This window comes from Camelus bactrianus, chromosome 6, assembly GCF_048773025.1.
Source record: "Camelus bactrianus isolate YW-2024 breed Bactrian camel chromosome 6, ASM4877302v1, whole genome shotgun sequence".
In the NCBI taxonomy this organism is placed as follows: Eukaryota; Metazoa; Chordata; class Mammalia; order Artiodactyla; family Camelidae; genus Camelus; species Camelus bactrianus.
Genome location: NC_133544.1, coordinates 64,681,235 through 64,806,810, shown reverse-complemented (window position 1 = coordinate 64,806,810; position 125,576 = coordinate 64,681,235). Strand labels below are relative to the sequence as shown.

Sequence of the window (125,576 nt, the reverse complement as noted above, 5' to 3'; positions counted from 1 at the left end):
GGCTTAAGGCTACAGCAGAAAGAAAAGAGATCAAAGTCAGGCAATTTTAAAAAATTACATAGCTATTTGTCCAATTGACACTGGTTTTGGCATTTATCTTACAATACTTTTAAACTGACTTGATCATAGGAATATTCTAGTTTTTGCATGAAATAGAGCATTTTAGAAAAAAGATTTTATTTTAAAAAATATAAAACATACCCACATAACTCAAATATAAAAATATAACAATGTATAGACTTGAAAAGTCCTAGCTCTGCCCCTCCCCATCCACCCCATATCCCTTCCCTAATTAATAATTTTCATTATTTCACTGTACATCCTTTCAGTGTTGTTTTTTGTGTATGTAAGCAGATGTCGAAATGCTTATTTACCTGTGATTTTCTTATGCTGTACTGCACCTTATTTCTTCCTTTTAAGATATCCTGGAAAGTTTTCCCTGTCATTGCACAGAGAACAGAAGGGAAATATCTCAGCTAAGGAGACCACTACCTTGACAAATCTGTTGAATGATTAGATGGCAACATTCCTGAATTATACTTCTATTTTAATCATCATTTGATATCACTTTGACTTCAGTTTTCTTTGCCAATAAAAACTCCATTGTGGTAGAAATTTTATGAAAAATTTAGTTATCACTTTGTAAGTAAAAATAAGTCATAGCAAAATGATACGATATCTGGGATTTTCTTCAAAATAAAGTGAGTTGGGATGCAGATAAAATTAGCTTGGTCATGAATCGGTAATTCATGAAACTATGAGTTGGTGACACCTTCATTACACTATTCTGTCTATTTTTAGTATATTTGAAATTTTTCATAATGAAAAAGCCTCAGAAATATGTAGTGACAACCAGGTATCTATCTGAAGAAAACTCAAAGTTTTTGGAAATGTAAGATCTCTACAGTTAAAAATTAATGAATGTCAGAAATATTTCCCTAAAGATGGCAACTCAATTTTCACAAAATTAACCAACCAACCACTGGGGAATGTCAAATGCCATGTGGGCTACTCAGAGCCAGGAAACCTAAAACTATAATGAACTATCAACTCCAAGAAGAATTCCAACCTCTCAGCAACAATCTGCTTTCTGGTCCAAAAGAAGTGAAGGCGGTATAGAAACACATGTATACAGATGGAATCACAGTTCAGACTGGGGATTTTGGATTAAAATAATATATTGAGTACAGAATTTTTCATTATGACAAATTTCTTAAAATAAAATAAAGATCCCTTTTTCTCTTCCTTCTTTTCTTCCCTTTTCATTTTTTAAAAGGGTAAGTATATAACAATATAGGAAAACAAGACTATATCATTAACAAATTTTATATAAAAGGAACTTCCAGGAGAAAAAAAATAGCAAATAGAATTAAATTAAAAAGAACAGAGAAATACAATGGAAATCTAAAATATAAACACGAGAAATTTATTCCATAGTCCTTAATTCATATATGTTAATTCATACCCATATGTCACTTGGCCTTGAGTATAACCACAGTGTGAAAAAGGAGGCTGAAATAGGACAAGGGACCTTACAGTACTCAAAAGAATAGAAACAACATTTAAAATTTCAAATTTGTATTCATAAGTTAATTTAAATATTCAGGTCATAAATATTCTAACAAAAGATTTTTAAATTAATAATGATATTATCGAAGTTAACATGCTGTATACATACACCAATTATAAGAGCGATTTGGCTGAAGACAGTCTTCTAGAACATAGATCTAAGAGACAAAATATATGAGAGAAAAGTTTAAGTGACAGAAAGGAAGACAAATATCTGTGAAACAGAATAGAGGATGCAGAAAGAGATCTGTATATTGATGGCCATTTGATTCTAATAAGGGGAAAAGAAAATTCTGTGGAAAAAGTATTGTCTTTTCAACAAATATTGCAGGAACACTTGGCTATTCATATAATAAAATGGACTTTACAACTTAGACCATATGTAAAAATTAAATGAAAGAGGATAATAGACTTAAATGTAAAACTATAAGTTTTAAGACTTCTAAAAGTACAAAATAAGATACAATCTCTGTGACCAGGATTTAGGCAGATTCCTTAGAAACGAAGCCAAAAGCACAATCCACAAAAGACAAATGGATAAATTGAACTTCATCAAAATTATAAGTTTTGGTTCTCAAAAAAATATTGATAAGACAATACATAAACAAGCTATGGGCTGGGAAAACTATATTAAAATCACATATCTAATAAAGTGCTGGTATGTAGACTCTATTAAGAGTTCTTACCCTCCTCTGGTACCCACCACGAGTTCAGCCCCTGAGGGTTGGTGACCCCACTGATCAGGAGATGGGAAGTTTTCAAGGGGTATTTCTCAGGCACTAACCCCAGGAAAGATAACAGCACATTACCATAAATTTCCAGTTGTTTTCTATAAAAAAAAAAAAGAAAAGTTCTTAAAACTTCTTAATAAGAAAACAAACAACTAATTTTTTAAGGAAAAAATATTTGGACAGTCCTACAATAATATTTGGAGTCTTCAATACTCCACTCCACTCTAAAACAACTAGATAAAAGATAAACAAAGAAATAGAAGACTTCAACTGTGTAATCCAGCTGGACCTAACAGATATATGTAGAACATTGCACCCAACAACAAAAGAATACACATTCCTCACAAGTACACATGGATCAGACTCCAAAACAGACATTACACCACAAAACTAATCACAATAAAATTAAAGTATTGAAATTATAAAGTGTCTTTTCTAATCACCATGGAATGAAACTACAAATCAGGAACAGAAGGAAATATGGAAAATTCGCAAATCGGTGGAAATTAAACCATACAGTCTTAAGCAACCAATGTATCAAATTAGCTATCACAAGAGAAATTAGAAAATACTTAAAGATGAATGAAAACAAAGTCACAACATACCAAAACTTATGGAATACAACAAAAGCAATGTTCAGAAAGAAATTTAGAGCTATAGTTGCATGTATTTAAAAAGATGTCAAGTCAGTAGCCTAATCTTAAATCTTAAGTTTGAATAAAAAAGTTCAAGAAGAAAAGTTTTAAGGAAAAAGAACAAACTAAACACAAAGCAAGCAGATGGAAGGAAATAATCAGGACTAGAGTGGAGATTATAAAAATGAGAACAAAAAATAGAATCAAAAAACCAAAATTCAGTTTTTGAAAAGATGAATAAAATTGACAAATCTTTAGCTTGACCGATGAAGAAAAAAAGAAAGAAAACTCAAATTTTCAAAATCAGGAATTAAAGTGGAGATGTTACTACCATCCTTACAGAAATAAAAAGGATTATAAGAGAATACTATGAACAATTGTATGCCAACAAATTAGATAACCTAGATGAAATGGACAAATTTTTAGAAACACACAAACTATCAAAACTGATTCAAAACTTTCTCAAAAAAATAGAAAATATGAACAGATCTATAGTGAGTAAAGAGATGAAATCAGTAATCAAAAACCTGTCAAAGAAAATTCCAGAATCAGATGGCTTCACTAAACATTTAAAGAAACTTCCACCAAATATTTAAAGAAAAAATTAACACCAACCCTTCTCAAACTCTTCCAGAAAATAGAGGAGGGAACACTTCCAAACTCCTTCTTTGAGGCCAGTGCTATTCTCACACCAAATTCAGATAAAAATATCACAAGAAAGCTGATGAAAGAAAAAGCATTTGAGATAGTTCCCAATTGTTTTCCTTATTAATTTGTAGACATTCTTTGTATATTTGGGGTATAAATCCTCTGTTGGCTATACAAATACATTCTCCCACTCTGTGGTAGGCCTCTTTACTCACTTAATAGAATTTTTTGAATGAGAAGATCTTAATTTTAATGTAGCTCAATTTATTATCTCTTTACATTTGTTTCTTTGTGTCTTGTTTAAGAAATGTTTGCCTAACTCAAGGTCCTCAAGGTATTTTCTTATTTTTTTAAGAAGCTTTACTCTTTTACAATTCACAAATAGATTTATAATTAATCAGTTTTTATATGTGATATGTGCTTTGAAACAAGATTCATTTTCCCCCATTGTATTAGTTAAGTGATACATCATCACTAGTTGAAAAGACAGTTATCTCCCCTGCAATGTAATCTTTGTCACACATCAGTGGCCAAGTATGGGTCTGTTTCTAGACTGTACTGTTTCTTTGTTATATTTACCTATCTTATATGATTACCATTCTGACTAAATTGTTGTAACTTCATAAAGATTCTTGGTGTCTGGTACAGTAAGTCCTCTCTATTTTTCCTTTCTAAGAGCCTATTAGCTATTTTCATCCTTTGCCTGCCCATATATGCTTTAGAACTGTCTTATGAAGTTGCGGTGGCCAATTGTGGAGTTTCAATTAGATTTTAAGATGATAGATTATTTTGAGGATATTTGACATTTTTACAATATTGAGCTTTTCAGTCTATAAACATGGACTGTCTTTCCATTTATGTAACTTTTTTCTTTAATTCTCCATAATACTTTATATATTGTGCCTTGGGATTTTGCACATTGTAAAAGATGTATTCCTAGGTAATTCATTGTTTGATACTATGATAAAGATACTCTTTTAAAAATTTAATATTTGGGAGGTACAAACTATTGGGTGTAAGATAGGCTAAGGATGTATTGTACAACACAGAGAGTACAGCCAATATTTTGTAATTTTGTGAATAGAAAGTAACCTTTAAAATTGTATTAAAAAAGAAAAGGAGAAAATATTTAAAAATTTAACATTCTAACTATTCTAGTTGGTGATGGCATATGGAAATATAACTAATCTTTGAATACTGGTCTCTGATACTGCAAATTTCTTAAAATCACCTATTATTTCTAGTAATACAGTTATGTATTTCTTTTTTTATTCCCTCTCTCTTTTTTATTTTTATTTTTTTGGATTTACATGGTGAAGGTTTATTTCTTACCTATATTACAATCTTGTGGGCTGCAGCAATGGCTTAGAGATCCAGGATCCTCAACACGAGGCCCGCACAGTCACCGAGGATGAGAAGAGCATGAGACAGGAATACGAGGACACTTAGACCACTTGTGCTAGTGTATCTCTGGCCAAAACTGGCCACCTGATCAATCTAACTGCTGTAGAGGCATTGTGGGGAGAGGAGCATGGCGTTGGTGAGCCCCCACAGCTTTAGCACAGGCAGAGGGAGAAGAGAAGCTGTTTGAGACCATCACTATTATTATCAAAAGTCATCCCACCCACCGGAGGTACAAACACCCAGGAGTGCATTTATTATCAGTCATTGGATCTTAAATCCTACAGACTGTACCAATAGCATCGTTACTTTGTGGATTTCTTTAAATTTCCTTTTTACACAATCATTTCTTTATTCTCACTTCTAATGAAAATCTTCAGTATAATGTTGAATAGGCGATAGTGGGCATTTTAATTTTGTTTCAGTCTCAAACAGAAAACTAGTACCATTCCACTATTAACTATGTTGTTAAATACAACATGTAGTGAGGCTTTTTCTTTCTTGTAAATGCACTTCATCAATAAGTTGCCTTTTATTCCTGGTTTATTAATAATTTTATCATGAGAGATACCGAATTTTATTAAATGAATTTTCTTCACCTATTAAAATAGTCTTACTTTTTTCTTTTGGTCTGCTAGTGTGGTGAAGTTCACTGATTTTTCTAACATTAAATCAATCCTACTTTCATCCAATAGCTCTGATTTTGTCAGATGTGTTATAATTTTTATATATGGTTCTATTTGATTTGCTAATGTTTTGTTTAGAATTTTTACATCCATGTTCATGAGTGAGATTGATCTATAATAATTCTTTTTCTTAATATTCTTGTCTGCTTTTGTTATGAAATTCATACTGGCTTTCCCATAAAATGAGTTATTTTCATATATGTGTACATTTTCTAGTTACTATCACTCTGGATTTTTACCTGTTATATATTTTGGGTAACTCCTGTCACCTTTGTTCTCTTTCCAATGTCATGAAGCAGATGTTTTCATATATTGTTCCAGCTTTCAGATTTCCTCAGTGATAGGGTTAATTTGAATATCTTACTGTGTGATTCCCAGCAGCTTCCTCATTTGCTTTTCATCACAGAAAACCATGGGCTCTTTATATGGAATCTGTCACCTCTGGTTGTTATCATCTTAGAATAAATTGTGGATTTAAGATTTTTCTTTCTTGGCATCAGCAGGGTTTCTGCCTTTACTGTCTGCTGGCCAAAACCAGGCAGCTGAAAAATGGATGTGCGTAGAAAATGACAGAAGGAGTGGAAATGGATGCAATGAAAATGATTCTGGAAGTGCAAGGACATCATGAACCTTTCTTCTGCTGGTCATTCTGGTAGAATAATGTACATATCAAGTGATAAAACCTCATAGAATAATGTACATATCAAGTGATAAAACCTCAGCATCTTCTCTGTGAAGACTCACAAGAGACGTTGAGAAATCTTTCCCTTGCTTTGGGGGTGAGCAGCAACTGGAACATCAGGAATATGATGAGATAAGATCAAACTCCATGCAGAATTATTTGTGCCTTCATTTCCTGCCAGGACTTCTCTGTATGCTCTAGTGATACCATTTTAGTTACACAAAAAGAGTCAACACTCTTTGGGTTCCTGTTTCTTTTCTAACTCTTCTGTATCCACTCCACTCACCTGATCACAGATCTACTACTCCTGTCCTAAAACTGAACTGACCACAAAGCACTGGCTCTACCAAGAGAGCTTCCATATTTTCTACTTTACCCACCGCCCCAGCCTGCATTAAAACTTCCCAAGAATGATTTTAGTTTTAGATTTACGTGGAATATTCTTTTTACCTCAATTGCAGTTTTCAGCACTTTGTATCACAACTGCCTTCTTCCATCTCTGTGTAACTTACAGTCAGAAATATTTCAAGGCAAGACTTACATTTTAACCTCTATAGCCCTGGTACAAGCACAACACCTGGGACAGCTTAGGTGCTTATTAAATGGCTTGTGAGCAAAACATACCTGAATGCCAATCCTAAAAAGTGGCAACTCTATTGAGTCAACATGACCTGGTTGATGAGCTAAGAAGAGAATGCAGGATTTACTAGTCCCCTTGTTGATGAGTATGTGCATTCATTCATAATTCTAAGAACACATTCTTAGTAAATAGGAAGAAATGTAAACGTAATAATGTAAGGGGGAGAATTACAGGATGCCCAGGAAAGACCTAATTCCTTCATTAGCCCTATTATGTTAATTTCTGCATGTGGTGACATTCGTAGCTGGGGTCTCTCTGTGGATACAGAGCAATCAAGTCTTTTATAGATCACCTGTCTGTGCCAAATGATATAAGCAGAATAGGAGATATTGTTGTTCATAAAATAGTAAAAAATCTACATAAAGCGCCAAGAAATACTGACTAGACAAATAAATCCGAAGATTCTTAGCAGAAAAAATCCAGAGATCACACTGATAGACCACCTAAATAGAACACAGGGAATAATAATCATTCATTAAATGACATAGACAAAACAGCTGCATATTTTGGCTTAAATGTCACTTAAAGGGCACACTAGTAACTTTACATTCTCAAAGGCAAATCCATGTTAAGAAGGTAACCATGAAAGTTTACTGCTTAACTGGGTTTTAAAGATTATAGCTCACAGGCAAAATTTAAAAACCCAAAGAGAAACAAAACAAAACAAAAAACATTGAGGAAAAGAGACATATACATAAAATGACATGGAACGTTACAAAGATGCATGCCAGGGTTATCTGTGGCGGGCTTATTGGCCTATATGCCTGTGGACATACAGGATTTGCCATAAGTGGCTCTTCTGGGGCAACCTGTTTGACAGGGATCTGTCCATGCTTAGAAAAGCTCTAGTGTCAGAGACAGCGCTTTGATAGGTAGGTGAGAGGGCTGTGGGCGAACAGAAGTGTAAAGGGCTTGGCAGTTTGTGGGGGCTGGCTGGTTGGGGCTGCCGGCTAAGGCAAAAGCAAGGTGGGCTGCTTTGCGCAGAAATGCATGGCTCCTTGGACTTCAAGAAGAGGCGAGTTATTCCCTTGGGAAGCACGCAGGTGGCTGTGATGGTGGCGCCAGAAGGGCCACTTCTCCTGGCTCTGTAGGGTGAGTTCTGATGCTTCCCTGGTGCAAGGGCTAATCTGCCGGGCAGAAGTGGCGCTGAGGGCTCGGCACCGGGAAGTGGGGGTCTTCATGATGGGGCAAAAAGCTTCAGTGACACTTCCTTCGAGCCGGAATCGAACCAGCGACCTAAGGATACCTACAAACGTCCTCGCCTACAGTCCTCCGCTCTACCAGCTGAGCTATCGAAGGGTGCACAGCGGCAACCGCTGGGTCATTCCTTTTTGAGGAAATGAAGGCGGCCAAGACACTGAAAGACCCCGGGGGCAGCATGCCTTGGGGTGGTTGGAAGCCCCTCAGCAGGGAGCCGCGTACAGGCCGGGGCTCCTTGATGGACGGACATCCTGGGGCGGGGCTGCGATTTTTAAATGCTGGTCCTGGGCCTCTCCCTCTTGACTCATTTCCTCTCCCCGAGCCCTTTTCTGCAGAAAACAGCGGGACGACAGCCGTCGCTGAACAGAAAGCTGGTAAGAGGGTGAGGGGAGAGGGGCGTTAGCCACACAGATGCAGATGCTTGGGTGGGGCGGGGGCGGGCTTGCGGAGGAAAGCAGAGGGGGAGAGCGCACAACCACGCAGGCAGGGTCCGCTGAAGGGCTGTTGAGAAGTTTCGGAGCGCCGACTCCCGCCCCACCCCACCGCACACCTGCCCCCTGTTTCTAGTGCGCCCTCACCCCCGCCACTCAACCCCCGACCCGGAGCTGCTGCCCACTATGAACTAGGTGCACTTTTCCGCGCAGTGAGGGCTTCCTGGGAAGTGATAGGAAAGGATGTCAGGCTAGGTGGGGAGACCATCCCCATAGGAATCTAGACGCCCAGCCTGCTGCGGAACTGGATCCCCTCCTCTGTCCGCAGATCCGGATTCCTTTGGCAGAGGTGGCTGCTCAGTGAAGTAGCTCAAGATTCTGTGAGCTTTCTGGACAGGCACCAGAGATGAAGGGAGAGGGGCAGAGAGCACTGCTGTCCGGGGTTGGACCGCCTGCCCTGACTCCGAGTCTTTGACAAACGTTTCAAATCCCGTCTGGTGCATGCCCGCCTCCCCAAGACCGTTTCGCTCATCGACCCAGCACAGGTATCACAGAGACGCGGCAACCCACAACAAGTGACCAGACCTCCACTGCCTGTGTGGCTGTCCCAACGTAGGGAGTGACCCGCAGGTTTACACCTGCGAGGATGAGGGCTATCTCCGCGGAGGTCCCCTACCACTCGGTGTGATGTCCCAGATAGGAGGAGTGGACTGAGCCGGGGCTCACCCTGGTGCGTCCAAGTCACCAGAGTCCACCTCCCACCCATACACCCACTCCCCTACCCCTGTTATGTCTCCAAAGTGTCAAAGCTAGGTTCCCTAATCTGGACGCCTCCAATTCCCATGGGGGAGGGTGCAGGCACATCCAAGGAAACTCTTAGATTTTCTAAGTCTCAATTTTTATGTCTGTCTCCTTTTCCTTGTCTCTCTGTCAGAAGGAGCATGGGAATTGGTCCAGGCATTTTTACTACCATCATACAGAGCATGAGCAATTGTTGGTCTTTCAGAAAGAACTCAAAACTTTCTGAGCAAAAAGAACAAGGGCAAAGACAGGCAAAATCTGAAGTTATCCAGAGGCTATGGTCCTATTCACTGACGGACAGGAGACCTGAACTGGCCTCTGAAGTTTTTATGAGGCTATCAACCCCCCGCCCCCCGCCCCATGGCCATCTCTGGTGTCTTTTGTTCCTGCTAATGCCAGCCTCCCTCGAAGCAGGCCCACAATTGTCAAAGACTTGGAAAATCTCCGTGTGGCCTTCTGTCCCACAGTTGATAAAGTAGGGCATAGAAGAGGGTTTTCTGTCTCTGTAGGTCTATATATTTGTAGACCATGGGAGAAACATAGAAAGAAAGAGTGGGGGAGAGAGAGAGAGTTGTAGGGAGAATTGGAAAGACAGAGAGATACAGAGACTGTAGCTGGGCTAGACAGAAAAGAGAGGACAGGGACCATCCTAAGAGGAGGCAGCATAGGAAACAGAGGTTGAGTGGGAGGGATTTCAAGAAGGATGCCTTGGTTACCAGTGACCGGTGTGGTGGTCTGCATGCTTGTCAGGCTCCAGGGCTTGTGGTGGGCAGCTACTGCGTGCCCACATGTTTGGCAGGGGTCTGTCCATGTTGAGCAAAGTGATGGTGGCAGAGCAGGCACAGCACTGGAAGGGGAGAGGTGGGTGAACAAAAGTTTAAAGGGCTTGGAAGGTTGTGGGAGTTATCTGGTTGAGGCTGGTGGCTGAGGCAGGAGCAAGGGGACTGTTTTGCGCTGAACGGTATGTATCCCCGGATTTCGGGAAGAAGGAGCAGGTGTGTTCCCAGGCAGGCAACTGCAGGAGCTATTCCAGCCAGTTTGGAGGGGGTTTCCTGGTTTTGTCCTGTGGGAATGAGGATGCTGGCCAAACTGTGTGGGCAGAGGTAGCTCTGGCTGGGCGCGGGGCACTGGGCACCTGGGGCTGACGGTCTTCATGATGGTCGGCAAAAACGGTCAAACGCACCTCCTTCGAGCCGGAATCGAACCAGCGACCTAAGGATAACCACACACGTCGGATCTACAGTCCTTCGCTCTACCAGCTGAGCTATCGAAGGGTGCTTGAAAGGTTCTGTTCAGGTCCTTGGTTTTTGTGGAAATCACTGCGGTCAAGGTACTGAAAAGCACCGGGCAACATGCCTTGGGCTGGTTAGACACCACTTTGGCAAGGAGCTGTGCACGTTGACGGGAGCCCGTGGGCTGGCGATGTTTTAAATGCCTGGGTCGCCACCTGTTAGCTCATTTCCCTCTCCTCGAGCACTTTTCCGAAGGGACGGGCGGGACGACAGCCGTTGCTAGCCAGAAAACCTGTAGAGTGAGAGTAGGCAGGCTTTGGCGAAACTGATGAGAATGCGTGGGTTGGGTGGGGGCGAGCTTGCTGAGAAAAGCAGCGGAGAACAAACCGTGCGGCCAGGGTCCGCTAAAGGCCCCTGGAGGAGCCTCTAAGCGCCGTTCCCTTATTCTGCGGCGCCCGTACCCCGCTACTCAACCCCCGACTCGGCGCTGCTGCCCGCTATGGACTAGGCTCACTTTTCCCCGCCGTGAGGCTTCCTGGGAAGTGATGGAGAAGGGATGTTGGGCCAGGTCGGGAGACCACCCCACCTGTACCCAGCCGCCTAGTCTGCTGCGGCCGGTCTGCGAAACTGGATCGCCTTCTCTGCCCACAGACCCGGATTTCTTTGGCAGAGGCGGCTGCTCAGTAAAGTAACTCAATATTCTGTGAGATTTCTGGACAGACACCAGAGATGAAGGGAGAGGGGCAGAGCACACCACTGTCAGGGTCTACCCAGCACAGGTCTCAGAGGCGCAGCAAGCCACACCCAAGTGACCAGCACTCAAACGCCTGTCACTAGGCACCCCCTGGAGTGGGAGGATGAGGGTCATTTCAGCAGAAGTCCTCTACTGCTCGCTGTGATGCCCCAGACAGGAGGAGTGGGCCATGTGGAGGGCTCACTCTGGCGTGCCCAGGTTACTAGAATCCACCTCCCACCCACACCTCCACCCCTTAACCCTTGAGGGTCATGCCCCTCAAGTACCAAAGCTAGGTTCCCCCTAACCTAGGCCCCTCCAATTCCCTTGGTGGGAAGGCCTTAGGTTCTGTCTTTGGTTCCTGTCCCCTGGTCTCCAGAGATGGTGGCATTCGAGACTGGAGACTCTCCATGGCTGCAGAGCAATAGGTTCCTCCTGAAGACCTCCTGTGGGACAGCAATGGCATCAACTCCCAGACCCCTAGAGACATGACAGCCCAGGATCAGCCCCTCTTAGTCAGCAGTGGGACAGCAGGAAAGACAGCGACCGCAGTGGGGAGACCTGGAACAGCTTGCCAGGAGAGGAAGATGTGTGGGGAAGCAGCCTCCATGCAGAAGCTGAACACGAACCAAAAAGGAGCTTGTGGGCTCAGGGGTCAAGGGAGGGCAGTGATGGGCCCCAGGGAATTCAGAGAGCCACACTGCCATCACTGTGCCACTGACAGTCCTCTCTGTGTTGCTTTCCAACTGATGGCCTTCATGATGGGGCAAAGAAATTTGAAGTTTTCCAGAGGTTAAGACCCTGTTCTCTGATTGACAGGAGAACTGAACAGGCCTTTGAAGTTTTTATCCTGACTGTCAAGTCCCCTTCCCCCTGCCCTGGTGCCATTTGCTTCTGCCAATGCCAGCCTCCCTTGATGAAGGCACACAACTGGCAATAGAGTGGAAAATCTCAGGGTGGCATTTCTGTCCAACAGTAGATAAAATGGGAGTGGAAGAGGGTTTTCTGTCCCACAGTAGATAAAATAGGAAATGGAAGAGAGTTTTCTGTCTCTGTAGGTCTATGTATTTATAGATCATTCCAGACGAGTGGGAAGATGAGAGAGAGAGAAACAGAGAAACAGAGAGAAGCAGAGGCTGTAGTTGGGCTAGACAGAAGAGTGAAGTCAGGGGCCATCATAAGACCAGGCAGAGTAGGAAAGGGAGCTTGAGTGGGAGGGATTTCAAGGAGGACGCCTTGGTTGCCCCGGAGCTGTGTGATGGCCCCTATGCTTGTCAGGCTCCAGGGCTTGCGGTAGGCAGCTCCTGTGTGCCTTCGTGTTTGTGAGGGATCTTTCCACGTTGAGCAAAGTGGTGGTGGCAAAGTGGGTACTGCTCTCACTGGAGAAAGGTGGGAATAAAAGTGTAAAGGCTTGGGAGATCGGGGGTGGGGGGGTGGGGGGGCTGTTTGGGGCTATCAGCTAAGAAGTTGTGCGGAAGGTCACGGGTCTGTGGACTTTGAGAAGTAGGGACAGTTGTGTTCCTTGGCAATAGCTCACAGGTGACTGTGAGGGTTGCACCAGAAGAGCTTTCCAGGTTCTGTCCTAAGAGAGTTCAGATGCTGCCCTGCCACCCCTGCCGCAAGGGCCAACTTGCCAGAAAGAGGTGAGCGCCAGGGTGGTGGTTTTGATGGGACAAAAACTGTTGAAAGGCACCTCCTTCGAGCCGGAATCGAACCAGCGACCTAAGGATGTCTACACACACCATATCTACAGTCCTCCGCTCTACCAGCTGAGCTATCGAAGGGTGCACGAAAGCGAGGAACTGAGTCTTTCATTTCAGTAGAAATAACAGAAGCCAAGGCACTGAAAGGACCCTGAGATTACAAGCCTTGGGTTGTTTGGAAGCTCCTCGGCAGGAAGCCGCACACGCGCCGGGGATCCGTAGCCGTCGGGCATCCCCGGGCGGGGATTTTCAGAAATTCTGAGTTCTTGGTGCTACCCACTAAGGCAGGAGTAAGGAGAGAAGGGCTGTTTTGCGCTGAAGGGCATGTGTCAGTGGATTTCGGGGGAAAAAACGGTAAGGTGTGTTCCCTGAGGAGAGCAGGGAGTTATCTGTGAGAGCGGCTCCGGAAAGTCCTTCCTGGCTTTACCCTGAGAGATAGAATGCTGGTCTGCTGCAGGGGCGAATTTGCGGGGCAGAGATAGCGCTGGGCGCGGGGAGGTAACTACCACGGGTTGGTGGGCTGGTGGTTTTCTTGATGGGGTAAAAGCAGCGGCATTTCCTTCGAGCCGGAATCGAACCAGCGACCTAAGGATGTCTGGGAACATTTTCGCTACAGTCCTCCGCTCTACCAGCTGAGCTATCGAAGGGCGCACACTGGCTAGGGCTGGGTCATTTCTTTTTGTGGAAATGAAGGAAGCCAAGGCACTGGAAAGCCCCAGGGTCAGTATGACTTGGGTTGGTTGGAAGCCCCTCGGCAGGGAGCCGCGCACACGCCGGGGCTCCTTGGTGGACCAGCATACCGCGGCGGCGATTTTAAAATGATTCTCTAATAATATGAAACTTTATTATGTATCCACAAATTTATACCCAACAAAGTTAACATGAATTTTTTTTTAGCATCTAGTACACAATACATATTGAATTTCCCTGATTTTCTTATAATAGCGCTTAACAGGTTTTTAATCTAATCAGAACTGAAACAAATTTTATACATATATTTGCTTTAAGTCTCCTCTATCTCAGTCTCTCTCTTTCTCCTCTCTGTTCTCTCTGTTTCTCTGCCAGTCAGATATTGAAACTGAATTACTTCTTGTGGACAATGTCAGTCTGATGCTCTTATTCTGCTCTCTCATTTCTTGAAAACGGAATATTAACTATAAAGGCTTCGTTAAATTCAGGTTAGAGTTTTTACAAAAGTACTTCACAAGCAGTCCCACATACTTCATATTTGGGCATCACCACAGGAGGCACATAAAATTTCAATTCTAAATGCTAATATTTCTCAGTGGGTTCACATCAATATAGCTCATTCCCTCCATTGTAATTTCCCCCATCAACCTATCACTAAATGATATTTTTGAATCAATGTCATTACTGCTTGAATTACTTTTTTAGGGGTTGCTAAATTATGATTTCTAATTCTATATTTCTTCCATATCCACTGGCTAGATTTCCTCTTCAAAGAACTTTTATTCACCAACTAGAGCTACTTGTCATCTTAAATAGAATTTGCATATAATGGGAAGGGACAATGCTTGATTCTTATCGATTATTGCAAAATTTTACAGTAAACAATTTTAACCCAGTTATCCCCACTGGTGATCAGTAAGTTGTTCTTCTTTCTGCATTTAAAAGATTATTATATGTTCTTATATTCAATGTATTGCAATCAGTTGCAGTAAACATTCAGCTTGGTGGTTGGTTTCTTCTATCTTTGGCCAATGTTGACTTCTACAGATTTTTGACATAACTGAGTACTTTTCTTGCCAGCTCTTCATGTATGTTTCCTGCCCCAAACCTAAAATCAGCCACTCCTCTAAGAAGCTCTGGTTCTTTTTAATCAGAATGGTTTTTAAAGACCACGATATTTCAGTGATTTCATGAGGGAGAAGAGATTCTCTTTTCTGTAAATCATTTTCAAAAGGAATAATTAAAAATCTTCACACTGGTAATGTCATCCAATTAGAATGAAGTTCTCTCACTCGTGAATCATACACTTTCTGTTGATTAAGATTTCTGTACCTTTTTGGTACAATGGAGAAGTTTAAAGGGCAGATTATTCATATAAAAGACACCAAACCACTGGGAGTTGAACTCACAGTTCCAAAGAGACTGGAGCTCAAACCACTCCACCATTCCGCCTTACAATCAAACTTTTTCTTGATTACACTCCTCACATTTTGTGGACTAGATGAAAGATCGTTGGATTAAACATTTCCATTTGCTTGAGAAAAGCATTTTCAATCATTCTAGAAAGTGAACTTCCTGAGGACTTGGCCTTACCTGCTAGATCCAAGCTCAGTTCTTGGCAAATAGGCATTCACTGATTTGTTGAAGGCAAGTACCTTTTGATTCACATCACCTCCTACAAGCATTGAAGGGGAAAGCAGTAAGGAGGAAAAAGAAATGTCCTTTCCCACATGCCACCCACTCACCAAAACTTTAGCTCTCTAGATGAACTATTAGCATGACACTTGGAAACCTAAAAAGATCAAGGCAGACCCTCAGAGTGACCATGGGTATAAGGCAAGCCTTGCATCTACTCTCTTTCTTGTTCCCGGAACCTAAAATTTGTATTTGATACTGGGATCATAGTAGCAGCATCCTAGTGGGCTGTTGGGAATGATCCAGAAGAAGAGAGAAGAAACAACTGCCAAAAAGAATATTCTTGGGTAAGCAATAAAGGATGGCAACTAGTGCACAGTTGGGATGGCCTTAGCGAGGCTGTCATCCACAGTAACAGGAGGCATGAAAGTACTCCGACGCAGGTAGATGGGTGCCTTGTAGATGTTCTCCTGTGAATGCTGCTGTTTTCTCAGTGAAATAAAAGCTGAGAGGGAGAATATATGCTGAGGTATTGACACAAGAGAAGGAATGATAGAGTAGTCTTTAAAAATGGTACAGTGAAGAGATTGAGAAAAATAGTAAGGTTGTCTTGCAGACGTATTTGAGATTACTGTCATGAATTTAAATTGAGACCTGTTTAGCATCATTGGGTTTCCCTTTATTCTAGTTCAGCTAGGTGAGTGCAGGGACTGAATGCTTATGTTAAACAAGGATTGCGATTTTGTGAGTGAGTTTTCCTAAGCAAAAGAGGGGCAACAACATGCACACCTCTAAATGGAGAATTCAAGCTCCTGGTGATTCTTATAAGGACTTGGGCCACATTCATTCCTTCACCACTTCCTGAAATAAAATTTCTCTCCTTTGCCTAAAGGTGCTCACTCCTTCCTGGCCTCTCCAAAGAGACACTGAGAAAGATGCAACACTCAGATTCAACCTGGGATGCAGTGGACATCAAAATTCCACCCTTTCACTCTCCGGGACCCAAACTATGGGCACAGATCCAGAAATACATTGTACTTACAGTTCATTAGGGGAAAATGCCTAATAGTAGTTCAGATTATGGGTTAAAACATTCTTGGGCTCTTTGAGAGCAAGCTGTAGGAGCAGTAAGCTTAATTTTCCAAGTTAGTTGTCAAAGATCCTTGACTCGAGTCTGCAAGAATTGAAACACCCCCATCCTCCTGTGAGCATTGCCTTCTTGCTGAGCCACATCCTCTGGACAGTCTCATTCAGAACCTCTCCTTCTTTCTCGCTTCCTGGTAGAGAAAGATGCAGAGGCAAGAGAGACTAGAAATGGGTCTTGGGCTTGGCCTGAGCAAACAGACCAGTGGCGAAACAAGGACCCGAAGAGCTGACTCTAAAGTCACTGCTGTACTCCAGCGACAGGACAGACCCCAGGGCGTCCAGTGCTCTTGCCAAAGGAGTTGCCTCTTGAAGTTTGCCCATAGACTGACCGCAAAGCTGCTGTGAGTTTTCATATATGAGAAGAAAGAAATGTAAAAAATATAAACAAACAAAACCCCACTCCTTGTCCTTTCCCAGACTTTTTAATCAATCCTCTGTCGCGTGTGACAGCTTCCTCTTCTGCATATGAAGTCTTAAAAGTTCTGCTTCTTACCGACCCCTATCCTTCTGGTGAACTGCACCCTTGAAGACTTACCAAAACGTTACTAATTGGCAACGCTTTCTCGGGCCTTCTCTGGCCAGAAAATGGGAACCCACTGGACTTGGACCTGAACTTCACTCTTGCACAAAAGACTAGTCACTCATCAGTCCCAGCTGAATGCTAGGCTAGTACTCACAACTGTCCCATTTAGACCCTGGTTCTGCAGATGGCAAAACAACATATTGGCAGCGGTGGGATTCGAACCCACGCCCCCGAAGAGACTGGAGCCTTAATCCAGCGCCTTAGACCGCTCGGCCACGCTACCACCTGTAAGCAAACCTGTCTCTACTCTTTGTGATGGTATCTACTTTCTGTTACCTCTCAGCTCTGTTTTATATCATGTGTTCTCGGAGTATTAATTTCAAACATCATCTAAGAGCAAGTGAAGGAAGGGTTCAAGGAACATCAGAGGTTTTTTCATCTGCCGCGCAGCGCTTAAAGGGGAAGAACTTAGTGAATGAATAAGTGAGTAATGAGTAAATGAAATCTGTACCACACACTAGGCTGTGGGTCTTCTGCAGGTGTCACTACGTTTTGTTTTTGTTGGCTTCCTCTCAGTCTCGCCGCAAATTTCTTAGGGAGATAAACGAACGGTGAAGCTAATTAAAGCCACAAAAATCCCAGCTTTGAAGGAGCATGACTTATCGAAAGGAGTTTTGGAGCATTTGCACATAAATGCGTGAGCACCTACTTAAAGCTGGAATCTAACCAACAACCTAAAGTTGCGGATGGAACTTTACAGTCCCCCCTTTTACCAGCTGAGACATCAAAGAATGCACTCATACGGTTCCGCTGAATTATGTCTTCAAGAAGCCTCTCATATGATTTTACACTCTGTTCCTAAGACACCTGGGGATGTCTTCTTTCTGCTCTCATGGAGAGAGAGCTGATGCTTACACTGTTTGAATTTGACAGTTTTAGGACCTTAGAGGTCTCCCAGGTCTCCACCTTGACATCTCTGCCTTGCAAATCCACCCTCGGAGTCTTCGCTTGCTGCTCCGGGGAATTGTGCGAGGAAAGGTCTAGGAGAGTAGAAGACAGCCTTCAAGTTCCCTGGTGACAAACTCTGCCCCCCTGGCGGAATCGTCAACACACCACCAAAAGCTATGCCCAGGTCCTCCCGAAGGAGCTCCGTCTCTAGGCCTTCCTCCTAGCTCAGTGTCACAACTTGCTCATTTCTTCGAGAAAAACGTTTTGTCGATAGAAGTCCTGCAGCTCCACAGAGGCCAGACTGGGGTTTCCAATCCCTGACCCTGCCCTCTTCCACTGGATGGTTTTCATTATAACAGAATATTCTGTCCTCGTTCACAGATCGCCTTCATTTGATAGCTGACGCCATTTTTCAAAAGATCATTCGGGCTCCTTCGGGTTTTTAACTCAGCATATCACATCAAAATAATAATTAAATTCCTAGAGCAGCAGTTCTCAGCCCTGGTTGTTCATCAGAATCATGTGAGGAAACTTGAAAATTCCGATGTCGAAGCCGCACCCTAGACCAGTTATATCAGAATCTCTGCGGGTGGTATCCCAGCATCAGCGTTTTGTAAAGTTTCCCAAGGACAGCTAACATTAAAAAAAAAAAAAAGACAAAAACAAAAAATCAATGCAAGAGGGTATTCTAACAAGTCTGTTCTATTTCTTTTAAGGACATCTCACTTGTCCTGCCTGTCAAGTCAAAATAAGCTTAGCCAGCAGCTGTTTCTCTGGACACGTGCTGGGACACAGCCAAGAAAGGTCATCACTGGGTTCAGTGCCTGGGTGGCAGTCTCCAAATGCCGCCGCTTGGCTGTCATTGCCAGACCATGGAAAAGATGGTGTGCCGGAACGATGTGAGGATGTTCGTAGATTACAAAGAGGAACCACATATAAGAAGGGCTCTTCACTAATCCTTCTATAAATTCCTCTGTCTTTCAGTCCCGTTCTTTGACACATCTCAGGATGATCCAGGGCTTCTAACTCTACCTTATTCCCACCCACACACCTGGGGTGAGCTCTGGACTGAAAGCTTTAGTGCTAGGAGCAAATACATCCCTGAAATGACACCTGAGAATAGGTTTTCCTGGTTCATAACTGCACGGATCCTGAATTGTTCATTTAATCGTCAGAGGCTGATTTAATCAACATAGTCTCAAAGTGTTGGCTTCTCCTTGACCTCTGACAAAACTTATAGAAGAGATGAGACAGAGATGTCACTCCCAGAGCCACTGCACTCTTCCCAAAGTTTCCTCCCAGGAATTGGGGAGAGTGTTAGAGAGGGCTAATCTTGGGGGAAGGTCTAGCACCAGTCTCAGAGATGTCTGCACCAACACTAGAGACTTTCTAAGTTAGGAGAGACATGGAGGTTGTTGTGGGTATTGTGCTGGACAAATCAAGTGTGTGAGGGTGGTGGCCTGGTATACCAGGGTCTTCCTCCAGACTCAACTGCACAGGCAACAGTCACACAGATTGTGTTTCTGTTCTGTCTGGTGACTTGTCTTCCAGCGTGGTGGACTTGGGAGGGTGAGATGCAATTAATTGGGACTAGGAACAACTATCTTCTATTTCTTTGTCCCAGTTTTGTTGGTTGTGGATCAACAAAATGAAAGTCTCTCTTAGAAGAACACAATAAGGAGATGCTGTAACTCAGGTTAATGCACCAGGCAGGAGCTAAGATGTCAAGTCCCCACGAGGCCTTAATTGTTGCACTTTTTATATGCTGTCACTTAATAATCAGACCAAGAAAACTTCTCTGGTGAATTTTAATAAACATTTCAGGGAGAAATAATGCCATTTCATGTTCGTGAATGAGAAGATTCAATATTGTTAAGATATCAATTATCCCTAAATTGATTTATAGGTTCAATGCAATCCAAATCAAAATAACAAGTTTGTTTTTGTTTTTGTTTTTGCCTTTCAAAAAATGACCAATTGATTCCAAATTCATATGGAAATTCAAAGACATAGCATGCCCCAAACAACTTTGAAAAGAAAAACGAAGTTGGAGGACTCATTCTGCCTGACATCAAGCTGCTATAATTAAGACTGTAGTATTGGCATTAAGATACAAAAAACATATCTATGGGACAGGAGTACACATGTATTTCAACTAGCTGTTGACAAAATTTCAAAGATGATTCAGTAGGGAAAGAGTCTTTTCAATGAATGATTTTTTTTAAAAAGTAATTTGAAAAAAATTTTTGACCCCTACTTCACACTGGATAAAAAATTAACTCAAAATGGATCATAAGTCAAAACTATAAAATATTTAGAATAAAATTTTTGTCAACTTGTGCTGGGGAAGATTTCTTAGGTGCAATATTAAAAGCATGATTCATAAAAGAAAAGCATGATAAATTGTACTTCATAAAGTTAAGAACCTCTGCCCTTCATAAGTCTTTAGGGAGGATTTTGCCTCCTAGGGGACATTTGACAATGTCTGGAGATATTTTCAGTTATCACAACTGGTATGATACCACTGGTATCTACTGGGTAAATGCAAGGGATGCTGCTAAACATCCTACAATACATATGCCAAGCCCCCACAGTAAAGAGCAATCCAAAATGTCACTATCATAGAGGATGACTAGAGTAACAAGCCACGTGGACAAATTTATCTCATCTCCTTTAGGGCACAGGTCAGTCAGGGCCATCACCACCTACTAAAATGAACCGATGACTCCTTTTCAAAGGCTTGAGGAAGGGACAACGCCTAGATTCAAACCTGGGTGCAAACCATGCCCAAAACACCCTTTGGGTACCAAAGGCAGTGCACATAGGGCAAGAAAGGCATTGCCCTCAAAGATCAGAAAATGAGAATGTTCCTTAAAGAGCTCAAATTTTGACTTTGAGCCCATCCTGGGACACTTTGCGGGCTGGACGGGGAGTCAGCGTAGTCTTCCTTGACTGGTTCAAGCCTGGGTATTGAATTACTCCCCGGGCTGGTGAGAAGTAGCCTCCCTCGGCGATTCCCTTCCTGCTTTCTACTTTCCTGGCCTGCTGGTAGACCTGGAGGAGGAGACGGAAAGAGAAAGTGTGGGTGAGGGAGCGGGTGCTGTAGTAGCAGGGAGACCAGCGGCTGGGGGAGAAATGCAGAACATTCTGTAGGAAATAGTAGGTGTCCGAGAGGCGGTCAGCAGCAGGGGCTAGCACACTTTCCGCAATGCGCGCAACTGCTCGAATTTTTCCAGTTTAATACTTAGGAGCAAATGCTGAGACAAAGTCTCATTTCACCCCCTGCTTCCCTCAGTGACCCACCTCACCTCACCCCACCCGTTTATAGGACACATGCACTTTCAAGGCTATTTCAAGGTTTCAAGGCTCTCCACCTCTCCTCTCTCAACTTGAATGCCCCAGCTTAAATGCCATCCCTCTGGCAAGTCCTTATCCGCTCCCTTCCAAACAGAACCTTCCAAACAGAATCCTTCCAAACAGAACAGAAGATCGGGAGGACTGGGTCTTTTCAGTGGTCTGAGCATCTGTATGACTTGCTATCTCCCTAAAGGTAAACTGTGAGCCATTCATTCACTGATTCTCCCAGTCCAGAAAATCCAGATATTAGATCAAATCCCTTATGGATTTACAGAACTTTTATTTACAGATACGAGCCATGATCACTTACCGTTAAGAAACAAAACCTTGGCAGCGGTGGGACTCGAACCCACGCCTCCGAAGAGACTGGAGCCTAAATCCAGCGCCTTAGACCGCTCGGCCACGCTACCAAGCCTACGGCACAAAATTTCCTACACTTGGCTAGTTATACCTTTCTGCCCTTTTTTTCAGCATTGTCCTCTGCTCCCGGACCAGAAACCATGAGTCTAGGTATTACCAAAGCACCCTAAAGAGAGTTCTTCCCTCCCTTCTGTGCTTTACTGGGACTCTCTTCTCACTTTAAGAACTAAAAGGGAAGAGCCTTCAAAACAAAATATCCGTTCCAGAAGCGCAGCTCTTAGGATCTAGAATGTAACAACTTTCCGAAGACAGGGATCGCATCAGCTTCCACCTGGCGCCCAGTTAGCGCTGGAAAACGGTTGAAAGGGCGAATGAACTCCTTGGTCTAGACTCCAGATCGCTTGCGGATAGTGGTGGTGGTAGCGGTGGAGTAACAGCAAAGCTGTCTTTCCCTGTCCACCCCACCGCGCGCTTCAATTCTTGACTAAATTTTGAGTCTGATATTTTCCGATTCTGAAGCCAGGAGACGAGTCTTCGAGCCTCCAGGAAGCATAGACCATGAGTTAAAGAATCAAGAAAAGAAAAGCTTGTCTCCTAGTTCCATTTTGCTCGTTGTGACGGAAAGAGCAATTAGCGGACGCCAATCAATGTCCACTCAATTGTGTCTGCCTGAGCAGGGTCTGCGGAATCTTCCTGCCCAACTCCGCCTGCCGGAAGGGAAGGCTGTCTTTTAGGTTGGATCGTTCTTGCTTCCAGGGAGCCTCTAGTCCCTTTCTTTGGAACGTATATCTTTGCGTCTCCCAGAGGAGTCCCCTTTCTCCTGCGCAGTCGTAGCTACTTGGCGGCTCTTATTAATGGGGACTACGGAAGGAGATGTGGCCTGAGACTCCCTTTCCTGGGGACTGAGCCCAGATTCTGAGCCTCGGCTGGTGATCGAGGCAACCAGGATGCCTGAGAACTCTGCATACCCGAGAACTCTGCATGCCCCTGCTCCTCATCCTACCTAGAAGTCCAAGCCTGCAGAGCTCTGGAGAGGAGCCTGGGAACAGGCCCAGAATGGGCGAGAGAATTAGATTTATACTGTCACCCCTCTTGGCACAGAGAAGAGTAGCCACACTTCAGTTCTCCAAATGTTAGAACATTTGTCTTGGGTCCACCAAACTTGCTTTCATGTTCTCCCATGTGAAAAGAAACTCTTGTTCCTTTTAATTACAACGAAGTGAAACACAGAACGCCAGGATGCTGATGTGTCTCCTTTGCTAGTGTGTGGCAGTAGCCGAAAATTAATTCACAACTATTGCCTAGACTTGCAGGAAAGAAACAGATGACTGAGCAAAAGGTCGGGTGATATGGTTGGGGGATGTTTGGGCCAATTTTCTGCCTTCTAAGTGTAGAAATTGTGGCTCCCTGGTGACATCCAATCTTCACTTGATAGAATTAAAGCTATTTGAGGGGCAAATTTCCTCCAAGAGCTTTAAACAGGGGTGTTGTATATATGTTAATCTTCTATACTTCCCTCTCTCTTGCAAATGTACAGTCTGTGTCAATGAAGAAGCACCCAGACCTGGCTTACTTTCTTAAGAATAGACAATTGTCACTGTCTTTTAACTTCTGATGGTTCCCATGAGAAGGGAAAATTAATCCCATGGTGGTGTTGGAGGTTCTTAGGACACATAAAGAGGATTCTCTCAGAGCCTCCTGTAAAATTCTGTGCTATTTGTTATCAGTGGAAGTGTGTCTCCCCCAAAAAGATATATGGAAGTCTAATCCCCAGTGCCCCATTACTTGACCTTATTTGGAAATAAGGTATTTACAGAAGTAATCAAGTTAAAATGAGGTCATTAGAGTGGGTCCTAATCCAATATGACTGATGTCCTTATAAAAAGGGGAAATTTGGGCACAGAGACAGAGATCTCTTCCTGAAATCCTATAAGTTTCAACATAAAAGTGAAGAGAACAGGGACTGGAGGAAGACTGCAAACTCAGATCTTCTGTGGGATCTGTGTAAAAGAATCTCAGTGTATTTTCGAGGGTGATAGAAGTAGGTATATGAGGGCTAGATTTCCCTAATGGTGTGAAGAGCGATCACTGGAGAGGGAGATACTTCCAGTGGCAGAGCAGTGGCTCTCAAACTTTAGCATGCATCGCAGTCTCCTGGAGGGCTTTTTAAAAGACAGATTGCTGGACTCAACTCTTGACATTTCTGATTTAGAAGCTCAGGGACCTGAAAATGTACATTTCTAACAGGTTGCTAGGTGATGTGGATGCTGCAGATCCAGGGACCATGCTTTGAGAAACACTGCAGCAGAGATCAGTTTTGTATTTTGGAATTCTAATAGAAATGAGTCAAAGATCTGCAGTGTCCAGGGAAGAGAGATGTGCTCAGTGGGGTAGCAGTGAGAAAGAATGAGAGGCCTCAGTTATAAATGAGAGGGAAACACCTGGCAAAATAGTGAAGACTATTGTTAAAGACAAGGAAAAGGTCCTTCCAATATTGGGGAACAGTATCAATCACTCTACAACTCTTAGGACATAGATAGAATGTGGACTCAAGAATGCCCAGCACTAGAAACACTAGTGGTCTCAAATGAACTACACAAAAATGGAATCAATGGTGCTATCTTCTGAGGTCTCTGACCACATTTATTTGTATTGGTGGGCATGACATAATGACAGGTGAGCGTGCAGGAGAAACTAAGAGAAATGCTTGCACCCTTACCCTCTCCTGGGCCACATGGGAGGCTCTGCACATGTCCACATTAACCAACTGAGGTCACCCTGGAAACTTGCTGCCAGGAATCTTTCTCATCTGTGAAAGAACTTCAGAAACTTGAAGCCTGGAAAGTCTGCGGTCCAGAAACAATGCACCTGCAAGATCTCAGTCCAAGAATAGGGAATCTCATCTACTACTGTGTGGCTTCTTTTTTGTTTGACCCTCAAAAATAGAATGCTTTTAGGCAAAGAGGGTATAGCTCAGTAGTAGAGATGCATGCCTAGCACGCAGGAGGTCTTGGGTTCAATCCCCAGTACTTCCACGAAATACAAATAAATAAGCCTGACTACCACCCCCAAACAGTACTTGGAGAGACTTACTATTGTCTCTCTATGACTATGGGGGTAGAAATCCTACAAATGTACTCTGTATTGACAGAAACCGAACAAATTATAAACACTTGATATTTAGGGTCTGTTTCCCTTGATCATTCTAAGTTGAAGTGTATTTTTCATCCTGTCCATTTTTCCAGCTTGAACAAGGTGGAGTTCATACCCTTGACAGTAGTATGCGAAATATCTGCATTCACCTTTGAACCTTAGAGACCTAAGTATATCCAGAACATGGATGCTACAGTCCTCCATTCTATCAACTGAGTGATTGAAGTATGCATGGTAAAATTTATTTGAAATTTCTTTTTTTAGGAATCTATCCAATTACCTCTGAATACCAGGCATTGGTTACTGTGTTTATCAAATCTTCAATGTCCTCACTGAACATTGTGTCTATTTGTTTAACACTTAGTGAGAGAGGATTGTTCAAATATCAGTGATGATTGTATATCTTTATATTTCTTCTCTTAGTTCTGTCAACTTTGTTTCTTATCTTTTGAAGGCTTGTTATTAGATACATAGAAATTCAAGAATATTGTGCAGCGGGAGCTAAATAGAATTTAACAGGTTGCTAGGTGATGTGGATGTTGCAGATCCAGGGACCATGCTTTGAGAAACACTGCAGCAGAGGGCAGTTTTAAGTTCAGAGCAAAATTGAATAGAAAGTGCGTAGAGTTCTGGTATATCTCCTGCTCCCATACATGAACAGCCTCTTCCACCATCAACATCCCACACCAGAGTGGTACAGAATGGTACATTTGTTACAATCAATGAATCACATTGATACATCACTATCGCTCAAAACCATAGTTTACGTTAGGGGTTCATTCTTGGTGTTGCAAATTTTTTGAGGTCTGACAAATATATGACATGTATACATCATATCAAAAAGAGCAGCTTCACTGCCCTAAAAATCCTCTGTGTTCTGACTATCCATCCCTCCCTCTCCTCTGACCCTTGGCAACCAGTGACTTTTTGCTGTGTCCATAGTTTTGCCTTTTTCAGATTGTCATATAGTTGGAATCATACAGAGTGAAACCTTTCAGATGAGCTGCTTTCACTTAGTAATATGCACTTGAGTTTCTTGTCTCAGTAATCTCAGGCTGCCATACAAAATACCATAGTCTGGGTCACTTAAACAACAGAAATTTATCTTCTTATAGTTCTGAAGGCTGGACGTCCAGGCTCAGGAGGCTAACATAGTTGGATTCTGGAGAGAACTCTCCTCTTGGCTAATGGGCAAGCACTTTCTCACTGTGTCCTCACTTGGCAGAGAGAGAGAAAGAGAAAGCAAGCTCTCTGGTGTTTCTTCTTGTAAGGATATTAATCCCATCATGAGGGCCCCATCCTCATGACCTCATCTAACCCTAAGTACCCCACAAAGATACCATTTCCAAATATCATCACATTGGGAACTAGGGCTTCAACATATGAATCTGGGGGAAACATAGGCATTTAGTCCATAACAGTTCATCCATGTCTTTTCATGGCTTGATTGATTGTGCTATAGCTCTTAGGGTTGAATAATAGTCCTTCGCATGGATGCACCACAGGGAATATTTTGAATTGACCCTCTTATAATCATAAAATATTCCTCCATATTTCATATAGTACTTCTCATCTTAAATGATCTGTTGCCTGATATTACATAACTACATCAGGTTTTTTCTTTTAAAGAGTTTTTATAGTATGCTTTTTCCATTTTTTACTTGCAGCCTATCTGTGTGATGGGAAAAATTTTCAAATATTGAGGCATAAGGAAGTCATCCTAGCTTATACATGATTTGGCTTAAACTTTATGCTAATTAAAAGAGCCTGTCTATGATTTGTCAAACATGCATTGTACATCTCCTTTAACCATTAAAGAAAAGAATGCATTTTAAAATAAAAATGAAGTAACTGTGGCTTAGGCATTCAAAATGGAGGTGGGTGGACATTGTGGATGTGGTTTCGGACACATTCCTGCATCACCGAGAACTTGAGTTTTCTGAACTTTATTGAACTCAAGGACACCATCAGCCGTTCTCAAAACAATATCTGCTAGCAGCTGCCAGCTGTAACCTGATGATCAAGTTCTCCTCTTGTAACTCAACAACCATTTTGGACCCCAACCAATCCTTTCCTAACAAGCACCCTTACTTCTTGCCAGCTCCAATCGTAAATCTTGACAAACAACTTATGTAATTTTGTAGTTTTTGCCTGTGTAGCCTCCCCTATTTTGTAGTCTGGCAGAATACAATTCAAATGCTTCTTGAGTCTGTGTCTCCTGGGGGTATAGTCCTCAGTTTGATTCAAATAAAATAATTTTCCATTGCTATTGTTCATTGTTTACTGATTATCTCTGTCAACATGTGTCTTTACATTTAAAATGTGTTTTCTAGAACAGCATAGAGTTGGTTCTTATTTTTACTCCATCTAACATTTTTTTCTTTTAACTACGATATTTTTTCCATTTACATTAAATGTAATTTCTGATATAGATGAGGTTGTCTACCAGTTGCTATATATTGCTTTCTATTGTTCCCATCAATACTTTTAAAAAACAACTTTATTGACGTATGATTTACATACCTTAAATTCATCTTTTTAGGTGTACAATTCAATAATTATTTTAGTAAATTTACCAAGTTGTGCAACCATCACAATAATCAAGGTTTAAAACATTTGCATCATCACAATAACATCCCTCTTTAACTGTTTGTTTGTTTGTTTATTCCTTGTTAACCAAGAACTCCAGGACCAGAGACCTGGTTGAGGCAAAAAAAAAAAAAAAAAAAAAAGAAAAAAAAAAAAAAAGAAATGCTTTTATTTGGGATTTGTTAGGACTGCAACCCAGGAAGCACAAATACAAGGAAACACTTGAGTTGTGTTCCATTGGATTACAAAATAAGGAAAGTTTACAAAGGCAAAACAAAAAAAGATAAGGTTACAAAAATTATTTGTCAAGAATTAGAAGTAGTAATAGTGCTTATTAAGCAAGGATTGGTTCAGGTTTGAAATGATTACATAGTTGTGAAATGGTGGGGAGCATTTTGAAACTATAAGGTTGCAGCTAGCAGATGTTAGCAGATATTGCTTTGAAAATGGCTAGTGGTTTCATTGCGTTTGATACAGTTCAGGAAGTTCAAGCTCTCAATGATTCAGGAAAGTATGTCAAACCATATCCACAATGGACACCTGGCTTCATTTTGGATGCCTGAACCATAGTTACTCCATTTTGATTTTTAAATGATCTCATATATATCATCAACAGCCTTTTCTGCCTTTCTTCATATTAAACAAGCACTTTTATCATTTCATTTATCTCCTCCATTTTGTTTTACTTTTATCATTCTTTAATATCTTAATCTTAAATTTACAAAAAGCATCATTTTCTTATTATAGTCTACATGAGATTAGCATTTTATCATATCCAAGACAATGCAAGAAACTTACATACAAGAAACATGTTGCAGATGGCAAAATTTCCTTTTCATTAAGGTTGAATAATATTTCATTGTATACATGTATACCTCATTTTCCTTATCCATCGACAAGCATTTAGGTTGTTTCCATATCTTGGCTACTAAGGATATTTCTGCAATAAACATAGGGCTGCAGAAATCTCTTTGAGATACTGATTTCATTTCCTTTGGATAAAAACCCAGAAATGGGATTGCAAGGTCACAAGGTAGTTTTATTGTTAGTTTTTATCAGGAAAATTCGTAACTATTTCCATAATGGTTCCACCAATTAACATCCCAACCAAAGTGCACAATGGTTTCCTTTTCTCCATATTCTCACTAACACTTGTTATCTTTTATCTTTTTGATAATAATCATTCTAGCAGGTGTGAGGTGATGTCTCATGGTGGTATTGACTTGCATTCTCCCGATGATTAGTAATATTAGTATGTTTTCATGTATTCGTTAGACATTTGTACGTCTTATTTTAAGGCATGTCTATTCAGATCTTTTACCCATTTTTTATTTGGTCGGGTTTTTTTGCTATGGAGTTATATGAGTTGTTTAAAGCGTATTTTAGATATTAATCTCTTGTAAGATATATGGTTTGCTAATGTTTCCCCCATTTGGTAGAAAATATTCACTTTATTGATTATTTCCTTTCATGCACAGAAACCTTTTAGTTTGATGCAATGCTACTTGTTTTTGCTGCCTGTGCTTTTGGTGTCTTATACAAAAACATCATTGCCCAAACCAATGTTGAGAAGATTTTCCCCTATATTTTCTTATAGTAGTTTTATAGTTTTATGCCTAACATTTAAGTCTTTAATTCATTTTGAGTTGATTTTTGTATATGATGTGAGATAAGGGTCCAATTTCATTCTTTGTATGTGGATATCCAATTTACCCACCACCACTTACTAAAGAGACTGTCATTTCACCATTGTGTGTTATTGGCACCCTTGTCAAAAAGATCAGTTGAGCAGATACATAAATTTATTTCTGGTCCCTGTATTCTGTTCCATTAATCTACATTTATTTTATGCCAGTACAACACCGCTTTGGTTACTGTAGCTTTGTAATATATTTTGAAATCAGGAAGGGTGATGTCTCCTGCTTTGTTCTTCTTGCTTAAGATTTCTTTGGCTAACCAAGGGTTCAAAGAGGACAAATAGACAAAGACAAAGAGACCAAATGAAAGAAATCCAGTCCTTAGTCTCCAGATGCCTGAACTTCTATTAAGAGTTGCAAATAAACACTAATGTTTACTTAAAAAAAAAAAAAAAAGATTGCTTTAGCTAATCAAGGACTTTTATGGTTCCATATGAACTTTAGGATTGTTTTTTCTATTTCTGTAGAGAATGAAATTGGAACTTTGATTTAAAAATGCATTTAATCAATAGATCACTTTGGGTAGTTTGGATATTTTAACAAAATTAATGCTTCCAATCCATGAACACAGATGTCTTTCCATTTATCTGTGTTTTCTTTACTTTTCTTCATTCATGTTTTATGATTATCAGTGTATAAGTCTTTCACCTCTTTAGTTAAGTTCGTTCCTAAGTATTTTTGTTGTTGTTGCTATTGTAAATGGGATTGCTTTCTTAATTTTTTTTTGCATAGTTCATTGTGCAAAGAAATGCAACTGATTTTTGTATGTTGATTTTGTATACTGAAACTTTACTGAGTTTATTTATTAGTTCTAATAGGTTTTTCTGTTATTGTTGAATAGTTAGGGTTTTAAAAAAATGTATATAATCATGTTATCTGCAGATAGAGATGATTTTATTTCTTTCTTTCCAATTTAGATGATTTTTATTTCTTGTTTTTGTCTAATTGCTCTGGCTAGGACTTTCAGTACTATGCTGATTAGAAGTGGTGAGAGTGGGTATCCTTGCCTTGAACCAAATCTTAGAGGAAATGCTTTCAGTTTTTCCTCATTATTTATGCTGTTAGCTGTAGGCTTTTCATATATGGCCTTTATTGTGTCAAGTTCCTTCTATACCTATTTTATTGAGCGTTTTTATCATGAATGAATGTTGAATTTTGTCAAATGCTTTTTCTCCATCTAGAGATAATCACATTCTTTTTCTGTTAATGTAGTGTATCACATTAATTGATTTGCATATGTAAAACCACATTTGCATCCCAGAGATACATCCCACTTGGTTATTGTGTATGATCCTTTTAATACACTGTTAAATTCAGTTTGCTAGTATTTTATTAGGTATTTTTGCATCAATGTTCTTCATTGATATTGGCCTGTAATTTTCCTTTCTTGTAGTGTCTTTGTCTGGCATTAGTATCTGCATGATGGTGGCCTTATAAAATGAGTTCCCTATTTTCCTAACACATGTATTCAACCCTGGGGAAAATTTCCTTTGAGAAATGCTTGACTTCCCTTCTCAGTCTAATGTGTGATGCCAGACCCTCAAGAAGACATACTTTCCACTGAACATGTGTTTAGAAAATATGTTCCTGTTATGCCCTGTTATGCAGGTAAGTTTCTTAAGTGGGGCTTCTTTCACTTGAAAGTATGTCTCCTTGAGGCTCTAAAATCAAGAAATAGCCTGAGAAAGGAGGTCAGACATTTTTCAGAGGAAACTTGCCTGCCATTTTTCAGAGGAAGCAGAGCTGCAAAGCTGAAAGCACAGGCCGTGTTAAACTGACTCACGGGTAGATTTAACAGCTGATTAAACACAGCTATAAAGAAAGTTAGTGGATTATGAGTAAGAACACGTGATCCAAGATGCAACATGGAAGGACAAAAAAAACCCAGAAAATGTGGAAGAGAGGTTAAAAGAAATGGAGAACAGGGTGTGAAGGTCTAATATATGTTTAATTACAGTTTCATAAATGGAGAAAGAAAAATAGAGCAAAAACAACATTAAAAAGACAATGGCTGAGAATTTCCAGAACGAAAGAAAGACAACAATCTATAGATTAAAGAAATCTCATACCAAGAACCTGACACCTTCACCATTGGAAAAATATGAGATTTTCCTGTGGGATCATTTAGTCCTGTTTTACACTTCTAAACTGAAATTTTGCCTGGATGCATCTGATTTGTGGACCTAGGTCACATGGCCTCTTTCAGCTGCCAGGTGACAGCAAGTTTTCTAGGAGGACCTATTTATAATATTTAAAATTACGAAAAATAAGGAGAATGTTTAAAAATCATTGGACACTCACTCATGTTATAAATGCCTGCAACAGCGAAAGCTCATATTCAACTGCCTGCTGTTTTATCTTTGCACTCTCTTCCTTCAAGAACACATAACTCTTCAGAGCTCTAACTCAATTGACTTGTGTAATTTGATCTAACCTTGACCTATCAATCTATGGACTCTAGACACAAGAGTACTGTTTCTAGCTATCATAAATTCCTATATCCTCCATCTACACCTCAAATTCTGCCTACCTAAATCCTAGCATTTTTTCACCCCTCTGCCTTCTCCAAATACTCAACTCTCCTTTAGATTTTGTGTGTGTGTGTGTGTGTGTGTGTGTGTGTGTGTGTGTGTGTGTGTGAGTATCCTCTTGTTTCTTCAAGGCATGATATTTGATAACACTCCCTGTCTCTTTGCTCTTTATTGTCTGTTATTTCTTCTTCATTCATGTCTAACTTCAGCAGAATCTCCTTTGTCTGTATCACTCTCATTCATTCCTTCCTTTCCAGTCCCATAACTACTCCTTTGCTGCACTTTATGTTTCAAGATCTGCACCATGGCCAATCTTTGGTGTCCTCTTGACTCTGGCTTCTCTTCCCTTTAATGCATTCTGCATATCCACATTTGGTAAGTTTCCACGTTCAGTTTTTTTTAAAGGGTTTAACTTCATTCCAGAAATTTCTGTCTCCTGATTACCTGTTTTACTTTCCCTCACTTCCACAAGGGCTGGCAACTGCCCCAGCCAGTGTTCTGCCTTGGCCCTTTAAGGCCTGGGTCTTTCTCTCCAGTTCTGCTTATAAATTTTTCTCTACCAGGGATCACTCTGCCGCCTAACTTATGTATAAGTCTTAACCTTTCTTCAAAGCGCAGCACAATTCGCTTCTGCTCCTGAAGGCCTGCCTCTGTGATGGCTCACTCTGTAAATCGGTGAACCTTGGCCCCTGTTCACTGCCGCCTCACACCCGGCACAGCTACTTTTCAACGTTCTCTTCCATGAAAACGAAGACTATGACAATGACTTCAAGGTTAAAACCATATCTGGATGCCTCATTCCTGGGTGCAGAGCCTAGCACGGAATTGGAGTTCAGTGTTTATTGAATGAAGGGATGAATTAAACTGCGAATTTACCAATGCCTGTAATGGCGCTGACTCTTGAGCTGTAGAGAAATTGCTAGTTTAAAGAACTTGACGCAAGCGGTTGCAGGTCGGTGAATGTCCTGAGTCAAGATGAAAACCAAGTACGGATATCTGGGTTTCATTTGAGAGATCTGTGGTCTGCAACCTTCTCTATTCTGAGTTTCCCTTCTGCAGAGGGTGAGGAGAGATGTTTCACTGTTTTGGGTTGGGCAGATTTCTGCGATTTTAAAATAGTGGAGGTTCCTGTCACTGCCCCCATATTGCGCTATCCCCAGCAAGAGCCTACAAACTGAGTTCCAATAGTTGGGAAATAGATTGAAACGATGTCCGGGTTTTGTTTGCTGTGTACATACAGATACTTTAATAAAACCCAATGTAAAAGCCTCCCTTTCCAAAGGAAGAAGGCAAGCGCTTATGCGTAAGGCCCTATAGCTCAGGGGTTAGAGCACTGGTCTTGTAAACCAGGGGTCGCGAGTTCAAATCTCGCTGGGGCCTGCTGTGTTCAACCTTTTAAATTTCTAATCAGCCACTCACCGCTCTGATAACTTACGCCCTGCGGAAGTTCCGCTAGTTATAATCTTCTCGCCAGTGTCCAGACCTCCCGAAGAAACATCCGAGCAGAGCCACTTCCTGAGAGCTTCCAGTACTAGTGCGCAAGTGCTGCTTTGCTGCTTGGATTGTGGCGGAGTACGTTACGAACTGCGGGAAGTGCTGCCAGCCTCTGCGGACTCCCTGGCTGTGCGGCCCGCAGCAAGAACCGGAGCCGGAGCAGGGCGGTGGGGGAAGAGAATGGGGTCGAGTCCTCAGCACCCCCTCTGACCAGGTTTAGAGCCCAGAACAAAGTCCCCACCCCAAAGGGAAAGAGCTGGCGTCAGCTGTCCTGATTAAGCATCCCCGAGAATGTAGGCTGTCCGACAAGGTTTCATGTTTCAATGGGTTCTTGAACATTTCAGTGTATCTCAACGGGAGAATTAGGGTCGAAACTTGGGTCACTGAGTTGTTATTGACTCAAAGAAACTGTGGCTTCTTCTTTGAAAAATTTTAAAGTATTTTCTCCAAGAGTCAATTCTCACAGCAACAATGGGCTTAGCCATATATATTATATACCACAACCTCTCCCTCCCCTAGTCTGCGGACTTGTAAGAGGAAGAGAGAAGCAGCTCGCTTGTGTAAACGCTCCTGGATTCGGAGGCAATCACAAGAAATGAGGAAATGAGAGGCTCAGGCCAGAGCCCCGAGGCCCGTCCTTCTCCCTGGCTCGCAGTTGCGCGATCAGAATTTTGTGCCCCACGCCTCAGCCCCTAGTTCTCCGTTGTCCTGTGGCCGCTCCCACTTTAGACACATGTCACTCCAGGGAGGTTCCGGGCCTCATGCTACGCAAAGACAACAGCCCGGGGCGGCCTCGGGCTGCACAGGTTCTAGGAGCTCCTGTGAAGAGCCCATTGTTTGGCCCTGCGTGGAAGCCCCTCCGTGAAGCAGGAGAAAAAATCCAGCTGTAGAGGGGTTGTCCCCAGAACTGCAGACACAGGACTTTCTCATTAAGCTAGCTACTACGTGGTGTCGACAGCAACTAGTAGGCCATTATGTACTAGTCTGTTTAGCGATGTCCTCAATACAGAATCCTAGACACTCACAGTTCGTTCCCCCTTCGATAGCTCAGCTGGTAGAGCGGAGGACTGTAGTGTTTCCCTACCTGGTTATCCTTAGGTCGCTGGTTCGATTCCGGCTCGAAGGAGGGCTTGACGTTTTGGGGTTTGCCGCCACCCAATGAACCGTTGCTCTACTGTTTCTTACGTCGTTTTCACTCTTCTAGAGTCCTTTTCTCCAGAACTTACCCCACCGCAAAGATAAACTTGGCTTACTTGCAAGAATTTATACAAGTATCACACCTTAAAAAACTGCTCTTGTTGGCCACTCTTTTTAATAAAAGGGGGATTGTACACTAACTCTTCAAACCAACTGGAAAGTTTCTGAGTTTGTTTTAGCTGAATTTAGTTTTCAGGTCCAAAGGTTGGAGATCCAAGACTACTCTTTGGTACAGAATACGTGTGTGTGTGTGCATGTGTATGTATATATATATATATACATACACATACACATACACACACACTGGGATATTTATATTTATATTTATATTTATATTTATATTTATATTTATATTTATATATTTACGTATCCTGCGGCCCTCGGGACTTTAATTTGCAAGACAACCCCCGAGACCTTCATTTACTCTAAACACACACACACACGCACACGCACACACGCACACACTCACACACACACACACACTCATTCAGGTGAGGGCACTTTTAATTTATTTATCTGTTTATAAGTTTTTATAGTTCCATAAAACCATTTTGAGCTGGAGCAGGAAGGAGGAATAGGATTTGAAGTGAATTGGGATGAGACTGGGAGAGAGAATTTCAGACTGAGGAAACGATTTAAGCAAATCATGGGGAGAAGAAACATTTGCTTCGCACCAAGGAAAATCGCAAGAGGTCTGGACTTCCCGAACACGCGCCAGGCTGGTTCACCTCCAACAGAGCAAAATAGTGGCTCCCCGTATTTTGATGCCCATTAGTTCTCGCCCTAGGATTTTATACTCGCTCGAGGTAGTAGCAGCCCGACAGATAGACATCCCGTGCGTCCGTGCCAGGGCTCAGGACACTACAGTCTTGCAACCGACCCCAGCTCGGGCCCTAAGGCTCCAGCTTGTTTCTCTCCAGGCTCCCTCCAAGCTGGAGTTCAGGGCTGGACTCTTCCGGGAGGGACTTGGAGTTCAGACAGGCGGCCTGATGTCTAAAAAGCTGCCTCTCCTTGCCTCATCCAGCGTTTGGAGGGGTCCAGGACATGGACGGGGGAGAACAAGCGAAGCTAGAGTCAGAGGGAGACGTGAGATTTCATGAAAATGGAAGAGCTAAACAAAGCCAAAGGTAAATGTCACAATAGAAAACAAAATTCCAGAGCTGGGTGTTGGCCAATCGCTGACGGAAAAGTGAGATCCAGGGAAAACATACGCAACAACTTACCGGGAGTGGCTCGTTGGTCTAGGGGTATGATTCTCGCTTTGGGTGCGAGAGGTCCCGGGTTCAAATCCCGGACGAGCCCAAATTTTTGAAAAACTTTTCCTTCCTTTGGTAACTGCTGAAAAAAGTTTAGTTCTGTACAAACTTTCCCGCTTTCCAAGCTGTTCTACAAAAGAAAGGTACACTGATGGAACTAGTGGTAGGTGGGCGCTGATGACCTGTGCGGGGCGAAACTGCCTGGCTTCCTGGAATCTCGCCAGCGGACGCCTGGAGGGGCAGCCTCACGCCCGGGAGCAGGGGTCAGGGTCCCGCAATCTGCGGTCCCCAAAAGCCCTGTCCTCGTGGCCCAGGAGCGTAGAACTCGGATCTCCACGCTCGCTCCCTGCCCAGATGGGGACCCACCCGCTCCGCCTGGGGCGGGGGCTGCTCTGACTCCTGCTTCAGAGGCGGGTCCTGGCTGGGCGGCGTCGGGGGCGCCTCATCCGAGAAACGGGGCGCGGTCCCAACTACAAAAAGGCTCTCACTCTGACCCTCCTCGCCTCTTTGCATCTCCACGCCGTCCGTGTACACACACATATGCACGCTGACCGCATGCAGATCTAAACAGAGATTCAAAAGAACACCTTTGCTCTTCTACCGGCTAACCCGTCGTCATCACTGTGAGGAGAAGCGGGTGAGAAACAAAAACTTCTCTTTTCCCAGTCCTGCCCTTTTTCTGCAGCTTGTTCCGAGGCCGAGGTGGGTTCACACTCGTGTTCCTCCATCCCCTCTCCCCTCCTGCTTTTTGGTAGCTTTATCAGGGGCATTTGGGCCGCGGGAGTCCCTTCTTAGCAGAGGCAGTGTGGGGCTCCTCCAGGAGGCGTTTGAGGGACGGAATTGGAGGATCCGAGGAATGGGAAGGAAGTAGGTGAAGTTCAGTTCTTGTAGAGTTCGCCATTCCGCATTCCTACTCGGGTGCTTATTTTCTGCAGCTCAGTAGAGAGGCCAGCGTGAACGTCTTTTGCCTAGAACATGGGCTCAAAGGAGGACTCCAATCGAAGGGAAATCTGGGGAAGCCTGCCTGTCCTCCAAACTAAGGCTTCTTTGCTTGGTACCCAGGTTAATCGCCAGATTTATGGAACAGGCCTTGTTCAGTTTTTGTGAGCATTATTGGGAACTCACGTTTTCCTTTTCTGTTTACTTATCTCTTACCTGGACCTTAATCCACCCTCAGCCCTAGTTGTGGAATTCTTTGAGACACTTTGCCAACATCCTCTTCTCTAAGCTTTCTTACTGAAACTTGGGATCCTCAGCTTTCTTACTCTAAGACAGCACATCAAATGGTATGAACACAGGGCTTGCTTAGGAAAGACAGTTTAAAACAAAACAAAACAAAACAAACATTTTCAGCACCATTCTGGGGACGGGGTAAATCTCAAATAGGCTGCAGGGGAGCAGAATTTGTCAGCTCAAAATATCTCTTTGGCATATTATTTTAAGCTGGTTATTTTCTAAGAAACGGCAGATAAGGGGAAAATCCTGAAAACCTAGCAGGAATTCCCTTTTCGTAAGAAAAACATTTATGTTTATAAGGGAAATCTTCATTTGTAAGGGTGGCTCCCTCCCTGTACCAGGAAGAGGAGGATGACACAATCTTTGTAAACTCCTGCCAAGGGAGAAGGCAGAGACTTAAGTTTGCATAACAATCTTACCCTTGTTCACTGTGCTTTTCCTGGTAACCTCCCACATCTAAGTTGCCCCACCCTCAACATCCTCTTTTGTCTTTACCTGAGGATGGTATTTAAACAGAGGACCTCTGCCATTTTGGAGTTACTCAGTTTTCCTGGGTCTCTCTGCGGTGTACTTGTTATTAAATATCTCTTTGATTTTCTTCTGTTAATCTGTCTCATGTCAATTTGATTCTTTGACCAGCCAGAAGAACCTAGAAGGGTAGAAGAAAATGTCCTCTTCCTGGACAGAGCCAAGACCTTTCCTGTGTCATTAAGAACCTCATGATCAAGTCATAAATGTAATCACTGGAGACCCAAGTGACGTAATTATCTGAATAGCATATGGCTCATTTCCCAGAAGCAGCCACAGATATTCAAAGAGCTACTTGGGGTTTATAGCTCAGTGGTAGAGTGAGTGCTTAACATGCATAAGGTCCTGGGTTCAATCTCCCCCAATATCTGCATTAAAGATAAATAAATAAACCTAATTACCCATTCCCCCCCCCCCCCAAATTCAAAGAGCTACTTAATTACGTAAGCTGCTCACGAGTTATGAAAGCTGTGTGGTGCATTGGGAAGCTTCTAGTCCCTGGAAATGCAGATGTTCACTGGGCGATACATGTTCTTCCTTTGTACCTTGTCTGTAAAGTGAGGGGTTGACAGATAGTCTCTGAGCTCCCCCGCTTAGATCCCAATCCTTATTCTGACTACAGGATGTTAGGAACGTGGCTCATATGAAAGATGTTATGTGGAGAACTAGTTTGGCAGAGAGGATGGGAAAAACCATTCCAGGAAAAGAGAAATGGCTCCAGCTATTGTTGAAAGAGCAGATGTGAGGTTATAAACAGGCACAACTGAGAGGTTTGTCGAGTTACTGTTGGAAGCATTTACCAGTATGATTCATAAAGTAAATTGCCAAGAATGTGGACCACAGTGGGCCAGTGAAATCCCTCTTTAGTTTTTATTTACTCTGTATTTGCGCAAAGAGCAATCTCTGTTAACAGCTATTCTCAGAAGAACACACTGAAATACCTGGGAAAGAGGGAATGGGCACAGAACCCATGTTACGGAAATGACAGGCCAGCAAAAAACAAGCACCACTCGGAGGGTTGGAGTACTCAGATGTATTACGCCGGCGGGCTCAGAGGGGCTTCTGCTCCAAAGCTCTGAGCACCTCCAAGAAGTGCACATGAGGTTTCATAGGGTTAATTACAAGTATGGGCTATTAGCCAATAAGGCTCAAACAACAAAAGCAAGGAATCAGTACACTGAAGCTTATCAATTCGGAACAGATCACATTACTGACACTTGTAGAGCTTGGATTTACAAGTTAGCTTGTTAGCCCAGTAAACTGACACTAAACTTCAGATTTACGAGTTAGCCCGGCAGAACTTAGATCAGTAAACCAACACTTGTTACACTTAGATTTGTGACTTAGCTTGTTAGCCCAGCTGGGCTTTTCCTTCACACCCAGAGTCTGTTGAAAGTGAATGTTTAATGTTTGTCTTTGTTTGGAAATATAAGCGTGTCAGCAGGACTCTGTCCCCATCCTCCCTCAATCAATAGTGTCCCCCACTTCCTGGAGTGGAGGTGGGATCCTTCGTTCTCTCTGGGCTTCATCCTCTTTTAACCATGACTTTGGTTATTAGATAAATTTCACGTCTATAGACCTAAAAACTGTTAGAGGTATAAAGGAATTTAGAGATTAACCCCTTGCCTCTATCCCAATAATTTCATAATTAGTCGTAAGGACAGAATGAAACACATGTAGTCTGTATAAAGGGGAAAGTACACCAGCACAAAAGTCCTTAGAAGGAGAACCCATGCTTCCTGTGTCCGTGTGCAGGGAACCCACTATTGGCTTGAAGGAGAGACAGAAAAACATTTCAGGAAAAGGGGAATGACTTTAAAGTTCCAACTGTCAGAACATTTAAAACTATATAAGGATTTATATATATATATATATAAAAGCTTTTTTTCTCAATTAGCAAGTGCTTCACATCTATTAAAGTTACTAATAAAAAGATACACCATAGTCACAGGCTACAAGGCAGTCCCTTGGTAGCCAAGGGGAACTGGTTCCAGGACCTCCCAAAGATACCAAAATCCGATGCTCAAGTCCCCTATATAAAATGGCATGCATAGTGTTTGTATATAATCTGTGCACATCCTCCCTATACTTTAAATCATGTCTAGATTACTTATAATACCTAATACAATATAAAGCCCATTGCTGGGGCACAGCGAATTTAAAAGATTCCTTTTTGGAACTTTCTGGAATGCTTTTCCAAATATTTTTGGGCCATGGTTGGTTGAATCCAAGGATGGGGAACCTGTGGGTATGGAGGGTTGACTGTAATTCCTTATTATAAGTATTTTGACTAAGCCCTTAAACGCATTTTAATGAGATAGCAAAAATTTTTTTTTATTCCAAAACCTTCTTTTCTGTTTCATCATAACCTCATGGTGCCAAGCTGAAAAGAAAAACACTTAGAATGAAAGCAATCATCCGCCATTCACCTAGGTGGCTTCTGGCATTGTCAACTCTACGACAGGTTGTGAAATCTCCAAAGGTGGCCTGGCGAAATCCCCGAAGCAAAAAAAGAACCCGCCTTGCTCAGAGACACAGGCTGCACCCTCTATACTCAGAGGCTGGTCTCCGTGTGAGCTGGTGTTTGCACTGGGCTTTGAGGCCACGGGACGGTACGTGTGTGATGTTGGAGTGGAGTATCTTATCTGCTTTTAGGCTGTTTACCAGAGAAGGGTGGGTGCTGTTGATCAAGTCACCTTAATCCCCACAGACAGTGGGAGCCCACTGCTCCTTCCTGGTCCAGGACTGCTGAGGCAGTAAGGGTGTTGCAATGGGCCTGGCAACCTCCTCTCTGATAAGTGACTGAAAACTTTAGGACTTTGTTTTTTGCTGTGTGTTCAAAAGGCAAAGTATGATCAATTTAACACAGGTTCCCCTCTCAAACACTGTGTTTGCCCACAAAAGGAAAGTGAGCATCCGGGCACCTTGTTAGAATCCAGTACAGGCCCTGCATCCCTGTTAAAAAACCAAATGGTTTCGAGTAAATTTGAAGATCTAATTGGCTTTTTGAATGAGCCATGAATGGGGCAGCATCTCATCTAGTAAGTAAGAGAGGTGCTCTGAGGAGCTGTACAATGAAAGGCTTTTATAAGCGGAAGCTGGGCAAGTCAAGAAAGTTATAAGCAAAAAAAAAAAAAGGTTGTTTCTATGCACAGGTAAGGATGAAAGGAAGGAGAAGCCCAGGAAATAACAGTAAGGATACTTCCGAGGGTTAGTAGCTGGGAGGCTGAGGTCAGGGACAGGGTGCTAACACCTGTCACATAACCCTCTCTGGAGGTGCCTTCCCGGTTCTGTGACTCCTACCTACTACCGTTTCGTGGACCCAAGTCATGTGTCTAAACAGAAAGGACAGTGGAACTGCGTCTTGCTGGGAGCCCCCGTCTTGCTCTGCAGGCTTCTCCCAAGGCAGTTCTTGGAGCTGGCCCAAGAAACAGCATTGTCTGCACCCAGATCACTGCATGCGAACCATGAAACCTGAGTTCTGTCGTGGGCAAGAGTAAGAACCGTCCGTGGACATCAGAAAAAGGCTGCTTTGGGACCAAAGGCCATGTTCAGCACACTTTGCCTCCCAGAACAGATCTCTAATCCCCTCAGGTGGGTTAATAGTTGACCCAGTCATGCCCTGGAGAGGGTGACTTTCCTTGTTTGTCTAAGAGCAGTGTCCTTGGCTTTGATGTCTCTGCCAGGACTTGGACTTTTTAGATCTAGTCTCCTGACCCAGTTCATCTGATCCCTATATAATCGGAACCAGGAGGGGCCTCCAGGTTCACACCACTGGACCCCACCTCTAGGAACAAGCGGCTGGAACCTCTCTTCAGTTGGAGGGAAACTTCCAGATTTTTGCAAGATTCTTCCTCCTGGGTAATCTATTGTTGTATTTATTTATTTATTAGGCATGTGTGTATTTATTTACTATTTCTAACTGTCCATCCTTTTCAATGAAACCATTTCCCCCCTTTTAAAGCTGCTGGGCCCAAGCTCATGAATTAAGAAGAAAATGAATTAGATTCCAAAGTTTAAAATGAAAAGATTTCTCTTACAATATCCTATATGTAGCTAAAGGGAAATTGGTGAGACTGGGAGTAAGTGGAGGTTTAGGAGGGATTCCTAAATTGTGATTAAGTCCCCAAAGATTTGGGAAAGCTGTTTGCTGAAGGCCATCCGGAGTTCCCCTGGATACAGGCATTATGTATGACTTAACAAGAAAAGAAAGATAAAGTATATTTTTAGCTGTTTTCTTGTAATCTTTCCTGCTACTTTCTTTCCTTAAAGCTTTAGGGGTTGAGGGGGGTCGTAGGAGGAGGAAGGGGATATAGCTCAGTGGTAAAATGTGTGCTTAGCATGCATAAAGTCCTAGGTTCAATTCCCAGTACCTCCATTAGAAAAAGAAAGAATAATTTTGGGTGCTCTTTGAGAGCAAAGTGGAATGCATCCCAAGGTCAAAAGAGGTATACAGGCAGGTTGAAGAGAAGAAAGAAGAAAACAACTAAAAAGGAGGACTACTCATTGGATGGTATGCTTGCACTTTGAAGGAAATTGCTCTAGAACACATGAAAGTGTGAAGCTATATTCATGGAAACTCTAACCTTAGATACTGATCACAACTGGTCAAGGTAATCCCCTGGTGCATAAAGTTTGATGAATCCCTGGAGTGCAAATATTGCCTGTGGTGAGAGGAAGAGAATGTTAATTTTTGTAAAGACTAAGGGATTGGTTTGAGACAGAGGATCAAGTTAGCCTAAAGAACAGATGGAACAAATTCCACTGACAATTATGTGCTTGGGTCTAGAAGGGTATGTGTGGATGAGTCTGACCACCTTTGACCAGAGGTGAGGCTCTGCACCGTGGTTGGCCTAGGCAGATTCACTTCTGTACTACAAACAGTCTGTCTCTTATTTGTTTTCTCCCAATTGCATTTTACCTCTGTTTTGGGGAAATTTAGTATTGAATATATGAGTGTGGAAGGTGTGAGTGTGGGAGCAGATGTTAGATAGCGGTGGCCATGGTGTGTACTTGCTGGGATTTGGTTTCTGGATGTCTTTGGGAGTCAAGACTACAATAAGCCTGAGCAAACGTTAGCTGAGTTGTTACAGAATGAAGGTGCAAATTCTGTAAATCAGGAATAAAGATCCTTTACTGCCCCAGACAGGGACATGAGGACCGTCAGCCTCTCAACGAACAAATGGCTTTTTCGGATGCAGAGCCCCAGTGCAATGTCAGTCCAGTGCCTTAACTAGAAATGATGTGGGCTTGGTTTACACACCGAGACTCAGGGAGGATGCACACCCGTGAGACTGGGCTGCAGGTCATCCTATCATCTCTTCCAGCTTGTGCCTCGTGCCACCGACTAAACTTATACAGACTTACCTTTACAATTCCATGGACACTGGACTTTTGCTAGTGAAACTTGAAAGGCTCCTTTACACCTAATGAGAACCCATGGAATTTCAGACTTTTCGCTCTAGCAACTCACTTTATTTATAGATGAACAAATTCAGACCTGGAGAGGAAAATGAAGTCAGTCATTAAATTATTATTAAGGGTCTACTGTGAGGCAGGCATTGTGATTCAAGGTGAATAACATGAGCTCTGCCCTCCTGTGGATTGTGCACCAGTAGGAAACACTGGTGAGTACACGGGTAATTGTTTGCTCAAGATCACATGAATGGTGGTTTGGGAATGGCACTTGACAAGAGGTAAATCTTTATTTTGTGATGTCCTTGCGGGCATATCCTGAGCTTTGTGATGTTTGCTTTGACACTCCTTTCTAGGGAGGTGTCCTTCGTTTTAATATCTAAAGCATATGGTGTTTGGAGAGAGTCTCTAGACAAGCCTGCCAGCTCATACTTACTTCAGTGAACCGCAACATCCCCTGTGCAATCCTGGCACCTCCTCCAAGGACCCCCAGTTTCCTCTACAGTGTGGAACATGTTGGCACCATTCCTACCCGCCACTGCCACCTAATGCCTCTTCTGGGTACTACCAGCTCAGGTTCTGCTTCCAGATTTTTGAACTCTGGGATTCTGGCCTCTGGCAGAGAAGTGTCAACTCTGACCTGTGGGGACCCTTCTCACCTTGAGAGCCTGCCATTCTACAGTTGACTTTGACATGGGAAGGCAATATTTGTCCATTGCAGAGCAAGAGACTTAATGGATTACAAATTAATAAAACTTTGTCTTGCAAAAGACTAGAAAGAGAAAACAAACCCAGGAGACTGAAAAGCACAATGTAAATGTAAAAGAGCTTAGCACATGGGGAGCCAGGCAGCCCAGCAGCTGTGATGGAGCAGCAGCCACCTCAGCGTCCTTGTTCTTCTCTCAGGTGTGGCTCTCCCCTCCCACTTGTGTACCACTTTCTTGCTAAAATCCCAAGAACACACTTCTGCTGCTTCTATTACAAATTATGCTCTCATGTGCTTAAAGGAAATCTTTTCAGCTGATACCTGTTTATTTGCTTCAGTACTGAGGAATAACCAAAAAAAGTCTTAGCGTATAATTTGGTAATTCTTCATCCGCGTACCAGATTTGTCTACAGTTAAGATGAAACAGACAAGGGGGATCGATGCCAAATGCTGAAGAGAAAGAGAGGTCACTCTGCTCACCCTGCCCCATGCTTTCCCCTGGAGCCAGCAGAACCCCGAAGCCCTTCATCTTCCTGCATTCACGGTTGTGCTCCCAGGGCTGTTTAGCAGCACGATAGGCTTAGTGCTATGACCTGTGGTCTCTTTAAGGGCTACAACACACAAAACTGACTTCCACACAAAAAAACACTATAAAATTAATAATTAAGTATCCATGACAATGTACAAATTTAGGGTTCATAAAGATTACATTACATTTAAGAATAAGTTGCAGGGGGAGGATACACTCAGTAGTAGAGCACATGCCTGGCATGCATGAGGTCCCAGGTTCAATCCCCAGTACCGCCACTAAAATAAATGAATGAATGAATGAATAATCCTAAATACCTCCGCCACCAAGAAAAGGAATAAACTGAAGGTCGCAGACCAGTGCCTTTATATAAAGTGAAAAAGCGTACTTATTAGCCTCTAATGGATCATCCTAAATGCCAAGGATTAGAATCCTGGGTCCAGCATTTTGTATGTAGGGGACGCATCGAGCACACACCTTTGCTCCATAAGGAAGAAACAAAAGGCAAAAGGGACTGTAATGGCACACTAGACGAAGAAAGTACCATTTTGAAGAAACCAACAAAGAGAATTCGTGTGGCCACAGAAATTAAAAGCCTCATTTAACCATAAAATTCACCAAGATCTAGGAGGCAACAAAAGACCATAAGGCCCTAATGAACAAGAAAAAGTTTTGACCATCCTTTCACTCCTGTCCAGAAGAATTCAGAGATGGAGGAAGCAAAAAACAATTGTAAAGTGGACATATATGCACATATATGTACCTGGAAACTCGTGACTTGTGTTCAAATTCATTAAAGCTGGGTGCAGCAAGTGGATACAGAAGAAGGAGAAGAAATTGAAGGTCAAATTTTTCTCCCATTGTAAGAATTTCTCAGTAGGTATGAGGATTGTCAAGAAATCATAGCCAGCTATAAATTAGTTACTCGTAGACTAACAATTCCAAAAGCAAAATCATAAAAATTAGTTTCCAGTTTCCAGTGGAAAGTCATTCTTGTTCTTGGATGTGTGGGCATTCACATGTATTTGGCTTAATACAGAGTAGGACTTTGGTGGCTTTTTTTTTTTTTTAGCATTTTTTATTGAGTTATAGTCATTTTATAATGCTGTGTCAAATTCCAGTGTAGAGCACAATTTTTCAGTTATACATGAACATACATATATTCATAGTCCCATTTTTTTTTCACTGTGAGCTACTACAAGAGGACTTTGGTGGGTTTTAAAGGCCCTGTTCTTCCAAATTTTCTCCGAAGAACTGAAGGTATAGTCAGAAACTACCTGCTGCAAATACCAAATAGCTTTCTATTTTCAAATCAGCAAGTTTCATAAGATACAATCTTAGTGGTTCATAGGAAAATTTGTTTTCTCTTTTGTTATCATCTTTACTTGTTTAGTTCTATTTTTGATTATCTATCATTAAGTTAAAATTATGCCCCAGGAAGAAGCACTCTATTAACTCTCTGGGTGTGTCTGAGTGTCTGACACACCACCCCTGGGATGTCCAGTGTTTCAGTTGACAGCTCTTGAGTGATGGTGGCTGCTCTTCTCCTTCTTCTGAGGATGACATTAAGAAATCATTACAGCAAGTGATAAGACCTTTGGTTTGATGAAAAGGTCTAAGGACTTTTGTTTGTTTGTTTGACATGGTAACACCATTTTCCTGTTGTGTAACAGTCTATGTATGTATGCGGGGGAAACAAAAATATTCTCTAAGAATAATTCAAATTGTTCCCAATGCAAGAAGCTCCTAAGAATGAGCTTGAATTCCTCTTCCTCCAGTCCTCTGTAAGGGTTGACCCCAGACCCACTCCCAAGCTTACGTGGATTCCTCCATGCTCCTCCCTGTTCTTTCCAAATAGTACGTAATAATCCCACCTTTGGCCATGAACCACCTACTCCTTGGGGAATTAGGTCTGCTTCCCTTCACCTCAAGGTGAAACTGCTCTCATGTCTCTCCTCACAGTCAACTGACTGATTGACTTGAGTACCTGGACTTCTCTGATTGCTGCTTCTCTGGACTCAGGGTTCCCTAAAAGTCCCCCTTCTTCACAGGTCTCACCTCCCATCTTACTGTCTCATCTCAGTAAGTTGGTTCTTCCATCCCTTCCCCAGGGATGCTACATCCTCTGGTAGGTGTGTCAGTGGTCTTTGTGTTCCAGGACCCAGCACAGTGCTTGGAACCCAATAGGGGCTTGTGTAATATTTGTTACTCGGTTAGTTAATCCTTGAATTAAAGACTGTGTATGGATTTTTGTAATGCTACAACTGATAGAAAGGTACATACTCAGTGATCCTAAGAAATAAGAAAGAGTGGTTGGGGCTGGAAGTTGTGTTCAGGAAACATTGGAATAGACTTTCCTCAAAAAGTTGATGGACAAGAAACATGAGATCAATGAGGAAAGAGAAAGAAAAGAATACTTAGGTGCCAGAGGATAACTGATCCATGACACCCTGTCAGAGAGAAAAGTCCCTGTCCTTTTAGCCTAATGTGGCAACGCTGTTCTGTGCCCATATCATATCTCCTTTTGCCCTTGGCAGGAGCCTTTGTTGGAAAAGATGGTGATGGGCCCCCTCTTGTTGGTCTTCCTGCTGGGTGTGGGTCTGATCCCACCGACCTTGGCCCAGGGATACCAGGAATTCCTGTCCAAGCACCATGATGCCAACCCCAGAGGCCGGGATGACAGATACTGTGAAACCATGATGAGGAGACGAGGCCTGACCTCACCCTGCAAAGACACCAACACCTTTGTTCATGGCAGTAGCAACAACATCAGGGCCATCTGTGAAGACACGAATGGAGAGCCTTACGGGATAGGTCTCAGGAGAAGCAGGTCTGCTTTCCAGGTCACCACTTGCAAGCACAAGGGAGGGTCCCCCCGGCCTCCATGCCAGTACAGAGCCACAAAATCCTACAGAGTCATTGTTATTGCCTGTAGAAATGGCTTTCCTGTCCACCTTGATGAGACCTTTTTCCCTTGAAGCTGGCAGCCCGGAGCTGGCTCCGCCCTTCTTTCCTTCCGTCTCCCATCCACACCCCAGAACAGTGGTGGCAGCGTTCACTGCTAGGGGTCCAGAACTTGAGCTGTCTGATCCTTTGTTTTCTGTTTTACAGTATGTTTACCAAATAAAAACATCTCTGAAATCATTAAGAATCAGATTTTCTCACTGATTCCAGGCCTATTGATCTCTCCCCATTTCTCTATTCAGCTGTTTCTCCCCGCTCCCCGCGAACCCCCCACTCCAGGGTTGGATGGAACAGAAATGCCTTTTTCTTTACCAGTCAGTTCTTTATCAGGCCTTAGGGAGGTGTACTTTACCTTTCTGTGATGGCAAGGATGTTAAATTCATCTTACAGAGATTTCTGGGAAAATCCAAATGGCCGTGGAGCAGAATTTTCAAGAGGGGCAAACTGTTACCAAATAATAAGCAGGTATAACTTTTACAAATGTTAAACCTTAGGAAGAGGAGTATAGGACTAAATAAAAACAGATTAATTACACTTTCTCTCTCTCTCTCTCTCTGTCACACACACACACACACACACACACACACACACACACACACACACACACACACACACACACATTTGTAATCCTGCATGAATACCAAAATCCATTCAGGGCAGCCACCTCTTAACCTTAAGCAGGAGGTAATTTGACATTGCTTTGAACGAAATGTTCCCAGGATAGTCTCAAAGTTATTTCATATCAAGATCAAGAAATTTGATTACTACATTATTTTCTCTTTACTCTTTAACTGTACCAACTGTTGTCTGGCAACTCTAAGGTCTTAGGGTGGTCATAGAAAGGTTCCAAACTTATCCTTTCTTCTCCAACTGGATATGTTTTCAAGTGAACATGAACTTCGATTAACAGACCGTCTCTGTAAAATGTGCTAATTAATCCACAGGTTCAGTGGTTAACTTCCTGTTACTTTATTTCGTCAATCGGTACCTGGATATTTTATTTAGAAAGCAGGTAATAAATTACAGTTATACATCACTAGTTTTGCTGTATTGTGAATGAGTATAGTGGTCACAGTTTTCCTGCAAGATGGCCTCTCCTGATGCCTACATGCCCTGAGATGAGCCAGAAGGCTTGGTTCTCAATACCTGGTTATAGACCAGTGTCTAGGTGCCACAGAGAGCCCAGCCTCACTGAAAGTGTTCTCATTTATGGAGGAAAACAAGGAGAAGTCAGTTACCAGGGCACATTCAGAGCATGAATATATTTGCCTTGAGTTAATTGATTTCAAAATTGAAAACATTGTCATTTCTTTCCTAAGTAGTTGAGAAGAGTTTTCCAAATTTCTTTTATTAGAAAATTTGTCAATATTATAAAATAAAAAAGCCCTCAGGAAGTGAGGAAGTTCCAGTGCTTGGTAGAATATTTGGAAACATCTCAGGTTCTCCAACCAGTACTGTCTCCCTCATATGAGGCAATGGGGCTTCCATACAGATCATTGTCCACTCAAGGTCATGAAAGTCAAAGGCATGGACCATTATTACACTGATCACATCATAGCTGTGAAAACTCACATCTCCAAACCTCTGCTTAGCGCATGACCATGGCATCTCCTGCCCTGGTGTTAGGACAAAAGACTGTGTCCCAGGAAATCATGTGGCAATGGGATGGGGGTGCTTCCTGATGGAGCTAACAGCTGGGTAGCCCCCAGTCCTAGTATTTTTTGCTTCTGGTCTCTTTCTCTCACAACCAAAAGCTGTTTAGGATGAAATGTCAAGTTGCAGGCAAGTCATTTTACCTCAAGTGAATCATTTGGGAAGCTAAAATCCTAGTCCACTGTGCTGTGTTGACTTTGCAAGGAAAAGAAAAGAAACCCCCCAAATGTCAAGTGCTTTGAAGAATGGTGACATGCAAGGAAGAAAAATACATGCACTTTGGAGAGGAAACATTTGTCTAGGGACAAGGCATAAATTCTAGTATCGGCGACATTTCCGCTTAAAAACAGCCTTCTAATTTCTTGGGAGTACAGGTACTCGACCAAAGTTGGGGGGTCAATAATACATATGATTCAGTGTGGTCATTATTTTATCAGATTGAAGGCTACAAAGAAAACCAAGAAAAATGGAAATTGCAAAGGTGATCTTCGGCAACATTTACTCAACAGCTACCATGTGCTAGGCATTGTAACAAGCACTTTACATTGATTTTATCATTTATTCCTCACAACATGCCTAAGAGGTGGGTGTTATTATGCTCATTTTACTTGTGAGGAAATACACTGAGAGAAGTTAAGTAATTTCCCCAGGGTCACACAGTTAACGTGGCAGAACTCAGACTCTGGGATCACAGAATGAAAAGAAGCTCTTACTGAGATTCGATGGTGGTGCAGTGGAGAAAGCCTTAGGGACAAGCTCTGACCAAAAAAGATGTGTTGGGATGATTTGTGGATCATCTCATCTTCTGTTGTAGCTAGAACCTTGAGATGCAACCATTGATGACTACATTAGGATGTTTTTCTACGTCTTGTTTAATCGGTTGGTTAATGTAGCTGGGGCCATGGGTTTGCTCTTGTATGAATAGCTTAATTCTTCCCTGTAGTTGGTTATCTTGCTTTGTGACCATGTTATTGGTCACAAAGAAGCAGAATTTGAGAAAGTAGACAGAACTGTGCAAAATTAGATTTGGGAAAAACAACCCCAAAGTACATTGTTGTGATGAAGCTATTACCTAAGTGATAAGTGTATCTTCAGAAGTTGTATCCACTAGTCCTGGGGTGAGGAGTAAATCGAGCATCAATTCCTCCCTGCCAACCACCTCCCACAACGCCTTCACTTCCCTCTCTTCCTAACTCCATATCTCGTATCCACAGCAGCAGGCACAGGAATGTGACACAGAGCTTTGTATCTTTCTGTGCACGGGCAAAAGGTGACTGTGAAGTTAGAGGCTGGCATTTAAAAGACTGATAGTTATGCCTGATCGTAGTCATTATCATTAACCAAAATATAGGCTGTAGGTGGGATAAAGCGCAGGTTTCTCGTCAGCCATTTCGGTCACTCAGTGTGATCTGCCAGCGCCTTTGAAAACAAAGGACAGTAGAAACCATATGTATCAAGCTAGGAGTTCAGTTGGGGCCAGCCCTTGAACTGCACGTGTAGAATAGGGACCTGTCTGACTCTCCAAAGATTGTCCTTGCTGCTTTGTGTTGCTCACTTCCTGTTGAATCAGGATGATTTTTCCTGTCCCTTGGTTTCTCTCTAGGCACCTCCAAGGTAGTGATGGCGCTCCAGAAGACCCATTCATTGCTGCTGCTCGTGCTGCTGACCCTGCTGGGGCTTGGGCTGGTACAGCCTTCCTACGGGCAGAGTTACATGTACCAACGTTTCCTGCGGCAACACGTGGACCCTGCTGGGAGAGGTGGCAGTGATAGCTACTGCAACCTGATGATGCAAAGACGGAAGATGACTTCATATCAGTGCAAGTACTTCAACACGTTCATTCATGAAGACATTTGGAAGATTCAGAGCATCTGTAGCACCACGAGCATTCAGTGCAAGAATGGCAAGATGAACTGCCACGAGGGGGTAGTGAAGGTCACAGACTGCAGGGAGACAGGAAGTTCCAGGGCTCCCAACTGCAGGTACCGGGCCACAGCCAGCATGAGACGTGTTGTCATCGCCTGTGAGGGTAACCCAGAGGTGCCTGTGCACTTTGACAAATAGATGCCACCCAGCAGGGGTTTTCTCCCAGCAGCTGGCCTCTAGCTTACTCCTTAAGTAGCAATGAGTAGTGCATTTGAGCTGTCCCAGACTCTGTCTCCTCTGCTTGTTTCTTCTTTTTCTCTGTAGAACCCATTCTGTTCAATACACTGCATGAAAGAGAAAGTTGAGACATAAACTTATAATGGGCCTGGGCTTTTCTGTAATAAGCTTCCTTTTGTAATACTGGTCGCCTTGGCTTTCTCAGATCCTCTCCTCTGGAATTTAGTCATTATATGTACGTCCAGAGCACTTCAAGCATTTTCATCTAAGTTACGTCATTTCTAATGCCACAGCACCCCTGGGACACTGCTGCTGATGCTGCAAGATACACAAGCCCCAAGTTAAGGGATTTGCTAAGAACATAAAGCTAGTAGAAAATCTGAGACAGAAGTCCAGTGTAACTGGCTACTAATCTAGGGCTTTTTCCACTTCAGCACAAGAGATGTTCTGAAACTTTCTGGTTTTTGTTATTCCCAAAAGTCAGCTGTTGTGGGGAGTGTTAAAATTTGGGAAGTATGTACTGGCCAGATGAGAGCTCTATCTGTAAAATTTGGGAACTTGACTGTGTTTGAATCTAATAAGACCAAGAAATGATACAAGAAATTTTGTTCTTCTCTTCCCAAACCCCTAGTAAGTCAGAGTGTTAAAAATGTACTGGATCATTAAGACTCACTTACTCTTCCTGACTGAAAGATTTTTCATGTTTTCTTTATAATAAAAGAAATAAGATACCTTACATTTCAAGCATTTGAGACAGTAGTCTTGTGTGTGAGATTTTTTCCCCTCCTATCCTCTTTTAATTCTTCTCTAGTTTATAAACACACACATAGTTTAATATCCCCATAAACTCTAGTCCAAGTCTGAAGAGCATCAGATCAATGACGGGGACACAGAACGTCTGTCTCATTTACTCCAGAGGGAACGATTCCTCTCAGGACAATTCTCACACCCCTTCCCTTCTCCCTTTGAAAATTTAGAAACAAATTGGGGAACAGAGATGCATGAAGACGCTAGCTGCTAAAGAAGGAAAGTGTGTGGGTACGAAAGGACTAAACTGAAGGCATTTGGGTGACAGCCCACATACATTATTTATATTTAAGATGTACAACTTGATTTGATACACGTATACATTATGAGGTAATCGCCATAATCAAGCTAATTAATACACCTATGACTGCATAAATTTACCCTTTCATGTGTGTGTGTGTGTGTGTGTGTGTGTGGGGTGAAAACACGTAGAATTTACCCTGGTAGCACCTTTTAAGTATACGATACTATATTAATTAACCTGCTAAAAAAAAAAAAACAAAACTGTACAAGTTCCCAGTTATAAGATAAATAAGATCTGAGGAACTAATGTATAACTTGGTGACTATAGTTGATAAGACTGAGTTGCATAATTGAAATTTGCTAAAAGAGTAGGACTTAAATGTTCATACCAAGGAAAGGGAGGTAAATATGTGGGGTGATAGATGCATTAGTTAACCCGATGGGGGGGATACTTTCACAATGTGTATGCACATTAAATCATCACATTGCCCACTTTAGGCATCTGACAATTTTATTTGTCAATTATACCTCAATCAAGCTGGGAGAAAAACTGTAGGGGTTCAGAAGAGGCCTTTCCAAGATGTGCTGCTTTGGCATGTGGATTGTTTTGAGCTAAAGGCAGTGGAGACCCTGTGAACTCAAGAGAAACTATTGCCCCTCCCTTAACTACCTAGGAGAATTTAAATTGGGGACTTTTCTGAGAAAAAGAGTCATTACCAGACATAAGTTTTATCTAAGTGGCCGCATCTATATGGCAGGACCAACTTCTAGTTACCAAACATCTGCCCACTATCGTCCAGTGAGTGACCCTCCTGTCCTTGGAAGCCTTAGGCCCCTTCCCATTTTTTAGCTCGGGGTGGCACACACACCTCATTTTGCCTTTCTGCCTTTGAACCTCTCGTGTATGTGGGGCTCCTGCGTGTGCCAAATGAAATCTTATTTGCCCCTGTTAACCTGCTTTATGTCAATTTAACTCTTAGACTAGCTAGAAGAACCGAGAAGGGCAGAGGAAAGTTTTCTTCCTCCCCAGCAAAACAAAATTCAACTGAGTAGATTTTTAAGATCTTGTTGGCATACAATGTATGTATCAGGCAGCACATAGAAAGGAGGTCCAAGAAACTGTATTAAATGAAAGACTTTTATTGGTGGATGGGAGCAGGAACCAAGATGTTATATTAGGCAAAAAGGCAGACTGGTTACTGCAAGGTCGCTTTGCCTTGGGGATGACAGTTATCTATTGGGTGGATTTCCTATCTAGTGATGATCAGGCAATTCCTGATTGACTGATTGAAAATTCCATTTCTGGGAGACCTGAAACTGTAATTAAGTCTTAGTTTGGTGATGGGGGAGGTTAGCATAAGCAACCTATTTGGGGCCTGTTGTCTTATTTTCGCCTCTAGTCACTATGCTAGATATTGGATGCTCAGAGCTTATTCAGTTAAATAACTGAAACTTTGAATCCCTTGACCACGGTCTCCCATTTCCCATCTTCCATGGCCCATTTCCTCCTCCCCGCATCCTCTAGTAACCACCTTGGTACTCTGATTCTGTGATTTGACTATTTTAGATTCCACGTACAAGTGAAATCGTACAGGGTCTGTGTACAATTTTTTTCTGACTGTGTCTGGCTTATTTCACTAAGCATAGTGTCCTCCAGGTGCATCCAAGCTGTCACAAATGGCAAGATTTCCTTCATTTTTAAGGCCAAGTCACATTCCATTATGTGTATATCCATTCAGTATCACTAATCATCAAGGAAATGCAAATCAAAACTGTGTGACCAACTGACATCCTGCAAAGTCCAACGACCCCCATTCCTGGGCTCTCAGATGTCTGCTGTGATCCCTCAACAGGTGAAGTACGTTCTTTACAGGGCACGTTTCCCCTAACAAAGTAACTAGGTAATGCCTAATCTCACAGTAGCTCAGGCTGGCCTGTTTCAGCCCACCTTATCAGAGTCATAAACCCCCCCACCCTAAACTTCTTACCTCACCTACAACCAATCAGAGACTTGTGCACAAGCCAATCAGGCACCTTGTGGTCCTGCCTTCTAAAAGACCCCCACAACCAGCCCTCGGTGCTCACACAGGCACCTCTCATCTGTGTGGCCCACTCTTGGCTATGGCAGCTCAGCCTAATAGCTCCTTTACTATTCTCTTTCTTCATCTCTGGTAAATTCTTTTACCAATCCGTGTGTCATCGGCTCACCAGCCCACTGATCCGCCCACCTGTGTCCCACAACATAACCTAAGCAGTTTGTTTTAAAAGGGGGTAGACAGAGTTCTAGGAAACAGACCCAATAAACCACTTCCAGAAACACTGAGTAACTTACCTTCTTGGGCTGCTTTGGTGGCTGCTCATTTCTGCAGATATAAAGGGGTACAACTGCCACAATTAAATTTAGGTTGCTTCCCAACTGGCTTAGTTTTATAGTAGGGTTCATGGATGGATGCTTTGGGTTCACGATAATTTTTTTCCCCATATCAAAAATAGATTATGACACTTATTTGAGAAACACTGGATGAACAAGTTGACACCGGAAAAGACTGGAGTAGATCAACCATATAATAATATTATCAACCATTGATATCAGCATAACAGTTTATTCTTTAAAAAATTACTTTCACTGGCACAGTTTCTTATAATTTTCTCAATTACTCACTGATGGTCTGTAATATGCCATAAGGATGCCTTGGAAAGCTACGGAGCTCTTTCTTAGCCCTTTCACACTTTAACCCTAGTGGTGTCTCCCTCCTACCTGTACATTTATTGAGTCACTACTTGGTTTACGTTCAGGAGAGAGCATGAACTTGCTGGGAAGGGCTCCAGCTGTATGGACCCATCATGGCCACCTCATGTTTTCTCAGACTCATCTCTCAAGTCCTCCAAACCCGGGTGCCCAGAGTTTCTACCTTCTTATTCTCCTTCTTCACCCAAAGGATAGAGAGTAGGCGGATGTACAGAGTGTCCTCTGAGACAACCCCCGTCCAGTCTATCAGCACATGATTCTCTGTTATTCAAAGAATATTTGACATGAGCTAGGGTTTAAAGTGCACCAGAATTTCTGTAAATACCAACATATCCCTATACATGCCAACAGGTCCCCATCTAATCCTGATAACATATTTCCCATTCAAAGAGAAGATCAGGTGACTATAAAACAGGATGGCATTGCTACTAGCACGCTTTAAAGATAAGTTCTGGATATAAAGTAGACATTCTGCCTATAGGACAGGAAAAGTCACTTTCCCTCTACACTTCCAGGTTCTGAGACCCAGCTGAGATTCCCTTGTAATAGAGAAACAGATTAACAAGAGAAAATGTTGACCTAAGTTAGACAAACAGACTGCTAGTTATTTCTCCAGCAGAAAAATGGATGTATTTGGGATCAGCAAAGAATTGCAGTTTGGGGTCTGCAGCCATAGTGCAAGTTCCCAGCAACAATGCAGAGGAGACCTCATTTACAGAGGGACAAAGGAAGCTGGGAGGGCTACGGGAAGACTGTGCATGGCTTTCCATTGGCTGAGTGGCGACAATCTCTCACTGTCTGAGCCAGCAAAGGAGAGGAAGTCTTTCTTCTTCCTGTCGGGCTCTGCTGTGCTTGTAGAGCATGAGTGTTCCCCTTTCTGGTCTCCTGAATATTTAATTAAGATTTCTATTTAACATATTTTTTCTTTTTCTTTCTTTTCTTTTCTTTTTTTTTTTACAAAAGACACACAGAAGCTTAACAACATGTGTATCTCCTATAGGCATGGAAGATACCAAGGAAAACAGTAAAACTCTCCAAAATGGCTCAAGCAGCCACTTTAAATACTATCCTCGGCTACAGACAAAGGGGATGTTGCAAAGGAAAGTAAGGCAATTCATCAGACGATCAAAGGAGCAAATGTTTGGTAATCAAATATTTGCTGAGCCTTGCAGAGACAATGGGACAGAGAGTAATTTTAACAGACTTTGCTAAATTCTTCCCTGTCTGCTATACCTAGTTCATATTATACTATAATTATCCATGGTAATAGCTCTCTTCCTGGAACATTCTGTTGACTGGAAAAAAAAAAAAAAAGCACAACCTAAAGGTTGAAAATTATGTTTTATTCGTTGGACCTACTGGGTATTTAAGCTTGGGAGACAGCCTCTCAGACAACTCTGAGGGACTGTCCTGAAGAGGTAAGGGAGGAGCCAGGATATATAGGAGTTTTTGCAAAAAAAAAAAAAAAAAAAACAAAAAAAAAAAACAACCCAATAGTTGGAACATCACAAGATTACTGTTAATGAAAGAAAAACCACACATCTCAAGTTAACAAATTTGGCACTTTTTTATATGTAGGAAGATGCAGGAGTCTAAGATTATTAAAACCATTCCCATGATATGCACCTTATCTATCTAGGGCTGACGTTCTGTTTCTCTCCATCCTGAGTTCCCCACAGGGGGCACCATTTGGGGTGGCTGCAATGGATGCTGGCTTGGTGGCCACAACATTGTTTGTTGACTGAAATGGCAGGTGAAATTCTTTGCCCACAATTGTTTTAGGCAGTTAGAAGGAAGGTCAAAAGTTCTTCCTGAGTCTTTTGGGCCTTGATTCTTTTCAGTTCAAAATAATCCAACATGCCAAAAATATACATTTTGAGGAAGCAAATTATGCTCCCTGAGAGAGGCATATCTTGGGGTGGCATAATCTGTTACCTTTCATGACATTCTGATAACAAGGTGGCCCAGTGAGAAATCCAACCAAGGTGGCTTAGCCAGGAACAGTCCTTGGAGAAATATGTTGATAGAAAACACATTCGAGGATCTCACTTTATCTGCAAATTGTACCCTTGACTAGATACTGTTTCACTTCTCAATGGAAGTCCCACAGTTTACAACTCCAGATATGGTTTTCCTCACTCAGGTTCCCACTGGAACATAGCTTAGCCATGCAGGGACTTTCCCCTAGAAGTTTGTTGGGAAATGAGTTTCGGAGCCAGATCTCTGGTTGTCTTCTGACAACTCTAGATAACCCCTCTCTGGGGTTATCCGGGGCCTTGCAATTCCTTTGTGCCCGCAAATCAGTCTTTGATGATTTTGCTCCAGGCTATTCTCGGAATGAACCCAAGTGTTCTAGATGAGAAGATATGGGAACTGGTTCTCTTAGTAAGGTTGTCCCCTCCTCCCACCCCCACAGCACTGCCAATCCACTGGAGCGCTGCACCTCCCGCTGCTAGTCCTTCCTTCACTGCTGCAGGCTTCTTGGTGCTAAGAAAAAGGGAAAGACACAGACTCTCTTCTCTTCAGATCCGCATACTGATCCCCACTACCACCAGTGACTGGACTGTTGGATCTAAATAAGGTGAGTTACGGATAGAAGGGTGGGTGCTGAGGATTCTTAAAGGGAAAGGCCCAGGAACACTGGAAGGGGCTTGACTGGACTTCTAGATGGTGGAGTTAAGAATGGACAGGGATCCAACTGGTAAGAAGCAAAGACCTGGATTCAACCTAGCACTGATCTCACTGATACAGTCCTAGTAGCCTCCCCCTGCTCTTCTCCCTGCCCCTCCCTACTTCCTCTCTAATCTTCCCGAGAATAGTACCATTGTCCCTTGTATCCACAGGGGATTAGTTCAGGACTCCCCACCCCCAGGATACCAAATCCATGCACGCTCAAGTCCCTTACATAAAATGGCATAGTATTTGCATATAGCCTGAAGTATCCCCCTGTATACTGTAAATCATTGTTTCATTACTTATAATACCTAATACAAATGTTTTATAAATGCAATGTCAATGCTACGTAAATAGTTGCCAGCTCACAGCAAATTCAAGGTTTACTTTTTGGAACTTCGTGGATGTTTTTTGGAATATTTTTGATCTGCGGCTGTGGCTGGTTGAGTCCCTGGCTGCAGAACAGGTGGATACGGAGAGCTGACTGTACGTTGGAAGAGCCTGAATCCTGATCTTCTCATCCTGCTTAGTTAGCCCCTTTGAGTCACAAATGAGAAAGTGCCTACCCCTCCTTCCGGGCCTGATGTAGTACTAGACATTCTCAGAAATGTTCTCAATGCATGTATCTTACTAGACTCTTACAGATCTGTGAGGAAGCCTTTATTAGGCTTATTTGAGGACACACCCTTAGAGAGCTGAGAATCAGGTTGGAGATTTCATATGCTCATGGTAAGTGAGGGCAGAGAGCTGGTTTAAAGGGAGACTTTTTCAAATATGTCTACGCCCTAATTTACAGGAGAGTAAGTCTGTGAGGACAGTTTCAATCTTGGTCCTTGATTGATTAGAACAATATTTCAAAACTGGAATTCCTTTATGATGACATTCTTAACAACAAATTAAGACCATTTATGATGACGATAATTGGGGAAATGGCCTCTGAGAAGGGACATGAGTCATCAGAAGTGATGGTGTGTTTCACACAGGCTTTGGGGAAGCGTTAGAAAGCAGTCGAGACCCCGTAAGCACCATCTTGCCGAGTCAGTGTAGTCGCAGCCTAGGATTTCAGGGAACTAAAGCCTTTCTGCTGGGAAGTATCTCCCAAGTCTCTACTCATCTTCTGTGTCCCCTTAAAAGGAGACAGCCCTTTCCACGTCACAGACATAAAGCTTAAAAGATCATTTTCTTTAGGGCACATGCTCTTCTGAGAACTGATCTGGACTTCAAAACAGCTAGCTAGAGGGTGATTGGGTTCTCAGTTCATGTTCAAGAGAGGGCAGGGAGGAGGTGCTTGGAATTCTCAAAATAAATATTATCTATGATTATTATTTTTCACAACTTTGTGTTTGTCTCTCTCAGGCTCTAGCACACTTTCAGTTCTTACAAACTTTATTTTCTAATGAGACTTACCATCTTCTAGCCTGGGAATCAGATGGGTCCCAGTGCCTACAATGACAGGGAAAAGAATTTTAAGGTAGAGTTGAGCTCTTAGGGCAGTGTTGAGATAATGCTTTCCTCTCTCTTCCCTGTGGACACACAGGTGGCCCTGGTGACTGAAATGGCATCTGCTCTAAAGGTCCTGGGCCCTCTCTTGGCCCTGCTGTTCCCCCTATGTGGGCTCTGTGTACACAGCAAGAACCTCTCCTGGAGGGAATTTATGAAACAGCACCACCTGAACACAAACTGGGAATTCAGGAAGTACAAATGCAATGATCTTATGAGGGAAAGAGATGTTCCAAAAGACAAGAACTACCACATCTTCATCTATACCTTATGGCACAAAATTGAGAACGTATGCCGCAGGAACTGGAGAGGTCGCTACCAAAATGTCTACATATGGTCCCAATATCCCTTCAAAACGCTGAAGTGCTACCGGGAGAATAACAAAAATAACTACAAAGATTACAAGAGCTACAGCTACATTGAATTCCACTGTAGCATGAATGGTTATGTTGATAGTATAGAGGACACGTGGCTGTTAGAGGATGTCAGCAACTAAAAATTCTACCCACGTCCGCAGCTCTGAGTGTTCAGTGCTTCCCAAGTGGTGTCCTCTGCCTCCCTCAATAGCCCTTGCATTTGTCTGCCAATGTTTTCCAACTACTTCGAGTTACGTTTTGTGGAGCCAGCTGGCGCTCTCGGAAGTTCATAAAAACCCCCACTCTTGGGTTCTCCATGTTCCTGGAACCGACTGGCACCTTAACCCCCACTCCCCACTGCAGGACCCTTCGCATACCTGCATTTCAGCAGGGTAAAAACATCTTCTCCTGATATATGTTTTTATGCCACCAAAACTAAGCACCCCAGGACATAGCCCATCTCCTGCTCTTATCAGAGTTGTACATCTTATTATTCAGAGTAGCTTCTGACAGATCTCACAACCAATCAGGTACCGGTGCATGAAATGATCATGCAGCCCCTACTCCTTGTGTTCACAGCCCCCTTCTCCCCAGTAAAAGACCCTGCACATTCAGCCTCGGTGCTCACTCAGGCATCTCTCATCTGTGTGGCCCGCTGTTGCCTGTAGCAGTTTATCTATTCAACTTTCCCTTTGTTCTTAACACCTCGTGGTCCTTGGTAAATTCTTTTACTGCAAACGCACCGGCCCGCCAGTTCCTCCAACAGGTTTCACTTTGTTTCTTGCTATCAGAACTTTTCCTATGTTGTTCCTCTGCCTGGAATACCCTTCCATCCTTATTTACCTGATTTACTGTTACATTTTAAAAAAAGATTCAGCTCACATGGCACCACTTTTTGACTAATGCGGAAATTCTCCTGATACTGACTCTCTTCATGTCTTCCCAAGCTGAATGGTCTTCCCTTTTCTAAATAAATTATATTATCCCAATGTGTGTGGAAATTTCTATGTTACGTGTGCAGAGAATGTGCTGTGTGATTAGTGAAGGTGTTACATTGTGTGTGATAGAGTTTATGCTTGGATATGCTGCGTGTAGACTTAAGGTGTTTTATATGCGTGTGTCAAAGATGTGTGATAGACTTATGTGTCTGATGAAAGTATGACTGTTTATGTGCTAAGCTGGGGAAAAGTTGTGACCTAAGGGTTGATTGCAGTGACTGAATTCCATCCAGATTGGTGGGTGTGGGCAGAGCTGACTAAGTATAAAATATGCGGCATGTTCCTGAGTCATAGCAGGTGCTCACTCAATACTGATTTTCTTCCTTTCTCAACCTTTGACTTGGTATTTCAATTTTGATTTTGACAAAACAAACATGGCAAGTGCCTGTCAATCATGTCCTCTCTGATATTCATTAAGAATGTCTCTAAGATGCAATAGATCACATTTATAACTCTACATAGAGTAATTAATTGTAGTGGAGGAGGGTTTAGCACAAAGTGGTAGAGCACATGCTTATCATGCTTGAGGTTCTGAGTTCAATCCCCAGTATTTCCTGCAAAAAATGTAAATAAATAAATAAACTTACCTCCCCCCGACACACACACACACAAAATAATAATTATACTAGTTCGACTCTAGTTATGGGAAGAATCAGCAGGAGAAAACAGTTCCTGGATCATAATAGACTAGTAAAAGAGGTGATCTAGAGATTTTTTAGATTATCAACAGGGTCTAATCAAAAAAGATCAGTAAATTGAGTGTCCTATTAACAGGATGTTTACCTGATCTACGAATGAGCCTTCCAAGTACTGAGGGGCAAATTTGGTCATGGAGAACCTCCCAAACTTTGGGCAAATTTATGACCAAGGGAAGGCACTATGGATGAAAAATATTGCCTGCCAAATCAGTAAACAATGATTGTGGGGCCAACAAGCCATCAGCCACTGAGGCCACCACCAAAGGTGCCCCCTGAGGGGATTCAGGATGTATAAAAGCAGGACACTGGCCCTAGACAGCTAAGGTGCTTATCAAAGGACTGATTTCAATCAGCCCAGACTCTTGCTTCTTCCCATACACAGAAAAGCACTAAATTTATTAGCTTGAGATGTTTCGTTCTCTTTAATTAAAAGTAATCTTCTGATGTTCCGACTACCTGGTTTTTGTTACAAAACTCCCGTATTATCTGGCTCCTCCCTTACCTCTTTGGAGCAGTCCCTCAGGGCTCTCTGAGAAGCTGTCTTCTGGGCTTAAGCTCTCAGCTTTATCCACGAAGCATAACACGATTCTTTAAAAAATTATATATATATATATAAATAAAGGTGGGTTAAGACATTATGTTTTCTGATGAATAATGTATTAAGTAGAAAATATGAGCACAAATGAGTTTATCTGATAATAACCATTTTCACTTGGCAGAGATAAAGGGTAGGGTTAGAGGGTTTTTAAATAAAATTCTCCTTAACAATGGGGCTTAAGATTTAAATTTTGTTGGAAGGAAGAGTAAGTAAATCGGAGAAAGAAATGTTGAGAACACAAGTAACTAGGAACCACGAAATCCTGTTTGCTAACTTGGAGATAGAGATACAGAGTAGGAGAAATGTTCACATCGTATAATTCTGCCTTGGATAAGTTATGTAGAGGAGAAACACTGAACATTAAAGGACCTTGTGTTCTTCAGTCTCCTACATTATTGAATGACTTCAGCCCTGAAACAATTAGGAAGCTGACCAAAGCAATATAGGAAAATGGGACATGAGAGGATGGCAGTGTCCCAGGTCTCTGTTGATTACCTGGGATGCACCCTGCCAAGTGAGGATCCTTGGCTTCACACAGGAAAGAGTTCTAGAGCAAGCCTTAGCTGAGTAAAGGTAGATTTATTTAGAGAAATACACACTCCCTGGACAGAATGCCGGCCATCTCAGAAGGCAAGGAAGGGAGAGTGTTGCTAGTTTTTATGTACTTGGTTATTTAAGATGCTAACAAGTGGGAAGATTATTCCAACTACTTTGGGGAAGGGGCGGGGATTCCCAAGAATTGGGCCACTGCCCTCTCTTTGACCTTTCCTGGTTAGCCTCGGAACTCTCCTGGTGCCACTTACCATGCTGAGCATATAATGAAGCTCAGGTTCTACTGGAAGTCAAGTCTCCCGTCTTCTTGGTCCTCAAGGTCTATTGGGAGTTGACTTTTCTGCCATCTTGGTGCTAACTGCTGTGTCATTTCTTTAATGGCCATGCCCTGCCCTTCCTTCCTGTCTAAAAGCTATCAACATTTTAAATTAGGTGACTGCACACTGGAAGTGAGCAGGATTTTCCATCCCAAAATGTGTCTCTTTAGCATAAGGATTATTTTATGCTGGTTATTTTTTAAAGAAACAACCCGTATGGGAGGAGCTCTGAAAACCAAATAGAAGTTACCCTTTTGCAAGAGACATTTACATGTGAAAGAGGAATCTCCATTTGTAAGGGTGTCTTCCTATTGTACCAGGAAGAGGAGGATGACACCTTCTCTGGAAACTTAAAGGTGGAGAAGACCATGATCAATCAGCAAAACAAATTTATCCTTGTGTGCTGTGCTTTTCCTGGTCACCTCCCATTGATTCCCCACCCCCAATCTCCTTTTAGCTCAGGACGGTAGTTAAGGTGATGGCATTCGCTGCCGTTGTAGCGAGTTACTCAGTTTTCCTGGGTCTCTGCCATGTATTATACATGATATTAAACTTCTGTTTGTTTCTGCCCTGTCAATCTGTCATATCAATTTAATTATTAGACCAGCCAAATAACCTAGAAGGGAAAAAGGGAAAAATTTTCCTCCCCCAAAACACCTTCCTAGAACACTGACCTCAACAAGTAGCAGTGAATGTAGGTTGGTCATCATGTTCCAAAGGCATCTCCTCAGCTTTGCAGTATTTCAGTGCACCAGGGGATGAGCAGATAACTGGGAGATTATGACCTATACCAACCAAACTTACAAGAGATTAGTGTTAAACCAGTAGTTCTTAGACAGGGGAACAGGGGCAGGGCACAACCTTTAAAACAATGACAGAGCAATTAGCACCAAGATGGTGGAAGATTTAATTCCCAGTAGACCTTGAGCTTCAATATATGGTCATCGTGTTGCTGAAAGATCGGCCCCCATCCCTGACAAGCCAAATAACCCAGAGACAAGGTCTTGGAGCTTAGAAGAAAAGAGGCAATTTTATCGCTTTGCTGGGCAAAGGGGACTCACAGCAGGCTAGTGCCTTCAAAACTGTGAACCCACTTTGGAGATGGGGTAGGGTGGTTATATAGCCATAGTTCAAACAATAAAGCACTGATAACAATCAACAGAATCATTTTCTCAACAGAAGTCTTAGAACGGCAACATGATGCCTCCAGGTGACCAATTCTCTAGAGGCCAGTGGTTAGATCTCTTTATCTCTTAAGCACTCAAGGTGTGGTCTTCTTCGTAATTCTGGCTATTTTGTAAGGTTACAGTCCTGTGACCTTCTCCTTGGAGAAGGACTCAGAAATCAAGCTGATTATTACTTTCAATTACTGGAATAAAGTAGCAACAGTAAGATCAATAGCTTTAGTTTTAACAATGGGCCTGGAACTGTGAGTAGCAACCGGTCAGTTGACCGTTTTAAGGGCAAGCATAAGAATAAGGAATCTGTTAGCCTAAGTGCGGCCATTTTATTAATCCTCCTTCAGTTGAAATACAATAGCTGCTGAATGGCACTCCCACAGGTGCCATGACAGTTTCAAGGTTGAGCATAAAAGGTCAAAAAGTGGGTGATGGCCCAGTTCTTGGGACTCCCAGCCCCTTTCCCAGAGTATTTGGAATAATCCTCCCACTTGTTAGCATATGAAGTTACTGAGCCCAGAAAAACTAACAACCCCTACACCTTGTGACCTATCTCATTTTTCCGAGCCAATCCCATGCTCTGAGTCTGCCATTCTCCCTTCTGAGTAACATGGCCCCCATTCTGCCTATGCAATGTGTATCTCCTGGGCCTTTCTCTTGCTTTATGAGACAGCTTGCACCCTGTCTCTCTGAAGAAATCTGCTTTCACTCTACTATGACTCACTTGGCTCGCAAAGCCAAGAACTCTCACTCAGCAGGGTAAAACCCAGGGACTCAACTGAGACATGGGACACAGCCATCGCCCTGCACCCCATTTCTTCCTGTATCAGTCAATTTTTCATGAATTGACATATGGGAAATACTGATTACTTTTCTCACTTGATAAACTATACTTCAAAATGTAGTGACATATTTTGGGGTCACGTATTCTGGTTCCTATAGTCATATTTTAGGATGATCTATTCAGAAATACCTCATTAAAAAAAAACTCTTTAAAAGTTGCTTTCATTAAAGAGTTAAAAGATGGTGGTTCAAAAGTGTATAGGAAGAAAATAAAATTTTTTAACATTTTTTAATGGAGTTATAGTCATTTTACAATATTGTGTCAGCACAATTTTTCAGTTATACGTGAACATATATATATATATTCATTGTCACTTTTTTTTCATGCTGTGAGCTACCATAAGATCTTGTATGTATTTCCCTGTGCTATACAGTATAATCTTGTTTATCTATTCTACATTTTTAAATCCCAGTCTGTCCCTTCCCACCCCCCGGCCCCTTGGCAACCACAAGTTTGTATTCTATGTCTATGAGTCTGCTTGGAAGAAAACAAATTTAAATGCAATTAGTTGTAAAAAATTAATAAACAGAAACCTCATTTAAATTGAGTTGGAAGACCAGAAGGGGGAGCTCTTACACCCTATGACCATGGCAGAGCCCCATAGGAGGAAGTTCTTTCCTGGTAAGGACTCAGCCAATGAAAACCATGGACTCTTCTTTTAGTACAACCCCCTCAACTTCCTTTTCCTCTCTATTAAAGCAGTCACTCTCCTTCCCTTGCTGTGCAGGGACTTGTGCATGGCTCTCCATGGTTGTGATACTGAGAAGGACACTGTACCCAACCCCCAAACCCCTGCCTCTTACTTACAGAAAAGTCTCCCAGGCCTCCCTGAGTCACAGAAGAGCAGGCTTAAGCAGTTGATTAGGACAAGCCTGCAGGCATTGGGGGATGGCAACGTCTCTGACCAACTTTCTCAACGATTAACTGAGATTACTCACTCATTTCCTTTTCAAATTTTCATGACTAAAAAGAATTTTCAGAGATGGTTTTTTGGGGGGATGTTGGGTCCACCAGATGGTAGGCATTCTGATTAAAAGCAACTTTCCTTTCTGTTATTAAGGCTGTTGCCCCCAAGATCATACCCCTGCCCTTCCCTTGAATAGAAACCAATTTCCCTTTTCTGAGACTCAGGAGGAAGCTGCAAAGAGAAGAAACAAGATCTTGTTAGAACCCAGGGAACCCAAAATGGCAGAGAATTTGACTTCCAGCGGAACTTGAGTCTGATTATATGCTCACTGTAATGTATTAGCACACTAAATGACACACCCACCAGTGCCATGACAGTTGATGATTGCCATCACAACCATTGGAAAAGCCCATACAAGAACTGAATGATTCCATCACACCTGGAAGGAGGACATGATGGCAGAAGGTTCCCATAAAAATCCACATGGCCCAACCTGGGCCCTAGCTGTCTCTACTGGCCAACTTGGCTGACAGCTCACCACTTGAGTATTTTCCTTCCCTTCTTCCTGATGGAGCACTTTCCTTTCTTTTCCTCTTTTGAGAAAGAAAGCAGCTTTTTTACTTTGTTCCTCTGCCTCTGCTGCAAAATCTTTCACAGCTGGTGGCAAGGACCCACATTTTGGTGGGCCTCCTAATTTACAGATGTCCCTATCTGCTTAGTTGCAGGCCCTGAATTTCAATTCTCTGTGGACCCCAAACAAACCCATCTTTGCTGGAGAAAAATCTGGCAGGCTATTTATTTCAGGTCAACATAGTAAAATAGCCTTGTGTTTTTGCATAGATTTCTGACATCCACTTCCCCTATTTGGATAGGGAACTATCCATTTCCCTTAGGGAACTACCCTTCCCCTTTTTGTGTGTGTTATTGATGGGGTTGTCCATTAAAGTTCTCAATCTTGTCTGCTGAGCCCCGAACAATATTAATGAGATCCAACGTAAGCTAAATGGACTCTCTTGTGGGAGACCAGAATATGCCTCTCTGACATAAGGATTATTTTGAGAAACACCAGATAAAGGAGAAGCTCTGAAAGTAAAGTATAAATCAGTATGTTATAAGGAAATTTACAGTTACAAAGGAAATCTCTGTTTGTAAGGGTGTTTCTCTCTCTGTCCAGGAAGAAAAAGATAACTCTAAATCATAAGAAACTCTTATCAATGGAGAAGGCAAAGACTTAGATCTGTATATAAGCCCTACCCTTGTTTATTATACATTTTCCTGGTCACATTACCATAATTTGCCTCCCCCACATTCTTCTTTGTTTTAGCTGAAGATGGAATGTAAGCCCAAGTTCTAATCATCTCTTTGAGTTACTCTGAGTTGCCCTGAGTTTCTCATATATATAAAATTAATGCTAATAAATTTTCATTTCTTTTTCTCTTGTTAACCTATCTTTTGTTAAAGAGTCCCTAGTTACAAAACGAAGGCTAAAGGAAAAGATTTCTTTTCTTCCCCCTACATTGTCCTCAGAGTCTGAATGTCAAGTAGTGATGCAAAGATTTTTTGATGTTGAAGTGGATTCTTGCCCATTAGGCCCTGTTTTACAGCTCACCTACGATTCTTGGGTTCCAGCTATTTCCAAAGGCTGACCCTTTTGCTATATATTTTCAAGTGTGAAACTCTCTCCGATTCTTCCAATAAATCTCTACCACTCTACCACTTAAAATTCCTCCCCTCAAGTTAGCTCAAATGGGTTTGTGGTGCTTGCAACCCAAAAAAACCCCAGTGGATAAACTCTATCTGCAATGTTTGTGATCCCAACATCACTTCAATGACCATGCCATCCAAATTTCAGGATCTGCATGCATACTCGGTGCCAATCCTACAGGAAATATTACCTTTCTTTAGCCCAGCATGTGGTTGAACCCAAGGTCATGTGCCTGATGCACAGTGAGGCCAAACAAACTGAAACATTAGAATTTGGGGCAGAGAAAGGTTTATTGCAGGGCCAAACAAGGAGTATGAAGAGGTGCAAAAGACCTGACTCATACTCAAAAGACCTGTACTCTCTGATGGTTGTCAGGAAAGAGTTTTTAAAGGCAAAATTTGGGGTGAGGGTTGTAGGATGTGTGAATTTCTTCTGGTTGGTTGGTGCTGATGCAACAGGGTGGTGTTCCAGGAATCTTGCGCTCAGCTTGAAGTTGCCAACTTCCACCTGGGTGAGGTCTTGGTTCCTGTAAAAGAACTAAAAGTTACATTGCTATGTTTATCTCTTGAGGAGGAACTAGGAATCTGCTTTGCACTACTGTTTCTTGACTGCATTTCCTTCCTTTCTGTATTCTTTCACTTCCCTAATTAGTAACTGTTTGAATCTGACCTTTGGGGCTCAGGGAAGACCTACAAAGGAGAAACAGAAAGGCTTTTGTGCCCAGGAGGGCCCTGAAAGGTCCTCCTCAGTTTCAAGCACATAATCATCATAATCTGACTTCTGCCAACCTCTCTAAGCTCATCTCCTGTCACTCACTTTACTTATTCTCTTAATAGGAATCATCCTAGCAGTTCCAGAAATAGGCCATGCACATTCCAGCCATAGAAACTTCTTTCTTGATGCTACTTGATGACAATCTGCCCTCTGTTTACATTCCAGTTCAGTCTCATGGCCATTGAGAAGCCCTTGGCTCAGTTCACGGTGATCACTTCCTCTGACCTCATTTATGACATACATTTGGTACTTACCAGACACTCTACTGTGTCATTAATTTTTTTCTCATATGCATTTATTCATTCATTTATGTATTCACTTATTCAACAGGATTTGTAGAATGTCTACTATGTGGTAAATGCAATAATGATAAGCAATAGTGATAAGCAATAGAAGGATGAAAAAGCCAGTTTCCATGCAGTTAAGGGAGTCATGTTCTCTAGAACAGCTGCTTATAACCTGGGGAACTCAAGATGTCCATGAGCCCACTGAAAGTATATGAATTCATTTTGGTATGTTTCCATTTTTGGACAGCAAGTCGATGGCTTTAATCAAATTCTAACAGAAGTTTATGTCCATTGGTCTAGAGGCTACAATATAAATACCACACATATGCACCTAACTACAAATGATACCATTAAAACTAGTCAAAACCCATTTTACCGTCTAGGATTGGTGGTCCCAAAGTAATTTATATTAAAGTAGAGATACTTTCCCAAAACTTCAGGTTTCATTGGTCACCTGTTACAGCCCATTTCTTAGGAGTCAGCATTATCTGGAACAAAGACATTATTCAAAGGTCTTATTTGAAGATAGGTATTTTCACAACATGCACCAAAATTATGATGACTCAATAAATCCTGTTACATAAAGTTTATTTTTGAAATAACACAGCACTCTGATTCACATCCATCCTGCTGGTGCTGAGTGGGTATGCCAGGGGCAAAGGAAGAGGTGGCTTGCTGCACCATCTTTCCCTTTTGCTCTGTATCCTGAGAAAATTTCTATCCCATCTTGCTTTGTGAACTTTGCATGTTACAATCCTTAAATCCTTCCCCTCAAATATTGAAGAAATTTGGTTTTACCAGCCATAAAATGTTTTACACCTGAAGGAGGATTAATAAAATGGACACATTTGGGCTAACATATTACTTATTCCTATGCTTGCCTTTCAATGGTCAAAACACCTGACTGCTCACAGCTCCAGGCCCATTGTTAACACTAAAGCTATTGATCTGACTGTTTCTACTTTGTTCCAGTAATCAAAAGCTATAATTATTCTCAGTCTTGGAGTAGATCTTCAGGGAGAAGGTCATAGAACTGTAACCTTATAAAGGAGGCTAAATACCAAGAAGACCACGCCTTGAGTGCTTAGAAGATAAAGAGATAGAAAAAAGTGACAACCGCTGGCCTCTATAGAATTGGTCACTGAGAGGTATCATGATGCCATTCTAAGTCTTCTGATGAGAAAATGATTCTGTTGACTGTGATCCATGCTTTATTGTTTGAGCTATGGCGATTTACCACCCCACCTCACCCCACCCCACCCCCAAGGTGTGTTCACAGTTTTCTAGGCACTAGCCTGCTGTCAGTCTCCTTTTCCCAGCAAAGTAATAAAGCTGTCTCTTTTCTTCTAAGCTCCAAGATTTTGTCTCTCAGTCATTCAGCTCCTTAGGTTCAGAGGTCGATCTTACAGCAACATACCTACCATCAAAGTTCCTAAATTTCCATTCCAGATATAGAAGGCATGCTTTCTTGTTCCCCCCATATGGTCTTATGAGTACCTGTAAGGCAATTTGCTCTACAGAGAAATTCTAACTCAATTACAAGAAGGAAAGTTAGTTTGGTGGTAAAGGGCATGCCTAGCATGCATGAGGTCCTGGGTTCAATCCCTAGTACATCCACCAAATAAATAAGTCAAATTACCCTTCCCTGTCCTGACCCAAAGAGACCCTTCCCTGAAAGCCAGCAGGGAGCTCAAATTAGAACACAATTAGGAGGAAGGACAGGAAAACATTGTGTAAATGTGCGGTTAGTAAGTCTTCCTGCTTTGAACAGCAGGAACAAAGAGAAGAGTGAGATAGCAGATCTGAAGTCTTTTAGCCAAATTTACCCTTCAATTATACTTTGGTATATTTATAATTTAACAATAAAATGGAATAGTGAGTGCTAGTAAGGCCTGATCATCTTAAGGCTGGGAGAGCTGCTCTGTGCCTGGAAAGGGAACAGCTCAGGAGAGGATATTTGAGAATGTAACCAAACAAAATTTCATGTATCTAATGCACAGTGAGGTCAAACACACTGAAAGATCAGAGTTTGGAGCAGAGAAAGGTGTATTGCAGAGCCAAGCAAGTTGGACAGGCAGCTCCTGCTCAAAACACCAAGACTTACTGCTGCTTTTAGGGGAAAAGCTTTTATAGGGAAAATTTGGGGGTACTGCCGCAGTGTGTGGGACTTTCTTCTGATTGGTCGGAAGAGAGGTAATAGGGCCTGTTCCAGGAATCTTGTGCTCAGCTTGAAGTTACCATCCTCCACCTGGGTGGGGGCCTTAGTTCCTGCAGAAGGACTCAAAGATATTGTTATATATTCCTTGAGGAGGAACCAGTTCCCTGGCCCAAGGCTGCGCTATTATTTTTTGATTCATCCTCCCCGGTCTCTGCATTCCCTCCCTTCCCTGATTAGCAACTGTTTGAATCTGCCCTTTGGAACTCAAGGAAGGTCAAGGAGGCTAAAAGAAGCCTATTTCCTACATCAAGGAACGGGGGACACAGAAAGGATTTGTAGCAGGGATGGCCCTACAGGGTCCTACTGTTTCAAGCACAGCCTAGAAAGATGGGTAAGCAACCAAGCAGATGAGGTGAGAAAGGATATTCCAGAAAGAAGAAATAATACCTGTAAACATATGAAGTGTTAAAGAATAAATTTTTTAAGTTAAAACTGTGGCTCTCATGAAAGTTTTAAAAAATAAACTCATGTCATCGAATAAACTGATAAATAAATCCATTTTATTCAACTCATTAACTAATGAGGAAATCAGTAAGATGCTAAAAACAGTTCAAATGTTCTCTTGCTTTACAGAAAATGATAGTCTCTGCTGGACTAAATTCATTTGCATTGTTGTGAACAGTAAATATATGCATTGTTATCAGTTTTTTACAAGTTCATTTCTACCCTGCAGGTCTACCCTGCACAGTAACTGCTCATCTCCTTTGGGTCCGCTAGATAAATCCTCCTCCAATGAGAGGACTCCCAGTAACCTGTTTTGTCCATTTCCAAGTCTTGGGAAATCTTTCCTGTCAGAAGATACAGAAAATTGAGGACTTGTTCAAGAAATAGAGGTCCTTATGACTGGTGTGAAAAGGACAGAGGGAGTCACAAGAAACAGTATGACCAAGCAATTGGACAAAAATGAAATGGTATCACATGCCCAAACTGACCAGTGGGCTAAGGGTTGGAGGCCATCTTGAGTGTCAGGACTTCAGCTCTGCAGAAACAATAAAACGAAACCTCACAAAGGAACTTGGAACTCATCACTTGGCTTCAGCCTCTGACTCACTGTTCTGGGCACTCACTGGCCTGATGCCTGACACAGAAATACATCGGCAACCATGGGAGAGGGAGTGTTCTGAGAGGTCTGAATATGAGTGGTAATTGCTATAAGAAGTAACTGTTAAAGACAAGACACTGGTCTTCTGTTATTTCAGTGACAAGTGCTTGAGACTGTTACTTTCGCCGTCAGCAAGCGTGTAAAGGTCTAGAGAATGAAGTAGACCAAGTAACAGGCCCGAGGCCTCGTCCCCTCCCAGCTGGGCCAGGATGTGCAGAAGACATAGATATGTCTACATACAGACTCCAGAGTGGAGACACGGCAGATGCCCTGAACTTGCTTTAGAATTGCCGGGCTGGCACAAGGGCCAAGCCAACCACCAGCGTCCATTCCCTACACAGGGAGTGTCTGATGGGATTCAGGACACGTTGCTCCAGAATGTGGCACCTTGCCAGACTGAATATTTCAAGCTGAAGGAATTCAAGAGATGGCAGGTAGTGCAGCAAGCAATTTCCGACCTGCTGAAGCAGATCATAAGATCTTCATATGTGAGGAGCCCTCCCTATACCTAAGGGGCAAGGAGCATCCTTATCTCTGAAGACAGAATCTCAGTGAGTAGGCCTTGCAAGTTTCTCCCAGTTCACTACACTTAGCTTGGACCCTTTGTTCTTTCCCATCTTTCCGTGACTTCCCATTCCTTATAAAACCTGGCATTAAAAGGCTCAGGTTTAACCACTTCTTAAGGAAGGTTCCTGTGCCATGTTCAGATTAAATGAAATAACTGTGTATGCTTTTCTGTTACTAATCTCTTTTGTTACAGGGGGCAAAGCTGAGAATTTAGAAGAGTAGAAGGAAAAGATATTTCTCCTCTCTTACACTTCCAAGATTTGGGATAACATACGAGAGACAGATAACAGAGTTAGATTCTCCCATTCTTCCCTTTTCCCATCTCTCCTACACCTTAGTCATTATAGTGACAGGAAATCACCTGCCTGATTTAAGACAAAGTGGAAGCTGTATCTCAGGAATCAGTTATAACCTCAGTCTTGAGAACTTGGAAATTGGGTGAAAATCAGTATCAGCCAAGAAGAACAGTTCTCAACTAAGAATGGGGAACAGAATCACTGCACAGGTAACCAAACAAAGATATGCAAAGACCTCAGTGCCCAAGACTCTGATTCAGCAGGCCTGGGTTCTGGGCCTTTAAGTCATTTCATGGGCAATTCTGATGTGAGGCCAGGCTTGGAGGACCCCTAGCCAGGGATGCTGATGCTGTTTTCTGCTGCAGTGGCCTGGGGGTGCTATCAAGTTGTGGAACTGTAGGGAGAAGGATGTCTGTCCTAACACATAAGGCTGCAGAAGAAGACAGGTGAGTGCTCGGCAGACACACATCTTACAAAAATGTTTTCAGATTAAAAGACTTATTTGTTCAGAGCAATGTTAGATTTAGAGAAGAATTGAGTAGAAAGTACAGAGAGTTCCCATACGCCTGTCCCCCTCCCCTAGCCACACAGCACACACTTTTCCTATTATAGCATCTTACATTACTGTGGTTCTTTTCTTATAATTGATGAACCAATATTAATACATTGTTGATTAAAGTCTACAGTTTACAGTAGGATTTGTTATTCATTTTGGACAAGTTTTGACAAGTGGATAAAGTCATTGTCTTAGAAGAAAAACTTTTCCTCCACACAGTGTGAGAGTCCCTGGCTGGGTCTGAAAATTAAACTGACAAAGGCAGATCAATAGGAGGAAAGCACATTATTTTATTAAATGTGTACACGTTCATGGGAGTGTTCAGATGACAATGAAAATCCGAATTAAGCGCATAGAGCAGGAAGCTTTTATATCTTTTAGTCAAAGAAACAATACATTTATGAAGACTTGTCATGACAAAGGGGTTTGGTCTATGGGTAGGAAATGATGAAGACGGAACTAGAAATATAAACGTTAGTTTCCTCTGGTGCCCTCTCTAGGCAGATAAGAGTCCATCTCCAGTGAAAGGAGAATTAATTTTTCTGCCATTAGACAAAAAAGGAGATCTTTCTGTACTTAATGATTCTCACTTGCCTTCAGTGCAAAATAGTTTTTATGTCAAAGAGCCATATGTTGGGGTGACATATTCTGGTTTCCTTTAGCATAAACATGGGATATCTCTCCATTTATTTAGCTCTACTTTTGAATTATTTCATCCGAATTTTATCGTTTTCCTCATATTAATCTTGTACATATTTTATTGGATTTATACCTAAGTACTTCATTTACCTTTGCTGCTAATATGTTTTGCTTTTTTCTTTCAAATTCCTATTATTCATTCCTGGGATTTATGAAAGCAATCTATTTTTGTATATTAGCCTTGTATCCTGCAACTTTACTACAAACAAGTAGTTTTTATCCTAAAGATAATTGGAGCCATGAAAAGCATGGGGCAAGAGCATTCCACTGTTATCTTCATGCTCCAAGAATACTAATCTGGAAGTAATATGTCAGATAGATTGGAAAGAAAAGAGGTTAAAGGCAGAGGGTCCATGTAGGAACCTTTTATGTGAGCCCTTTAGGAGACAATAAGATTCTGAATAAGGGCATTTTAGCACCAGTGGAAAGGTAAGTGCAGATTTAAGAGGTAAGTCCCCTAAGTTTGTCCTTTCCCTTCATATGTGTGGTTCTCTTCACACAGCTTCCTCTTTGGGATGCCCTTACCATCCTCTTCATCTAACTTCTAGTTGATCCTCAAAACTCGGTTCCAGTGTTGTGCTCTCTAAAAATACCTCCTCTCTCCTGTCTCCTCACACTTCCTGAGGAGCTGCAGTTACCTCCATCGCAGCTGCAAGTGCTGTTTATGTTTATTAATACGTAACTGGGGAGGTTAGAGTTCAGTGCCAGAGTGCATGGTTAGCATGCATGAGGTCCTGGGTGCAATCCCCAGTACCTGCATTAAATACATAAGTAAATAAATAGACAAATGTAATTACCTCCCTCCCTACAAAAAAATTTTTACAAAGAAAGAATAAACAAAGTTCAAATATTTCTATATATGCATATGTGTATGTATGTATGTATATATAATGTATTTTTCCATTTACCTCACTGTTTCTTTCATTAGATCCCAAGCTCCTCAATCTCAGTAGCCCAGTTACTGGCCCAACAAACATACACATAAAGGAATAATTCAAATCTCTTGTTGAAACTCACATTACCAAGTACAGGGTAGTTATTACATCAGATTTTCACGCATAGTTTCTCCTAAGGAACTGAAATCATAAAACCTCAAAAACTGAAACTTCAGTTCAAGAAGGAAGCACCAGCCCATATCAGGAAGTGATCGGGTCCTTAAAACTCTGTTTTGAGTCTCATCGTTTCTTTAAGTAGCCTTACTCTTCCTGTGTCCACAGTGTTACTGATACTATTTTCAACAGCCATTTGGAAAGGGTAAGAGTATCATCCCCACTGTGCACAAGAAGTTCATCTTCCAAGCGCTGGGTTTCTCTTGCCTGGGGCTCAGAGCCCCTCCCCTGCTGCACGCGGGCAGCCCGGGCAAGCCTGGGGGGAACAAGAGACAAGCCTCGGAGCCTGGGACTAAGCACCACTTCTGGCTCCGTGGGAGCCCCAGCGTGGAGACCTGGTAAGAGGAGGAGCCTGAGGGCTGGGGAGAGTGAGCTGTGAAGGTGGCTGGGAGGTCCGGGTCAAACAGCTGGAGGTAAACATTTCAGGAGCAAAGAGGGAAGAGACAAGGTTTCTGACACGGGGACCATCAAAAGCAGGAGTACAGGACAAAGAGAAGAGTGAGTTCTACCAATCAGGAAAGGTCATCTTACCTCAAATGCCGCCTCACTGGGTTTCAGTTTCTTCACAGAATTGTGAGACTCAACTGAGAAAGAAGATGGCTTAAAAAAAACAAAAATTCATGAAATGTTAAGAGGCAGAATAAAAATCTAAATGGTTGTGAGTAATAATTTTGCTCCTATGGCTTCTCCTCTTCTTCTCTGTCACCATCATCTTCTCTCTTCTTACACAGAAAAGATGGGGCCATGGCTTCTGGGACGCCTTCTCTTCGTGTTGCTGCTGGGACTGTGGTGGGCAGTGCCTCCCCTTTGTGCTTTGCCTGAGGGTCTCACCAGGGCTCGATGGTTTGAAATTCAGCACATACAGCCGAGGCCTCTCCCGTGTAACAAGGCGATGAGTGTTGTCAATAGTTACACCCGGCACTGTAAGCCTGAAAACACCTTTCTGCACACCTCCTTCCAGGATGTGGCTGCTGCCTGTGATTCGCCAAACATCACCTGTAAGAATGGCCAGAACAATTGCCACGAGGATCCGAAGCCCGTTCACCTGACTCAGTGCAGCCTCACTGGGGGGAGGTACCCTGACTGCCGCTACCGAGAGGCTGCCGAGTACAAGTTCTACATTGTGGCCTGTGACCCCCCTCAGAAGGGCGACCCTCCCTATGCGTTGGTTCCTGTGCACTTAGATAAGGTTGTTTGAGGTTTCCATCACTTTCGTTCTCACTTGGCACAAATTCTCTTATGATCTTTTCTGATTTTTCTTTGCTTTTGTTGATTTTCCTGATTCCCAGAGAAGGAAAAGGGAGGGCGTTGGAAGAATTAGAGTGACGATATCAGGCAGTTTTCTGCTTTGGAGCTCAGTGATTTGAAGGAAGACAGAAGGGAAGAGGGCAAAGAAGGGTCCAGGCCTCCGTATTTTCAGCCGTAGAACTTTGCTGCGTTACAGGAGAAGAGCAATTTTAATTACATGTGTACGTGTGGGATCCCTACAATTACATGAGACTCAGAAGACACGGGAAACCCTGGGTGGGGGGTGGGGGGGGCTCAGGGTCCATGTCTGCAGCAGCGTCCCGAGACCAGGCCTGGGGCCTGGAGGGTTGTCCTGGCTTAGAGATGCCACGTTTCCCAGGGAAAATGAGCTAAGTAGACAACCCAATACATGTCTTCTACCCACAGGGTGTGGGAAAAGAAATTGAGTATCAGGTCAGAAGACATTGCATTTTTCAAATGTCATACTTACTAGAGGATGTGAGGCCAGTAAAAACATTATGCCTCTCCTTCCGCTTTACTTCCTGCCTTAGTTGGTACTTTAACTGTTTCCATTGGGGAAAAGAACTGTACAGTCAAAAAGAATTTTATTGATAAATTCAATAAAGTGAATATTTTTGCTTAAGTTGTCTTTTTAATTTGTGAATTTTTTAAAATGCCATACTGTCTAGATAGGGCCAATAGAAACAGAATAGTGCGCTCCCCTCCCCAGCACGTATACTAAAATTACAACAATTCAGAGATTAGCATGACCTCCTCACAAGGATGACACACAAATTCCTGAAGCCTTCCATATTTTTTGAAGTAAGTCAAGACAGAGAAAGACAAAGTCACATGATATCACTTATATGTGGAATCTAAAATATGACCCAAATGAACCTATTTAGAAAACAGAAAGGGACTTACAGATAGAAAACAAACTTATGGTTATGGGGGGAAGGCAGGGCGGGAGGGTTAAATTGAGATTTTGGGATTAGCTGATGTAAAATACTATGCATAAAATAGATTAAAAAACAAGGCCCTACTGTATAGCACAGGGAACTATACTCAATATCTTGTAATAACCTATAATGAAAAAGAATCTCTCTGTCTCTGTATATATGTATGGAAAAAACGGAATCACTATGCTGCAATCACTATGCTGTACACAGGAAGCAAATACAACGTTGTAAATCAAAAAAATAAAGGAATATTAATCAATCAGTCACTCAGCACAAGCAGAAGAAGTGATGTGCACGTTTGAGGCAAGCCTGCAGGGGTGTGGGGTGGCAGGAGCGGGGCCAAAGACCCTCAGGGGAAGGCAGAAGCGGATGCTCGTGAGGAGGGGAAATCCAGAGCGCCTCACACTTCGTGATGGACTTTATAAAGGCCTTCCCTTGCCCTGTCTCATGCACTCACTTCATTTTTAGCATGATTTATTACTTTTCAAAAATTAAACAATGTAGACCAATACAAACTAATATATGGTGCTCAAATGAATAAATATTGTGTTCCACATGCTTACTCTTAGAAAAATACAAAAACACTGGAGTCCATTCTATTCCTCCCTCCACTCCCATTCCTCTTAACTCTTCTTAAATGAAATCATAAATTTAGAGTGTCTCCAGCCCTATTTTGACACTTTTACTTCATGAACAATATATAGTGTTTCCATGTGCAATTTAAAAATAAATTTATCCAAATGCCATTGTATGGTAGAAATCATTCTGCAACTTGACTTTTTTGTTCACTCAATAGTGTTTTTAACACACATTAATATTAAAATGTACCTTGCTCTTTTATTTTTATGGATGTATTTTTTCTTTGGATTAATAAACCATCATTTATTTATCAGTCGTTTCTTGATGGATATTTGGGATGTTCTCAAATTTTCACTCCAACGAGCAGTGTTGCAATGAATGTCTCTGTACATTTCTCTGTGTGCACATGTGGCAAAATTTTACCTCTAAGAGATTCCATGTCTATCATAGGTACACCAAGATGTGGAATTTCCAAGTCATGCATATTTTTAATTTTGCTGTCTTGTTATATTTTTGTCATACTTGGCAATTTAAAGAAAGACACGCAGCAGAAGACTTGTATGTTTCAGCTTTATTCAAGGTGTCACTGAGGACTAGAGCCTGGGACACAGCCACTCAGGTAGCTCTGAGGTATGAGATAGCACACCATTGTTGTGTAGCTTGTTCATAAGTAAATAAATGATGCAAAAACGCATAACCCAAATTCAGTCACATGGGAAAAAGTCTGATGTGTCCAAATTTAGAGACATTTTACAAATAAGAACCGCCAAGAAGCCAAGCATGGTGAGGCTTGTGTGTACTGAGGTCTTTCATTGCACTTTGCCTGCTTTTCTGAGGTAAGGATACAACGTATAAAGTGAACCCGTAGCCTGCTCTTATGACAACTGTTATTTGGTGCCTACCAGAGGCTGGGGGATTTTACAGACAGCAGCTGTGTAAAGAAACGTGTGGAGGAAAGAACTGATGGTGTTTTGTATCTCCAAGTGTCTTGGCTGACTGGAGGAATTGCAGGAGTACATGCTCTGTGAGGGCTGAATCAGCCCAGGGAGCCAGAGTGGGCATTGGGAGCAGCCTTTCATTCACAGTTAAAGAGAAAGCTCAAAGTGCAAATACTGGAGTGGGGGCACTTGGAAAGAAAGAACCTGATGGGGTGATCATTTACTCTGGTGATTGAAGGACTCATCTAAGGTGTGCATGGTGGTTGTGTTTTGCCTGGGGAAGGGCTGGGCTGGGGGACTACTGGCTGCTGGAATTGAAGGGAGAACTTACCACACAGAGAGGCAGGAGAAGACCAGCCCAGCAGAGGCAGAAGACGCTGTGGTTCTGTGGGTACACACAGAGCTGCGGGGGCGCGGGGGAGCTGGGCTGCTGCGATGTGTTTCCTTGTCCACCGAGAATGCAGAATCCGGGAGCATGTTTGGTTTGAGGAAGCTTCTGAAAATTAACATTATCCTTCTTCAAAGAATCACTGGATATGATCATTTGTGTCTTTAAGCAGGAACCCATCTTCCCATGTTAGCATTTCAATTTTAAGATTCACCTGCCTGGGTTAGTCTCCTGGAACAGGCTAGTACTCCTTTCCTTTTGGGGAACAATAGCTGCCCCAAGGAACAGAGACCTCTGACTTGTCCCCAGATGACCCTCCTTGACTGTGTGTGACCGTGTCTGGAATAAGACTTGGCCTTTCCCCTCTCAGTGTCCTCCTTTCCAGAGCACTTCCCACCCACCACCCACCACCCACACCAGCTCCCTGGCTGTGCAGGGCTGCTCCTGGACCATCTGTCATCACCTATCAGTTTATTCCCCCGATGGAGGCACACTGTGGTCCCGTGGCCCACAAGGTGCAGGGACCCAGAAGCCAGAGCTGGTGAATGTGCAGAATAGATGCAGCAAAACTGCAAGTGTGTGTTCAAAAAGCCCCGCTAGTGTTTTTTTAGCACTAGCACGAGGGAAAATGAGCTCTGGGTTTGGGAACAGAGGAGAGATGAACTTCAGAAAAATTCTGTCTCGAGGAAACAGATGTAGAAACTTAAAGTTCCCCTTTTTCCCCTCCTCCATCCTCACTGCTTGTAGGAGAGAGATCCCCATTGCCACAGAAATGCAGGGATAGCTGGCTGCCCTGTCTCACTGGCAGGCTTTCTTCCTCTTACAGAAGCCCCCAGGGCTAAGCATTCCCTTTACCTAAAAACACAGTCACTTCCAACCTTTACAAATGTAGTACACAAAGACAAGGACAGAACTGGTCAAACGGGCTGGAAGTAGGACTTTCTTTAGTTCTATGACCTTGTCCCGATGCAAGTGCAAACAGAGGATCATATGAAATGATTCCGTGATGACAGAAGCCGAGTCTTTTCTTTTCAGTGGATGTGAGGAAGGGTGGCTGAGAAGGGAGCTGACTCACAGGCCAAGTCCACTGGGAACCTGTGAGAGCCCCCAGCGAGCTGAGGCAGAGTAAGATGTGATTCCAGGGTCCTCAGGGAAGGAAGGACACTGGAGAATTTTTTCCCTGGATAGAATCTAGTCTCAGTCATGCCACTAAGTAGCAGTGGCCACGAGCAGGTCACTTAACCTTTCTGAGATTCCGGTTGCTCCTCTATAAAAGGTGGGAAGGTTACATTAGGTCAGGAATGTCAGTGGGTGGAACCTACTTCCTCACCTCCCCCGTGCCTTCGTGAAGATACTGCTCGAGCACATCCTAGTGTAGGCATTTTCCTCCAGCATCCTAGGCAGGCATTGCCCAGTGAGTCAGTACACAAGCTGAAATCTGCTTATCCTCCCTCCTTCTGATGATCTCTGAAGTCCCTGCTAAACGGGAGGTTCCAACTTTCCAAGTAAGAGAAGACTATTTTACTGATTTAGTAATAGCTCATTCAAAAAAAAAAAAAAAAAGAAACATGGAAATTTAGGATCATAATTTCACACACTCCACTTCCCCACCTGTGGCCCTAGCAGGGTTTTCTCAGGTTCACGCTGTCTTTCCTTGTGCCAGAGACTTTTGTGTCTGAGCTTCACCCTTTGTCAGCTCACCCAGCATGGCAGTATCCCAGACTATAGCTCCGTTTTATCTAAAATAGCCCATGAGCATCAAAGGACCTACAGGGAAAGGAATGATCTCAGGTCACTAAAAATGCAAGAGTCCATAAAACAGATAAACAACAAGGACCTACGGTGTAGCACAGGGAAGTATACTCAACACCTTGTAATAATATATATAGTGGGAAAGAATGTGTAAAGAAAAAATATACATGTATGTTATATGTATAACTGAATCACTTTAGTAACCTGAAACTAACTTTGTAAATGAACTACACTTCAATGCAAAATTTAAAAAGCAATAAAAAAAAGCCCAAGAGTCAGAAGGTGGCATTTAAGGATTCCATTCACCTCTCACCAAAGCTACTGAGAGTCACGGTTCTCAGCCCTGGCAGGAAGTGATCACGCAAACAGTACCCGGATGGGGACTGCATCAGGAATTCAGGTGATTGCAGCTGTGTTTTATTGAAAGAAGCAGTGAAGTGGTTAACATGGGCCCCAACTCAGAAGCCACTCCTCGCCCCCTAAACCACGCATGAGCAAGCCTCAGGCCAGGGAAGCATGTGTGCATGCTGGATAATTGCCCTCAGGGCAAGTAAGCAAGAGGAGAGAGAAAGATGCCTTGGTGATGAGGTGGGGTATGTCGCTGCTCAGGCCTCAGGTGGGCATCTACACAGAAGCATCCAAGTGCACCGGCATGGACACGTTCCCCTCACAGGCCACAATGATGCGCTTCTGCAGCTTGGTAGTCTTGTATACACAGTTGGGGTACCTGGAGCTGCCTGTCTGGCGGCAGTCCGTGATGTTCACGGTGGAGTTGCTCTGGTGGCAATTGTACTGCCCATTTTTGCAGGTGATGTTTTTCTCGGAGCAGATGGCCTTGACATCTTCCAGGGACTCATGCACAAAGGTGTTCACCGGCTTGCACCATCCACGTGTCATCTTCCGACGCTTCATCATTTGGTTGCAGTAGTTGGTGTTGTTGCCAGGGGAGTTGCCGCTGTCCATGTGCTGCCGCTGGAACTTCTTGGAGGGCGATTCCCTGCCCAGGGAAGGCTGGACCCACCCCAGCACCAGCAGTAAGGACAGGAACAGGAACAGGAACAGGAACTTCAGAACCATGGTCGCCTCACACTCCTGGAGGAGCCGACCCAGGAAAAGAGAGGTGGGGGGGGGGTAAAGCATCACCAGAGAACCCCAGCTGCCAACTGTAGCCTCCCTGGCATATCGTCTCCCACAGGTTAAACAGAAAGATGTCCCTCTTCCAGCGAGTTCTTCCAAGTAAAGAGACACTCACATATACAATTCTTCATTAGCATTTGACTCCCACTCCTTATACAGAGGCCATCCTCCCTTCTGGGTAGTGACCCCAGAAATGACCGAAAACCCTAGCAGTCCTGTCTTTGAATGCAGAAGTATTTTTCTTTTAAAATACACTGGAAAAATAAAGCGTCTTTCTCACATTTGTACCCAGTGTTTACGTGGCTCATTAGAAGATCCATTTGAATAAACCATGAAATAAATGAGCCAAATTTTGAATAAGCCAAATTGTATCCCTGAGATACCACGCAGTATTCATCCAGGACCAGGGCTGACAGAGCCCCGCTGTCCTGCAACACAAGGGAAACTCTGCCCCACTGCCTGACGCTGGCACATAAAGGGAAGCCATTGTATCCCAGAGGAAGGGGCTCTCCTTCCACAAGCTATGGGGTGCTGCTCCTTCCCTAGCCCCATGGGTCCGGGGCAGCCTGCTTGCCTCATCCATGACCCCAGCTGTGCCCCAGCTGATGTTTGCCTGGCCCAAGCTTTCTCGGGCTGCCCTCACCCACTCTGCTTCCCTCCTCCCCAACCCTCAAGCAGAAGCAGCACCTGAGACCACCTCTTGGTTTGCTTACCTGGGTCTCTAGCTCGGTCTCTGAGAGAGAGCGTGGAAGGCAGTGTCTGCAACACCCGATCCTGGGAGTGTGGACTTTATACAGACTGAAAAGGGGCTTGGCTTCTGAGAAGAGAAGGGTGGGAGGAACTCTTGGCTCCTGTCCACATGAGAGCAAGGACAATGTGCGGAAGGGATGGGGAATTACACAGGCCACCCTCTTTTCAGGGCTGCTACACAGAGTGAGCCTTTGCCTATGAGAGCCTTTCTTTCCACAGGAAGCAGAGAAAGCCCCCATAGCAGTGATGCCCGAACCTCACCCGAGTCCTACTTATCTCCTTGGGAGCCAGTTTCACCAAGTAGCCCTTGGAGGTTAGCAAAGGGCGCATGTGATCCAGGGAGAGGGAGGGGAACGGACCTGCTCTCTCTCCTGCCTGGAGCTGCTTAGGCCAGAATTCCACATCTCTCCCAGGGAAACCAGGGAGACGTGGTTCCAGCTGCTCCCTGCTGGAAGGCGTCCCAGATCTGGAGAAGAAGCGGGAGAGTGCCTGAACCCCGAGAAGAAGGACACCTCTGCATGACTTAACCCCTTTTGGCCACTTCGACAGTCCTGGGCTGTTAGAGGAGGGTGTGTGGCTTTTCTTATCTACAGTGACCTCTCATCCTGCAAGTCAGAGTGGAGTAGAGGAACTAAAGATAAACCAAAATGCAAAATCCCCTTTAGACACTATATAGAGAGCATCATATTTTTTATCAGTAGAATTTCCTCTGAGAAAGAGCCCTGTATTTGCTGGAGGACAATTTTATTTTTATTTATTTTAAAAATACAGTTGATTTACAATATTGTGTTAGTTTCAGGTGTATAACAAAATGACTCAGATATATACAAATTTTAATCCCTTGGGAGTGAGAATTGTCAAACTATCTCTGCATGCTCTAGGTTTACACTGTCTCAGTCCAAATTCTGGTTTAGCATTTTAAGAGCTGGGCAAGTTTCCTCCTCTCTAAAAAGGGGATGATAATAATATGGTCCTCTTTGATCCATTTTTAAGGCGAAGTAAGGTAAGATGCAGAGGGCTTGGAGCAGTGCTTAGAAAGCATCAATAAATGTTAGTTCTTAATATTGTTCACAAGGGCTGAGGTTAAGTTCCTCCCAAAGACTCTTTTATATAACACTAGGTGATCTCTGATTTGCTTTCTCCAGGAGGTGGAGTCAAGTAACTACCAGGCTTTTGTTCTGCTAAAATCCAGAACTAAAAAGAGCAGGCAGTTTGAAAGCCCAGGAGAGGGAACGGGAGGGGGAAGAGAGAAGAGAGGTAACTTGGTGGGAAGAAGAGAATTCTTCAAGGGGGCATTTTTACTTTTTTTTTTTTTTTTTTTTTTTGGTAGGTGGAGGTACTTGGGATTATTTATTTATTTTCAGTGAAGGTGCTGGGAATTAAACTCAGGACCTGGTGCAAGCTAAGCACCCACTCTACCACTGAGCTATACCCTCCCCACTAAGGCAGAATTTTAAAATTGCTTTGCCACATGATATCCAAGAAATCTTTGGTAAAGTTGACACTATTTGCTCATGTGCATAAATTTGGAAGAAACCGTGATGCCAAGGAAGTCGTGGTGTGTTAGTTCCATGTTTCCATACTTTGCAAAGCCCCGACACTCCACCCAGGCCTTGTTTGTCTCATAGTCTTTAAATGATACTCATACCCTCCTGAGTAGTGTTGGAAGGAAAACTTTTCATCTCCCTGCTTGTTGCTGAGGCCGAACTCGTTCGGCTCACCACAGGACAGGCCAGAAAATCGGGAGACAAGGTGTTGGGCAAGGAATAGCAACTTTATTCGGAAAGCCGGCAGACAGAGAGGATGGCAGACAAAAGTCTTGGAGAAACATCCTGCTCTAGTCAGAAAACAGGCTCCTTTTATGAAAAAATAAGGGAGGGGGAGGGAAAATAAGGGAGGGGAGTGGTTGATCGTTGTAATCTTCTTGCTGCAGGCATTCTTTGTTCTTGCAGCCATCCCCGTGGGCTAGGTCGTGGTGTCCCTGTAAATCTCCAACAAAACAAAGCTTGTTCTGTACTACATACTTACGTTCAGGTCAAGGGTCCTGCAAATTAACTGACAAAAGACAGGTTAACAGAAGAACTGACAGAATTTATTCATTCGCACATGGAGGAGCACAAAAGAAGTGGTTCCCTCAACAAATTAACAGAGAAAAGATGGAGGTGGCATGGGATCGGGACAGATACAGATTGTATAGGAAATAAATGTGTTTGTTTTTCTTTTTTTTTAAGGAAAGATAAATGAGCTTTTAGGGGAACAGATAGTATATAAAATAGTTTGTGATAAGGTGTGTCTATTCAAGTTCAAGTGGTTTGTTTTCTTCCTGAATGTAAAACCCACCCGAGAGGGGATTTATAGCAGCTTTGCTCTCAGAAGACCTTGCTTTTATTCAGATAAGGGAAGCTCCGAGAAAGAATCTTTTGGCATCTGCTGAGGCTCAAATATCTTCCATTTAAAATAACCTTCATATCAAATCTGTTGATCTGAGTGGGTACCCACAACAGCAATTTAGAATTTCTTCATTCATTCATTCAACAACGGAATGCAGCGATAAATTACAGGGCCTGCCCTCAAGGTGCCTGATGGGATGGTTTGTCAGGTGAGTCCTACCAAGTTGGGTGTGGCTGCACACAAGTAGTGATTCTTTTGGCACCTTTCCATTGCCAGAATTCCAAGGAGTTGGTCCAACAAGATTTCAGAATCACAGTTCAAATATGAACAAGACTTCTGTCGCCCAAATACGGTTCTTCAATAGCTTACCCCCTCCTAGGCTTCCCGAACTATACCAAGTCATTTTACCTATTTGTGCGTGGCAAACTGGACAGGCCCTTGGGGTTTTCATTCAGCTTCATGGAAACCATCAAAAACACATCCTTACTATAGCCTTACCCTTGATTTCCTTTCCTTTGGGCAGGAGCTCCAGCTTCAAAACTTCTTGAAGCTTCTGATGCAGGAAAACAGATGTGGGGTATAAGAAGGGCCAAGTCCCAGGTCTCAGCTGAGCCCCTGGGACGTGCCCTGCCAAGTATGTGTCAGCATCTTTTAGTAGTAAAGTATTTTTAATTGAGATATATCCCTTTCTTTAGAAACAATGCTTTCCACACTTTATTTATAACTGCCAAGATCAGGAAGCATCCTAAGTGCACATCAATAGATGAATGGATAAGGAAGATGCAGCATATAAATGTAATGGAACACAACTCACCCATGAGAAGGATATTTTGCAATTTGCAGACTTTCATTCACTTTTCTTTTTCACTGCAAAACCCACAATTTTCTAACTGACATAAACATATCCATTGCATCAAAAACAACAAAATACCTAGAAATAAATTAACCAAGGAGGTTACCTATACTCTGAAAATTGTAAAACATTGATGAATGAAATTGAAGATGATACAAAGAAATGGAAAGATGTCTTGTGCTCTTGGATTGGAAGAATCAACATTAACAAAATGGCCGTACTATCCAAAGGAATCTAAACATTCAACGCAACCTCTGTCAAAATACTCACGACGTTTTACAAATCTGCTGGAAATTCTGATACCATCAGTGAGGCCACAAGCAATCACAGTTGGTGGCATTTCTACCTGCACCTAGATGGATAATTGACTCTAAACAATTCATCTGGTGATTTTCCTAGTGTCCCTCTCTCCCAGGGGGAAAAAAATTATTAAAATCTCTTTCCAGACCCTAGATAATTCTAAATTTGAGCTCAGCCGTCTTTGTAGGGTGATGAGCCCAACTCTTAACACCTGGAAGAGACTAGCAGCAAACCAAACATACGATGTAAGGCCTTGGTTCCAACCTCATGGCATGAATAACTCCCTTTTTCCTGGATCTCCATGTGTCCCCGCTGGATAATACTTCCTTTGGGATCAGGATGCATGGTCCTGTTTGCCGCAGACTAATACCTCATGAACGTTAGGAATAGTACTCCAAGATTTGCTTGTATACAGAGACCCTAACTCTATAAATCGCCAAGGCTGGAAATTCCAATTTAGTTATCAAATCCAGATGGGGCCATTCTGGATTATTCAGGCACAGTACTTGGGGGAATTGCTGGCTCAATTTTTATGTGAATAATCAGAGTAGTGTTCTCATCAGTGGGAATCACAAAATAGAAGACTTTAAGAAACCTACTACTAACTCTGGCAGAAGTTATGAATGATACCACGTCTGCCCTAGATGGAATACACATCAGTCTCAGCTCATCGGTATGAGCAGTGATGGACAATCACATTGCTTTAGATTTCTTGTGGGCCAGTCATGGTGATGTCTATGCCATTGCTAATACTTCTTGCAGTACTTGTCCATGAAATAGGCAAGTCTAACAGGCTATCCATTGCTCTAAAGAAGAAGACATTTGGATGTCTAAGGTTGATCCTCATGGTCTATGGGATTTGTTCTGTTGGCCTGGGTTGGCCAGTTGGGCTTCCTGGTTTTGAAGTACCTCAGAGGGACTATTAATTATTCTTGTTTTAGTGAGAGTGGTCATTATACTGGTCTGTTGCATTTTATCCAGAATCTTAAATGCTTCTCCACAGCCGCTCTCTCCTCAGATGACCACCATGATGATACAATAGAAGGATCAGGAAGATCTTGCAATACAGTTGACTATGAAGTTAACCAAACTGTTTCTGGACAATGAAGATCTGGAATTCTAGCTTTCCCTAAATTGGTCAACTTGTTGGAAATGAGAGAATAAACAAAAAGAGGGTCAGAGCGATGAAATGGGTAAACAAACAATGGCCAGATTATACATGAAGGTAAACTTTGACCCCAAATCAGCAGCAATAAATCCAGAAAGCCAACCCACTCTACAGAGCACACCAGTCCAGAAAGCCAAACAAGAACCCCTGTGGCAAAACAGTTTGGCTGCTGGCCTTTGGGTTAGCCAGGACGTGATGAATAACTGAAAGTTTCCCTAATTTTTGTCCCTAAAACCTCAAATTAGGACCAACTGGAGAACACCAAATATGCACGTCTATCCAATCACAAAGTTGTCTGGCTTCTGGGCAACCCACCTCCAGCTCCATGCCAACAGCCTCCACTCAGGGTACACCTTCTGAAGGCCTCCCATTTTTCTACCATGGAGCTTTCCTAATTCCTCACAACTGAGTCTTTGCCAAACGCAAGTGACAGTGGTTGATGTCCTTCTATAGTAAGTTTACTGAATACATAGAGTTTCTTTGTTCCCATCTGAGTGGTTTTCTTCATTTCCACATGATTTTGACAAAGCAAGGAAGACTTTAGGTAGAGGGTGAGGCTGTTTTACAAGGAAGGTGCAGAAACTCCCAAGGACGTTCTGCCATTAGGCTGGCTCCAAAGGCTCAACACAGCGCCCACAAACACACACATACACACAGACATACACACACAGAGAACAGTGTCCCAGGGTTCCTTGTCAAACTCAGAACAAAAGGAAGCAGAAGAAAATTAGAACAGGAAAGGATAGAAACATGGAGGAAGGAAAAGGGGTCGATCAGTGATCGAAATGGGAGGGTGGCAAGGGAAGGATGGAGGACGTATCCAAAGAGATACCTGAAGCCCGTGCTGCCCCTGACCCTTCCCACCGTGGATCTGCACAACCCAGGTAACCACAGAGGTGAAATACAGGAACTGCCGTGATGACATCCTACAACGCATCTTTCCCACATGTGAGTCTAAGCCTAAGATGTAAGATTAGTTTTTTAAATGATTGATTGTATGGAGAGTGGGAAGGACAGGGATGGAAGTTAAGCTGAGATGATGACCAGCACTTCTCCCACCACTAGTTCTTCCTGTCTTGTAGAAAGCTCAGTCCTGGCCGCAGACTCCTTTTCCTTGACTGTCTCAACTCGGGCCACTCCCTAGTTAACACTGATCAATAAGAGGTCATGGTGCAGAGCTGGGCAACTGCAGGGAGGAAGGCAGAGTTAGAGAACTATTTTTTTTTTTAATTAAAGTATAGTTGGTTTACAATTCGTGTTAATTTCTGGAGATCACCATCTTCAGTTCCCTTCGTCTGGGGGCTCTTCCTCTCCCCTCCCTCCCTTTGTCTCAGACACTGAAAGTTTTTGGACATACCTACTTGTGAGTTGATTCTCAGACAATCATGTGGAGGAAGTAGGCTGGGTCTGCGGGTATTTGCGAGCACAGGAAGGGCAGGGGTGTAACTTCTGCAAAGCTCTATTCTGTCTTCAAGTCTCAGTTCCTCTTTCTGAGCTTCCTCCCCTTCACATCTCTTCCACATATCTATGCAGAAGCTCCTTGTTCCCTCTCTTCTTTTATCTTTAAAAATCCAGAACTATTCGGAATTCAGTAAAATTGAATATATATTTTAAGACTTATTCCAAATACAGAATATAATTTTTTTAAATCTTATTGAAGAACTTCAAGAAAAAAGGTGGATATAGATGGATTCCTTTTTAGAATAGAGGGATACATTTCCTGACACCCCATAAATTCTCCAAGGAAACTGTGCATGAGCATGTGCATGGAGGGGATGGTGTGTGGGGAGATACCCAGAACCAGGCAGGTGAGAAACAAGGGGAAGATGAGTCCAGCAGGTATGAAGGCACCTGGCATCCCAGGCCCTTGGGATGCTGGGCTGGTCCTCCTAGAGAGAGGACCGTGCAGGGCCAGGGAGAGGGTGGTTAGGCAGGTGTACTGACCCTGGCTAATTAACACCAAGGGGAAGGAAGTCCCCAGCTGATGGAAAGGGAGGGCATTTCTCTTATCGTACAGCTGGCTGCTTCATCTCCAAGGACAGACTCCAGTACCTCTTTCTTTGTTCCCACGCAAGTTTCTGCTATTTGCTGTTGAGCTCAGGGAACACCTACAAATGAGAAAACAGAAAGGCTTTTGTACCCAGGAGGGCCCTGAAAGGTCCTGCTCAGGTTCAAGCACATAATCATCATAATCCGACCTCTGCCAACCTCCCTAAGCTCATCTCCTGTCACTCACTTTACTTTTCTCTTAATAGCAATCTTACCAGCAGTTCCAGAAATACGCCATGCACATTTCAGCTATGGAAACTTCAATCCAGGAGATAAAAACAAGGAAAAGGAGGGCACGGTTTTCCCTCTCTTGCATTGGCCCGTTCCCTATTCTCAGGAGTGTTCCTTCTTTCACTATTGTATTTACTTCAGTAATCAAAGTCTTGCTTCTATCATGATTTCTGTCTCTCCTCAAAAATCTTTTTTCTGGTACTAAGAACTGAGGTAATTCTTATTTCCCTGTTCCCAGTAACAAATTCATTTTGGTATGTTTCGATTTTTAGACAGCAAATCGATGGCTTTCATCAAATTCTAATAGAAGTTTATGTCCATTGCTCTAGTGGCTACCATAGAAATACCACACATATGCACCTAACTACAAATGATACCATTAAAACTAGTCAAAACTCATTTTACCAACTAGGATTGGTGATCCCAAAGTAATTTATATTAAAGTAGAGACACTCCAGCTGGCAAAATTTCAGCTTTCATTGGCCACCTGGTATAGCCCATATGTCAGGAGTTGGCATTATCTAGAACAAAGACATTGTTCACAGGTCTTATTTGAAGATAGATATTTTCACAACATGCATCAAAATGATAATAACTGCATATATCCTGTTACACAAAGTTTATTTCTGATCTAACACAGCACTGTGATCACATCCATGCTGCTGGTGCTGAGTGGTATGCCAGGGGCAAAGGAAGAGGTGGCTTGCTGCACCATCTTTCCCTTTTGTTCTGTATCCTGAGAAAATGTCTATCTCATCTTGCATTGTGAATGTTACATGTTATAATCCTCAAATCCTTCCCCTCAAATATTGAAGAAATCTGGTTTTACCAGCCATAAAGTCACTTATACCTGAAGAAGGATTAATACAATGGTCACATTTAGGCTAAATGATTGCTTATTCCTATGCTCGCCCTTACAACGGTCAACTGATCTGACTGACCGGTTGCTACTCACAGTTTCAGGCCCACTGTTAACACTAAAGCTATTGATCTGACTGTTTCTGTTTTATTCCAGTAATCAAATGCTGTAATCATGCTTGGTCTCTGAGTCCATCTCCAGGGAGAAGGTCATAGAACTGCTACCTTACAAAGTAGGCTAAATACCAAGAAGACCACTCCTTGAGTGCTTAGGAGATAAAGAGATCAAAAAAAGTGACAACCGCCGGCCTCTATAGAATGGGTCACCCGGAGGTATCATGACGCCATTCTAAGTCTTCTGATGAGAAAATGATTCTGTTGATTGTGATCCATGCTTTATTGTTTGAGCTATGGCTTCATAACCACCCACCCCATCCCCAAGATGGGTTCACAGTTTTGTAGGCACTAGCCTTCTGTGAGGCTGATCTTCCGACAACATACCCAAGATCAAAATCCCTAAATTTCCATTCCAGATGTGGGAGGTATGCTTTCCTGTTTGCTCCATATGGTCTTGTGAGTACCTGAAAGGCAATTTGCCCTACAGAGAAAATCTAACTCAATTAGAAGTGGGGAAGGGACAGTTCAGTGGTAGAGTGTATGTCTAACATGCATGAGATCCTGGGTTCAACCCCCAGTACATCCACCCAATAAATGAGCCAAATTATCCCCCCCTGCCCCACCCTAAGAGACCCTTCCCTCAAAGCCAGCAGGGAGCTCAAGTTAGAACTCAGTTAGGAGGAAGGAGGGAAAAACACTGTGTAAATGTGCGGTTAGTAAAAGTCATCCTGCTTTGAAGAGCTGGAGCAAAGAGTAGAAGAATAAGACAGCAGATCTGAAGTCTTCTAGCCAAATTTACCCTTCAATTATACTTTGGTATATTTCTAGTTTAACAATAAAATGGAATAGTGAGTGCTAGTAAGGCCTGATCAAATTCAGGCTGGGAGAGCTGCTCTGTGCCTGGAGAGGGGACAGCTCAGGAGAGGATATATGAGAATGTAACTAAACAAAAGTTCATGTATCTGATGCACAGTGAGGCGAAACACACTGAAAGATTGGAGTTTGAGCAGAGAATGGTTTATTGCAGAGCCAAGCAAGGTGGACAGGCAGCACGTGCGCAAAAAACCCAACTTAATGATGATTTTCGGGGAAAAGCTTTTATAGGGAAAATCTGGGGGTACAGGTTCAGGGTGTGGGTCTTTCTTCTGATTGGTCAGAAGTTAGGTAACAGGGCAGTGTTCCAGGAATCTTGTGCTCAGCTTGAAGTTACCATCCTCCACCTGGGTGGGGGCCTTAGTTCCTGCAGAAGGACTCAAAGATATTGTTATATATTCCTTGAGGTGGAACCAGGTCCCTGTCGCAAGGCTGCGCTATTATTTCTTGATTCATCCTCCCCTGTCTCTGCATTCCCTCCCTTCCCTGATTAGCAACTGTTTGAATCTGCCCTTTGGGTTCTGTGTGGCTAGGGGAGGGGGCAGACATACGGCAGCTCTCTATACTTTCTATTTAATTCTTCTTTACATCTAACATTGCTGTGAACAAATAAGTCTTTTAATCTTAAAACATTTTTTTAAGATTTTTCTAAGAAGGTCACAGAGGATGAATGAAGTTAATTTCCTGCATCAAGAAATGGGGGACACAGAAAGGATTTGTACAAGGAAGGTCCCCACAGGGTCCTGCTGTTTCAAGCACAGCCTAGAAAGATGGGTAAGCAGCCAGTCAGATGAGGTGAGAAAGGATATTCCAGAAAGAAGAAATAATACCTGTAAACATATCAAGTGTTAAAGAATAAATTTTTTTATTAATAAATAAATAAATTTTAAGTTAAAACTGTGGCTCTCATGAAAGTTTTAAAAAATAAACTCATGTCATTGAATAAACTGATGAATAAATCCATTTTTTCAACTCATTAACTAATGAGGAAATCAGTAAGATGCCAAAAACAGTTCAAATGTTCTCTTGCTTTACAGAAAATGACAGTCTCTGCTGGACTACGTACATTTGCACTGTTATGAACAGGATATACATGCGTTGTTATCAGCTTTACACAAGTTCATTTCTACCCTGCAGGTCTACCCTGCACAGTAACTGCTCATCCCCTGAGGGTCTGCTGGATAAATCCTCCTCCACTGAGAGGACTCCCAGTAACCTCTTTTGTCCATTTCCAAGTCTTGGGAAATCTTTCCTGTCAGAAGATACAGAAAATTGAGGACTTGTTCAAGAAATAGAGGTCCTTATGACTGGTGTGAAAAGGACAGAGGGAGTCACAAGAAACAGTATGACCAAGCAATTGGACAAAAATGAAATGGTATCACATGCCCAAACTGACCAGTGGGCTAAGGGTTGGAGGCCATCTTGAGTGTCAGAAACTCCACATGAACAATAAAACAAAACCTCACAAAAGAACTTGGAACTCATCACTTGGCTTCAGCCTCTGACTCACTGTTCTGGGCACTCACTGGCCTGATGCCTGACACAGAAATACATTGGCAGCCATGGGAGAGGGAGTGTTCTGAGAGGTCTGAATATGAGTGGTAATTGCTATAAGAAGTAACTGTTAAAGACAAGACACTGGTCTTCTGTTATTTCAGTGACAAGTGCTTGAGACTGTTACTTTCGCCGTCAGCAAGCGTGTAAAGGTCTAGAGAATGAAGTAGACCAAGTAACAGGCCCGAGGCCTTGTCCCCTCCCAGCTGGGCCAGAATGTGCAGAAGACATAGATATGTCTACATAGAGACTCCAGAGTGGAGACACGGCAGATGCCCTGAACTTGCTTTAGAATTGCCGGGCTGGCACAAGGGCCAAGCCAACCACCAGCGTCCATTCCCTACACAGGGAGCGTCTGATGGGATTCAGGACACGTTGCTCCAGAATGTGGCACCTTGCCAGACTGAATATTTCAAGCTGAAGGAATTCAAGAGATGGCAGGTAGTGCAGCAAGCAATTTCCGACCTGCTGAAGCAGATCATAAGATCTTCATATGTGAGGAGCCCTCCCTATACCTAAGGGGCAAGGAGCATCCTTATCTCTGAAGACAGAATCTCAGTGAGTAGGCCTTGCAAGTTTCTCCCAGTTCACTACACTTAGCTTGGACCCTTTGTTCTTTCCCATCTTTCCGTGACTTCCCATTCCTTATAAAACCTGGCATTAAAAGGCTCAGGTTTAACCACTTCTTAAGGAAGGTTCCTGTGCCATGTTAAGATTAAATGAAATAACTGTGTATGCTTTTCTGTTACTAATCTCTTTTGTTACAGGGGGCTGGGTGAGAATTTAGAAGGGTAGAAGGAAAAGATATTTCTCCTCTCTTACACTTCCAAGATTTGGGATTACATACGAGAGACAGATAACAGAGTTAGATTCTCCCATTCTTACCTTTTCCCATCTCTCCTACACCTTAGTCATTACAGCGACAGGAAATCACCTGCCTGATTTAAGACAAAGTGGAAGCTGTATCTCAGGAATCAGTTATAACCTCAGTCTTGAGAACTTGGAAATTGGGTGAAAATCAGTATCAGCCAAGAAGAACAGTTCTCAACTAAGAATGGGGAACAGAATCACTGCACAGGTAACCAAACAAAGATATGCAAAGACCTCAGTGCCCAAGACTCTGATTCAGCAGGCCTGGGTTCTGGGCCTTTAAGTCATTTCATGGGCAATTCTGATGTGAGGCCAGGCTTGGAGGACCCCTAGCCAGGGATGCTGATGCTGTTTTCTGCTGCAGTGGCCTGGGGGTGCTATCAAGCTGTGGAACTGTAGGGAGAAGGATGTCTGTCCTAACACATAAGGCTGCAGAAGAAGACAGGTGAGTGCTCGGCAGACACACATCTTACAAAAATGTTTTCAGATTAAAAGACTTATTTGTTCAGAGCAATGTTAGATTTAGAGAAGAATTGAGTAGAATGTACAGAGAGTTCCCATATGCCTGTCCCCCTCCGCTAGCCACACAGCACACACTTTTCCTATTATAGCATCTTATATTACTGTGGTTCTTTTCTTACAATTGATCAACAAATATTAATACATTGTTATTGACTAAAGTCTACAGTTTACAGTAGGATTTGTTATTCTTTGGAAAAGTTTTGTCAAGGGAATAAAGTCATTGTCTTAGAAGAAAAACTTTTCCTTCACACACTGTGAGGGTCCCTGGCTGGGTCTGAAAATTAAACTGACAAAGGCAGATCAATAGAAGGAAAGCACACATATTTCATTAAATGCTTACATGTCCATGGGAGTGTTCAGATGACAATGAAAATCCAAATTAAGTGCATAGAGCAGGAAGCTTTTATATCTTTTAGTCAAAGAAACAATACATTTATGAAGACTTGTCATGACAAAGGGGTTTGGTCTATGGGTAGGAAATGATGAAGACGGAACTAGAAATATAAATGTTAGTTTCCTCTGGCGCCCTCTCTAGGCAGATAAGAGTCCATCTCCAGTGAAAGGAGAATTAATTTTTCTGCCATTAGACAAAAAAGGAGATCTTTCTGTACTTCTCACTTGCCTTCAGTGCAAAATAGTTTTTATGTCAAAGAGCCATATGTTGGGGTGACATATTCTGGTTTCCTTTAGCATAAACATGGGATATCTCTCCATTTATTTAGCTCTACTTTTGAATTATTTCATCCGAATTTTATCGTTTTCCTCATATTAACGTTGTACATGTTTTCTTGGATTTATACCTAAGTACTTCATTTACCTTTGCTGCTAATATGTTTTGCTTTTTTCTTTCAAATTCCTATTATTCATTCCTGGGATATATGAAAGCAATCTATTTTTGTATATTAGCCTTATAACCTGCATCTTTACTACAAACAAGTAGTTTTTATCCTAAAGATAATTGGAGCCATGAAAAGCATGGGGCAAAAGTGTTCCAGTGTTATCTTCATGCTCAAAGAATACTAATCTGGAGGAATATGTCAGATAGATTGGAAGGAAGAGAGGTTAAAGGCAGGAAGTCCAAGTAGGAACCTTTTATGTGAGCCCTTTAGGAGACAATAAGATTCTGAATAAGGGCATTTTAGCACCAGTGGAAAGGTAAGTGCAGATTTAAGAGGTAAATCCCCTAAGTTCGTCCTTTCCCTTCATATGTGTGGTTCTCTTCACACAGCTTCCTCTTTGGGATGCCCTTACCATCCTCTTCATCTAACTTCTAGTTGATCCTCAAAACTCGGTTCCAGTGTTGTGCTCTCTAAAAATACCTCCTCTCTCCTGTCTCCTCACACTTCCTGAGGAGCTGCAGTTACCTCCATCGCAGCTGCAAGTGCTGTTTATGTTTATTAATACGTAACTGGGGAGGTTAGAGTTCAGTGCCAGAGTGCATGGTTAGCATGCATGAGGTCCTGGGTGCAATCCCCAGTACCTGCATTAAATACATAAGTAAATAAATAGACAAATGTAATTACCTCCCTCCCTACAAAAAAATTTACAAAGAAAGAATAAACAAAGTTAAAAAAAATATATGTATATGTGTGTGTGTGTGTGTGTGTGTGTGTGTGTGTGTGTGTATGTATAAAATGTATTTGCTCATTTACCTGACTGTTTCTTTCATTAGATCATGAGCTCCTGAATCTGAGTAGCCCAGTAATTGGCCCAACAAACACACACATAAAGGAATAATTCAAATCTCTTGTTGAAACTTACTTTACCAAGTACAGGGCAGTTATTACATGAGATTTTCACGCATAGTTTCTCCTAAGGAACGGAAATCATGAAACTTCAAAAACTGAAACTTCAGTTCAGGAAGGAAGCAGCAACCCATATCAGGAAGTGATCAGGTCCTAGAACTCTGTTTTGAGTCTCATCGTTTCTTTAAGTAGCCTTACTCTTCCTGTGTCCACAGTGTTACTGATACTATTTTAAACAGCCATTTGGAAAGGGTAAGAGTATCATCCCCACTGTGCACAAGAAGTTCATCTTCCAAGCGCTGGGTTTCTCTTGCCTGGGGCTCAGAGCCCCTCCCCTGCTGCACGCGGGCAGCCCGGGCAAGCCTGGGGGAACAAGAGACAAGCCTCGGAGCCTGGGACTAAGCACCACTTCTGGCTCCGTGGGAGCCCCAGCGTGGAGACCTGGTAAGAGGAGGAGCCTGAGGGCTGGGGAGAGTGAGCTGTGAAGGTGGCCGGGAGGTCCGGGTCAAACAGCTGGAGGTAAACATTTCAGGAGCAAAGAGGGAAGAGACAAGGTTTCTGACACGGGGACCATCAAAAGCAGGAGTACAGGACAAAGAGAAGAGTGAGTTCTACCAATCAGGAAAGGTCATCTTACCTCAAATGCCTCCTCACTGGGCTTCAGTTTCTTCACAGAATTGTGAGACTCAACTGAGAAAGAAGACGGTTTAAAAAAAAAAATTGATGAAATGTTAAGAGGCAGAATAAAAATCTAAATGGTTGTGAGTAATAATTTTGCTCCTATGGCTTTGTGAAAGAAAAGCCGGGCTGGGCTTACAAGCTAACTCACATTTAAGTGTAACAAGTGTCGTATTACTGATCTAAGTTCTACTGGGCTGACTTGTAAATCTAAGTTAATTAGTGTTGGTTTGCTGATTCCCTGTTCATGGTTTTTTTTGTTTGTTTGTTTGTTTTTGCTAGCCAGCTGGATTTTCAGAGAGACATATTGGGCCTTGAAATGTTGGTTTGCTGCCTCCCTGCCTCTACTTTTGTGATAATGATGCTGCTAAAGCTGTTCCATGCCTATTGGCTGAATACCCCAAGCTTGTAATTAACCGTATAAAACCTCATGCGCATGTCTTGGAGGTGCTCAGGGCTTCGGAGCAGAAGCCCCTCTGAGCCCGCTGGTGTAATAAATCTGAGTACTCCAACCCTCCGAATGGTGCTTGTTTCTTGGCTGGCCTGTCATTTCTGTAACAGCTTCTCCTCTTCTTCTCTGTCACCATCATCTTCTCTCTTCTTACACAGAAAAGATGGGGCCATGGCTTCTGGGACTCCTTCTCCTCCTGTTGCTGCTGGGACTATGGTGGGCAGTGCCTCCCCTTTGTGCTTTGCCTGAGGGTCTCACCAGGGCTCGATGGTTTGAAATTCAGCACATACAGCCGAGGCCTCTCCCGTGTAACAAGGCGATGAGTGTTGTAATAGTTACACCTGGCACTGTAAGCCTGAAAACACCTTTCTGCACACCTCCTTCCAGGATGTGGCTGCTGCCTGTGATTCGCCAAACATCACATATAAGAACAGCCAAAACAATTGCCACGAGGATCCGAAGCCCGTTCACCTGACTCAGTGCAGCCTCACTGCGGGCAGGTACCCTGACTGCCGCTACCGAGAGGCTGCCGAGTACAAGTTCTACATTGTGGCCTGTGACCCCCCTCAGAAGGGCGACCCTCCCTATGCGTTGGTTCCTGTGCACTTAGATAAGGTTGTTTCAAGGTTCCATCACTTTCGTTCTCACTTGGCACAAATTCTCTTATGATCTTCTCTGATTTTTCTTTGCTTTCGTTGATTTTCCTGGTTCCCAGAGAAGGGAAAGGGAGGGTGTTGGAAGAATTAGAGTGACGAGGATATCAGGCAGTTTTCTGCTTTGGAGCTCAGTGTTTTGAAGGCAGACAGAAGGGAAGAGGGCAAAGAAGGGTCCAGGCCTCTGTATTTTCAGCCTTAGAACTTTGCTGCGTTACAGGAGAAAAGCAATTTTAATTACACATGTACATGTGGGATCCCTACAAATACATGAGACTCAAAAGACACGGGTAACCCGGGGGGGCTCAGGGTCTGTGTCTGCAGCGGCATCCCGAGACCAGGCCTGGTGCCGGGAGGGTTGCCCTGGCTTAGAGATGCCACGTTTCCCAGGGAAAATGAGCTAAGTAGACAACCCAATACATGTCTCCTACCCACAGGGTGTGGGAAAAGAAATTGAGTATCAGGTCAGAGGACACTGCACTTTTTAAAATGTTATGCTGACTAGAGGATGTGAGGCCACTCCTACTGCTTTACTTCCTGCCTTAGTTGGTACTTTACTTAGTTCCACTGGGGAAAAGAAGTGTACAGTCGAAGAGGATTTTATTGAAAAAATTCAATACTATGAATATTTTTGCTGAAGTCATCTTTTTAATCTGTAAATTGTTTTTAAAGCCATACAGTCTAGATAGGGTCAATAGAAACAGAAAAGTTCGCTCCCCTTTGCAGCACATATACTAAAATTACAACGATTCAGAGAAGATTAGCATGACCCCCTCACAAGGATGACACACAAATTCCTGAAGCCTTCCATATTTTTTGAAGTAAGTCAGACAGAGAAAGACAAACGTCGTATGATATCATTTATATGTGGAATCTAATATATGACCGAAATGAACCTATTTACAAAACAGAAAGACACTCACAGAGATAAAAAAACAAATTGTGGCTATGGGGGGAAGGCAGGGAGGGAGGGATAAATTGAGAGTATGGGATTGGCTGATGGAAAATACTATGCATAAAATAAATTTAAAAAAACAGGTCCTACTGTATAGCACAGGAAACTGTATTCAATATCTTGTAATAACCCTCAATGAAAAAGAATCTCTCTCTTTCTGTATATATATATGGAATAAATGGAATCACTATGCTGCAATCACTATGCTGTACACAGGAAACTAATACAACATAGTAAATCAAAAAAATAAAAATTAAAAAAAAAGGAATACTAATCAATCAGTCACTCAGCACAAGCAGAAGAAGTGATGTGCACGTTTGAGGCAAGCCTGCAGGGGTGTGGGGTGGCAGGAGCGGGGCCAAAGACCCTCAGGGGAAGGCAGAAGCGGATGCTCGTGAGGAGGGGAAATCCAGAGCGCCTCACACTTCGTGATGGACTTTACAAAAGCCTACTCTTGCCCTCTCTCATGCACTCATTTCATTTTTAATGTGATTTATTACTTTTCAAAAATTAAACAATGTAGACCAATACAAACTAATATATGGTGCTCAAATGAATAAATATTGTGTTCCACATGCTTACTCTTAGAAAAATACAAAAACACTGGAGTCCATTCTATTCCTCCCTCCACTCCCATTCCTCTTAATTCTTCTTAAATGAAATCATAAATTTAGAGTGTCTCCAGCCCTATTTTGACACTTTTACTTCATAAACATTATACAGTGTTTCCATGTGCAATTTAAAAATAAATTTATCCAAATGCCATTGTATGGTAGAAATCATTCTGCAACTTGATTTTTTTGTTCACTCAACAGTGTTTTTAACACACATTAGTATTAAAATGTGTCTTTCTTGTTCTTTTATTTTTTCAGATGTATTATATTTTTCTTTGGATTAATAAACCATCATTTACTTATCAGTCGTCTCTTGGTACATATTTGGGATGCTCTCAAATTTTCACTCCAACGAGCAGTGTTGCAACAAATGTCTGTGTACATTTCTCTGTGTGCACATGTGGCAAAATTTTACCTCTGGGTGACATGATCTCCCTCGTAGGTACACGGAGATGTGGAATTTCCAAGTTATACATATATTTAATTTTGCTAAGTCTTGTTATATTTTCATCATACTTAGCGATTTAAAGAAAGACACGCAGCAGAAGAGTTGTAAGTTTCAGCTTTATTCAAGGTGTCACTGAGGACTAGAGCCTGGGACACAGCCACTCAGGTAGCTCTGAGGTATGAGATAGCACACCATTGTTGTGTAGCTTGTTCATAAGTAAATAAATGATGCAAAAACGCATAACCCAAATTCAGTCATAAGGGAAAAAGTTTGATGTGTCCAAATTTAGAGACATTTCACAAATAAGAACCGCCAAGAAGCCAAGCATGGTGAGGCTTGTGTGTACTGAGGTCTTTCATTGCACTTTGCCTGCTTTTCTGAGGTAAGGATACAACGTATAAAGTGAACATGTAGCCTGCTCTTATGACAACAGTTATTTGGTGCCTACCAGAGGCTGGGGGATTTTACAGAAGGCAGCTGTGTAAAGAAACGTGTGGAGGAAAGAACTGATGGTGTTTTATATCTCCAAGTGTCTTGGCTGACTGGAGGAATTGCAGGAGTACATGCTCTGTGAGGGCTGAATCAGCCCAGGGAGCCAGAGTGGGCATTGGGAGCAGCCTTTCATTCACAGTTAGAGAGAAAGCTCAAAGTGCAAATACTGGAGTGGGGGCACTTGGAAAGAAAGAACCTGATGGGGTGATCATTTACTCTGGTGATTGAAGGACTCATCTAAGGTGTGCATGGTGGTTGTGTTTTGCCTGGGGAAGGGCTGGGCTGGGGGACTGCCGGCTGCTGGAATTGAAGGGAGAACTTACCACACAGAGAGGCAGGAGAAGACCAGCCCAGCAGAGGCAGAAGACGCTGTGGTTCTGTGGGTACACACAGAGCTGCGGGGGCGCGGGGGAGCTGGGCTGCTGCGATGTGTTTCCTTGTCCATGGAGAATGCAGAATCCAGGAGCGTGTTTTGTTTGAGGAAGCTTCTGAAAATTAACATTATCCTTCTTCGAAGAATCACTGGATATGATCATTTGTGTCTTTAAGCAGGAACCCATCTTCCCATGTTAGCACCTCAATTGTAAGATTCACCTGCCTGGGTTAGTCTCCTGGAACAGGCTAGTACTCCTTTACTTGTGGGGAATAATAGCTGCCCCAAGGAACAGAGACCTCTGATTTGTCCCCAGATGACCCTTCTCGACTGTCCCTCACCATGTTTGGGCCAAGACTCAGCCTTTCCCCTCTCAGTGTCCTCCTTTCCAGAGCACTTCCCACCCACCACCTGCCACCCACACCAGCTCCCTGGCTGTGCAGGTCTGCTCCTGGACCATCTGTCATCACCTATCAGTTTATTCCCCCGATGGAGGCACACTATGGTCCTGTGGCCCACAAGGTGCGGGGGCCCAGAAGCCAGAGCTGGTGAATGTGCAGAATAGATGCAGCAAAACTGCAAGTGTGTGTTCAAAAAAGCTCCAATAAAGTGTTCTCTTAGCACTAGCATGTGGGAAAATGAGCTCTGGGTTTGGGAACACGGGGGAGATGAATGTAAGAAAAATTCTGTCTCGAGGAAATAGATCTAGAAATTTAAAGTTTCCCTTTTTCCCTCCCTCCATCCTCACTGCTTGTAGGAGAGAGATCCCCATTGCCACAGAAATGCAGGGATAGCTGGCCGACCCCTCTCAAATGCAGTCTTTCTTCCTCTTACAGAAGCCCCAGGGCTAAGCATTGCCTTTACCTAAAAACACAGTCACTTTCAACTTTTACAAATGTAGTACGCAAAGACAAGGACAGAACTGGTCACACTGGTTGGAAGTAGGACTTTTCTCTAGTTGTATGACCTTGTCAGGAGCTAGATGCAAGTGCAATCAGAGGGTCGTATGAAATGATTGCGTGATGACAGAAGTCGAGTCTAGTCTTTTCAGTGAATGTGAGGAAGGGTGGCTGAGAAGTGAGCTGACTCACAGGCCAAGTCCAGTGGGAACCTGTGAGAGCCCCCAGCGAGCTGAGGCAGAGAAAGCTGTGACTCCAGGGCCCTCGGGGAAGGAAGGACACTGGGGAATATTTTCCCTGAATAGAATCTAGTCTCAGTCATGCCACTAAGTAGCAGTGGCCAGGAGCAGGTCACTTAACCTTTCTGAGATTCCAGTTGCTCCTCTATGAAAGTTGGGGAGGTTACACTTGGTCAGGGATGCCAGTGGGTGGCACCTACTTCCTCACCTCCCCCGTGCCTTCGGGGAGGTGCCACTCCAGAACATCCTAGTGTAGGCATTTTTCTCCAGCATGCTAGGCAGGCATTGCCCAGTGAGAGTCAGTACACAAGCTTAAATCTGCTTATCCTCCCTCCTGATGATCTCTGAAGTCCCTGCTAAACGGGAGGTTCCAACTTTCCAAGTAAGAAAGGACCATTTTTCTGATTTAGTAATAGCTCACTCAAAAAAACAAAAAATAAAAAAAGGAACATGGAAATTTAGGGTCATAATTTCACACACTCCACGTCCCTACCTGTGGCCCTAGCAGGGTCTTCCCAGGTTCACACTGTCCTTCCTTGTGCGAGAGATTTTTGTGTCTGAGCTTCACCCTTTGTCAGCTCACCCAGCATGACAGTGTCCCACACTGTAGCTCCCGTTTTATCTAAAATAACTCACGCCTTAAAACGATAATTGGACATCAAGGGACCTACAGGGAAAGGAATGATCTCAGTTCACTGAAAAAACAAGAGTCAATAAAATAGATAAATGACAAGGACCTATGGTGTAGCACAGGGAAGTATATTCAACACCTTGTAATAATATATATAGTGGGAAAGAATCTGTAAAGAAAAAGTATGCATGTATAACTGAATCACTTTGCTGTGAAACTAACTTTGTAAGTGAACTACACTTCCATGCAAAATTTAAAAAGCAGCAAAAAAAAGCCCAAGTCAGAAGAGGTGGCCTTTAAGGATTCCATTCGCCTCTCACCAAAGCTACTGAGACTCATGGTTCTCAGCCTTGGCAGGAAGTGATCACACATACAGTTAGTTCCCAGGTGGGGACCGCATCAGGAATTCAGGTGATTGCAGCTGTGTTTTATTGAAAGAAGCAGGGAAGTGGGTAACATGGGCCCCAACACACAAGCTACCCCTCAAGCCCTAAACCACACAGGGGCAATGTGAGGCCAGGGAAGCATGTGTGCATGCTGGATAATTGCTCTGAGGGCAAGGAAGCAAGAGAGGAGAGACAGATGCTTTCATGATGAAATGGGGTATCTTGCTGCTCCAGCCTCAGATGGACACCTACACCGAAGCGTCGAAGTGGACTGGCACGTACGGGTTCCCCTCACAGGCTATGATGATGTGTTTCTGCAGATTGCTGGCCTTGTATGCACAGTTGGGGTACTTGGAACTGCCCGTCTCACGGCAGTCTGTGATGTGCATGGTGGATGTGCTCTGGTGGCAGTTGGTTTGCCCATTTTTGCAGGTGACGCTTTTCTGGGAGCAGACGGCCTGCACATCTTCCAGGGACTCATGAATAAAGGTGTTCACTGGCTTGCACCATCCATCTGTCATTTCCCGACGCTTCATCATTTGGTTGCAGTAGTTGGAGTTGCTGCTGGAGGAGCTGTAGCTGTCCATGTGCTGCCGCTCAAACTTCTCGGCCGCTGTTTCCGAGCCCAGGGAAGGCTGGACCCACCCCAGCACCAGCAGTAGGAACAGGACCGGGAACTTCGGAACCATGGTTGCCTCACACTCCTGGGGGAGCCTACCCAGGAAAAGGGGTGGGAGGAAGCATCACCAGAGAACCCCAGCTCTCACCTGCACCCTCCCTGGCTTACCACCTCCCACAGGTTAACCAGAAAGACATCCCTCTCCCAGTGAGTTCTTCCCAGTAATGAGGCATTCACAGGTGCAATTCTCCACGAGTTTTGACTCCCACTCCTTACAGAGAGGCCATGCTTCCTTCTGGGTAGTGACCCCAGAAATGACCAAAAATCCTAGCAGTCCTATTTTTGAATACAGAAGTATTTTTGCTACAAAATACATTTGAACAATAAAGCACCTTTCTCACATTTGTACCCAGTGCTCACGTGGCTCATTAGAAGATGCTTTTGAATAAATCATGAAATAAATGAGCCAAATTTTGAATAAGCCAAATTGTATCCCTGAGATACCACGCAGTATTCATCCAGGACCAGGGCTGACAGAGCCCTGCTGTCCTGCAACACAAGGGAAGCCCCGACCCCTGCCTGACGCTGGCACATAAAGGGAAGCCACTGTATTCCAAAGGAAGGGGCTCTCCTCCCTCAAGTTGGGGTGCTGCTCCTTCCCTAGCCCCATGGGTCCTCGGCAGCCTGCATGCCCCATCCATGACCCCAGCTGTGCCCCAGCTGATGTTTGCCTGCCCCAAGCTTTCTCTGGCTGCCCTCACCCACTCTGCTTCCCTCCTCTCCAACCCTCAAGCAGAAGCAGCACCTGAGACCACCTCTTGGTTTGCTTACCTGGGTCTCTAGCTTGGTCTCAGAGAGAGAGCGTGGAAGGCAGTGTCTGCAACACCCGATCCTGGGAGTGTGGACTTTATACAGACTGAAAAGGGGCTTGGCTTCTGAGAAGAGAAGGGTGGGAGGAACTCTTGGCTCCGGTCCACATGAGAGCAAGGACAACGTGTGGAAGGGGTGGGGAATTACACAGGCCACCCTCTTTTCAGGGCTGCTACACAGAGTGAGCCTTTGCCTATGAGAGCCTTTCTTTCCACAGGAAGCAGAGAAAGCCCCCATAGCAGTGATGCCCGAACCTCACCCGAATCCTACTTGTCTCCTTGGGAGCCAGTTTCACCAAGTAGCCCTTGGAGGTTAGCAAAGGGCGCATGTGATCCAGGGAGAGGGAGGGGAATGGACCTGCTCTCTCTCCTGCCTGGAGCTGCTTAGGCCAGAATTCCACATCTCTCCCAGGGAAACCAGGGAGAGGCGGCCAGCTGCTCCCTGCTGGAAGGCGTCCCAGATCTGGAGAAGAAGCGGGAGAGTGCCTGAACCCCGAGAAGGACGCCTGTGGGTTCTAACCCAGTTCTGGCCACTTCAATGCTCCTGCGCTATTAGAGGAGAGTGTGTGGTTTTCGCATCTACAGTGACCCTGCTAGTCAGAATGGATTAGAGGAACTAAAGATAAATCAAAATGCAAAACCCCCTTTAGAGAAGAAATGGAGAACATTATATTTCTTAGCAGTATAATTCCCTCCAGTAAAGAGCCCTTGTTTGCTGGAGGACAGTTTTATTTTTACTTATTTTTAAAAATACAGTTGATTTACAATATTGTGTTAGTTTCAGGTGTATAGCAAAGTGATTCAGATATATGTATATATATTCAGATATATGTGTGTGTGTGTGTGTATCTATATATATATATCTATTTTTATAGATATATAGATATATAGATATAGATATAGATATATATACACATAATTTTAATCCCCCTGGAGTGAGAATTATCAAAATATCTCTCCATGCTCTAGGTTTACACTGTCTCAGTCCAAATTCTGGTTTAGCATGTTAAGAGCTGGGCAAGTCTCCTCCTCTTTAAAATGGTAATGATAATAACATGGTCCTCTTAGATCTATTGCTAACACAAAGTAAGGTAAGATGCAGAGGGCTTGGAGCAGTGCTTAGAAAGCATCCATAAATGTTTGTTCTTAATATTGTTCACAAGGAGTGAGGTTAACTTCCTCCCAAAGACTCTGTTTAAATAACACTAGGTGATCTCTGATTTGCTTTCTCCAGGAGGTGGAGTCAAGTAACTACCAGGCTTTTGTTCTGTTAAAATCCAGAGCTAAAAAGAGTAGGCAGTTTGAAAGCCCAGGAGAGGGAACGGGAGGGGGAAGAGAGAAGAGAGGTAACTTGGTGGGAAGAAGAGAATTCTATAAGGGGGAATTTAAAGCTTTGTTTTTTAGGTGGGTGGAGGTACTTAGGTTTGTTTTTTTTTTCCCAGTGGAGGTGCTTGGGAATGAACCCAGGACCTGGTGCAGGTGAAGCACCCACTCTACCACTGAGCTATACCCTCTCCACTAAGGGGGAAACTTAAAATTGTTTTGCCACATGATATCCAAGAAATCTTTGGTAAAGTCAACATTATTTCCTCATGCATATAAATTTGGAAGTGGAAGTGATGTTAAGGAAGGTGTGGTGTGGCATAATCCTTTAGTTTTATGTTCCCATAGTTTGCCCACCACCTGACTCTCCACCCAGGTTTTGTTTCTCTCTTAGTGTGTAGGTGGTATTCATATCCTCCTCAGTAGTGTTGCAAGGAAAACTTTTCATCTACCTACTTATGCTAAAGTCAAGAAGTCTGCAAATTAACTGACAAAAGACAGGTTAACAGAAGAACTGACAAAATTTATTCATATGCATATGGAGGAGCACAAAAGAAGTGGTTCCCTGAACAGCTAGGGATAAAGGTTTATACACCAACTTAATAGGGGAAAGATGGAGGTGACATGGGATTGGGACAAGTACAGACTATATAGTAAATAAATGGCGCTTTTTTTTTTTTTTTTTTTTTTTGAGAAAAGACAAATGAGCTTTTAGGGAACTAATAGGATGTAAAATAGTTTGTGATAATGTGTGTCTATTCAAGTGCAAGTTGTCTGCTTTCTTCCTGACTGTAAACCTCCCCTGAGACGGGATTTATAGCAGCTTTGCTCTCAGAAGATTCTGCCTTTACTCAGATAAGGGAAGCTCCAAAAAAGCTTCTTTCAGCATCTGCTGAGGCTCAGATATCTTCCGTTCATAATAACCTTCATATCAAATCTGTGCATCTGAGTGGGTGCCTACAATGGCCAATTTTGAACTTGTTCATTCATTCATTCATCAGTGGAATGCAGCGGTAAATTACAGGGCCTGCCCTCAAAGTGCCTGATGGGATGGTTTGTCAGGTGAGTCCCACCAAGTTGTTGGGTTTGGCTGCACAAAATTAGTTATTCTTTTGGCACCTTTCCATTGCCAGAAGAATTCCAGGGTGTTGGTCCAACAAGATTTCAGAATCACAGTTCAAATATGAACAAGACTTCTGTCGCCCAAATAAGGTTCTTCAATAGCTTACCCCCTCCTAGGCTTCCCGAACTATACCAAGTCATTTTACCTATTTGTGCGTGGCAAACTGGACAGGCCCTTGGGGTTTTCATTCAGCTTCATGGAAACCATCAAAAACCCATCCTTACTATAGCCTTTCCCTTGATTTCATTTCCTTTGTGCAATAGCTGTTGTTGTAAAAATTTCTGAAATGTCTACTAAACTGGTTCTAGGCTCCTTGCTTGATTCATGGTTCCTCACGCAGTAAGACACTGCTACTGACTGAGAACAAATTACACTTTGCAGCCCATCAACCAGTCCCTTATAGGACTCTCTTACTCTGTCCATCTCATGTACTGTTCACCACGGAAGCATCCTGAATCCTGCCATTCTCCAGCTCAGTGCAGATGAAGGGGACCCTCAGGATCCATTTATCTCAGGTAAAGAACTTCCTGTGTCTCACTTAGATTTATTAGACACTTAGATTTATTGAGAACCCTGCCTAATTTTGTGTACTGATGGATCATACCTCAAAACTGAAATTGAAGGTTAAAAAGCAGGGTATGCCATCACTAACCAAGCTCTTCAGAATATAGCCCTCTACCTGAGGTTGAATCAGCTGAGGTGGCAGAACTTAACAGCACTTACTCGAGCTTGTGAACTAGCCAAAGACCAGAGAGTCAACGAGTCAACGTACATACACACAGCAGGTCTGCTTTTGGAGCAGTATGTGATATGAGGATGCTTTAGAAACAAGCATCATAATAGACAGCAAGTAAAGGAACTTTTAGATGCATTCCTACTCCGTAGAGGGTGGTTACTGTAAATACTGAAGCCACATAAAAAGAGAGAATATGGAAGGAAAAGGGTTGTTCAAGCAGATTATTATAGCAAATAAGCTGCTCTAACCAAGATTATGATTGTATCTAAACCTTCAAAGAATAAATCTCTGGAAGGATTCAAACGGTCATTATAATATATCAAAATTCAGTCCCTGATTTTGGAAAAAGAAGAATGGAAAAATTCTGGTTGCTCTCTTCACTCAAATAATCCCCAAAGCTCTCAAGACCACTGCTTGGAGGCACCAGATGACTTCAAACCAGTATTATGTGAATTTCTCCAAGAAATATCCACCATGAAATTGCCGAAGACTTAGAATGGCATCATGATACCTCCAGGTGACCCATTCTATAGAATCTTTGTCTGAGCAGTAGCTCTCAACAGGGAACTTAAAATATTCAGTAAGCCATGATGTAAGCAGATGTGCTGTCTTCCAGGGTTTACTGTCCCATTTATAGAGCACAGGCTGAGTAGATTTAGCAGGGCTAAAGGGCTCCAGATTTGAAGAATGGTAAATGACCATCGGCTTCAACGGAAAGTCCCCTGCTGCATTAGCCCCTATTAAAAGTCAGTCAGTATTTTGAAGCTCTGTGGCCAGGCATTGACTTCTCCTCTGTAGCTATGAAAGTCCTAGATGGCATCTTCTACCAAAAGAAGGATGCTGTCTACACAGAAAAATCTGTTGCTTATTGTAGTCACGTTGATGAATGATCTCTTCTGGATAATTTATTGAAGCTTCTCCATCACCTGCTTCTCCATTACCGTGCTGCTTCACCTTGCACTTTTGTGTTGTAGAGACGGTTTCCTTCCTTAAACCTCATGAAGCAGCCCCTGCTAGCCTCGAAGTTTTCTTCTGCCACTTCCCCACCTCTTTCAGCTTTTACAGAATTGTAGAGAGTTGAGACCTTGTTCTGGATCAGGCTTTGGCTTAAGGGAACACTCTGGCTGGTTTGATACTCTATTCAGACCACTACAACTTTTTCCATATCAGCAATAAAGATGTTTTCTTTCTTATTATTCATCTGTTCACTTTTTTTTTTTTTTAACTTTTTTAAAAGAAGCACTTTTAATTTCCTTCCAGACCTTTCTCGTTGCATTCACAGCTTGACTGGCGCAAGAGGCCTAGCTCTCTGCCTGTCTTGGCTTGTGCTATGCCTTCCTCGCTCATCTTAATCACTTCCGGCTTTGATCGAAATTGAAAGATGTGCACGACTTTTCCCTGTTCCCTTGAGTACTTAGAAGTCATAATGAGATTATTAATTGATCTAATTTCAACGTGGCTGTAGGTGAACAAAAATACTGCCATGTGAATGAAAATACTGCAGCCACATCAGTAAACAAAGAATGCTGAAACCAATTAATAATCTCATGATGACCTCTAAGTGTTCAAGGGAACAGGGAAGAGTCCTGCATGTCTTTCACTTCCAATCAAAAGCTAGTAAAGAATATATATTCAAGAACTAAAAAAAAGAAAAAAAAAAAACCAAAACGTCGAGCCTGAAGAGGTGATTTAATAGCTGCAGTCTCATGAGAAAACTTTAACCAATGGGTGAGCACAGGAAGCAGTTTCCTGAGATGGGATCTACTCCTGGTGAAGGTTATTGAAATGATAACAAAGGATTTAGAATATGACCTAAACTCAGTTGATAAAGCAGTGAGTTGATAGGATTGACTCCAGTCTTAAAAGAAGTTCTACTGTGGGTAAAATGCTATCAAACAGCATTCTGTGCTATAGAGAAATTTTTCCTGAAAGGAAGAGTCAATTGATGCAGCAAACTTCACTGTTGTCTTATTTTAATAAATTGCCACAGCCACCCAATCTTTAGCACTCACCACCCCGATCAGTCAGCTGCCATCAACATCGAGGCAAGATCCTCTATCAGCAAGAAAATTATTACTTGCTGAAGGCTAAGATGATGGTCAGCATCTTCTAGCAATAAAGTATTTTTAATTAAGGTATATACTTTTTTTTTTAGAAACAATGTTTTGCACACTTAAACTACAGTATAGTGTAAACGTAAATTTTATATGCACTGGGAACCAAAAAATTCATGTGATTTGTCTTATTGTGATATTCACTTTATTGTAGTAATCTGGAACCAAAGCCACAGTATCTTTAAGGTATGCCTGTATACATTGTATTCATTTTTTTTTTAATTTACCCACTTTTTAATTTGGTTTTAGAAAGACAATTTGCTAAAATTTTTTTCCTTCAAGTATAGCAAACTCAAAGGATCCATATCTGCCCATCAGTGAGTAAGATCTTATATTAATCTCAAATAAAAATTCAAACGAGTAAGTCTTTTCATGGCTTAACCAAAGACATTAGTCCTCTCACAAAAGAGTATGCAGCCTTCACAAGATCCAGAAAGTTCACTTTCAGAGTTAGTCTAAGAAAATAAAAGCCTTTGTTGGTACAGGCAGTAAGAATGCAATAGTGATAATGGCGTCTCCAGTTTCGCACGAGAATGTGGGATGCCTCAACTCACAGACCTGCTAATCTGTGAAAACAGATATGTGCTCCTCGAATGGACTATTTTCAAACATTAAAAAAGCAATGAAAGTTGAGATGACAAAAGCACCTTATGGATCGAGACTTCTTATGACAAACTCCCCTGGGGGCTGGAATGGCTGATCATAGAGACGGCCACTGTGCCTTAGTGTGTCTTGCAACCCCAGTCTATTCGACTGGCCACCAAGGTGCATCCTGGTAGGTGCACCTTCCCGATGGTGGAGACCAGAGAGAGTATTCTCACTGGTCATAAAGCCAAGCTCTCAGGATAGAGAACAAGGCAAAAGGAAAAACCTCATCTTGTTTTTACATAGAGGACCCACAGCAAAGTTTGTCTAAACAGACAGCAGTCTAGTGAGAACCATTAACTCAGCAGTCTGTGAGGCCAGTTTGAAAAGCAAGTTCACAGGGCCTTTGCCTGTGTTCTGCCCTCAGGTTTTTCCTCCACGTGACAAATGACAAAAGAGAAAGACAAAGAAAAACAATGGTCATCTCTGAGAGAAGAAGGATCAATATCAGAGATACTATGTCCGAGGAACTAATTCCAAAAATAATTTTTCTCCCACTAATTTAAATTTAGAAAGAGAAAAAGGACTCCCACAAATTTCTCTTCCACTGAATCCTGCAGCTAGACATCCAGGAGGCTGATGTGGTGAAAAATCTTACCTTCTGCCAGCCTTTGTCCGATGTCCCAAGGTCTCCTGGCTGCAGCAGACTCAGGGGAGAGTGAGGTCCAGCCAGTATCATGCTGACTATGACAACTGTCAGTCAGGGAATATATCCCTCCTACCCTTCTTGAGTTCTTTCAATTGGGTTATTAATTAAAGACAGATTAACAGGAGGGGAAAAAAATCAATTCATGTACACAGAGGTCTCTTAGAAGTAGGACCAAAGCCATGTCCAAGGCAGGCAGCTTTTTATACTTTTCAAACAAAGAAACAATAAATTGGTGAGGGATTGACAGGTCAAAGAAACTTAGGCTTGGGTGCTCAACTGGTGAAGAATCTAAGCAAAGTTTGGCTCTGACATAAATCTCAGTAATGTTCTCCTGGGTGGTCTACCCATGCAATAGAAATATAAGCAAAAATAAACAAATGGGACCTAATTAAACTTATAAGCTTTTGCACAGCAAAGGAAACTACAAACAAAACAAAAAGACAACCTACAGAACAGGAGAAAATATTTGTAAATGATACAACTGACAAGGGCTTAATTTCCAGGATATATAAACAGTTCATACAAATTAACAAAAAACAAACAACCCAATCCAAAAACGGACAGAAGACCTAAACAAGCATTTGCCCAGTGAAGACATACAAATGGCCAGTGGGCACAAGAAAAAATGCTCAATATCACTAATTATCAGAGAAATGCAAATCAAAACTACAATGAGGTATCACCTTATACCAGTCAGAATGGCCATCATTAAAAAATCTACAAATGATAAATGTTGGAGAGGGTGTGGAGAAAAGGGAACCCTCCTAAGCTGTTGGTGGGAATGTAGTTTGGTGCTGCCATTATGGAAAACAGTATAGACAGTCCTCAAAAAACTAAAAACAGACTTGCCATATGATCTAGCAATCCCACTCTTGGGCATATATCCAGAGGGAACTCTAATTCAAAAGGGCACATGCATCCCAATGTTCATAGCAGCACTATTTACAATAGCCAAGACGTGGAAACAACCTAAATGTCCATCAACTGATGACTGGATAAAGATGCGGTGTATATATATATATATATATATATATATATATATATATATATATATATATATACACATACAATGGAAAACAACTCAGCCATAAAAAAGAATAAAATAATGCCATTTGCAGCAACATAGATGGACCTGGTGATCATCCTACTAAGTGCAGTAAGTCAGAAAGAAAAAAAAAATACCGTATGATATCACTTATATGTGGAATGTAAAGAAAGGACAAAAAAGAACTTATTTACAAAGCAGAAACAGACACACAAACATAAAAAATAAGCTTATGGTTACCGGGGGAAAGGGTGTGAGAAGGGATAAATGGGGAGTTTGGGATTTGCAGATACTAACTACTATATATAAAATAGATAAACAATAAAGACCTACTGTGTGGCATAGGGAATTATATTCAATATCTTGTAGTAACTTATAATGAAAAAGAATGTAAAAAGGAACATATGTATGTACACGTATAAGTATTATGCTGTACACCAGAAATTGATACGATAGTGTAAACTGACTAGGCTTCAATAAAAATTAAAAAAAAAAAAAGAGAGAGTTTAGGCTTGGGGCAATAAATTAGTACAGAAAGAACAAGATTTGTTTGCAGCCTTCTCAGCCTTGAATTCCTTGTCTCTGTGACAGGGATGTCTTTCTACCTCTTGGCACAGGGATGGTACCTTTCACATGGGAGACTTGTTTCCTGTTTTCAGGAGACAAAAGGGAGCAACAGAGTGTCTGTTTTGCACTTACGTTTCTTAAGTAAATTTAATTCAAAATAATCAATATAAAAAAATCAATATGGCACCTTGGCGTATTTTGCGCTAGCCTGCCCTGAACCCCAACAGGGTCATCTGTTATCTGCCAACAATTCAATTCTGGAAGAACTGTAAAGGTGGGACATGGCCATGAACGAAAGCTGCAAGTGCCCTTTGGACATCTTTTAGACATTTACCTAGCTTCCACCTTCCATGGAATTTAAATATGTTTTAGCTATTGTATGTCAGTTTTCAGGATGAGTTGTAGCATTTCCTTGCCAAAGGGCTATAGCCTTTACAGTCATTAAAAACCTGCTTGATTTAGTGTTTTCAAGCTGGGGCATCCCAACTTTTACATCAAGTGAAGGAGGCATTTGTTTCATGGGAACAATTATCAAAGAACTCTGTAAGTTGCTACCCCTTACTCAAAAACTAAAAACTTACTACAGGAAACTAAAAAACAACAACAGCAACAACAAAAATCAACCTCAAAAAGAAAAAAAGAGGAAAGCTGTCCTTTCCACCCAGTAGCATCTTTAGATTAAAATTAGCAATATTAAAATCAGCAATATTTTCAGAAATTCTTGAGCTCTCTTGCCCACAGCAACTCCCACCCACTCTCCTTATGACCATACAGTCTGCTCTCTCGGGAATACATAGTTTATCCCCCTATGAACTGATAACAGGAAGGCACACGCATTTGGAATTTGCCTCCAAGACTAGTCTCATCCTTCCACATGCAGACATGACAAAATATTGCGAGGCACTGATGTGCTATACCCAGTCCTGTTACTGACAGGTTAAGGTCACCTTCCTACAACCTCTTTCTAAACAATTTCTTCACTATCTTCAACCAGGGGATTTTACCTATTAGAAGAGACATCAGAGAAAAACTATTCTTGCACTTCACTGGAATGGACCTTATCAAAATACTGTTAACAACAAATATGGCAGGGAAACTCTAGGAAATCAGTCTTTGGGTTCAAAGTTCACAACCAAAGAAGCAATTGAGAATTCCACATAATTGGAAGGCTATTTCAGTACAAGATTTCAAACTTAGGATTCTCAGAGATCCTTCAGAAGCTGCCAGTCTTCTGAAGCAGACAGTTAATCTAAGACCTTTGGAACAAGCAGATGACCACGGATAGTGGATAGCTTCTACACAAGACATTGGACCAAAATTCAATTTGTTTTAATCTTTTTGCTTATAATTCTTCTTCTTATTTTCTATAAACCCCTTGTTGTCATCCATCCACAATGAGACATTTTCTCTTTTCTTACTCCTTATTACAATTGTTAGGTCGGAACATACTCATTCTAAAAAAGTAAATATATGAAGTTATGAATGTTATTTAACTCAATGGAAGGAATCCTTTCACAATGCATACGTGTATCAAATTGTCACGTTATAAACTTTAAGTATCTTACAGTTTTATCATTTATACCTCAATAAATTTAAAAAGAAAAAAATACTCATTCTAATACCATTTTTAGATTATCCCAAACCATAGCCACTGTTCCCAATCTTACGACTGCCGAATATACCAACCATCACCAGACCCCCATGATTAAAACCTGTGGGCAATTCTTTTTTTTCCCCCAATTTTTCAGTTTTATTAGGTAGAATTGTTACAATTTGACTGCACATATATAATATATTGCATGTAAATACATATACACAATATACTGCACATATTTTAAAATTTCCATATATGTACTGTTTGTTGTTTCTAAGAACATTTAAAGCTTTAGCTTTTTAAATTTATATAGTTATAAAAGGAATAAAGCCAACCACAAAATAAGAATTAATTCAAAAAGATACATACACCCCACTATTAAAAGCCACAATATTTATTTATTTATTTAGCAACATTATTTACAATTGCCAAGATATGGAACCATCCTAAGTGCACATCAATAGATGAGGATAAAGAAGATGCAGCATATATATGTAATGGAGTACAACTCACCCATAAGAAGGATATTTTGCAATTTGCAGCCCTTCATTCACTTTTATTTCTGACTGCAAAACCAGAATTTTCTAACTGGCACAAACATTTCCATTGCATCAAAAACGACAAAATACCTGGAAATAAACTTAACCAAGGAGGTTACTTATACTCTGAAAATTGTAAAACATTGATGAAGGAAATTGAAGATGATACAAAAAAATGGAAAGATATCTTGTGCTCTTGGATTGCAAGAATCAATATTAACAAAATGGCCGTCCTACTCAAAGTAATCTACAGAGCCAATGCAACACCTGCCAAAATACTCACGACATTTTAAAAACCTGCAGGAAATTCTGATACCATCAAATGACGCCACAAGTAATCATAGCTGATGGCTTTTCTACCTGCACCTAGATGGAAAATTGACTCTAAACAAGTCAACTGGTGATTTTGCTAGCGTCCCTCTCTCCCAGGGGAAAAACAAACAAAAAAACAATTATTAAAATCTCTTTTCCAGACCCTAGATAATTCTAAATTTGAGCTCAGCCGTCTTTGTAGGGCGATGAGCCCAACTCTTAACACCCGGAAGAGACTAGCAGCAATCCAAACATACGATGTAAGGCCTTGGTTCCAACCTCATGGCATGAACAACTCCCTTTTCCCTGGATCTCCATGTGTCCCCGCTGGATACTACTTCCTTTGGGATCAGGATGCATGGTCCTGTTTGCCGCAGACTAATACCTCATGAACGTTAGGAATAGTACTCCAAGATTTGCTTGTATACAGAGACCCTAACTCTATAAATCACCAAGGCTGGAAATTCCAAGTTAGGCATCAAATCCATATGGGGCCATTCTGGATTATTCAGGCACAGTACTTGGGGGAATTGCTGGCTCAATTTTTATTTGAATAATCAGGGCAGTGTTCTCATCAGTGAGAATTGTACAAATAGAAGGAAGTCTTTAAGAAACTTACCACTAACTCTGGCAGAAGTTATGAATGATACCACGTCTGCCCTAGATGGAATACACGTCAGTCTCAGCTCATCGGTATGAGCAGTGATGGACAATCACATTGCTTTAGATTTCTTGTGGGCCAGTCATGGTGATGTCTATGCCATTGCTAATACTTCTTGCAGTACTTGTCCATGAAATAGGCAAGTCTAACAGGCTATCCATTGCTCTAAAGAAGAAGACATTTGGATGTCTAAGGTTGATCCTCATGGTCTATGGGATTTGTTCTGTTGGCCTGGGTTGGCCAGTTGGGTTCCTGGTCTTGAAGTACCTCAGAGGGACTATTAATTATTCTTGTTTTAGTGAGAGTGGTCATTATACTGGTCTGTTGCATTTTATCCAGAATCTTAAATGCTTCTCCACAGCCGCTCTCTCCTCAGATGACCACCATGATGATACAATAGAAGGATCAGGAAGATCTTGCAATACAGTTGACTATGAAGTTAACCAAACTGTTTCTGGACAATGAAGATCTGGAATTCTAGCTTTCTCTAAATTGGCCAACCTCTTGGAAGTGAGGGAATAAACAAAAAGAGGGTTGGAGAGACTAAATGGACAAAGAGACAATGGCGAGACTATACATAAAGATAAACTTCTGACCCACAATCAGCAGCAATAAATCCAGAAAGCCAACCCACTCTACAGAGCACACCAGTCCAGAAAGCCAAACAAGAACCCCTGAGGCAAAACAATTTGGCCGCTGGCCTTTGGGTTAGCACGATTTGATTAATAACTGAAAGTTTCCCTAATTTTTGTCTCCAGTGGCTCAAATTAGGACCAACTGGAGAACACCAAATATGCACCTCTAACAAATCACAAAGTTGTCTGGCTTCTGGGCAGCCCACCTCCAGCTCCATGCCAACAGCCTCCAATCAGGGCACACCTTCTGAAAGTTTCCCTTATTTTCACCATAGAACGTTCCCACTTTCCCGGTTTTGAGTCTTTGCCAAACGCAAGTGATAGTGGTTGACGTCCTTCTATAGTAAGTTTACTGAATACATAGAGTTTCTTTGTTCCCATCTGAGTGGTTATGTTCATTTCCACATGATCTTTGAAAAAGCAAAGAAGAAGTTAGGTGGAGGGTGAGGATGTTTTTACAAGAAAGGTTCAGAAAATCTCAAGGACGTTCTGCCATTAGGCTGGCTCCAAAGGCTCAACACAGCCCCCACAAACACACTCACACACACAGACACACACAGAAATACACACACAGAGAACAGTGTTCCAGGGTTCCTTGTCAAACTCAGAACATAAGGAAGCAGAAGAAAATTAGAACATGAAAGGGTGGAAAAGTGGAGGCAGGCAAAGGAGTCGATCAGTGATCGAAAGGGGAGGCAGCAAGGGAAGGATGGAGGACGTATCCAAAGAGATATCTGAAGCCAGTGCTGCCCCTGTCCCCTCGCACCGAGGTTCCACACAACCCAGGTAACCACAGAGGTGAGATAAAGGAACTGCCGTGATGACATCCTACAACGCATCTTTCCCACATGTGAGTCTAAGCCTAAGATGTAAGATTATTGTTTTTAATGATTGATTGTATAGAGAGTGGGAAGGACAGGGGTGGAGGTTAAGCTGAGATGATGACCAGCACTTCTCCCACCACTAACCCTTTCTGTCTTGTAGAAAGCTCAGTCCTGGCCGCAGGCTCCTCTTCCCTGACTCTCTGAACTCAGGCCACTCCCTGGTGAACACTGATCAATAAGAGGTCACAGAGTGGAACTGGGCAACTGCAGGGAGGAAGGCAGAGTCAGAGAACTCCATCTTTATTTTTTTTTTTATTTAAAATATCATTGGTTTACAATTTGTGTTAACTTCTGGAGATCACCATCTTCAGTTCCCTTCATCTGGGGGCTCTTCCTCTCCCCTTCCTTCCTTTGGTCTCAGACACTGAAAGTTTTTGGATATACCCACTAGTGAGTTGATTCTCAGACAATCACATGTGAGGAAGTAGGCTGGGTCTGCAGGTATTTGGGGGCACGGAGGGGCAGGGGTGTAACTTCTGCAAAGCTCTATTCTGTCTTCAGGTCTCAGTTCTCCTTTCTGAGCTTCCTCCCCTTCTCATCTCTTCCACACATCTGTGCAGAAGCTCCTTGTCCCCTCCCTTCCCTTATCTTCCTCCTTAAGAATCCAGAAACATTTAGAATTCAGGAAAATTGAATATATATTTTAAGCCTTATTCCAAGTGTAGTATAGAATTTTTTCATCTTCTTATTAAAGAACTTCATTTGATAAGGGTGGATATAGATTGATTTGGAGGGGGGATAGTGGGATGCATTTCCTGACACCCCAAAATCTCTTCAAGACTGGATGAGCTTGAGTATGGAGAGGAAGGTGTGTGGGGAGGATATCCAGATGCAGGCAAGTGAGAAACCAGGGGATGATGTCCAGTGAGTTCCGGAAGGTATGAAGGCCCCTGGCATCCCAGGCCCTTGTGAGAGGACTGTGCAGGGCCAGGGAGAGAGGGGGTCCAGCAGGTGTACTGACCCTGGCTAATTAACACCAAGGGGAAGGAAGTGCCCAGCTGATGGAAAGGCAGGGCATTTCTCTTATCATACAGCTGGCTGCTTAAAATCCAAGGACAGACCCCAGTATCTTCTCCTTTGCTCCCATGGAAATTTCTGCTAATTGCTTTTGGTTTCAGGGCTGATGTCTGAGGGAGGATCCTGTCACAGGAAATAACTAACACCACACTGGAATGAAGACAAGGATGGCAGAGCCTTCTAATAAAAGGCCCTATGACCCCATCAGGAGCTGGAGCCTTCTCTATCGGCCACCTTGGGTGACAGCTCCTCGCTGGAGCGCATCCTTTCCCCGCTCCAGGACCTTTCTTTCCTTCACTCTGCTGGAGCACGTTCCTTCCATCTCCCCTTCTGAGCAATAAAGCGGCTCTTCACTTCATTCCTCTGCGTCTGCTGTGTCAATTCTTTCACAGCTGGCGGCAAGGACCCACACTTTGGTGGGTGAGCTTTCTAATTTAGGGGTCCCTCCATGCGCTAACATCAGATTTCCTGCAGCTCTTTCCAACCGCTCTGCTGTCACTGAGTGTGGCTGAGCTATCCGGGTCCCAGGTCTGCACTCTTGGGAGGGGTGGAAGAGGAATGCACTGGAGTGTTCCAGGCAGGCTCCCAAGACCACATCACATCACGAAGCTGTGTCAGTGATGGGCCTGGTCCCAGGCCCGAGTGGGAAAGTGAAGGAAGTGCATTTTTGCCCCCGTCACAGAATGCATGGAAACGAATCTCTGAAATCCTTTTAAATTCAAAGGCAGCCCAGGAAGATTAGAACTACGCCACACCTGTGGGCTCTGGGCTCCGAGGAGCCTCCTTAGAGACAGGCTGTGACAAGGGCCCCCCACGCCCCGCATGCCCTTCGCTCCAGTCGGGCACCTGCCGCCCTCCCACGTTAAGCACGGCTTTCCTGGCTCCTCTTCAGGAGTGAGGCTCCAGACTCTGGACTCTCCGGATCTAGCTCCACGGAGACAAAGTTCCCTTTGGATGGTGGTAATTTGGGGGTCTTTTTAGGAGTCAAAGGGCACAACCCCTCAAGCCTGTCACAAAGTGATATATTTATCAGCCTCAGTTGAGAAACCCCTTCTCTGGTGAAACATTGTGCAGTCTTCTCCCAACTTCAGCCTCCTGCCCACACACCAGCAATTCACCTCACATGACAAATCAACTACCAAAGGGCAGGAAGTTTTCCAGGCCATGTGGGTCTTCATCTCTGTTGATTTCTCCCATTATATAAGACTTCCCATTTCTCTTTTTGCCCATCTCGCCCTCATCCACTCAGCAGTGCAAACTTGGAAAGAAAGGGGTTCCAACACCTGACCCCATGTTTGAGGCCAACTGGGCACAGGCTGCACTTTCCCAGAGGGTAGCTCTGAGTCGCCTGTGAGCCCACCAGGTGCAGTCAACAGTCTGGTCTCCAGAACACACAGAGACGCCCCCCCCCACCCCCGCCTCCACCTCCTGGCCTCCTGGACACGGTCACTGTTTCCTCAGCCCCAAGGACAGACCATGTTCTCCATATGTCCTTTCTCACCCCAAGAGCCGCTCTGGGTCTTCTTAAATCAAGGTCAGATGTTGCTCAGGTTATTTGAGACGATAGAGACTTGGATGTCTGCGGTTCCTGATTAGAGAAAAACTAATTACCTTACAGTCTGGGTGGTTCAGTGGTCTCCTGGTTTCATCCACTTTAGAAGACCCCCCAACACACACTCACCTCTAGAGCAAGCACCAGAGCCCTCAGCCCTTACATAAGGGACAGCCATTTGTGCCAGCTTTTCTGGTGGTTTATCGCAGAGGCATTCATTACTGACCAAGATTCTTATATGAAAGAAAACAGCCGATAAGATAGAAGGGCAGGGCACCTGAGGGATCTGGGAACCTCAAATCTGCAGTCTCCCCCAGAGCCACCTGCTTTGTCTCCTCCTAAGAGCTAAGCAATTAAATCAAGGATTGAGTTTAAGACCCAAGTGCTGAGAATTCTCCCAAACAAAAGCAGCCTCTAGAGATGTAATACAAACCAGACCTTGGTAAGAGCTCCAGCAGAGGTGAGGATGGAGTTCTTAGGAAGTAATAGGAGGAAAGGGGTGGAGAGGGGGGAATCGGGGAAGGTTTCAGAGCAGATGTTACCCTGGGGAGGACTTTTAAGGATAAATAGATGTGGGGTTTTTTTTCCTCTTTTTTTAAGGGGTGGGATAAGGCAATGCAGACAGAAAAAAAAGCCAGAAGAAGCAGACGCGCAAGGCAGAGCACTGTGCACTTAGAAAATAACAAGTTTCTCCATGTGGCTAAGAGGAGGCAGGGGATGACACGGAAAAAAATTTTTTTTTTTATTTTGCCAGAGTAGAAGCGTCTTGAATGCCATATGAAAGACTTCAATTTGTAAAAGATATGGATAGATAGTTGCCTTCAACTCAAGCAATGGAAGGGACCTTCCTCCAGGCGTCCCATTACACACACGAGGTGACTGAGGACCAGAGCAGTGTCAGACAGCCATGCCTTGGCAGCAGAAGTGGAAACCAGTCTCAGGTCCCCGACTTCCAGGGCAGCGTTCTCACTGCACCAGGCTGCCTGGTGTGCCATGGGTGAGGAACCCACCCCCGAGATGGGCACCCAAGGGGCTGCAATTTCCTCCTGTGATATTGACCTCTTCCTCTTCTAGCTCTTTCTGCTGTGATGTGTGGTGGGAGAAGGAGAGATGGCTTCGCTGCCACCCCACGGTGGAGTTGGGGGACTGGGGACTCATACTGAGGTACAATCAGGGGCACTTCCAGTGGAGCAGCTGGAGTGAGGGGAGAGGAGGCAGGGAGAGGAAGGGTGGGACAGGGGGTGATGGGGAGCCTGTTTAGGAAGAAGAGACCTCGCAGGAAGATGGTTACTCCGAGCAATAGCCCCCTCTGCTGGTTCATCACATGCTGGCATCACATGCTGGTTCCACCAAGGAAGCAAGGTCTTGAGAAAAGTCATTTGCTTAGAAATTTCTTGGATCACACATCTTCTGTCTCCTGCCCGCCTCCTGGTGCTGATCATTAGGATGTTTACAACCAGCATAACTGTGTGTCTTTTCCCACAGGCAGGAGATACGGTCAAAGGGACAGACCGTGTGGGTGGGGAAGTTGATGCAGGCATATTGAGTGAAGAGAGTCCAGCCATCTCCAGTTTAGGGGACAAGCCTCATGTGTACTTAAGTGGAATCTTTCATGGGATCACTAAGTCTGACCTCCTGACCCACTGGCTGACGTGCTTTTGAGCTTTGAATTAAACAGTCCCTTTGAATCAAACAGGGGAGGGTATAGCTCAGTGGTAGAGCACGTACTTAACATGTACGAGGTCCTGGGTTCGATCCCCAGGATCTCCTTTATAAATAAGTAACCCTAATTACCGCCCCCGCAGCCCCCAAAATTGATTAAAACAACAACAAAACCAGTCCTGATGCTTTCCCACATGGCAATCTGATCCAGCCTGAGTTTCCGCTCCCTGAATATGGGTCTCACTTCTCTGGAAAGGCTAATCCTTAATCCTGCTCTGCTTTTCTGGTTCTGCCCCAAACTCAACTCTACCTTTTTTTTTTTTTTAAGCCATTTTATCTCTCATAAATGAGCTAGAGAAGCAGACCTCAGCAGGGCTATGGTTGTTTTCTATGAGCAGGAGAGGCTACCCCACACCCAGCGTACAGGTGTGTGAGGAACAGTGTGGGTGTTTCCCCCACCAGACCTGGGCCACCAGACCTCTGTCGGTGGAACAGGAAGTGACTGTGGCCAAGTCCTGTGACCTCTCTGGGCCTCACTATTGTTTTCCGAGAAATGAAAGACCGAAGAAAGATGATTTCCAAGATCACCCTCAGTTGAAGCATTTTGTTTCTTGAAAAGTGTTTTCTTTTTCTAAAGCTCTTCCTCTCAATACTTCTCGGAAGAAAGGCAATATAAGATCTCAATATAGGGGGTCGTCATTCTAAGTGAAGTAAGCCAGAAAGAGAAAGAAAAATACCACATGGTATCACTTACATGTGGAATCAAAAAAGACAAAATACAAAAAAAAAAAAAAAAAAAAAAAAGACACCAGTGAACTTATTTACAAAACAAACAGACTCACAGACATAGAAAACAAACTTACAGTTACCAGGGGGGAAAGGGTGGGAAGGGATAAATTGGGAGTTTGAGATACTAACTACTATACTAACTACTGTATATAAAATAGATAAACAACAAGTTTTTTCTGTATAGCACAGACTATAATATTCGGTAGTAACCTATAATGAAAAAGAATACGAAAATGAATATATGTATGTATACGTATGACTGAAACATTATGCTGTACACCAGAAGTTGACACAACATTATAAACTGACTATACTTCAGTTTAAAAAATCTCAGTATAAGATCTGTTTTCTTAAGACTTTTATGTTTTTCACAAGGTCAAAGTTGCTTTTATGGATCTATTCACCGATTACGTTTGGTCTAACTGAAAAACAACTCACTCACACATCTTAGTCCAGAAACAGAGATACACAGAAAGGGAGAGGCAAGTTCTCACCTACCACCCCCATCCTCATCCTACTGAATTCGTGTCAAACACCAGCAAGGAGTGGATTTTTACCCCAATATGGATTTGGTGTGTTTTCACACAATACACAAACTCTTATCTTTCTATGAAAAGATTAAGTGTCCTCAGTGTATTTACAGATAAGGGGAGATCAGAGGAAGACTCTTCCGATGTTTGTTGATTCCCAAATATCTTCAATTTAAAATAATCCTCATGCCATCATGACACATTCTGGAACTCTTCAGGGATTTATCAAATAAATAGTTATTTTAAGAAAAATTGGATCCAGGTTTCTCATTTAGGAGATGAGAGTTACAAATGTGGAAGGCAAGAAAACTAGAAGAAACCATATGGTGTTGGAATGAAACTGGAGGTGACAGTGTGAAGTCATGGTTTTCAATTCTGATATAAAATAGAGATGTAAACGGGTGTGTGTGAATTTACATTTGTATATTCCCTTGATCCGCTCTTCCCTTGAAAGAGTCTGGGAATAGCAACACTTTAATAGTGACTAGCACACTTAGCACCCAGAACTTGGCTTTTAAATATCATACTCTTAAAAGAACCTTGGAGAAATGGCTCCGTGGGCTCCTTGAGGAAATGGCTGATCCCAGGGCTGGGGTGGGGAGCACAGAAGATAAGACTGGACCATCTTGTACCAGAAAACAAGAAAGTACCCAAAGAATGATGAGAACATGTCAAAAGGACACAGAAACCAATTGAAGAGGCTCCCAATGGCCAAATCTGTGACAATTTGAGCACCAGAGTAAATAATTATAGTAACAGATTATACAACCTATCAAAAAATGAGAAACCATGAGGCTACACAGATATAATAAATTAAGGAATAAACTGAGAGTTTGATGAGGAACAGGATATTTACATAGTTTCAAAGTACAGTCTCCCCCAATACTTACTAACCACAAAGGAGAAAAGAGTAACTACACCGGAGAAGCGTGGGTGACACTAACTTAATAAAGGATCAAAGTGGATAATGTAAGTTGAAAGGGCAAGTCTAAATGCCATGCGCCACCTATTAAAAACACAAGAAGAGCACAGTGTCACTTCCCTGATATTCCTATGAAAGACACACAACTTGAATTTAACCATGAGGAAACATCAGGCAAACCCAAATTGAGAGATACGCTGCAAAATAACCGTCAAAGTCATGAAAGGCAAGAAAAGGCTGAGGAATTGCTCCAGACTGAAGAAAAATAGAGACAGGACAACTAAAAGCAGCATGTTATTCGGAACTGAATGTTTTTGCTATAAAAATAGTAATATTGAGGCAATTAACAAAAACATGAATGCAACTCTAAGTATTAGATGGTAGTATTGACTAAAAATTGGCACTTGCCATCTGTCTCTACAAGGGCTGGATCACATTGGCACTTGGCATCTAACTCTGCTTGAAAGAATTCATAAGCCGCTACAGCCACTGACCTCCAGCACTCCCTGAAAGGAGTTCAGGGTGGAGATCAGGAATGATCTGTGCTCTGGGAAAACTGGCTGAACAGGCCTTCAGAGAGTTAGATATTTTCAAGAGATTTTATGAGCCCAAATTCTTGCATCTCCTCATATCTGGAAAAGGACTAAAATCAGTAATGGTGACATCTGCCCTTTGTGACTAGCATCAAGCCTCTGCCTAAGGGTGTGCTTGACCGCACGTACCCCTTCACTAAAATCATACATAATACTGAGTTTTCCCCCTGCTTCTTTGGAGCAGTTCCTCAGAGCTACCTGAGATGCTGTCTCTTGAGCTATAGTTCTCATTTTTCCACAAATAAAACTTAACCCACAACTCTCACGTTGTGTGATTTTATTTCAGTCGACAGTAGTAATGCACCAAGGTTCATTTCCTGATTTTGGTGTCTGTTCGAGGACTATGATTAAGTAGGAGAATGTCCTTGTTTGTATGAAATACACACTGGTGTATCTGGCAAAGGTTGCGGGGGTGATGGCCAGAGGTGGTGGGCGTCATGTCTTCAGTTTGGTTTGTGTCTCAGTTGGTTCAAGAAAAAGAAAGCTCTTGGAACTCTACTTGCACCTTTTATGTAAACTTGACATTTTTTTCAAAATTAAAAAAAAATTGAGAAATATATCCCAATGGGAAAGTCCAGACAGACAACTTCTAAATCTAAGAGGACCTGAGTCAAAATTTCTAATGCAAGTATATTGCCTAATATCCAAAGCCAGACATGAGAATGAACACAAGAAAGCCTGGGACAAAAGGGTATGAGTGGAGTAGTCTCAAGTAATCGCCTAAGATACTTGTGAGGACAGGCTGGGACCTGGGTGATCTGGCTGTTGAAGGGCCAGAGGAAGTGAAAACAGAAGAGAGGTAGATGGAGCCCAGAAACATTACAGTAATCACAAGAAACATTCCAAGCAGGGCTGTTAAAGATCTGATTTACAAGTTTAGACTTGAAATGAAAGGGATGATAAATAGCACTCAGCAAAGAGTCACATGAAAATCTCATGAGACTAATCTCTTCTTCCGCCTCGACAAGGTAGGAAATGCAGGGAATATTTTTGCATTTTTAGTTCAGCAGATAGAGTCTCTCAATACAATGGCTGCCTTCCCAACTGGCTAATCCAGACCTAGTGATGCTGTGACATTGGGCTGCCTCCTCAGACCTGTCTTGTTCACTGTATTTACAAATGACTTGGATGTTGCAGATACTAACTACTATACATAAAATAGATAAACAACGCTGTATAGCACAGGGAACTACATTCAATATCTTGTAGTAACCTACAGTGAAAAAGAATATGAAAAGGAATATATGTATTTATATGTATGACTGAAACATTTTGCTGTACACCAGAAATTGACACAACATTGTAAACTAACTATACTTCAATTTAAAAAATGGGGGGAAAAATTTCATCACAGTAGCTGGCATGACAGACAGATGTCAGACAGGACAGAGAGAGAAAATAACACAGATGAGGGAAGAGCTCTCGCTAGGCTGAAGCAGCAGATAAAAGATGAAACTTCATAGGTATGAATTTTTTGTCCTTGGGAGCAGAAAACCAATTGTGCAAATACAGGACAGAGCACTTGCCCTAGAGTGAATCAGACAGAGCTCCTGCCCTCAG

The 125,576-nt window shown here is 42.7% G+C and overlaps 6 protein-coding genes, 2 long non-coding RNA genes and 11 other non-coding genes across 30 annotated transcripts; 11 read left to right on the top strand and 8 right to left on the bottom strand.

Moving 5' to 3' along the window:
• Positions 1 to 8,200: 8,200 nt before the first annotated feature.
• On the bottom strand, positions 8,201 to 8,291 carry TRNAY-GUA (transfer RNA tyrosine (anticodon GUA)). The gene is given in 2 exon segments: positions 8,201 to 8,236; positions 8,255 to 8,291. It is a non-coding gene; the product is annotated as a tRNA-Tyr (tRNA).
• Positions 8,292 to 8,357: 66 nt separating this feature from the next.
• Positions 8,358 to 18,704, top strand: LOC123615222 (uncharacterized). The gene is made up of 2 exons (XR_006722786.2): positions 8,358 to 8,566; positions 16,310 to 18,704. It is a non-coding gene; the product is annotated as an uncharacterized LOC123615222 (long non-coding RNA).
• On the bottom strand, positions 10,609 to 10,698 carry TRNAY-GUA (transfer RNA tyrosine (anticodon GUA)). Its single transcript is given in 2 exon segments — positions 10,609 to 10,644; positions 10,662 to 10,698. It is a non-coding gene; the product is annotated as a tRNA-Tyr (tRNA).
• Positions 13,084 to 13,173, bottom strand: TRNAY-GUA (transfer RNA tyrosine (anticodon GUA)). Its single transcript is given in 2 exon segments — positions 13,084 to 13,119; positions 13,137 to 13,173. It is a non-coding gene; the product is annotated as a tRNA-Tyr (tRNA).
• Positions 13,650 to 13,739, bottom strand: TRNAY-GUA (transfer RNA tyrosine (anticodon GUA)). Its single transcript is given in 2 exon segments — positions 13,650 to 13,685; positions 13,703 to 13,739. It is a non-coding gene; the product is annotated as a tRNA-Tyr (tRNA).
• Positions 17,288 to 17,369, bottom strand: TRNAL-AAG (transfer RNA leucine (anticodon AAG)). Its single transcript has one exon. It is a non-coding gene; the product is annotated as a tRNA-Leu (tRNA).
• A 3,015-nt stretch (positions 18,705 to 21,719) lies between the features above and the next one.
• TRNAL-UAG (transfer RNA leucine (anticodon UAG)) lies at positions 21,720 to 21,801 on the bottom strand. The gene has a single exon. It is a non-coding gene; the product is annotated as a tRNA-Leu (tRNA).
• Positions 21,802 to 33,028: 11,227 nt separating this feature from the next.
• TRNAT-UGU (transfer RNA threonine (anticodon UGU)) lies at positions 33,029 to 33,101 on the top strand. The gene has a single exon. It is a non-coding gene; the product is annotated as a tRNA-Thr (tRNA).
• A 1,150-nt stretch (positions 33,102 to 34,251) lies between these two features.
• TRNAY-GUA (transfer RNA tyrosine (anticodon GUA)) lies at positions 34,252 to 34,341 on the top strand. The gene is given in 2 exon segments: positions 34,252 to 34,288; positions 34,306 to 34,341. It is a non-coding gene; the product is annotated as a tRNA-Tyr (tRNA).
• A 1,301-nt stretch (positions 34,342 to 35,642) lies between these two features.
• On the top strand, positions 35,643 to 35,714 carry TRNAP-UGG (transfer RNA proline (anticodon UGG)). The gene has a single exon. It is a non-coding gene; the product is annotated as a tRNA-Pro (tRNA).
• A 453-nt stretch (positions 35,715 to 36,167) lies between these two features.
• Positions 36,168 to 51,554, top strand: RNASE4 (ribonuclease A family member 4). Of its 6 annotated transcripts, none has more exons than XM_010949681.3 (2): positions 36,168 to 36,305; positions 50,303 to 51,554. In XM_010949681.3, exon 2 carries the CDS (start codon positions 50,320 to 50,322, stop codon positions 50,761 to 50,763), a length of 444 nt encoding a protein of 147 aa, XP_010947983.1. In that variant the 5' UTR covers positions 36,168 to 36,305; positions 50,303 to 50,319; the 3' UTR covers positions 50,764 to 51,554. The 6 variants fall into 6 exon arrangements, with proteins under 6 accessions (XP_010947983.1, XP_010947984.1, XP_045368592.1 ...); XM_010949682.2 differs by having other exon boundaries at positions 36,233 to 36,370; XM_045512636.2 differs by lacking the exon at positions 36,168 to 36,305 and adding an exon at positions 39,913 to 40,044.
• ANG (angiogenin) lies at positions 36,173 to 47,233 on the top strand. 6 transcript variants are annotated; one of them, XM_045512638.2, is made up of 2 exons: positions 36,173 to 36,305; positions 46,620 to 47,233. In XM_045512638.2, the coding sequence occupies exon 2, from the start codon at positions 46,638 to 46,640 to the stop codon at positions 47,058 to 47,060; it is 423 nt and encodes a 140-aa protein (XP_045368594.1). In that variant the 5' UTR covers positions 36,173 to 36,305; positions 46,620 to 46,637; the 3' UTR covers positions 47,061 to 47,233. The 6 variants fall into 6 exon arrangements, with proteins under 6 accessions (XP_045368594.1, XP_045368595.1, XP_045368599.1 ...); XM_045512639.2 differs by having other exon boundaries at positions 36,232 to 36,370; XM_045512643.2 differs by lacking the exon at positions 36,173 to 36,305 and adding an exon at positions 39,907 to 40,044.
• A 4,902-nt stretch (positions 51,555 to 56,456) lies between the features above and the next one.
• On the top strand, positions 56,457 to 60,110 carry EDDM3B (epididymal protein 3B). The gene is made up of 2 exons (XM_045512633.2): positions 56,457 to 57,182; positions 58,812 to 60,110. The coding sequence occupies exon 2, from the start codon at positions 58,830 to 58,832 to the stop codon at positions 59,268 to 59,270; it is 441 nt and encodes a 146-aa protein (XP_045368589.2). The 5' UTR covers positions 56,457 to 57,182; positions 58,812 to 58,829; the 3' UTR covers positions 59,271 to 60,110.
• A 14,433-nt stretch (positions 60,111 to 74,543) lies between these two features.
• Positions 74,544 to 76,426, top strand: RNASE6 (ribonuclease A family member 6). The gene is made up of 2 exons (XM_074365849.1): positions 74,544 to 74,873; positions 75,267 to 76,426. The coding sequence occupies exon 2, from the start codon at positions 75,272 to 75,274 to the stop codon at positions 75,731 to 75,733; it is 462 nt and encodes a 153-aa protein (XP_074221950.1). The 5' UTR covers positions 74,544 to 74,873; positions 75,267 to 75,271; the 3' UTR covers positions 75,734 to 76,426.
• Positions 76,427 to 76,497: 71 nt separating this feature from the next.
• LOC123615227 (U6 spliceosomal RNA) lies at positions 76,498 to 76,601 on the top strand. The gene has a single exon (XR_006722796.1). It is a non-coding gene; the product is annotated as a U6 spliceosomal RNA (small nuclear RNA).
• Positions 76,602 to 80,794: 4,193 nt separating this feature from the next.
• On the bottom strand, positions 80,795 to 82,671 carry LOC105064665 (ribonuclease pancreatic). 2 transcript variants are annotated; one of them, XM_074365848.1, is made up of 3 exons: positions 82,646 to 82,671; positions 82,250 to 82,353; positions 80,795 to 81,491 (listed from the first exon to the last, which is right to left on the bottom strand). In XM_074365848.1, exon 3 carries the CDS (start codon positions 81,474 to 81,476, stop codon positions 81,024 to 81,026), a length of 453 nt encoding a protein of 150 aa, XP_074221949.1. In that variant the 5' UTR covers positions 81,477 to 81,491; positions 82,250 to 82,353; positions 82,646 to 82,671; the 3' UTR covers positions 80,795 to 81,023. The 2 variants fall into 2 exon arrangements, with proteins under 2 accessions (XP_074221949.1, XP_010947981.3); XM_010949679.3 differs by lacking the exon at positions 82,646 to 82,671 and having other exon boundaries at positions 82,250 to 82,540.
• Positions 82,672 to 95,860: 13,189 nt separating this feature from the next.
• On the top strand, positions 95,861 to 97,007 carry LOC141577945 (uncharacterized). The gene is made up of 2 exons (XR_012507598.1): positions 95,861 to 96,261; positions 96,778 to 97,007. It is a non-coding gene; the product is annotated as an uncharacterized LOC141577945 (long non-coding RNA).
• A 1,302-nt stretch (positions 97,008 to 98,309) lies between these two features.
• On the top strand, positions 98,310 to 98,416 carry LOC123615225 (U6 spliceosomal RNA). The gene has a single exon (XR_006722794.1). It is a non-coding gene; the product is annotated as a U6 spliceosomal RNA (small nuclear RNA).
• A 4,240-nt stretch (positions 98,417 to 102,656) lies between these two features.
• LOC141573317 (ribonuclease pancreatic) lies at positions 102,657 to 104,206 on the bottom strand. Its single transcript, XM_074365847.1, has 2 exons — positions 104,087 to 104,206; positions 102,657 to 103,350 (listed from the first exon to the last, which is right to left on the bottom strand). Exon 2 carries the CDS (start codon positions 103,323 to 103,325, stop codon positions 102,885 to 102,887), a length of 441 nt encoding a protein of 146 aa, XP_074221948.1. The 5' UTR covers positions 103,326 to 103,350; positions 104,087 to 104,206; the 3' UTR covers positions 102,657 to 102,884.
• Positions 104,207 to 125,576: the final 21,370 nt, after the last annotated feature.

Bases quoted from the DNA above. Each gene is read 5' to 3' on its own strand.
- RNASE6 (XM_074365849.1), top strand. From the start codon at position 75,272: ATGGGGCCATGGCTTCTGGGACGCCTTCTCTTCGTGTTGCTGCTGGGA.
- ANG (XM_045512638.2), top strand. From the start codon at position 46,638: ATGGTGATGGGCCCCCTCTTGTTGGTCTTCCTGCTGGGTGTGGGTCTG.
- LOC141573317 (XM_074365847.1), bottom strand. From the start codon at position 103,325: ATGGTTCCGAAGTTCCCGGTCCTGTTCCTACTGCTGGTGCTGGGGTGG.
- RNASE4 (XM_010949681.3), top strand. From the start codon at position 50,320: ATGGCGCTCCAGAAGACCCATTCATTGCTGCTGCTCGTGCTGCTGACC.
- EDDM3B (XM_045512633.2), top strand. From the start codon at position 58,830: ATGGCATCTGCTCTAAAGGTCCTGGGCCCTCTCTTGGCCCTGCTGTTC.
- LOC105064665 (XM_010949679.3), bottom strand. From the start codon at position 82,525: ATGGGGGCTTTCTCTGCTTCCTGTGGAAAGAAAGGCTCTCATAGGCAA. The intron at 81,492-82,249 runs GTAAGCAAACCA...CGGCTCCTCCAG, and splicing joins AGACCGAGCTAGAGACCCAG to GAGTGTGAGGCGACCATGGT.